This window comes from Neolamprologus multifasciatus, chromosome 6 (genome assembly GCF_963576455.1).
Source record: "Neolamprologus multifasciatus chromosome 6, fNeoMul1.2, whole genome shotgun sequence".
Taxonomy (NCBI): domain Eukaryota; kingdom Metazoa; phylum Chordata; class Actinopteri; order Cichliformes; family Cichlidae; genus Neolamprologus; species Neolamprologus multifasciatus.
The window spans coordinates 27769796-27891357 of record NC_140444.1 but is presented as its reverse complement, the minus strand read 5'-3'; the positions used below and the strand labels follow the sequence as shown (position 1 = coordinate 27891357).

Genomic DNA, 121562 nt, shown 5'->3' with positions numbered 1-121562 from the left:
AATTGTAGAAATAATGCCCTGAGACCTCTCCTGTCGTTATTACATACCTCCACACTATTTCCATTGCTGTGGCCACACTTTTTTTGTTTTTTCTCTTCAAAGGTTTATCATTAATAGCTGCTTGTTCTGGAGCAACACTGTGGTGTGATTAGCATTGTTTCTTTACATCCACAAGGTCCAGGGATCAAATCTAGCGGTGTCCAGCAATTTCCTGACATAGTCCAAAAGAAAAAAAAAAAGCATGGGTTTATCAGTGCTTCTAAATTGCGAGAATGATTGTCTGTCTGTTCAGTGTACTGCCTCTCGCCCCACAGCACAGGCTACAGCTACCTGTGTGACTCTGAACTGGACAAATGGTTCTGTCTGTTTACTTCTGATCACCTTGACTGCTTATTTCTGGACTGACTAACCTCTAACTGATGAATAGTAGCTCATAATATACCAGGTCTTGGTGATTCCCAGAGGGTCCTATTTTAATGGATGGTGACAGTCAAATCATTATCATGTTTAATGTTCAGTAGATGAACAAAGAACTGTTGGGACATAGCCATATTACACAAACTTTCATTTGCTCTAGTCCTCGCCTAGTTAGCAGTGAACTGTTTCTTATGGAGTCAAAGTGGCATTTCTTCAGCTTTCACTCAGAATGTGTAAGCTGGACCTGTTTTCACTGTCCCTAATGAAATCCTCAATATAAGAGCCTGAACAAATCCACATTGGCAACATTGGGTTGGCCGGAAGACTGTTTACTTAGCCTAGCAGGGCGAAGGACACTGTCTCAGCTGAACTCTGGACACGCACACACATACATATACACTGATATGCACACACTCATCCCCCCTCCCTTTCCAAATGCCTTCGATGCTTGTTCCCTCCTGGGAACACGGCGGGTCTGAGCCCACGCTGGAATGGTAGCGCTGGGCAGGATGGCTGCTGTGTTTGCTTCTGATTACTCCACACCCCCCACCCGACCCTGTGGCTTGTCACGTGCTCCATAATGTTGTGCTGTGGACATTTATGTGCTTTTTTGTGCAGAGGAGTTTTTTTGTTTCCTGTTCTCATGCTGTCCTCCCAGGAGCCCAGCATGAGTAGAGGTCTCTTTTATTCCTCTTGTACTTTCCCATTGTAGTGTATATTTCAGTGTTTTTTTTTCTGTAGCGCTACCGATCTCCGACATGTATCCCCATGTGATGTCTGTGTTGTGTTAACAGTGTTAAAGCCTTGATTGATTGATTGATTGTTTCTATGCCACACAGTCATAAAGCTTACTGAGTTCAGGGCTGTATGTATATTTCAACGACACTTTTCTTCATCATTTTCTTGATTTCCTGATTTGGTGTGCTTGAGATTTGATGGGAGGACAGGACCAAATTTGGTTTTGCTTCCTTCTGTGCCAGATCATGTTTGTCCAGCAGAGTACATCTATTAATGGTTATCCATTTTGAATTTTAACCAAAATGGTGCAGTATGTGTGTGTTGGCAGAGTAAATTTAAACAGTCATGTTTATATCAGTGTTTTTCAAAAATTTCTGAGGCCAATTTAATAAAAAAACAAACAAACTGGCTTTTGAAAAAGTCACTGGCTGCACTAACATAATGTTGTCCTGTTAAGAAGCTTTAGAAATCCACGCATTGTTCGGCAAAATCACATTCCACTAGCTGGGCAGAATTTGGACTCTGACAGAGATTATCGATGTGAGTCTGGTGATGCACGGGGACAAGTACTACAAGTTCAATGCAAAGTAAATAAACTGTGTTAGTGTGGCTCAAAATAAACAATTCAACTGAGATGCTCTGAAAGCTCTGCAACAATGTGACAAAATGGTTTTCTGTCCTCAAAGATTTAATTTCACAGTTTGTTCAGTTAGACATTTTTTTTAAAGATAGTTTATCTGGGCGACCACAGGAAAAGAAGATAATATTTATTAAAAGTCAAAATTTCTGCAAACTAAAATCTAAAAGTCATAAGTAATATAAGTAAAAAGTAATAAAATGATTAAAAGACTGATTATTCAAAGCAAATTATTATAATCATTTAATAAAACAAAGTCAGGGGCCATGGATGGCATCAAGAATATCCTTACTAAGCTGCTACATTCAGAATCCGGTACAACAACGCTGAGTTACTGTAACTGGAGAGTGATCTAGTTACATCTCTTGTATCCATACAGGACTGTTTCTAGTGTGTCATTTATATCACAGTGCTTTGAGGGTCACTGGCAATGCTAATTAATTACAATTAATTTTATGAAAAAGAAAGTATTGATGAAGTATGTTTCTAAGGAAGGCATGCTGAACGTTGGCATGACAGTTGACAACTGCTCTCTCTAAAGAGAGTGTTTTAATGATTTCTGGAAATGTTCCTGAGCCCATGCAGTGATTCCATGGCTGAATCATGCCTGTTTTTAATGCAGTGCTACCTGAGGGCCTGAAGGTCACCAGCATACAATGCTGATTTTCGGCTTTGTCTCTTACAAACAGAGATTTCTCTAGATTCCCTGTGCACTGCAGATGATGATGAAATATTACAAGTCTTCCATATTTTACACTGAGGAACATTATTCTGAAATTGATGAACCGCTGCCCATCTTTACTTCTGAAAACTCTGCCTCTCTGAGATGCTGATTTTTTATACTGACCTGCTGTCAGTTAACCTAATTAGTTGAAAATGCTCCTTCGGTTGTTTCTTGTCAGTACCACTTACTTCAGTACCAGCACCACTTATGTTCAACCTTTTGTTATCCTGGTCCCAGTGTTTAAATTCAAATTCATACAGAGTTAACATCTTTCAAGAGGAGCCGGGTTGCAAGGGCAGCAGCTTAAGCAGAGGCGCCCAGAGCTCCTTCTCCGTGGCCACCTCCTCCAGCTTGTCCAGGGAAACACAAAGGTATTCCCAGGCCAGCCGAAAGATATAATCCCTCCAGCATATCCTGGTTCTGCCCTGGAGCCTCCTCTCAGTGGTAAATGCCTGAAACACCTCACAGAGGAGGCATCAGCAGGTAGCCTTGTCAGATGCCTGAACCAGCTCAACTGGATCCTATAGATATGGAGGAGTTGTGGCTCTACTCTGAGCCACTTCCGGATGGCCGAACTCCTTACACTGCCTTGTCCCTTACAAAGAGAGGGAGGGGTCAGCTACCCTTCAGAGCTCATTTCAGCCGCTTGTATCCGAGATCTCATTCTTTTGGTCACTACTCAAAGCTTGTGACCATAGCTGAGGGTGGGCATGTAGCTCAACCAGTAAATCAAGAGCTTCGCTTTTACACTCAGCTCTCTCCTCACCATGATGGATTGGTACAGTGTCCGCATCGCTGCAGCACAAATCCATCTGTTGATCTCCTACTCCCCTCTCTCCTCATTTGCAAACAAGACCCCAAGATACTTAAACTACTCCACTTAAACTTGTCCCGGACCAGTAGTGAGCTCTCCATCCTTTTCTGGTCAAGGATCATGGCCTCTGACTTGGAGGTTCTGATTCTTATTCCCGCCACTTCACACGTGACTGCGAACTGCTCCATTGTGAACAGTGAGATTGATCATTGAGAGGAAAAAGGTCTGGTCCAGGTTCAACTAACGGTCAGATTCTCCTTTCTGTTCGGAGCTCTGGGCGCCTCCATTCAGATTCTCCATCGGTTCCAGTTCCATCAGTTGACAGCTCAGCACCTCTCTTCACCCGAGTGCCCAGAACATATGGCCACAGATCTAATTGATCTAAATTAGAAAATTGATCATCGACCTGCGGCCTAGGGTCTCCTGTTGCCACATGCAGTTATGGACACCCTCAGGTGCTTGTTGTGGACAAACGGTGGTTTGCTTCAGTAACAAGTCCAGTAACAAAAAACCACTTGGGTTCAGATCTGGCCCAATCATACCCCTCCAGGTCTCACTGTTATTGCCCACATGAGAGTTAAGTTTCCCAGTAAGATGACAGAGTCCCTAGGTGGAGCACCCTCAAGCACCCCACCCAGGGAATCAAAGAAACCTGGTACTCTGAACTGTCGTTCGGCGCAAAGACGCAGATGACAGTAAGGACCTGTTTCCTGACCTGAACAAATCCTGCCATCTATGTTGGAAAACCACCCCCTCTCCAGGAAACTAGTTCTAGAGCCCAAGATGTGTGTTGAGGTGAGCCCAATTATATCTAGCCAGTACCTCTCGACCTTATGCACTAGCTCAGGCTCCTTCCCCACCAGAGAGGTCATGTTCCATGTTCCAGTTGCTAGTCTTGGTTGTCGGGGATTGGTCTGCCAGGGTCTCTGCCCCTGAGCGCAGCCAGCACACAGTGCACCTGACCCCCAAAGGCAAATCCTGATGGTGGTGGGCCTACAGGAGGGTGGGCCCACGTCCCTTTTTTTGGGCTGTGCTCGGCCAGGCCCCATGCACTAAAGCCACCAGGTGTTTGCCCTCGGTCACCCTCCCTGGGCCTGACTTTAGGGCAGGGCCCAAGTTACTCTATATCAGGCAGGGTGAACTGCTCCCTGGATCATCTTTTCATAAGGGTTTTTGAATAGCTTTTTGTCAGGTCCTTCACCCAGGACAGCTTTGACATGGGACACCATAGCAGGGTTGAGTTGTTATGTTTTGATGAGTTTTTGCATTATGGATTGTTTTCTTATTCTCTTGTAGTGCTTGTGTTGGTGATGGTGATGATGATAATGATTATTATTATTATTATTATTAATCTATGTTTCAATTATTCTTATTTAGGGATTAGTTCTTAGGTTTTGTGTTCTCATGTTTATTGCAGGTTTAGTTCAGTGTCTAGTCTGTCTCTCTCTATCCAGTCCGTGTCTTAGGTTTGTGTGTATTGTTTCCTGTTTTATTTTGAAGGATTGTGTCTTATGTCAGTGTGTCCAGCTTTGCTCCTCCTGTCTCGTTAGCCCCAATCTCTCCCAGCTGTGTCTCCCTCCTGTTTTCCATTCCCTGATTACTTCCTTGTGTATATTAGCCCTGGGTTTGCCCTTGCTCAGTGTCGCGTCGCACCCTCAGAGTCTGCCTGTGTGTTTCCGGTTCTCAGTGTTCATTGTTCTGTTCGTTGCCAGCAATAAAGCTGTGGTTTTCTGTTGAAACTTGGCTTCACGAGTCCTGCGTTTGGATCCTCACCTCCGCCTGCTCGCACACAGAGCCCTGACAGCCCCTGGGATTCCAGGGATACACAATCCCCCCCACCACAATAAGCTAGTGTTTCATTGAAGGTATACAATGTGTCAGTTTCAAGATTTGATATGTTTTCTATGTTCTGCTGTGAAAATCTTATAGGTTATGAAATTTACACATTATTGTTTTTTGGGGGTTTTTTTTAGAATTGAGAATATAGCAAGGAACAGTGTTTATTTAAAGATCTGAAAACCACTGAAGAGGAAAAAGGAACTCAGGTATTCTGTAAACAGAAAAATTAAAAAAAAAAGAAAAAAAAAAGAAAGTTATAACTTTTCTGTGGAGGCATTTTATTTAATCTACAAGTACAGACTGCCATCATGTCTCTGTAGGCATTAAGAAATGATCAGAGACAAGAACCATTTGTTAAATTCTGATAGATTTTTTTTTTATCAAAAACTGACGACAGAGGGAATTTATGAAAAATTATTATCGAAGATCAGAAAACAAATGTTTTTACACCTGGGACAGGCTCCAGTCTCACATTAGATCAGGAATTGCTCTGTTTCTTTTAATGGTTTTACATAGTAAAGACCATTTTTCGTGGCTCTCTTATTTGCTCTGTCTTGGCAGTGTAAGGAAAACCAAAATAAAATAAAAAAATCAAGTAAAAAACATGCAGAAATTAAGGCCTTAGATGTAAGTCAGGTAATAATTTGCCTTGTGTGCTCCACTAGGTTCATTATGATCAATTGACCTATGCTACTGCAACTCAGGGGGACAATTAGCTTCCCTTTTCTGTAGAGAAACAGTGGTGTTGGTGGTGTTTTATAATAGCCAAAAAGAAGGAAAAAATTCTGTAAGGTGTTATGTGTAAGAAGACAAATAGACCCTACAAGAGTAAACAGTGTAAAGACTTTCAGATAAGCAGAAATATTCTAAAAGTAGTTGTCAAACATGTTTTAGATTCTTCAACATAGACAACCTTTGCTTTGATTACTGCTTTGCACACTCTTGGTGTTCTCTCGATTAGCTTCATGAGGTCATCACCTCCATCTCATCCCAAACCATCTCGATGGGATTTAGGTCAGGTGATTGTGGAGGCCAGGACATTGTTCCCCTTCTTGGTCAAACAGCCCTTACACAGCCTGGACGTCAAACTAAACATAAAACGGATGACATGTTGCTGCAGGATGCTGTGGTAGTCATGCTGGTTCAGTGTGCCTTCAATTTTGAATTAATCCCCAACAGTGTCACCAGCAAAGCACCCCTACACCATCACACCTCCTCCTCCATGCTTCACAGTGTGAACCATGCACATTTTCTGCGACGTGGAAAGACACAGCGTGTGGAACCAAAGATCTCAGATTTGGACTTATCAGACCAAAGCGCAGATCTCCACTCATCTAATGTCCTTGTTATTCTTGGCCCAAACAAATCTCTTGTGTTTGTTGCTTTTCCTTAGTAGTGGTTTCTTAGCACCTATTTGACCATAAAGACCTTATTCGCATAGTGTCCTCTGAACAGTTGATGTAGAGATGTGTCTGCTACTGGAACTAAAATAAACTGTGGCATTTTTCTGGGCTCTAATCTGAGGTGCTGTTATCCTCAGCAGTAGAGGCGACTCTTGGTCTTCCTTTCGTGGGGCGGTCCTCATATGAGCCAGTTTTGTCGTAGTTCTTGATGGTTTTTGCGACTTCACTTGAGGACACATTTAAAGTTTTAGCAAGTTTCTGGACTGACTGACCTTCAGTTCTTAAAGTAATGATGGACTGTCATTTCTCTTTACTTAGCTGATTGGTTCTTGTCATAATAGGAAGTCTAACAGTTGTCATATAGGCCTGTCAGCTGTGTACCAACATGACTTCTGCACAACACAACTCATGGTCCCAACCCCATTAAGAGGGCAAGAAACTCACAAATGAACCCCGAACCAAATAACATGAGAAGTTAACATTGATGCAATTTAACAGAAGAAAGACAAAAATACAAAATAAACCCCTAACACTTAATGACAACAAAGCAAGTTCCCAATAACAATTACTCATTTTTTGCATTGAGGAGATGATGAAATTGTTAGATTTGGATTGCAACTCAAACCGAGTCTCTTTATTTACCTCGATAATTGTTCGAAATAGCTCAAACAAAAGTAAAAGTTGACTACAAACTACAGCATCCGACTACGATGTAAACATAACCAAAAAAATCATTAAATGGGAACATAATTTCAATCGAGGAGTAAAATACAAAATATCAATACATATTATTATAAGTCTGACTCTCTTACTGCAGAAAACACAGAATGATTTATACTTTTACACAGTATTCATCACAGAAATGTCAGAATTTTACTTTTTTTTTTTTTTTTTTAATAAAATGAGAATGTTATTTGTTAATTTGGTGGGGTCACGGGCCATAGTTTGGTTTTCCCTCCTCTTGTACCTGACTATGTTTGCCCAGAAGAGAACATCTATCAAAGGTTATCCAGTGTAAACTTTAACCTAGCTGTGTGTGGGCGATGCCTGTGCCGTGGGATGGCAAATTCAAACAATCCAGTTTAAGATTAATATTTTACTGACATTATTGTGAGATTAGTTAAAAAAAACGAATAAAAACAATTTTTTAAAAAACCCCAAACAGAACAAAACTATCACGCTGTCTTTGGTCAGTATTCATAGCAGTTCATGTGTCATTTGGCATAATTATGTACAAAGGATCTGGTGGAATTTGAACTCCATGAGATATTGATGTGAGTCTGATAATGCGTCTGGACAAGTACAACCAGTACAATACAAAATAAATAAATGGTGTTGGTGTGGTTTAAAAGAAACACGGCAGTGATTTTCCAATAACACTGCAACACGACATTTGCTACGACAAATGGCTTTAGGTCAGACAAGCACACAACACGGTTTGTTCAGTTAGCAACATGCTGAGATCACACAGTACGTAACAAATTCATTAGACCACCTGCCATAAAAACAGGAAAACACAAATACTTTGTAAATCTCTCAAAAATTGTTTTAAACCAAAATTATATTGTTAATGATGATAACAAAAATTATGTTGCTATTTTTTTAAATTCAATTTCTAATAGACAAATTTGATCTGGCACACTGAACTTGGACAAATATGGAGATTTGACGTGTTAATGCGATTATGGTGTTAATGTTATTCTAACGAGATTAACGCTGACAGTAAATTGAATGAATTCTTCGATAATAAAAAGGTTGAAGGAATGAGGGACATGCTTATTAAACTCCTACCTTACATTTCATTACTGTAATGAAGATATTCTCTGAAGAACCCTTTATGTACTCGTACTGAACTGTTTCCAGCTTTTTGGTGTTGTGCTTTGAGGGTCACTGGCAATGCTGATATTTTACAACTGCTCATTTTATGAAAGAGAAAAAATCATGGCCTAGTTTCCATGTTTTGTTGCTTTTAGAGTAAACTCAGTTGGCAATAAGTTCTGTAAGAGGGCTTTAATGTGGCATTCAGTTTGACCAGTCTGTGGGGTTTATTACAGCAAATAAAGTGGACACAACATAAGTATTTAAGGTGGCATTTGTGTCAGGGCATGTCTTCACATACAGGTGTGTATAACTGACTGTTCATTATACTTTAAGACAGATTTTTGTTTCATTTAAACATATTTTTTGTTGGTTTTATAATTCAGCAGTTAGCCAAACTGACTTTACATTAATGTATATCTGAGCTGACAACAACTTGATCCATATAAATACTGACCACCCATTTCTAGAGAAGCAAAGAGCTTTATTTAAAGATGTGAAAAACAGTGAAGAGGAAAAAGGAACTCATATATTCTGGAGACATTACAGAAAAACAAAAAGTCAGTAAGTTTCCATGGAGGCATTTTATTTAATCTAAGGAGTTTTCAGGGCTGTTAGTGAGAGCATAACGAAAACCTGGTCCCTTTTTTTAACCATCTCCAAGTCCACCAAACTGTTTGACTCCAGCCTGCTGTCCTCCTGCTGTGATGCGGCTGAGGGGAATGAGCTTCATGGTGGTCTCTTTCAGGGAGTACCAGCGGTTGTGCCACGTGACCCAAATGATGCCATTGTCGAACCCATATTCACCAGCATCCTTTTCAGTGTACCTGCCACCTGCAAAAAGATAATGCAAACAGTTTAGACCTCACATTAATTAGTACATTTGTCTCTGTTTATGCTAACTATGGCTGCTCTTAGCCAAGAGGGTTTTACCCTGGTAGTATTTTCCATTCAAATGTGCAGCATGACATCTGTTCATCCACCAGCCAGAGCCATCCTGCTGAGCACAGTTGCCGTCGTACTTGTCGTTGTCCTTGTCAAAGGTGCTGAACTGCATGCCATTGTGTGCTGTGTAGAACTTGTCGCTGGGGTCATCTCCAAAGTCAAAACCATCAAATGCATCTCCTGCATCTCCACCAAAGTAGAAACCGTAGGTCATTCGGTACATGTCGATCTCTGGTCCCACTCTGAACATGTTATAGTCGGCATACCTGGAGAAATACGGCCACAGAGAATCGTGGATCTAAAGTTAGTTTTTGGTAACAATTGTTGAATCATCTCTTTTCTTCTTCTAAGCTAACCTCGCTACTAGAGCGGTCATGTTTGCGTTGTCCACAAGTCCCTTTCTTACATAATCTGTTATCGTGTGTGTGTACCTTTTGTTGCCGTCCCAGTCGACAAGCTCTATCCTGAGCACAGTGGGGAAATTGGTGCTGGTAGTGAGCGCGTGAATCTTCTCGTTACCTAACCAGAACTCTGTGGTGTCATCTGGTGAGAGATAACCGAAGCCCTCCTTGTACTGGACCCAGTTCTTGTGGAAGTCCAGACTGCCGTCACGTCTCTGTAGGCAGGAAGGCGTGATCAGTTTATTGGGTGGTTTCTCCACTTAGTTAACAAAACATTAATGATTTAATGCCTTCATGGCTTAATGAAAATTGTAGGGAATATTTAATTTTACATAAATTTAGAGATTAATTAAAATAGATCATAAATGTTTAGATACACAGTTATGTTACCTTTCATTTTATGATTTCTGTTATTAAATCACTGTTGTGATTTCTCAAGTCATAGGGACGGTCCAAAGAAATGCTAATGACACTGAAGAGGACTTGTTTTTAAAGCCAAAGCCTTGATTTTTGGTTACTCTTAGGTTTCACGTGTACGTGTCTCTTATTATTCATTTCCATCCCAAAATAAATACACAGGAATCACTTAGTGTAAGATCAAGATAATTATGGCCTCAGATGAAACGTACCCTTTGAATTACTGTGAAGCCACGTCCAAAGCTGTCAATCTCACAATAGACCAGGAACTGCTCCGTTGATTTTATTGGCTTCACATAGTAAAGACCGCTGGTGGTGGCGCCCTTGTTTGCAACGTCCTGGCAGTCTGATTAGAAAAATGCATTTTAAAAAATGAGCAGCCTATTATGAAACACAAAAACCTGAATATTTTCTAAGTTGGGTAAATAATTATGTAATCACATCCACTAGAAAAGGTCACAGGACATTACATCTAGGATAAATGTTTGCTCTGCTCTGAAGCAGCATATTGATTTAGCCTGTGACTAAACGCTGAAAGAGAACAAATGTTGTTCGGATGAGACAAGATTGAGAAAATTGTTGTGAAACGGACCAAGAGGTCTGTTTCTCCTTCTTCTTCTTTTTTTTACCTGTTCCTGTGGTGGTTTGGATCTCAACTGTGTCTCTGCAGGGCTCATTGCATTTCTGCTGCAGCTGAATCGAGAGCTGTTTCAAGTCCGCCATTCTTCTGTCATTGGAGGAGATTACGTTCTGAAGTTCACTGGAAGGGAAGATTACAGTCTATGACATGTACCTTGGTTTTATACATAGATAAAAAGCTGAGATGAATCCTGAGTATGAACCCGAACTTATACAAAGATCTAATATAACGTATAAGATCAAAGATTTTTAGGGACATAGGGTGGGTAACAAATGTCTCCTGAGTGCATTAAACTGTGGGAATAGGCGGACACTGATGCTGCTATGTATAGAGATTCAGTTTCAAGCTTCCTTTAGAGTTTTGTGTTTTGCACATTGAGAACCTGACAGAAGTTCATGTTTATAAATTGAACTTTTGGTAAGGTAACTTACAATATTTGCCGTTCTTGAGCAGTTATGGTCTTCTGAAACCGAACAACATCATCCAGGATACTTGTTGACTTTTTGAAATGCACGTCTGAAATGGAAAAAATGAGCCGGTTTGACCGTATTCTCGATTTCGCATCAATATGCTGCTCAACCTGATCGCATCAATGTAAGTGTTAAGATGATTAAATGTCACAAAATAACTGCGTTACCTGGGTCAGAGCTCTTTTGATGTGCCACAGCTGTATCTTTCATGTAGGTAATTGTTTCTTCAGCCCCTCGAGTCAAATTGGCAATTGTTTCCAGTTCCCTTAGCAAGTTGTCCAAATCCCGGTTCACCGTTTCTGTATATGTTTGCATGTAATCAGCAACTCCACATGTGGTTGGACAGTATTTTCCCTAAACACAGATGGAGCATGTCAACAAAACAAACAAAACTCTTTATAATAGTGTGCTTTTATAGAAATATAATCCATCCTGAAAGGACATTTAAAGCTTTGACTTAAAGCTGCGCACTTACAAAGCCATCATTGAGCCTGCATTCTTGTATGTTGTCTCCTCGGACTTGCTGCACAAAAAAGGAACAATCAATACAATTTTTATACTCAATAAAACTACATCAGCAACAGTGCTCAGTGACTTACTGCTGACGAGAAAGAGAAAAGTAATAAAAGTCCCCCTGCTGTTGTAAGAAGTGATGGAGCCATGTTTCTTTGGCCGCCAGTTGTTGTTTCGTCTCGTTAGAGAATGAAGAGCAGCTCGACTCTGCTGGTTATTTATCTGAACAAGGTCCTCAGTCCAGACTTTGATAAGGGGTTCATAGGTAAACAATCCCACTCACTTTGTTGTGAAAATCCTGTGACTCAAATGTCCAACAGACATCATTGCCAGGAGCTGACGCGGTCTGAAACTCATAGCTGTGGTAAAGGACACTTGTATGAGATCGCCATGTACTGTACGTCTTTGTAAACTCTGGTGTTGGTAAGGCTGTCAGCAAGTTTGAAGAAATCGTGACTCATCTTGCACTTTAAGACCTGACAGTATTATTGAATTTGGAAACCAGCAGTTACCACCAGTAATTGAGCTCGCTCTAGCCAAGAGTTCAGATTGTAACATAGTTTATTTACCTTTCTTAATCTTTGCTTGATAAAACAAACAACAAGCATTCCTTGTAAAAATAATATGTTCCTGTGAACAAAAACTGGATTTATATTTTAGACTGATTAACAATTACAATTATTAACAACACAAAAGATTGTGTTAAGTCTCCATACTGACAATAACCAAAATTACACATTAATAAATTATTCTGGCTTGCTTAATTTACACTTGCATGAATGAGACTTTTCTCCCTACAACAGTAATTTTATTTAATGATTACTTTGATTCTCAGTCAGCCGGTTAAATTATTACTATTCTTTACTATCCTAACAAGGGTCCCCCAACCCTAGCAAAGTAGTTATCTGTGGTTTCTGACATGTGATGATATGGTCATGGTATAAATCAGGAAAGGCCTTCATCATAACTACAACGGGCAGCCTATTGTAAAGCCTTTAAAACCTTTCTGTAGTGAATCCACCAAGCCTTATAATGTCGCTAAAATATGTTTACTAGATAAACTGTTTTACAATAACAGGGCAGGCTGTGATACTTTTAAACTTTTATTTTGAAAGTTGACTGCACGGGCATGTAAAACCAACCACTAGTGGGTGTGGAATCGCAATAGACCCCACAAGACACATACTGTATACACAGGACACCAAACACACCACCAAACTGATGCAGTGAACTGACTTTTAAACGGTTATTTTTTGGTTGTTGTTGAGCAAGAACAGACAACTCTAACACCATTTTCAGAACTATCTAAATCTTTGAAAATATGCTATATTTGACAGCATTGAAGTGCACCAAAGTAAGCTTTGCCTTACTGAAGTTTCATGAAAACAATTTTCTGTTACAAAGTGTGAACAAAATGCTATTGGAAATAATCATAGTGGAATAATCCCTGTGGACTTTGCAGTCTGTATGTATGAAGGGGAACACTAATGATCCTCTTCCTTAATTCTGAAAGAAAAATCTACTTTTCTAGAAAAACAAAGCAGCTAAGTTACAGGCTTAATTTATAAGGAGCACATGTGCTGCTGCATTATTGTTGACTGAGCTGGAGCCAAACTGAAGCAAATACAGACCAACGTGAAAGAGCAAAGAAAAACACCAAACTGTGGCGTGTGGTCAAAGAAAGCTCAGATATGATTAATGAGTAACTGAAGCACTCTTTGTCAGTGGCTAATTTCAATTTCATGGACACATCAGTGTAACTAACAACAGCTTTGTTGTGGATGAATCCATTTTAAAACATTTTATAAAGTTGCTTTATTTTAGAGGGACATATAGTTTAATTCAGTCCATCTGAAGTAATTTCATCACCAATGCACATTTAATCTGCATGCAGGGTGAGTGTTAGCAGATTACATTTTTTAGACAATACTGTGTTTCTGAGGGAGCTTAGTTGTTTAATATCCATAAGACAATACATGAAAACATATTCAGATTTACTCCACAGTGTCCACAGACCCAGATGGCTTTTGACCTTTATTATGGTGTTGGGAAATAACAGCTAACTGAGTTAATGAACCCAGTGCATTTGAGCCCTGAGCCTTCTTGCTACATAAAAATACACATACTGATACATGCATACATCATGAGGAATTTTATACTAGCCTTTATACTACTCTATCACATGAATTTCACCCTTGGGGTTCCCTGTTGACAAATCAGTCAACAAATCAGCTAATATATGCCATCACACAATGCTCTGGGAATGTAACTGTAATCCCTGCTCATACACGTCAAATGATCAGGTGGGTATTAAATCACTTACATCAAGTGCTGTGGGGGCAGAGAAGCACCTAAAAACCTAAAACAAGCAGTTTCAAGGACCAGAGTTTAGAAACCAAACATTATTGTAATGCAACTGCATAATGTTGTAGGAAATGACCTACAACAATTGTCACGGACCCGGCTCTGGTGGACTCGGGGGTCCGTGAGCAGGATGGACCATTATTAGTATTATTAGTATTATTGGTATTATTAGTATTGTCGTTGTTGTTATTTAGGGATGTGTGTCTTTCTGCACTGTGCTGTGTTCTGTGTTCCACTCATTATATGTAGAGGCAGGGTGTGGGTGTGTACATGTGTGGCTGGAGGATGGAGAACAGCCACATGCGGGCCTAATGGGTGTGGCCCGGCAGAAGGACTGGCCACACCTGAAGTTCCGGCCACACACCTGTTGGTGATCAGGGCTCGTCGGGGGAGCTACTTAGGAGAGTGTTGGAGCTCCCACCGGCGCGGGTTCATTGAGTATCGTACCAAGTTAGTGTGTCTCAGCATATGTCAGTGCTGTTCGTGTATGCCCGCCAGAGTTAGTGTTGACGGCTGCTTCTATGGTTTTTCTGCAGGAGGAAGAGTGGTCCAGAAAGGCAGCATGCACGGGGTGTGCGGAAACACAACAGCGGGGAGCACGAGCACGAGCACGAGCACAGACGTCGGAGGGAAGCACACACACGGGGATCAAGGGAACAACGGGGAGTTATTGTGTTTACAGCTTCTCACTGTAAATAAAGAGCACTGTTTGCATCGCAGAGTCTGCGTTTTGGGTCCTCATTCCCCATATCCCCACGGTCTGCCTGCCAGACCGTGACAACAATGCTGTTTTGGTAAATAAATTAAATCAAAGTGTGTCTTACTTCTTTAAATACTTTATTATTTTTAAAAAAATATTTCTGTACATTCATGTTTTTAATATAATATATTTTAATATATTTTTTCAATTTAAAGAGATAAAGGAGACACTAGTCTTAAAAGCAGCTGACATTACGTCCAATCTGGATTTGGCTCCTTGAAGGATTGCTTCATCCCCGGGTCAAAGTTCAAACTCTCTTCTGTGCCTCATTTTACTGTCTGTGCCATTAAATTTTTTTTTTTTTAATTTAATTTTAAGGATCAGTTGGATGGATCATGGATCATGCCGTGGAGGGTTAAGCTAACCCCCACCAACAGACTGCGAGACAATACAGTTAGCATTAAACTAAACTACAGGTAAAATGCAGGCACTAATGCAATTTTGTGTGTGTAGCCCAATAAAAGCACCAGTTCAGCTCATCACAAGGCTCCAGTTTCATGCTGCTCTGCTTGTTTGAGTCACAGTTACAGGAAACATGCTCTCGTGAGGCAGATGAGTTTGAAAGTACCTCTGCTGTCTTTTTATGAAAGAATTGACTTTTAATTCTACTGCAAATTGTTTGCAGACTTCACTGCTATAATTTTACAGTATGGTGGAAAAATCAAATAAACCGGCACAACTAAGTAAACAGATCCTTCCAAAGATGTTGTGTAGTTTTAAAAAGGTGTAGCTGCTGAAAATAGTTTTTTCTGTGGCCATCTCTTCAAGGTGCTGTGAGCAAACACACCTCTTGTTATTACAACAGAACAAACACTAAAGATACATGTGACTTAATATAGCTTAATAATGGATGATCTGTGGGCCCCATGTTGACATTAAATGATAAACCTTGACTACCTTTGTGTGACCAGGTTTTATTATGTGGAAAAAAAACAGGCCCAGGATGGATATAAAGCCTAGCTGACCTGAGAATGAACTGCCAGGCCCATGAACCTAAACAGTGTTGAACTTTTGCTGAACTTTCTAGAGACACCAGATGGAAAGTGCCTCTTTCTTTCTCTAAGTGCCATGAAGACACGGGCACGCTCTCTAAACACCGGGTTCAGGATGTTTAGATGTGTTTTGGGCCATTGTTGATGTGTTCACATGCTCATGCCCGACTGACATTCTTACACTGTTCGCGCGTTATCAGGATGCAAAGCAACCAAAAAAGTAAGTTTTTAGTTTTCTTTATAAAGACTGTGCATACTCTGGAAATAGGTCACAAGAATATTATGCAGAATAAATGCAGGTTTCTTTCAAATGAAAACATCCGCATTCCACATCTTAGGAAACTACGTCCTTATGTCAGTAATCAACTTAAGCACCAAAGCTGAAAAACAAAGTCAGCATAGTTCACAGGTCGTCTGACCAGGAATTAAATTTAAAGAGCCTCACAACTATAATTCTGGAGCTGTTTGACTGTGGCGTAAATCTCCCCAGGATGCAGGGCAAAGGTTTGCGGTTTGGCCACATTCGGGTTCAACCTGCGGCCACGTTAAGTCGCCTCAGCTGAAGGTGGTGTGATCTGCAGTAACACATGCGGGGACATTGACACTTTGTTGTCCACATATCACAAACTAATGAGTAAAAAGTACATTATCATCATCAGCAATTTTTCTAATATCAGGAAATGTAGCAGATTTGTAGTCAGCGTAAGTCCCACAGACTTTATTTGGTTCTGCTGGCGTGTTTTTGTGGAAATAAACTTTTTATGTGAATAATCCAGCTACCTGTGTTTGTCTGCTGTATATGCACATTCATGTGTTAATGAGAAATACATCAGATCGAACCTTTGTGGAATGCATAACAATAACAATGTTCTGTGCACAGTTTGTGGCCCTCGCACTCATCAGACACAAAGTCCTGAATAGCCTAACATTCCTCATGATTTCCTTAAAACTGGACCAGGAAGCAGTTTTTATGAAACATTACTTCATCTAGAGTATTGTTGTGGGTTACGCATTTACTTGGCAAGCAAAAGGTCGCTGGTTCCAGCTGGAGACACAAATCCCTTTTGGGATTGTGTCAGAAAGAGCCTCTGGTGCAAATCTCTACAAAATCAAAAATTTGGAGTTACCAACTGTGGGGAGCAGCTACACAGAGAAATAACCCCCAGCTAAGAGCCAAATATCTCGTGGTTTGCTACTGCTAACAACCACTGCTGCCGTGAGAGACTGATATCAGTTTTTCAACTGATTGCAACCCATTGCTTTTTACTTGGGTCCTTCATTCATCACAATTAGAGTTTTTAATGAACTCTCATTGTAAATATTGTTTTAGACACTGAATTATAAATCAGAGAATCACTTTACCTTTAGGTCTAGATGCAATACCTACACATTGTAGTTTTTCCCATAAGCAGATATTGGCATTTTTAGACTTTATCCATCCAATAATACTAATAATAAAAGACAACCATATCTTACTAATACTGCTTAGGTCTTCCTAATGTTTGTTTAGGTTAAGCTGAAATTAAAGTGAATAATCTTAATTAATCATAATCATAGCTTTAATTAGGACACCTCCAGCACAAATATTGATATGAGACTTTGATCCTCATCTTTGCTTATAATTTATGAGTGTAACTGAAGTTTTATAGTGAGCTGTATAGCTTATTGCTTTTTATGGTCATTAATCAAACACACACCTCATTAAACCGGCTTTCTCACAGACACAGTCAAATACCAGCAACGTTTTATCCTTTTCTGAAAGGATTTTGCAGAATCGAGGTGAGCAGACGAATGTGCAACAAATGATCCAAAGACAAGCACAAAACGAAACAAGCTGTTGTGTTTTCTGGGTTAAAGATGAGCGTGTAAGTTAAGCCTGAAGGATTAAGGTAATCTCATCATATGGTTCCTCTGGGAAAGTGTAGGCCATCCAACTTATTTTGGTAGACTGATCCTGGATTGATGATGGAAAAGGACGGATTGTAAATCAACAAAATCCACGGCCCAGAAATGACTGTTTGGGTGATAATCAGCTCAACTGTCCAATTTGAAATCACAAATAAAAAAACAGTTCGTATGACAATAATTAGCTTGACAGAAAAAAGCTCCAATGACAACAAAGTTTTCATTTAACTTTTTTTTTTTTTTAAATACTCTTTTATATAATTCTAGTTGTTTTATGTACAGGTATCTAACACCATCGAACTCGGTTGGAGCAAAGTGGTGAGATGGTTAGAATCGTCTCCTGACAGCAAGACACCCCTGGCTTTGAAACACCGGCGGGTTGACCCCACATCTGCATGGGTTCTTTCCACGTAATACAGCTTCCTTCCACAGTTCAAATACATGGATATTAGGTTTTTAGATTTTAAATTGGCCACATTTATGTGACTGAATGATTTTGTTCATGCAAATGTTCTTTTTCTTAAGCTTGTGCTTTTAAAAACGTATTGATACTGAATATCCAGAAATCGGTCACTTGCTAAGTAAATAAATAAAATAAGGCTTTGCTGACATGATGCAAAATATAGAAAAACATAACTTAAAAAAGAGATTTTCCTTTGTAGTTATAACTTTGCTTTTGTTTGTCTCCTCCACTTTTAAACATAATAAAGGCTGGAGCACAAGTGGCTATCAGAGCAGTACAGTTATGAATAGAGTTTATACAGCCTCTGTGAAAGCGGACTTCCCTTAACTTACAGTGTATTCAAAAACTTTTGATGCATATTATGATGAGTTCATCTTCAGATGTTTAACATTTCAAATCTGCAGTCTGATCGCAGATGTACTCTGCCGTTCCTCGTTGAATTAATATTTCACACGAGTTCTTTTTGCGCTCGGTGAGACAGATTAAAGCGGTTTAGCGGAAAACAATTGCGCATGTGTGCACCGCAGAAAACAACTAAAGGCGAGACGCTAAAGAGACGAACTACGAGGAATGCGCACGTGCGCAAAGTTACTCCTGGCCAATCGTGCCCTTGGGATTTTCTGGACGGTCTTTCTCCTCCTCGTGCGAGGAAGGATAAAAAGGCCATTTCACACACGCACTCTGGTGTACTTCCTCCGCATATGTTCACGATGCTGCAGCTGCTGACATTCTTGGTGGAGAAGGTCTCCCTTCTTTTCAAGTTCAAACTCTTTGAGTCCAGCTGGTTAGAAAGCCGGCAGCAGGAGTGCGCTGAGCGACGCACTCCACCACCCCTCCGCAGGGGAGACGTGCTAGAGGTTCCCAGATCCCTCTTCACTCACTTCGGCATCTATTTAGGCGACAACAAAGTAGCTCACCTGATTCCAGACATCCTCCCCGTGCTCACGAGCAACGACAAGCTCATCAGCTCTGTCATCACAAACGAGAGGCTCATCCTCGGCTGCATATACAGGTGTGCCACGGTGCGCGTAGACACGCTGGAGGACTTCGCGTATGGCGCCAGCATCCTCGTGAACCATGCTGATAAGATGATGAAGACGCCACCTCTGCCCGACGACACCGTCGCCAAGAGAGCTGAAAAACTCATAGGAGCCTTTCCGTACAGTTTACTGTGGAGTAACTGTGAACACTTCGTGACGTACTGCAGGTACGCAGCAGCAAGGAGCCTGCAAACAGAGCAGGTAAACATCCCAAATTGCCCGGGGCCATGTCTAAAGTATGCCGAGACTTTTAAGAAATGTTACAATGATAAATAACTTTTTTCTGTTTTCTTCCCTCTGCAGTTCTGTGAGGTCCTAAAATCAATCATCAGGGACCAACGCACTGTTATCGTTTCCGGGCTTCTTGGAATTATCTCTGTTGTTTACTTTGGTATAGCACCTTTAACTACATTACCCACAATTCTGATTCCCTTCACTCTCTGGATGGCTGGTTAAAAGAGCTCAAGGCAAGAAGCCAATAAAGACGATGAACTTTTACTTGGCAAAACCTCCCTGGAACACTGAACTCCAGCTTCATGCTTTGTCACAGTTCTTTGATTTTACTGGCCAACAGTGTTTGATGTATTATGTTGTTGCTGCATCATTAGTTTCTTATTTTACTCTCAAAAAATGTGGGGACTAAACTGATTTCTTTATTAGAAGAATACAGTGAGTTATTTCTGCTAACATTGAGTCACCACAAAAGTGAGAATAGAGTGGACTAAATCAATAATAATGTTGATGTATGTAAATAAAGGTTATGAATATGACAGTTGTTTAATAAACAATGCATTTTTACGTGTTTGTTTTTCGTGTTTCGTGTGAATCTGACTCTTCTTACATCGCCACATGAATGAAAGTGGAAGAAGAGGCCTGCATCATCCATGCTAATGGCAGATAACTGGTCAAAGGGGCAGATAACTGGTCAAAGGGTCAGCTGTGGAACAGGCTGCGTGAGAAAGCCTCCAAAACAATAGTTGACAAACAGATAGAGAGCAAGTGATGGATTATCACAAACCTTTATACTTTTATATCAAGAAAGAGTCAAACCCATCACAGGACTACATTTGGCTTCAAGGGTATTTGACATGAAATTATAAGAACCTATCTCAGCTGAGAGTCAGGGTACATCCTACACAGGCTGCCAATCTGCTGCTGGACAACCAGCAACCACTCACACCCAGACCTACGATAAATACAGATCACAGATATCTATCTAATATATTTCTCTTAATATTCAACAAATCACTGAATAATAATGAGACTGGTTTGAACACTTGGAGGCCGATCTAGTCTGCAACAAAGAAACTAACAAAAGGTGCTTCTTTGGGTGTAATGGCTCAATAACTGTGACCTTTAAATTGGAATTGAACTTGTTGCCCAATTAGCCTTCCTGGTGGGGACGCTTGACCTTAATACCCCACAAATAGGCCTGAATTTCAAAATCCAACCATACAGAAAAGGGATTAAAGAAAGCTCCTTTGTTTTCCTGTGAAATTCACACTAAAACATTGAGCAACATTTAATCCTCCTCGGAAGACTCGGCCCTCCCATTTCTGTTATAAATAAGACGGTCAGGTGTCAGCCTGTGTGCTGCACACTGCCATCATGTTTCTCTACCAACTGCTCAGCTTTTTCTTTGTAGTTTCTAAAAAGGAAGAGAAGCCCAAATATGATTTATCTCTGTACAAGCGCGGCGACTTGCTTGAGGTACCCAGGACATTATTCACACATTTCGGGATTTACCTGGGGGACGATCGTGTGGCTCATCTCATTCCGGACATCCTGCCTGCGATCACCAAAAACAAATCTGCGATTGCAAAGATGGTAACAAATAACCGCCTCATCCTGGGGGCCATCACCAAAGAAGCAAGCGTCAGAGTGGACTCTGTGGCAGATTTTGCTTATGGCTCCGAGATCCTGATCAACCATGTGGATAAAGTGTGCGCACAGCCTCCCTTAGATGGAGACGAGGTGGCTCGGAGGGCAGAGAAACTCCTGGGCTCAGTCACCTACAGCCTGCTGTGGTACAACTGTGAACACTACGTCATGTACTGCAGATATGGAATGGCCATCAGCTACCAGACATACCAGGTAAACTCCACACAGAAAGGCCTCCCAGCAGCAAGACTAAAGGATGAAGTTCACTTTTTTACAAGACTGACTTCAAACAAGACTAAATAGGTTGTTTGTCACTGCGTTTAAACCTCGTGTCCATTCTGGTTGTAGAAACATAATTTTTGAATACCTTGCCACAAACAGAAGAAATGCATTTAAGGAAGTTAGACTGCTACAAAATATTTGAATTTTGTAAAGTATTTTTTAATAAAAAACCTATAGAACACAGTAGATTTTGCTATTCACTTTATTTTGAAAACCATATTAGAAAGAAATCTCCTGGTATCTATTGCAGCCTGGAAATATAATTAAAGCAGCCAGGACCATATATATAGTACCAGACATTTTATATATACATTTTTTTTACATAGGTGTTATTTTAGAAAGGAAAAACATTGATTTAGACTTTTTCTCAAATAGGGTGGATTTTACAGGCTGTCTAAACTTGTCTAACTTTTTATAATTACCTCACTAAACAGTGTGTAAAAATGGTTTATTATTACTTTTTAGGGATTTATATTGAAACAAAGGCTTGCCTTTTAAAGGTTATGTTTATTTATTTATTTATTTTTTTTGGGGGGGGGGGGGGGGGTTTAAGTTTTCCTGCATTTGTTATTTTGAACGTAACTATATCCTGAGGCGAGCAGCTCCATCTAGTGCTACTTTGTGTCCACATTGTTGTCATCAAGACTTTTCCTTTTCAGAACAAACATCTTCTACTTTTCTAAATGTATCTCACACACTTTGTCATTTATCACAGCCTAATGTTGACATTTTCCCCCCCAGTTCTGCACTACGATACGGAAGATCGTGTTCAGCAGACTGAGCGCCCTTTTGACTACACTGTGTGGCGTGTGCACTGTGCTGTATGTAGGCTGCGTGACGCCGCTGACGTTTGTACTCGTCCTGCTCGTCTCGTTCACGATCTGGATGGCAGCCTAATGACCTCTGGAGAGACCGAGCTGAGAGAAAGGACTCTGGCCCAGTTTTTGCTGTGTTACTGAAAACACTGGGAAACAATGTTTCTAGGTTGTTGTTTCAACTTCTTATATACGGCTGTTTTAAGTGCTTTCTTTTTTCTTGTAGTTTTCTGAACTGTTAAGTAAGCTGTGATATTACTGTAGTTTAGCAGGTTTATGTAGCACAAATGTATTATGACTCAGGCGCAAAACTTTAAAGACTTTGAATAAAGCTCAAAGACATTTAAATTAAATAATGACCAGGATATATGACAGAGTACAGGGATGAGCTGTGCAGTAAGTGTGATAGATGGGTTCAAAGTGGGGGTGGAATTACATCAGGGATCAGCTCTGAGCCCGTTCTTGCTTGCAGTGGTGATGGACAGGTTAGCAGATGAGGTCAGGCATGTCTTCAGATGACATTGTGATCTTCAGTGAGGGAGTGCCTGAAAGGATGGAGTTGTGCTCTGAAGAGGAATGAAATTCAGTAGAAGACAGAATACATGTATCCTAATGAGAGAGAGACAGGTGGATAACTGAAGGTGTAATGAGTAGAGACGTTGAAGGTAGACGAGTTTAAATACCTGGGGTCAACCATTAAAAGGGACGGACAGTGCACAGGAGAAGTGAAGACGAGAGTGCAGGCAAGGTGGAGTGGGTGGAGCTGAGTCTCAGGGGTGATATATGACCGAAGGACAGCAGCAAGAGGGAAAGAGATGGTTTATAAGATGGTTGTGAGACGTGCTGTGATGTATAATTTGGAGACGGTGGCACTGACAAGAAGACAGGAAGCTGAGGAGGTGGCAAAGTTCAAGATGTTGAGATCTTAATTGGGAGTGAAGATTATATATCAGAGGGACAGCTCAGGTTTCACAGTGAGAGAGGAAAAGTTGAGATGGTTTGGAGATGTGATTATGATGGCCATAAGCAGCAGGAAAAGAGAAAGAAAAAAGAGGAGGTTCGTGCATGTATTGAAGCAGGACACGCAGCGGGTTGGTGTGACAGAAAAGGCTGCTAAGGATCGGGTAGATGGAGGCGGGTGATCTACTGTGGTGACGCCTAAAGGGAGAAAGATGATGAAGAAGAAGACGAATACAATATATGTCAGTGTGATGGTGTATACAAATTGTATTGTGATAAGATTCACAGAAATGACACAACTTGTTACTTTTGTATCTTGTAGAATAAATTACTGTTTGTACCATGTGGACAAAAGTGCAATAAGTTTCTTCTATTGTAATTAGTTTTTGTCATTCTGTTAAACAATTGGAATTTCCCTTCATGTGCATTGCATTACTTTTAGGGCTCATAGGTCATATCATTACATTATTATCCGCTGCTAATTCAATCGTTTTTGACAACGCCTTGTCTGGGAAAAATAGGCGGAGACAACAATGCTCAGAATTAAATGTTTTTGCTGCGTACTCCCATTTCAACAGTAGCAAGGAAAGTGATACATGCAGTACAATGTTCTGAAATCATCTTAATAAATTCTCTGCAAATATTCAGTATATGGCTATGCAAACACATACTGGGGATATTCACTGGTGATCCATAAGGATTATTTCAAGAACCACAGTTGTAAATGAATAACTCTTCTGGACAAGTGAGCACACAGACACATAGCGGTTCAACAACAGTAATGATAAAAAAACAAAACAAAACTCAGTACCCACAAATCTTTATTGTGTTTTTTTTTTTGACACATCTGTCTTTGCCTGCAAAGCTTTTAGATGTGTGCAGGTGTTTGGAACAGAAATAACAGATTTCAAACTGACCTAAACTAACTAATACATTCAGGGGTTCCTTTGCAGAAGTAACAAAACTGAGAAAAAGGTTTTGCAAAAAGAAGTAAAGAGAAACATCCTTTTTTTTAGAGGAGAATATTATCTGATTGATTCAGAGAAGAGGGCGTTTAAGGATTTATAGACAGAACTAGTGAGATGAAAGCAATCAGAACAAATCCAGGAAAACAGATGCTAGAAAGAACAACAGGAAATGTGAAACACTGAGCAGGTATATATGTGTAATGTAGCGCTTATGAGGGGAAAAATATAAAATATAAATTTATATTTGTCATGACGTAAACACAAAATGAGACACTTATCAGAATTTCACAGCATCAGATGCAAAGACTTTAAATGTTCAGCCTGGCCAGAGCGCTCTAATAACTATAACTGAGCCCACCTAAGTCTGACGTCACTAGGGTTGCCAACCGTCCCTTAAAAAACGGAATCGTCCCGTATTTAGAAACAAAAGTACACGTCCCGTATTGAGCTAATAAGGGACGCACTTTGTCCCGTAATACAGTGAGAATCAAAAGTAGTCTATAAGTTTTAATGTAATTAACGCTTTGTTTGAAAACACAATTCCCAGCCCCGCCCCTGCTTTGTGACCAATGAGCTGACAGCACACTTATGACAATTCGAGTATGACAATTCAGATTACCGCTCATCTCATTGGTTGAGGAAAGGTCGCTTGCGGAGAAAATACCGGAAGACAACAGATGACCACAACAAAAAGCATGGCCAACAGGGAAACAAACGCCGACACTGCGGTGCAAGTCTCAGACGACAGTACACCTGAAGCTGGGCAAACACTGCGATTTTCAAACTGCACGATTGGCTCGCATGGGTTATAAGTTCGTAGGTCACGATGCAGGTCTCACACTATACCGCCCGATGCTCTGATGCGACCTGAGTCACACTGTGCCTCCATAAAATGAAGGTTATAACAGAAAATCTGTCGCTCGCTCTCCCTCTTTGTCTTTCACTCACACAGACACACACCACCATCAACTTTGCTAAATTACTAATGACAAACATGATCAGGCAGCTGTGATTGAGCAGCAATGTAAATCCAACTATTTTCACGGTTGTTGTGGTCGTGATAATTTGGTGATGCCACATCGAAAAGGCTCGGATGAGCTTTCCAAAGTTCTACAAGTTGTGCCTCCATCGCTTGAGTCCAGATCACACGCTGCACAGCCGTGCTGCTCCGTCTTTTTCACCGACGTTTACGTGTTTGCGCGTGAGCAGTGTGAGCGGCTGCGGTGACACCCTCACGAGCGATTGATGATCGGGAGCTGGTCGTGAGGTGTTAATCGCTTCTCGTTACCCCACGTATACTACACGATGCACGATGAAGGCCAAAATCGGGCCGATCACCAAATTGGTCGCACGACTCAAAAATCGGCTCAAAATGGGCCAAAAATCGCACAGTGTGAGCCAGGCATTAGACCAGCAATGTTTGTTCCTCTCAGAGAAAGAAAAAAAGGCTGCAAAAGTGCAGGGAAGAATGGGAAAAGGAAAACACCTGGCTGGAAAAGTGCACGATAACACCTATAAAGCGCACTGCACTGTGTGCCGGTGTTGTGCCAAAGTAGGTATCCCCGACAGAATTTGTTTCCCCTGTGCTGGGAGCACGCAAGAAGTACTGATGTTTTCATTTTGTGAAGTTACATTACCATTCAGTTTGAGGGTTACAACAGAAAATTATATATTTATTGCTCACGGGTGTCAGGTGGGATTATTTTAATAAACCATTAACATTTTGGCTGATAACTATTTTTATTCTCCTGTAACTTTACTATATAAAGAGCTAAATCCTCCAAAGTTTCAGGAGTAATGCGTCATAATAAGAAGTGTTTGTGAACGAAAAATCAGCAATGTGGGATACTGTTTGTCCGTGATTTACACGGGGGGAACAAATTGTGGCAGGATCAGCCTGATATTATTTGTATCCCACTATAACTTCGTTGTATAAAGAGCTAACATCTCAAAAATGTCAGGAGTAGTTAGTCATTATAAGAAGTGTTTGTAAACTAAAAATCAACAATGTGGGATACTGTTTGTCCGTGATTTGGACAGTCCAGCGTGTGCTCCCGACGCAGGGGAAACAAATTCTGTCGGGGATACCTAGTTTGGCACGACACCGGCGCACTTTTTCCATAGGCGTGCTTCTAATGGTGGGCACATGAAGAACATGAGGGGCGTGAAAGCTCGGGGAACCCTTAACCAATTTTTGTCTACCAGGCCACGGCAGAACCAGATATGGTAAACACTGGTTTGTTTGTTTTTAAACCCTCTGGTTAAGGTTAAAATGGGCATGTGCAGTGAATATCAGCGCTATGTGGCCAGAAGTGTGATAATATAATTTATTTTGTGTAATAAACAACTGCAAGGATAGATGATTACAACAAATAGATGAGTAATACATAAAAGTAATACATAGATGAATAATGATGATGAGTTATGACGCGTAATCATGGGAACAAGTGGGTTTACAAACGGGAGCAAAAGCTGAAATAATGCCTCTGCTGAAGCCAATTGCACTAAATGCACTAAATGTGCACTGTTACAAGAATATTTTTCTTTCTATTGTTTTCTATTAATTTATATAATTTTAAGTTAAGCAGGACAGAGTTCTTTTAAAGAAAGATTTACTTTTATTATCAAAAGTTAAGCATGACAGGCTTCTGTTTAAGAAAGAGACCTGTTTTATTGTGTTAATGTTGTCATTTTGAGCTAAAAATAAATGGCTAAATGATTTTTGTTTCCCATGTGTTGATATCACAAAGAATACGCATCTACTTAAATCAAATTCAAGTCAAATGGTTAAAAAAAATAATTTCACACACAAAAAAAGAGCTAAAAAATTCACCACACTGGGAAGGGTGAAGACAACTGGGTCGCCCGGCCCTGGCCACGAGGTGTCCCTTAATTATTTCTCAGGGAGTTGGCAACCCTAGACGTCACTAGCCGTGTCTGGACCTAAACTCCGCTGCAGGTCCATATATCAAACGGTCACTATGGCATTACTGAGAGTTGAAAAACTGTCTAAAGTCTTTCATCTTTAATAAAAATGATCAGCGTTCTGCTCTACCAGGTGTAACAATTGAGTTTAACATCCAGGCATCCATGAAAACGGAATTTATGACATTTAACGGAGTTAGAAGTTAGCAGGAAGTTAGCTCGCTAGCTTCTATCTAAATACAATATAGCATGTCCTGACTGCGGGGTTTTGGAAACAAATTAAAACGTACAGCTCTGTTATCACTTCCAACATAAATGAATACAGAAAACTAAACAGCAGTGACGTTTGTAGGGTTACTGAAGTTTGGCTAGCTGGTATATAATGATGTGCTACGTGACCGCTAGCGACACAGCTATGTTAGCATAATATAAACAAGCTAACTTTTTTTCCACTTGATAAAAGTTAACGTGAGTGTTCTCGGTGGTCAGGAACAAATGTAATCGCATGGCAGGATGCTGTAAAAGGACCAAACTTCAGCCAGGGGAACAACTGAGATAATCCATCCACAATACGAGGTTAGTCATTCATATACTGCTGCATGGACTGGGCTGTAGTTAGATCCTAAGGTTTTAAAAACTGAGCTTAAATAAATGATTAGCGGTAATAAAAGCCGAGGGAGGTCAACAGTGATCACTGACTGTTTTAGAAACTTTTTGAGGTTAAATAGAAGAGAATACAAAACATTAAACATGTTAACAAAACAAAAGCCATATTAAACGCAGACTACTTTAGGCCCGGAAGTAGGATTCGTCACGTCATCACTTAACAACCGGATTAAGTAGATCATGAATTAAGATTAAGATCGTGGGCAGTCCCCACTGGTGGGGTGAGGAACCAACACATGTGAGCATGAATGGGTACGTCTCTCCTCCCTTTATCAAATTAAAATTCATTGTGGTCGCTGTTTTTTTATTGTTAAAAATTAGAATAAATGATAAAAACACTGATATGTGAAGTCAAGTGAACTTTATTCATTTCTTTTAACATACAAACACATTCAACAACAATAGTGGAGCAGAGAAAAGCTATGTGGGGCATGAAAAAAACTGCACAACCACATATAAAGTCTTCTCGCATAAGTCAAACTAAGTCCAAGATCCAACTCTTGATGTTTCCATCTGGACATCCACAATGTGAACATTTAACGAGTCATTAAATGAGTTCATAGGAGTCATTCTATAGGTGCAAGTGTATGTCTGTCTTTTGTCTGAGTAACACAGGCAGACCAAGACCAGAGTTAAAGAAGGATAATTGCCTTACCATTACACTTAAGCACTAATCCCGCAGAGAAGCACTACATATTGATTTAAGATAGGTTGATGTAATGGGCTGAACCCCACAGGTTCTAATAAAAGGAGTGCAGGTGCACAGACCCTGCTGAGATGGAAGTGTAACTGGGTTTTGTCGCCTCTAAAATTGACGATTTCCAGGGCTAAGTTGGATTCACTAAGAGAAATCTAATTTTCATTTCTATAATCTCACACGGTGTCAGATGTCTCCCTTATTCAGCTTCTATTAAATACCTCGAGACATATTTCACATTGCAGCTTTAAGAAAAAAAAGGTCTGTGTCTATGAGAAGAAAGTGGGCTGAATCTATTTTAAGAGCCCAAAAGCTAAAGCAGGAGTACACTGTGTGTAAACACTCTTATATAATCAAAGGCTTTCATTATAATCATTTTTTAATATTTATAATACACACAAACTGATAATATTTGAATGACTTTTTTACAGTTGAGACATTGAGCTGTAGGTGCCTTGAGCTTTATTATTGCTATCACCAGTTTTCCCTACCCTAACTGTCAAACGTGGTCCAAACATTAACATTAGTGGCTATAGTTACTCAACTAAATGTCTGGAATTGTCCTTTTAAACTATTTCCAGGGCACTCAAACATTTCCTAGTTGTATTTTTATGTATGCTCTGGACAACTTTTTTCCCATAAAAATCTGAGTCTGCTTCCACTGGAGATCTCTTCCTGTTAAAGGGGAGTTCATTGTTGCCACTGTGGCTGAATATTGCTGATTGGGGATTGTTCACATCCGTTACAATACAAAGTGCCACGAGGCAACAGTTGTTGTGAACTGGTGCTATATAAATAAAAATAAAAATAGTGGTAGCTGCCAGTGCCACGCCTCAGCCTCTTAGTGGATGCACACGTGGTATAAATTTTATCATAGGTGACTTCCATGTTCAGTTATTGCATTCACAAGATATTCAGAAAATGTGACCTTTGACTTCGACCTTGGGATCAAGGTTCACTGATATTTGAATTTGTCCAACGTTTTCAGTAGATGCACATATGGTATCAATTTCAAAACCCCACATCACCTCCTTCTCCAGTTATTCATTCACAATCTTGGGTGTCCACGCCGTCCACCTGCCGCCTGGCGGGGTGATGACAATAACCCATCAGCCTTTTGCAACTGAGGGGTAAAAAGTGAATTTCGCTTTCTTCTTAAGAACTGAGAACATTTTAAATTATGTAAATCAGAAATCTAAAGATATTAAATGCGTGGTGGTGCGGTGGTCAGTGTTGTTCCCTCACAGCAAGAAGGTCCTGAGTTTGACTCCAACTTTGTTTCTGTGTGAAGTTTGCATGGGTTCTCTCCAGGTACTCCAGCTTCCTCCAACAGTCCACAGACATGCAGTTAATGATGTTGTGTTAATTGGTGACTCTAAACTGAGTTGTGAGTGTGACTGGTTGTCTGTCTCTCTGTGTTAGTCCTGCATCAGACTGGTGACCTCTCCAGGGTGTACCCTGCCGCTCACCTATGATAACTCCAGCAAACCTGATAAGGATAAGCGGAAGAGAAAGGATGAATGGGTGCAATTTTACAAACAGTGTTTATAAATGTATTTAAACTCTATCAAAACCCTTTTGTAATGACACCAAAGTTTAACGTGGTTCTCTTCAGGACACTGACTGTACCACCACAACATGATTTGGAAAATAACTAATCTATGAACATAATTTCTGTGACAGAGATTTGTAATTGTGGTATAGGCAGTTACTACTTACTACTTATCAGAAGGTTTATGGTTTGATCCGCGGTTCTTTCAAGCCTCATGTGGTGCGTGTAGTGTATTATTGGGGTGTGGAATTAGCTTTTGGACAGATAAAAAATGTGTAGAATAAAAGCACTATACAAATGTGCGTGAAATGGTAAAAGAGATTTGTGGTGCAAAAGTGCTTCAGGTGTTTGATAAGACTGGAAAAAGGCTTCAAAGGCTTCAAAATACAGTAGCCAATAAAGTGATAAGTGGGGTGAAAGTGGCAAAAAATATGCTTTTCTGGAGAGCGGATGTGCACTGAAGGACGGAATTGAACAGCAGTGCATCCTGATGCGCTGACGTGCTTGAAATTACAGTGACGCACATCGTGACTCCACCAGTGTGAGGCTATAAAACATTTGCTGCACAAACTGCTTGAGTGAGTTTACCTAAACTCTCTTTCTTACAGATTTAAACAGACCAAACGCAGCTACTGTTAATGAGCCTGAACCTTATAAATAAACTGAACCTTAATGAGGCTGTTGGCTAGAGAGAACTTTACAGCAAGCAAAAGCAACTATTTAATTACTGGCATACTGTACGGTAATGCTAATGTATCAAGTGTTGTTGATGTTATGCCATCATCATAATAAGGGGTGGGGGGTGGGGTCTTTGTTTATATACAAATCTCATCTTTCAAGTGTTTTTTAAAGTTAATTTATACAATATAATAAACATATTATGAAGGTAGGTTTGCTGTTAGCCAAATTTATATTTTTCTAGCGATTAGTTTTTAATAACAATAGCCAAATTCTTGGTGAGATGAGATGAGATAGCCTTTATTTGTCAGTTGCAGGTCTTTTGCCCACAACCGAGATGACAGACCTTGCCAACCGTACATACAATACACAAACATCACATTGGGGAGACAGGTCAGGCTAGGTAGCGAGGAAAAAAACATCAAAATGTGTAACACAAAAGCATAATACAGGAATGCACAGATATCAACACACCATAGCACAATAAACACAGACAAGCAACATGGGAAAGAGTTCCAGTGTGTACATCTGATCTGGGACCGCTGCAATCTTCGACTGCGCCTCCAGCTGACCCGATGTCCACATCAGAGGGGAGGTAAGCGTTGGAGGTGGCGTTGGACCCGGGGTAGGGAGGGTGATGCGTCAGTGAGTGCTTATCAGTATCAGTATATGTATGTGTGTGCGTGTCCATAGTTCAGCTGAGACAGTGTCCTTCACCCTGCCAGGCTAAGTAAACAGTCTTCCAGCCAACCCAGGTGGCCTTGTAGGGAATGGGAAGGAACAGACTAAACACAGCCGTTATCAGGGAGTTTTTGTTCGGCTCCAGCCTTGAGCCCACAGCTGGCGCCGAAGGGGTAGCCGGATTATGATGGTAATTTTTCTTTTGCAACAACTCATTGTTAGGATGCCTGGGTCGTTGACCCAGGGTTTTTGAGTTTATTATATTATTTATAATTTCTAGTCTTTGGGTTTTCGTTAGAGTCATGTCTTATGGTTTGTCTCTGTGTAATCCTTAGTTGCTGTCTCCCCTGTCTGCTATATCCCCGTGTCCAGTCAGTGTCTGTGTCTGCCCTGGTCCCACGTCTCTGTTCCCTCTGTTGTAGTGCCTGCATGTGAGTCAGGGTTTTAATAGTTTTGCAATTTTCATTAATTTTTATTTTTATTTAGTTTTGACTTCAGATTTTCAATTTTATATCGTTTTAATTAGTTTTTACCAATTGTTTGCTAGTTTAGTTTAGTTTTAATTTTTTTGAAAATCCTTAGTTTCAGTTTAGTTTTGATTAGTTTCAGTTATAGTTTTAGTTGTGTTTGCAATAATTAAGTGTAACAAAATCCCAGTTTCATCATATCAGTCATTCTCTTCTGCTTATCCTTGGGTATGTTGCTATTCCAGCTACCATACTGCACCCTGGACAGGTCGCCTGTCTGTTGCAGGGCTAACACGCAGAGACAGACAACTCACATTCCCACCTATGGGTTCTTTAAATAAATAAATAAATAAAGGCAGATGAACAACCATTGATACCAGGCAACTATAAAACGTATATCTTGGCCCCAATGAGACTATTAACTCTCGCAGCACCGGGTGTTCGTAATTTTGGTTCAAGTGAATTGATAAACTTTTTGAAGGTAAATGACTCACACAGTTGTGTAGATATCCCAGTCCTGTTGTCTCGGGATGCATCACGCTGCCTTGCTTGGGGTTAGCTTCTGTTTTCTGGGGATGAGGGTTGAGTGTGCTCCCTTACCTTCTCAAGGTAAGCTAGGTTAGCCTTCTTGTGTGAGCTTTTCAAGTGCACTTTAAGGTTTGTGGATTTTTTTTCCCTTTAGAAACGTCCCTCATAATTTGTCTGTTTCCACTACAAGACACTTGCTTTATCCAAAACACAGTCATATTCAAAGTAATCCCAAATTGGACTCTGGCGCTTTCTTCCGACTTTTCCTGACATGATTCTGCGCGTGGACGGAGCAGCAACACAGACGACTCGACTAACGTACTTGCCACCTGCTGGCATAATGAGACACAGCAAGAAAATAATCTGGAAACTAAACTTCATTTTCACCCTTGACTCTTGTATGACACGCACACATCAATGAAAACTAAACACATTTTTGCTATAAATTCAGTTAATTTTAGTTATTTTTGTGAACACTCATTCCAGTTTTAGTTAGTTTTCCTTTTTTTGTTTTTATTTTTATTTCCGTTAACGAAAATGTTTTTTCACTTCTAGTTTTCGTTATTTCGTTAGTTTTCGTTAACGATAATAACCTTGATGTGAGTCTGTGTCTTTTGTTAAGTCTGTGTTATGTGTTTCCTGTTTTACTTTGAAGGTCTCTGTCTTATCTCAGTGTGTTCATTTTACGCTTCCTTGTCTCGTCAGTTCTGATTTGCCCCAGCTGTGTTTCCCTCCTGTTGTCCATTCCTTGATTGCTCTCTCTATGTATTTAAGCCCTGTGTTTCAGTTTGTCATTGTTGCGATCTACCCTCATTCATGCTGTGTGTTCTGTCTGCCTGCCTGCCTGCCTGTGTAAGTTTATTTTGTATTTTTGGGTTTTTGTTACGTTTTGGAAGTACACTTTTGCCTGTCGAGGAGTCTGCACTTTGGGTCCTTTTCCTGCCTTCACACAGTCGTTACATGACACTCATGAGAATTTCAAGCTGTTCTTTAACACTCCGACACTGGTCTCTCAATCTCCCGTTGGATATCCGCGAGTTTCTCCGTGATGTTATTAGCCGTCGATTCTGTGGTCTCGTCATTCTTTTGCTCAAAGAGCAGATTCTGAGACCTCACGACCGCAGTCAGCTGTTCCAAGATGTAATCCAACTTCCACTCAGAGGTGTTGTTCTGAGTGGACTTTTCCTTGATGTACTCCAATGTACGCTCAGAGGTCTTATTCTGAGTATTCACTGCAGCCGTAAGCGCCTCCAAGCTCTTAACCATGCTGCACTCAGTGAGCCCTTTCTGAGAAGTCGCGCCTCGTCCCATCGTTTCAATCCCAGCGGGCAGCCTTGGGGGGCTTTGAACAGCCGGTTTCTTAATTCTCCGATAAGCCAGGGCCAAGCCAGCCCCGATCAGCAAGAACCCTGTTATCATGGTTCCGAATAGATAGATATCTTCAGCGTCCTCGATCGACAATCCCGCCAGGCACACGATCCTCCATGTCTGCCACCCGTCCATCGTGTATCCGGCAGGGAAAGTCCCTCCTGGGCACTCGGGCTCTCCCGAGCCCAGACTTCTTGTTGAGAAAAGGGTGTCAATAGCATTCAGAGACCAGTTGATCAAATCCATAATTCTCTTTAGGTTTTGGAAACAGACTGTGAGAGAGTGTTCCAGGGAAAGTAATACAAAAAACATGAGACTAGACAAGGACATAAGAACTAAGCAGGGAAGATAAGGGAGAGGAGAAAAAGTGTGTCCGTCTCCTCCGAGAGCCAAAAGGAAGTGGTAATGGTAAATGAATGGTCAGACATGTCATTGGTCAGCTGCAATGTTGATCTTGGATCAACTTTATTATGATGATATAGGAACAACAACATGAGCATGGGGATATCAGTGCGTACTCACATATGCAAATGACGCCCACGTTTACATGCAAATAAAGTCCAAGAACTACTCCGACGTCAAATCTGGAAGCTTTTGTAAGTAAAACAAACCACCAAAACGACTATCTGCTTGCAATGATGTGAAAATAGTGTCACTGTATACAACACTGTTATTTGCTCTGAATGGCATGTTCCCCAGATCCATTTCATCGCTTTTACTGAGCTTTTTAGCTCATATCCCGCAGGGACAACACCATTTGTTCAGCATGTTAAACAAGCGTTTTGAACACACTGTCCATAAATGCTATCTTTTGATTGAGTTCTATGAATTTATTATTGTTGGCCACAATATCTTCCTGTTCTCCCTTATTTATTTATTTGTTTATTTTTGTTGGTTGCATATTCTATTTGATTGACTAATGATGGTTACATGCTGAACTGGTCTGATCTGAAGGTCAGAACAGAGGCCCAAGAGTTGTTTTCTACAGCTTTATTAGTTACTAGGAGTAAATATGACACAGCAGCAACTGCAGTAATTATGATAAATACTGAGGCAGAAAATTAGTCAACCAGAAGGCAGCGCGGCTATTAGCCCTGGCTGTGCGAGAGCAGTGTGGCAATGCTAATTTTAATTGACTACACTGGAAGCCCTGCATGTGTCTTGTTGTGCACAATGAAAATGTGCAGCAGCCATGAGTGAAGAGACTCATGATCACCTTTTGAGATACAGTGACGTAAACACACCAAGCAAGCTGGCTTTAAGTAAGAACTCAGTTTCACCGATAACAAAAACACTTGCAAACTTTAGTGTAGTATTTTCCATGCCATTCTTCCTGTTTTTGTGTCATCTCTCTTCAAAATAAAGTAAAGATAACATTTAAAGTACAAATAATAATCATGTCAGAGGTTTACATTTCATTTGGACATCCACAAAGAATTGACCATGTGAGACAAAACTGATGTGGATTTGGCTACATGTTTCAGTTTTAACTCCATTAGTACTGACTCAAGGTAACACGTTTAACAGCATATAGAAAAATGTCCCCTGCATAATCACTCTAACTACAAACTGACATCTGGTCTTTGGATCGTAATATGATATCAGGTTCTGCAGCACTGACCAAGCAACATTTGGTTTATCACTGTCTTTAATCGGTTAACGTCAGCTTCCATTGAAAAAGAGACGTTGCTCTATCCGTCAGCTTTTGCAGTCAGAATTGTGATCTGAATGCACTGTGGTGCTAAACTCAGATTGCTTTTCCAAGAACAGCTATATAGAGTCTCTATAGGCTCCTCTTGTTCATGTGAATCTTTTATCTGTTGATTTATTTATTTCTATTTCTGAGTATTTCAGTTATTACATTATATGTGGTACAGTATGAGCGCCTAGCACTCATAGGAAGCGGAGGGTGGGGAAATATGGGACAGAGATGGAACCAGAGATGGACAACTGCGCTATCTGCAGCCCCCAAGAGTACCTTAAACCTGTGGCCACACATCTCGGCGACAACCGCACACCCATCCCAGCAGGAGAAGGATTGAGGCCTCAGATGGGGTGCCCACAACCAAAGGGTGAGAGTCTCAGAGGCAATGGGCAGTCAACCCTGCCAGAGGCTGGCCACCCTGGTGCGAGCTGAGAAGAGTTGAGGGTCCCAGGCAGCCTAGAACTATCCCGCACCTGCCAGAGCCTGCTGACAAAGAGGGGGTCCAAGCCACGCCCAGCCTCCAAGGGAGCGGGCCAAAGTCCACACCAGAACATCCAGCCATGCACCCCAGAAGCAACAAGCAACCTCATCCCAAGGAGGGGCAGAAGGGTCCAGCAGGGCGCAGGACCATGTTCCACAGGGGAAAAGACATACAGTCCCCTGCATAATCACTTTAAGTACAAACTGACATCTGGTCTTTGGATCTTAATATGGCATCAGGTTCTGCAGCACTGACCAAGCAGCATTTGGTTTATCACTGTCTTTATTTGGTTAGCATTTGGTTTCTTTGCAACAGAGACGTTTCTCTGTGTATTTTATCATATCAAACACTTTGTTGTTCAGAATGATATATGTCGTGTCCTCCTCTACAGACACACGGCAAGCAAAAATCTGCAGGTATTTAGGTTTGCTTCAGTTGTTTTTGATGTCTCCAGTGCACAATTCAATGATGTCTATGTAAATGCTGTCATGTTCAATTACCTGCTCGCTGCCTGTTGAGTGCATCAAATAAGTCTAATTTCTAAGATGTGAGCTGAGACAATGAATAACAAAACTGTACTGTAAAAAAAAAAAAAAGAAAGGTTATCCATGCACCCATTCTATTAATCGCTTCTCTAAGTCAGGGTCACAGGAGGCTGCAGCCTGTGAGGGTAAGAGGCTAAATAGGATGAATAAAACATGAAATAAGAGGCAAATAAATTCTGATTCATTTACATATTTATCCCTGCACTAGCTATTTAGTGAAACAGATACAATTTAAGAATTGTATAATAGAAAAAACATTTTATTCTTATTCCAGGGACGTGTGTGTGTGTGTGTGTGTGTGTACACACACACACACACACACACACACACACACACACTCTATGTGGACCTCTTACTAATGCAGAAATGTTTTTTTCCTTGACCAGGAGCTGAAGCCTTAAATCACAGTGTTCTTCATTTGTCATCTGACAAATGAAGAACCATTTACTTTTACCATATTAAATAAGATCATTTACACTCTGCTCAGCCTGCTGCAATCTTCCTGAAAGCCTTGCCCATTAATTCGGGGTTTCCTGTTTTTCTTTCCTCATTATTTCACCATCTGTGTTGCAGCTCTATGGGCAAAGTTTGGTGGGCGTTTGCCAATGAGACAGTCCGACAGTAACTCAGTTCCTAATGGCCACATGGTGTCTTGGTTTACAACAGCGGTAATCAAATGATTGCAATTATAAGCCGCAGGCTTAACAATTTGAAATGGACCTGCTTCACTGAACTAGACCTTAAGCTGGAACCTGCGCTGTTATTCACCAGAATATAAAAAGTAAGGTCTAATGATGAGTTTGTGGGGGGGAAAAGAAGTTTCAGAGGATGCTGATTGATGGCATCAGTGAAAAAAAGCGGCAGAGACTCACGGACGCTGATATAACTGAAACTGATATGGTTTCATGTAACAGCGTAATTTAACAATGCAAACATACTAATAAACAATCAAAAAGAAAACAACATCAATCACATATAACTTTAGTTACATACACTATAGGTGGACTGGTGATTTGAAAGCTTGCCTTGTTTGTACTGTATGATTGAACCTGACTGACAGACTGTACTGGAATAGCTGGCTCCAGCCCTCGTGTCCCTCAGCTCCTAAGTGTTCAGAGATAATTAACGCGTGGGTGGTAAATTTATATCACATTTGACTCACTGCTTTAAAAGTTGAGAAGACGCTAAATATTCTCTAGCTTGTGACTTGATTTTAAGTCACGGTAAATTTTGTTGTTGCAAAATTCGAGGATATGTTGGAGTCACGTCCTAGCAGCACCTTAACGCATTTGGAGGAATCTGTTTAGAGTTTTTAATACCATAAAAATAGTGTTTATGTTCTAGGCGCAATTATTAAACTGCAAATACTAATTATGAAAACCCCCAAAAGATAAAAGAAAAAGCTGCTACCGGTGCTGCGTAACAGTCTGCGGAGGCACACCCAGACTTCATCAGCGGACTCCCTGTAATACGCAGATGCTGCAAGCACGTTGTCGCCAAGCTTATTTTTTTTAATTTTCTACATAAAACATTTTTATAATTGACTTTATAGTCTCATCTTCTCACAGTCTTTACACTTTTCTATTGCTCAAATGCTCCATATAAAGCACGCTACGCATCTGCACTTTTAGGTTTTCCTATTGTTGGCGCACATTTATTACATTTTGTACTCTCACAGGATGAAGACCGCGTTCTCGTTTCTTCTCTGTTACTTAACCCGCCTCGTTTTTCTGTATCTCTCAGTCTCACAGAGCAGTTAATGAACCCTCGAAGCCAAACGGACCGCAGTGCGCACTGGCAAACTGTTGCGCGCTTTGCTGCTGCTGTTTCTTTCAGAAAAAGGACACTTTTTCTCCCCCCCCCCCCCCCCCCCCCCCCGCTGGTGTTTAAATAGGTTTGCTCATCTGGACATGACAGGAACGAGAAGAAAAGCACCAAAACTTTACTAGCGGCACAAACAATGAGCGGAATCTAACAATCTCACTCTGCAGATTGAGGTGAGTGGATCTTGATCAGAGTAGCTGTCTCATTTATACTCAAACTGTCAGGTGTTTTTTCTTGATAAATAGCCATCATAAATTGCCACATGACTTAATAACTGCTACATTTGCAAGTTTTTACAAGCCCCCTACAAAAGCGCGGTGCATCCAAGAAATAAGGCTGCACTCCTATAGGGCATGCAAATGTTAATTTAAGATTTTCACAATCCAGCAGCTGAGAAGGGGGTTAGTATTCTCAGCTAGTGACAGATTTGTGTTTGTCGCACTGAAAAGATAATTGCGGCATTGCTCGTTACAGTATGTGGCTCTGGTTCCTGCGTTCATTGTATTCCAAGACCTCTTAAAAGGAAATCCACCCCATCAGAAGCGCATTGTGCTCTTGGATAGAAGCCAAGCCTTCAGAGCCAATATCTGCAATCACCCAAAGCAAACCTATGTGCCACCAACAAGTGTTCTGTCAAAACTCCGGTGTAACTGTGAGGTTTTTGGTAACTGGCTGATATTTAACATAAATGGTGGACTTTTCGAAGTTAAACTACATAAAAAAAACCGTTCAATGTATGAATTAATTAAAATGAGGGCTGTCCCTTAGTGACTTCTCACGTGTAGATTTGCATTTTACAGAGCTTACTTGTGATTTTGACTAATGCAGACTTAATACAAATACTACTAATAGAGCTTGCAATATAAACTACTGGCTAATAGTTAATAGACTATTACATGAGCCACAACTAATGTCCATATTTACTTTTTGTTCCACAGATTGACTCTGATTCTTTTAGTCATGAACACAGCAGAACAATTAAACATGACTCAAGTAGAAGATTATCAGCTTCAACCTTCTAACAGCTGCTCAACCGCGTACACAGTGTATGGTGAGAACTTTCTCATGGAGGATGACAGCACAAGGCTGGTTGCAGTTCAAGTTATCCTCATCCTTGCTTACAGCACAATCATCTTGTTTGGAGTCACTGGGAACTCCTTAGTGATATATGTCGTTTACAAGTTCAAAAATCTGCGGACCGTGACCAATTTCTTTATCGTAAACTTGGCTGTTGCTGACTTGCTTGTAAACACGCTGTGCTTACCTTTCACCCTTGTCAACACCCTCTATGGCAAATGGATGTTTGGTCAGGTGTTGTGCTTCATGCTACCCTGTGCTCAAGTCATGGCTGTGCACGTGTCCACCATCACTCTGAATATAATTGCTCTGGACCGCCACAGGAACATTGTCTACCACATGGAGACTAAGATGTCCAAAGACATGTGTACTGTTGTTATCGTCATCACGTGGGCCGTCAGTGCCCTGTTGGCTAGTCCCCTTGCCATTTTCAGGGAGTACGAGATGCTTGATCTGTCGCCGACCGATACTCTTCACGTGTGTGCGGAGAAGTGGCCGGGAAGCAGCATGAATGGAGCCATCTACAGTATATCGATGCTTCTGGTTCAGTACTGTTTGCCTTTAATAATCAACTCTGTCGCTTACATTCGCATCTGGAATAAACTGAAAAATCACATGGCTCATCGAAACGATCGAAACGACCGTAATCAGCGAAGGAAGAAGACCACCAAGATGCTCCTGACCATGGTGGTGGTCTTTGCCGTCAGCTGGTTGCCTTTCCACGCCTTCCAGTTGGCCGTTGACATCGACAGCAGCGTGCCGTACATGAAGGACTTCAAGCTGCTTTTCACTGTGTTCCATATCATAGCGATGTGCTCAACATTCGTCAACCCCATCCTGTACGGCTGGATGAACAACAACTACAGGATGGCTTTTATGTCTGTGTTTAAGTGTTACCCGCTTTCCAGCGTGACCGCAAGATGCTCCAAAGCCAGAGAGACACAGAAAGACGAAGATGGGGTTTGTACTGATTGTAAATCAACAAATGTCTAAAGTTGCACAATTTAAGGGAATGGACTGATAATTAGTTGTTCAAATGTGAAGTGTGTATTTTATGTTTATTTTGGGCATTTTGACCACACATAATAATGGATGATTAAAATGACTTTTTAAATGTTTTAAAGGGCTTAAACTTTAAAGTAGCTAACTTCTAACATCAAATAGAGCAACAAAGGGGGGTATCATTAACACACCTGTGAAACTGTACTCATGGCTTCGTAACATACATGTTTATGTCTTTAATCTTAATCATTTAAAATACGGCAGGATCCAATCTGCCATCCGCAATATACTGGTGTTATCTACATTTTTGCAGTCTGAAAAATAACTGACAAATCCCGCTGCAATAATGAACTTCTTCTCAATTTTGATTTCTGTTCCGCAACGCCACCAGTACAGCTCTTACAATATCTGCATAACATGAATTGATTTTAAGCTTTTCTGATTTTTTTTCTTCATATCCTTGGTTCAGCTCCCACCCTTAAGTTACCACAAAATCTTCTCAAATATCAGAATAAGCTTCATCGACACTAGAATGAAACAACAATATATTATTGTGACAAAAAAGCTGAAAACCAAAAAACCTCCCCCACTCTCATAATCTCATGTTTTTTTCTGATTGTTCATCCTAATCTTTTATTTTCCTGCTCACGCTGATGCCAGGCTGCACAGACTTTAATGGTGTATTTATCGACACATTTTACTGAAATGTAGCAAAGTCTTGACATGTTTGATTAATTAATTAGCTAATTAGATTATTTTCTCACAATATGAATAAATAATTAAAACAGTAAGCATTTTATCATAAGCAGTTTAAAAAAAACAGATGTTTGTAATCATTTTTTTATTTTTATTTTACTTTTTTTTTTAAATTTGTGGTCCCTGCCACACTTTTTTAAGGAATTTGGGTTGTTGTGTTAAAAATATACACACTGATAAGACACAAGACTTGAAGACAAACACCAAACTTTATGTCAAAATTAATCTTTGCAGTCTAACCTAGCAGTTGCTTTTCAAACAATTAAACCTTTAGAGGGGCAATAACTGTATCTGCTGCTCACATTTGTGAACACAGAAACAGAAAAGTTTAACAGCTGTATTGGTTGCTCTTATAGGGTTATATATATCAACTCACTGAAACAAAATAAATACGGAAAAATGAAAAATGTAAGGTAAACAAAATAGTACTGTTTGATCCTGTCCTTTGTTATGCTCCACACATCACATCGTCCACATCACGAGCAGTGCCATCTGTGGCTTGGCAACGGGGAAGATATCACCTTGCTCTTCTGTCGAGTGGACTGAAATCACATTGATGTACCTGCATGCCTTTCATTGCTTGAAAAAGAGGACCGGACCAAGGTTTTTTCTTGGTTCTGATCTTCTCCCTCCTATTCCCCTTATCTTCCTCTTCCTCCCACTCTCTTTATCTCAACGTTTGCAGAGTTCTTACAAAGGAGTTGAGCTACTAAGGTTCAGACTGCGTGTTGTATAACTGATTTCAAGCATGTGTGGGTGTTTCCAGGTATGTTTGGCAAAGACTGGAGAGAAGTGTTATCTCAATGATTGCAAGAGATTTCATTCTTCACCAACGTGTTGGAAGAAACACGTGTGGTGTTTAACAAGCAGTGTTCTGCACAATTGCATCAGATTACAAATACTCATTTTGTTCCATGAATCTTTGTTCGACAGCAGTCTTTTACACAGGAGCACGTAGAATAAATAAAATAAGAAGAATAAAAAGAACCTATTGGCTGTTGCTAAGTGTTTGACTTGGATTGTGCAATTAAGAATAAATACTCAATAATAGATAACAGACAAATTATGATATAATTGAAAGAATTGAATATCCAGTGAATTTAATGTTTAAGTTATTTCAGTTCAGCTCAGGCTTCCAGGGTTGTAAAGATATAGTTGGAAAAGTTAACGTACCCATGCTTGTGTCTAAGCATTTACTTTCAACGTGCAAGAAAGCAGCAAAGCTGTCATCACTGGTTTACAAGGTTAACAAACTGTGGCAAAATGAAAATGTGCTATTATGAGCTCAGTGTTTGCAGTGATGGTACAAATATACTATAAATTATAAATACCATCTATGCAATTACAGTTATGTTGATCATGTGCTTTCTTGTGCTTCTCATAGCATCAATACATTTAGAGACGATTCAGCCGAAGAGCCCAGCTGAGACAAGCAAGTGAAACCAGGCTTTTTACCCGAATTATCGTATTCCCGTTAAATCCTTGCATCTATTTAATTTTTCCTTAAACTTTTACGTGTGGTTAATACTAAACTCCTAAACATTATTTCTGACATAGAGTGGCTCTTTTCTAACTAGTCTGCATCGTAAACAACACTTAATCTGATTGGGTTTTAAATATTTCTTTGATGCTCTTGTTAATGGTCATGATTTGAATGCACGGTTTGAAGTACAGGAGTCGTGAATACGTTGAGATTTTAACTGTGATCATCTGTGATCACAGTTATAAAACTGTGTACAATGATGACGTTATTGCCTTCCAGTGTGAATTAACCTTCATACACACTTATTTTATTGATAGATAATGAATATTGAATATATTTTCATTCGTGACATGTAAATGTAACAAATTTAAGAAATGGCATGTGAAGTAAATTCCACTAATTATTCTGTCCTTGCTTTAAATTTGAGATTGATTTGATATTCAGTGGTGTCTTAGCTGTAGTTGCAGATGTTTGCATGTTTTTGTTTTTGTTTTTTCATTTGATTCTGAGTTCAACAGGAAAGTAAAATAGTTCCCACCTCTCCCCGAATTGTCTTTGTTTGCAGTGAGCATTGTAATCACCACTATTCACTCTTACACTGATTACCTCGGCGCTCAGGTTTTAAAGTGTTCTTCCTGTTGACCGCGTCCTTAGTGATTTACTTTAAGTGTACGTGAGGAGCCAAGGGACTGGGATATTGGCTGTGGGTCTCCATTTTTAGTAAGCTATTCATGGTGTATTCAGCATTAAATCAATAATTGTTTCTTTGGCTGTCTGGCAGAGCAGGTGCTGCTGTCACAAAGCATCTGTCCAGGATGAGGGTACATACTAATCAAATAAACTGAACAATAGCTTTAAAACAAATTCGATTTTATTATTTTTTGCTGATTGCCATGTCCTTTGGCTTTCATACAAGAAAGCACTTAAGTCACCTGCCATGTCAATCTCACGACTTTCTGTCAATATGTATTAATATTTAATTAATGACATTTTGATAGATATCGTTAGCATTGATTTTGCCAATTAATTTTATTCCCATTGTGAAATAATTAGATGGTGTGGCCAGATATTAATCAGTTGGTTCACATGTAGAGAAGAAAGTTTTATTGGTTATTGGTGATTCCCTGGGTTTCTTCAGCCACTTGAGTGGCTTTCTGTTATTATATATACAACACTGTGTAAAAGTCTTGAGTTCCTCCCTGATTTCTTCATGTTTTCACAGGAAAATTTGACATAAGTACAGTGATTTACTGAAATGTGCACACATGGAAATACAGCATATAAGGCCAAAACAAGGTTTATAATTTTAATGAGCTTGAAAGTAAATATTCGGTATGACCACCTTTATTCTTTAAGACAGCCTGGAAGCTTTCTTGTCTTGTTTCTTTAAGTGGTCTTCTGGAATAGTTCTCCAGGCTTCTTAAAGGACATTGAAAGCTCTTTTTTTGGATCTTTCTGCCTTTTGTTCTGCTGTCTGTCAAAATGATCCCCCCACACTGCTTGCTGAGTCCGGGCTCTGATGAAGCCAATCCATGACTCCCTGTGTCCCACAGTGTGTTTCGCTTTTGCTGCATTAGCAGGGTGTTTGGGATAATTATCATGCGAAAAAATTAAGTCATGCTTTCCAGGTCATACTGCATGGTGAATCAAAATCAGATTTTTTTTTTTGACAAGATCTCCAACACTACTGGCTAAAACACAGCCCCAAACCATGACAGAGCCTCTGCCATGTTTTACAAATGGCTGTAGATACTCACTGTTGTACCTTTCTGCTGACCTCCTCCATACATACTGATGACAGATTGAGCTAAAATGTTCAATTTAGATGAATTTAGGTCACTGATTTTCAGTCCAGTTCCTGTGTAATTTGGCACACCTCAGCCGTTTCCCTTCACTTCCTTCCCTGAAGAATTGCTTCTTGATATGCACCCTTCCACTGAGAGCATTTCTGATGAAGCTTCAGTGAGGAGTAGATGGATCAAAGTTTCAGATGTATCTTTTAGGTCCAGTGTCTGGTCTTTGCTGGATGTTTCCCCCCATTTCTCAAAGACATGACTTTCAGACACTGGTTATCTGCCAAAGATCAGTTTTAAGCTTTCCAATTACTCTTTTGTCTTACACTTGTCCAGTTTCCTCAAAGGACACACTGCACATCATGTTGGGATATGCCAAGGTTTTGGCTAATAGTTCTTTGGGAATCAGTGTGTTGGTACAAGGTTATTTCATGTCTGTCAAACTGTATTATCTTTGACATTTTTGATGTATTCAACAAAGGAAATGGAAACAAATGTGTTTCTGCAACAGCGTCATAGTAAAACTTAAATATTGGTTCTCTCTTAAGTTGTCAGTTACTTGTAGAAACAACACTTTTTCATCCTTTGGTCGTTTTTTTTATGCTTGAATCATTCGTAGGTCAATGTTAAGTGTTGTAACAAACAACAACGTTTATCTGAAAACCATCAGGTACAAGTACTGGACTGAAAATGAGTGGAAAAGCAGTATTTTCTTTCTACTATACGTTAATTGCACAACTGAAATAAATTATATCTGGTTGACTGAAATTTGCATCAGAGGGTAAAGTGGTGCAGGTGAAGTCTAAAATTTATGTTAATTTGTTGATCTAAAGTGAAAGTTTGTGTGCAAACCATTTCCAATAAACTTTTAAGTAATGTGACCAACATCAGATTTATTTTTGTATAAGCAACCAACATGTTAGCAGCAGCTACAGAAACAGAAAATGTCCATTCATATATCATATAAAAAGTAGCTCATACCTACTGTGACATCTCCAACTGGTGTGTGAGATACCAAGTCTGGCATTTTGGTCCCTTATTTATTTTATTTTTAAAAAACTTGGTCCTCGGAGTGGATAAAGCTAGGTTTGTTAGCTAGGCGCATCACTGATTATGTTGTAATAGTAAATGTTATAAAACCTCAGCTCTGGGTGTCACAGTTTGTTTGTATCCTTAGAAGTTTTTCTTTCCTCAGAGAAAGAGTATAAACCTAAACAGTAAATGGCTTTTGACTGTGATTTTGTCCAGCTTCTGCAAGAGTTTTCTGAATCTTCAGTGTGCTAGATTTGTAGATCAGTAATGTGTTGTTGATAGCAGTTATGTTTTAATTGACTTAACCTCCTGCTTGGGTTAATGTGTGAAACTTCTGGCTAATTTCCAGCACCTGATTAAAATGTAGGTCAAATATACTGACAGGTTAAAAAGCTTAGAAAGTTCTGGAGTGTTTGACTAGCAGCCGTTAATCAAGATATTTTATGAGTGCAGATTAAAGAAATTAATTTAGGTATTGTCTTGTATTGTCACAATTGTCTTAAATGTTAAATTCAGACCTAGAGAAAATTCACCACAATTGCTACATAGGTAATTAATTCAACCTCAAAACACTCCAAAAACATCATGTAGAATGGTCATAACAGAACAAACAATAATGCTATGGCTCCCCCTGCTGTCTCAACAGGTTCATGTCATATAAACTAAAGTTACTCTCCAATATTTTAAGACAGTTAATCATAGTATTGGTAATATTGAGTATTATTGTTTATTTAACATTGGACTAGATCCAGCACTGCAATATTTGAGATCATGGAGACTTGTATCATTTCAAGGATTTTATAACACTTAACCGCATGCTGTATTTTTATTTTAAGACTCCAATTGTGTGCTACCACAATTTCAATCTGACATCCTGGAAATTAGAATCGGATGTTGACTGAGGATAAAAATAAAGTTATGTGGTTTTGTGCGTCTGCAATGACAGATTCATCTGCCTGTTTTGCTCTTTTGCAGACTCAGTTGTGTAACTCTCCATTGTTCTTTGAAATGGTGCATAACAAGGTTAGCTACTCATTCACTCAAGAGGAATTGTGCAATATGGTGCACAACAAACAATACAAAGAGGCCAACGAACTAAGGAGTGGCTGTCGTATTGCATATAGGTGATCTCACAGGGTGGTTGCTGCCAGTGTTGATGAGGTTTTCCTCAAAAATTGTAGATTAGAGAGATGAGGCTGCTGTTTTTAATCAAGGCAACCACACACATTCCCAAAAGAACCACAGTAAGTGAAATCACTTTGATGACTTTACAATCTTCGTGACTATATACATGGTACATACTACATAGTATTTGGTGATCCACTTGATTTGGTCATCTTGCCTAATTTTAGCTTTGCTTTTACTTCAAAATACATCCTTGACAAACATAAAAATTTGTTAGCTAGTCTGAAAGGGATGTTGAAATGACACATATAGACTGAGCCACTGAATTCCCCTTTTGTGGTAGCATCTGTGCCAATCCACTGCTTTACAAAACACTCCATAGACTTGGCATGTTAACTGCTAACAGCTAATGTTGTTGTGGCTAACAAATGCTTATAGCCATAAAGCTTATAAACGGCCAACATTTAATATCCACCTTTCAAATATGAAGCAGGTGGATATTTCACACTAATGACGGGCATACAACCATGCCAGAGATTTAATGAGTTTGTAGATGTTGAATTTTAACAAATACATTCATCGTTTTAATTTGCTAACATCTGTTAGCTTAAACCACAGGTGTCAAACTCCAGGCCTCGAGGGCTGATGTCCTGCAGGTTTTAGACGTGTCCTCGATCCAACACAGCTGATTCAAATGGCTAAATTACGTCCTCAACATGTCTTGAAGTTCTCCAGAGGCTTGGTAATGAACTAATCATTTGATTCAGGTGTGTTGACCCAGGGTGATATGTAAAACCTGCAGGACACCGGCCCTCGAGGCCTGGAGTCCGACACCCCTTGCTTAAACTATACATAAACAGAGCTGGATCTGTTAGAGCAGGGGTGGGGAACTCCAGGCCTCGAGGGTCGGTGTCCTGCAGGTTTTAGATCTCACCCTGGGCCAACACACCTGAATCAAATGTTTATTTCATTACCAGGCCTCTGGAGAACTTCAAGACATGTTGAAGAGGTAATTTAGCCATGTTGTTGTTGTTAATAAGGCTACACATACAGAGACCTTTAACATTATGAGCAGAGGCCTTTATTGGAAAGACAGATTGTGGTTTCGCTGGAGTCTCTAAGCAACCAGGTGTTTACATTATTGCCTAGAAAATACATCATATCAGTAAGAGTGAAGAGTGTATTCTTACTGAAATATTATTACACACAGCACCAAAGTGCAGACGAACACATGAACACGTATGTAAGGAATAGAAGGGCTTCCTAGATTTTATGTGTCTGTGCTCATATAAGGGAGGCAGGGTTCTATACAGAGGGAAATGTTGTGACGAGGTCGTGTCCTTCCGCTGGTCTCATTCTGGCACGAGCGTGGATCTCACAGTACAGCTGTCCCTCCACAAAGAAATAGCCCTTCTGTTTCAGGTTGACATCACAGTCAGAGCACACAAAGCAACCAGGGTGACGATATTTGTCCCGAGCTTTCACCACTGTCCCACTGAAGCATCAAAAACAAACTGATGTCAGGAGCAAAGAATATACGGCACTTAAAAAGTGGTACAGCTTCACGATAAAGCATAGAACCCAGTTACTGCTGTGCTAACTGTTTATAGGTTAAAAACACTGGTAGATGTACTCTAAACAGGCTCCAAGTGTAAAGACAATAGATGGACACAAACCCAAATAACTGGAACACTTATTTCCACACTGTTTTCCTGCAGTGCAACCTCAATGCAACTTGTGTTTTTGCAACCAGAAAAGTCGCCCTCTGCTGCCCATTTAGAAACACACAGGTTTAACAGACTTCTCTTTCCCCCAGTCCCAGAAGCTATATCTATCTTTTGATAATGTATTGAGTTTCAAAATGTAAGACATTTGTGTTTCTAGCTGACATTCAGTGGCCACTTTATTAGGTACACCTTGCTCGTACAGGATTGGATCCCTTTTTCCCTTCAGAACTGTCTGAATTCTCTGGTACAGATTCAACAAGGTTTTGGAAGCATTTCTCAGAGGTTTTGGTCCATCAGACAGGTGCTGCACATCTATATTAGCAATCTCTGATGATGGTGGAGGCCATATGAGTGCAGTGAACTTACTGACACATTCAAGAATCCAGTTTTTGATGGTTTGGCTGTGCAATTTAAATGACGCTGAGCCAGTACTGGTGGGCTGAAAGTGTGCCAAGAACACATCCCCCATACCAGGAGCCTGAACTGTTTGTACAAGGAAGGATGGATCCATTAATTGCATGTTTATAACAAATTCTGATCCTACCATCCAAATGTTGAAGCAGAAATTGAGACTCGGACCAGGCATCATTTCTCCAATCTCCTGTGGTCCAGTTTTGCTGAGCCCATGTAAACTGCAGCTTTAGTGTCCTGTTCTTAGCTAATAGAAGTGGCACCCGGTGTGGTCCTCTGCTGCTCCAATCCATCTGCTTCAAGGTTCGACGTGTTGCACGGTCATGTATGCTATTCTGCATAACTTGGTTGCATTGAGTTACTGTTGCCTTCGTATTAGCTTAAAGCAGTCTGGCCGTTCTTCTCTGACCTTTGACGTCAACGAGGAATTTTCACAGAGAGAACTGGCGCTCGCTCAATATTTTCTCTTTTTTAGACCATTCTCTGTAATCCCTAGAGGTGGTTGTGAGGGGAAAATCCCAGTATGTCAGCAGTTTCTGAACTACTGAGACCAGCCTGTTTGGCACCAACAACCATGCCTCATTCAGAGTCACTAAACTTTCCTTTCGTCCCCATTCTGATGCTCAGTTTTCACTTCAGCACTGTGTTACTGCCACTCAGTGCATTATTAGGCTGATTAGATTTTTGCATTAACAATGAGGTGAACAGGTGTACCTAATGAGGTAGCAGGTGAGCGCATATAATTTATGCAGTTTCTGCGATCTTCAAACGATGCTAGAGCCTCTGGGTGTACTGCGCTGGACTGTGCTGTTTCTGCATAGATGGTCTTAATGTAAATCGCAGATGAGTCGTTCTATTTTTACTCACACAATCCCATTCCCACACTTGTCACACACAGGCAGTTTCTGCAGGTTTCCTGTGGGCGTAGTTGGTTTGGTTGTGGGTGCTTTTACTGTCCTGGTCACAATGGGGCGAGTGCCTGATCACATTAGAAAGAAACCACTCAACACAAAAACCCTGCGTGATCATAACACATACATGAAAAGAAAAACCACCGAGACGGGGACAAAGCGGCATGAATGATCATTCATTTTGCGTTTTTGTTTTTTGTTTTTCAGCATATTATACGTATTCTGCTAACAAAGGAAACACGTGGAAAAGTGCTTTTGTATTAATAAAAAAAATAAGGAGAATGACATGTCTCGGGAACACACTGTGCAGCTTTAATAGGGTGTGATATGAGACATTGTCACAGTATTGCATAAATGATCTACTTACTTTCAGTCCTTTTTGTCCAAGTAAATCACAGTGTAATTTATTGAAAATGTATTAATGCCACAGGTAAGTCATCAACATGTAATTTCAGCTATGACTTTAAGCCAAAGGGTTTTTAGATCAATCCCTGAGCCCTTCTTCCAACCAGGGTTGAAAAAGATATGAAACCTTCAAATTTGTTCTTTATTTTTCTTACAGGGGGAAAGCTGGAGAAAAAAAGGTTTAAAAACTGCAACTTTATGTGAAAAAACAGCATCTCGTGAACTGAAAAGTGTTTGATGACAAAACTACTGCCTGTCAGTGTCACTACAACCAGGTGAAGACTGAAAAATTGGGAATTATGAATGATTTATGAATTGATTTTTTAAGGAAGAGATGCATAATTTAGGAGAGAGCTCACCATCACTGTCAATAAATTCCTGGAGGGCTTTGAAGGAGCCAGACTGCCGAGGCTCCTGGGGATCCTCCTGGTCTTTCTGTAACATCCGGTAAACGTCAGAATCCTCAATGCTGGTTAGAGCTCTGGGACTGAGCAGTGCATCGAGACACACACAGAAAACCCCCATCAAATTCTTCTAACTGCAATACAGGAGTTTTCTTATAATTCTGACAAAAAAACCCAATGAAAGTTTCACACATCACGCCTTAAAGTTGGTGTCTAGTGTGTGCAACAAATGTGCGTAACCAGGTGACGATCACGCAGCATGATGGGTCAGCCTTACAAGGAGAAAATGGATGCGAGACAAAAATAATCACACGGATTTGATTAACGTACAATTTGAGCTGTAATTTAACCATAATTATGGTTTAATAAACAATGATCCCTTCCAGTGTACTGATAATGTGCTGCAGTGCTCGTGTAAATCAGTGCAGAAGTAATGCATGAGTGAGTGGCTTTGGTCGGATGTGATCAGTGTCCTATTCAGAAGTTGTGGTTGAGCCATAAAGAGATTCTTTCCTATATTCCCTAAGACACCGTACATCAAACAAGCTAATGAAATCCATATGACTGCATGGGAAGGCTGAAGGCTAACATGCTGTAGCACATCTGTGTGACTCACTGGACGGGTGATTCTGGAGGTGAGTTATGTAAAACGGGCAAAAACAATTGGTGCAATAGTAGCTCTGTAGGATCTACAGTGGTTATTATTCATTCCTGTTGTTGTATTGCTGGATCCTTATCACTCAAATAAAGAGTTGCCATAAGAGAGGCTCCAGAGGAAAGTAATTAGTTAATCAGATATTTGGTTAAATATTCTTAGGTCAGCTGAGTTATTTTCAACCATAAACGCTGTGCACACTCTTAAAAGCTTCCCACATAGTTAATAGAAGAGTAAACAGCTATGCTGTGTATAATTACAGCGATGCAATGATGTCCTTCGCAGAGGCAGAAGGCCTTAGTAAAGTGAGACTAAAAGCCACAAGGCAAAAACTACTCCAGAGAATCAGCATGTGTACTCATTTCATTTAAGCTCATGTAAGAATTTCCACTTATGTTTGCTGTGGCAAAGTAGACACACAGGGCAAGTGAAGCAGAACAGCTTTACATTAGTTGGTTAAGTGGAGTGCACAATGTGTACAAAAGTATTGTGAAACACCTGTTAGGCTTTGGATTCAGGTGCTTTCAGCCACAGGTGTATAAAATAAAGCACCTAGCCATGCCGCCTGCCTTTAAAAATATTTGTGAAAGAATCAGTTGTACTAAAGAGCTCGCTAAATTCAAGCATAGTAGTGTAATAAGATGCCAGCTGTGCACTTGCAACAAATTAGTACATGGAATTTCTTCCAAAATTAACTGTAAGTGATGTTGTTGCAAAGTGGGAGCATTTAGTAACCCGAACTGCAAAGTGGCAGACCCCAAAGTTACAGAGCAGGGTTGCCAAGTGCTGAGGTAGTGCGCAAAAGTCACCAACGCTCTGCTCACTCAATAGCTGCAAACCTCCAAATCTCCTTGTACATTAACATCAAGCACTGAAACTGTGCGCTGGGATCTTCATTGCATAAGTTTCCTGTTGGTGTAATGTGTTGGTGGCACAGTGTGGCATGCTGTCGTGCTAACATTTTTCTGTGTGTGTGAACCATTAGGCTTTACACTTACACACCTTTATATTTCTAAACATACCAACACAGTGACTGATAGAAAAGTATTTCTAAGCAACAGGTTTTTAGCACTTAGTTTGTGTAATGTGGTGCTTTTAGAGAAACTAATGATTATTTGCACTGATCACCTCTCAGGCTTGTGCTGGACCAAGCCTCGGATCTGGCCCTCCATAGCATCCTGGATGTTGCCACTGGAGTAGAGGCCTATAGGCGTGTTGTAGGATGTGCTGACTACCTGACGCTTGTCATCAATGTTCGCTGCTGCCACAAATGGCTGAGCTCTTCTATTGTGAGCTGTGCCAATTGGTTTATATTCCTGGTAGGAGAAGAAGGAAGCAAGGACACAATTGAAGCAGTAACAAGATACAAAGATTTAAGGCATCATAGCTACTAAACATACAGTCTCACAGACCTGCTGCTCTGCTTCCAGGTTTATTTTAAATGGGTGAGCTCTCCCGTCCTCCATGACACGTGGAGTCCACAGTCTTGATTCGTTTCTGGAATTTAAAGGCAGATCCTGGTCAGAAGTTCACCATGATGAACTGACTATTAAATGCCTGTTTTTGAAGCTTGTGCGCACACGTGAGTCTAATCCTGGCACATAAAACATCTAAACTGACCTTAGATTTATGTCTTTCATTAAGTACCACAGGCTACATATTTCTTCCACATTTTTTCCCACAGTTTTTCTTTTTTTGTAGTAGCAGTGGATATTATTATTATAATTAAGCGGTCAACACACAAAATAATTGCAGTAACAATCTGTATTACAGAATGTGGATACATTAGTCATGGATTTATACCTTTATAGTAAAGCGAACACTTGTGAAATAGCTAACACCAAAAAATCCAACTTCAAATTTAACTTGAATCAAAAGCTGAATGATCCAAAAAAAGGTTTGTGAGCATGTGTATACTCCCGCTAACCTTTCAATGGTGAGACAGAGCTGATGAGTGGATTCCTTTATCTTGTTCTGAGCTTCACAATGCAGCATGTTTGTTGCTGGGACTCCCTCAATAGCCAGGATGACATCACCAGGGCACAGGTTGGCAGCAGATGCCTTACTGCCAGGAGTGATCTGGATGGGAGTCAACAAACAAGGCGAGCATCATAGACAAGTGGATAACAAAAAAAAGGGAAAAACAAATATCCATCCATTCTCTTCAGCTTGTCCTTATCAGGGTCGTGGGGTTGCTGGAGCCTATTCCAGCTGGCATAGGGTGAGAGGCAGGGTACTCCATGGACAGGTCGCCAATTTGCCACAGGGTTCACACAGTGACAGATCGCCAATTAACCTAACCCCACTGACTGCGTGTCTCTGGACTGTGGCGAGAAGTCAGAGTACACGGAGAGAACCCATTCAGTTGACTGAAGGTTAGCCCAAATCCTCACCCTTCCACCACCGTGCTTGAAAGTGTTTGTGCTGCTATGCTGTGTTTGGATTTTACTGAAAGTAGCGCTTAGCCTTTGTAGAAATAAGAGGCTTTCTCCTTGTAACTCTTCCAAATAAGCCATACAGGACTTTTCTATATGTACTGCCATGAACTTCAATATTTGCTGTCCCAACTAAGGCCTGTAGAGTCTAGGATGTAGTTGTTGGTAATTTTAGTGTTTCTCTGAAGATGCATGGCCCAACCTTGGGGTAAGATTAGTCCTGTGAGGATTAGCAGCTGCCTTAAATGTTTTTGACTTGTGAATAACGTTTCCCTGTAGAATGATGGACTTTAGAAATTGCCTTATAACCCTCTCCGGATTGATTGGCACCTGAATGCTCCAGGCAAGCAAACTCCCAAAATTTGCTGATGATCAGTTAATCTGGTGAATTTGATCAGTAGCTCATGGCTGCTACTTATCCTCTTAAGCAATATGGGTGTACTTCACAGACACAGTTCATCTGAGGGTGTATTTATCCAATTGTAAGTCCAGATAAATTTTCTCAATTTCCCGATATATAAAACCACAGAATTTAAACTGGGTGTGCTTTCATTTTACTGTGGCAGTCAGTAATAATGCAAACAGCTCCATGTAGGACAAAGGATACTTTAACAAGCATATTCTATGGCCTGTTTCAGTTCCTAGACAGTGTTCCCTGGGAACACTAAATGGGGGAAAATCTTTAAGAAACACAACAACAAGTTTTTCACCAAGCAACTATTTCTGAAAATTATGGGAGTTACACACTTTACTAAGACACAGCATTCATTAGCTAATTCCTAAATAGTCTGTCCAACGTCCAACTTTTAATTTCAGCAGCAGCTGTCTTCATTTGCTTTTCGTCCTACGATTTAACTAAATTTTCATATCAGTTTATTCCTCTCAGTTTCAGTGACAAACAAAAAATGCCCTCGACAAATTCAGGGATGTACGACTGTAGCTGGTGGGGTCATGGGAAAAGTTTGGGACCAGAAGACCAAGTTATGCAGCGGAAAAGGCTGAAACAGCCTGAATTAGTATCATTATCAATAGAGGGAGTGGAAAATAAGCACGATATTTACGTCTGTATTAAAACTATTTCTTGTTTGTTGTATCATAGTTTGCTAACAATCATAACAAAGTTTTCTTTTCTCAAAAACATAGAAAACTTGGCATTTAAATCCAGCTTCAATAGAGTCCAAATGTAGTTCTTTTCAACAAAACCTTTCATGAACAAGCAAATACATATAATATGCATAAACTTATACATGCTTACACACAAAGACTTGAGTAAAAAACAAAACAAAACCCCAACATATTCTGGTGATTTCCACGGTATGGTCAAGATTCATACATGGATTGAAGCTTTAGCTTTATTAAACAGAAACTCTGCCCTTGACTTGGATTCCCTCTGTACATTGCGTTTATACAGTCCAGTACGTCCAGATGTTGCAGTGCTGTGAAAAGTCTGTTCTCCATCACTGGCACGTCATCTTTTAATACAGTACTCAGGGGCTGGGCCCCTTGTTTCTGTTCCCCTGCTTGGATCAAAGCTTTATAACCTCCCCCCCCCCCCCCCCCCCACACACACACACACACAAATTCAAAACACAATTCAGACCATTGATGAGCTAAATCTATAAATTCAGCAGCTCGTGCACTCTCCACAGTAGCTGCTAACAGAGAGACGTTGCTCTGGTTGGTATGCATGTGTGTAAACTCTCCTGTCATGGAGCCAAAGTAAACACCAAGTGACAGCGTCCAGATGGTAATATGTATTCTGATGGTCAGGAAGTGACTGGAAAAAAAGAGCAAGAACTGCCAGAAAGCCACCAGGGTCACAGAGAGCCTCTCCCGAGGCAACATCAAACAGTACCCAAAATGTCCACTTGCGCCACACAGGGTACGACCTGTGCTCAGTCATATTGCATTACTGGACATTGCAGACTGAGCTACACTGAGATGTTACAGTGAAACTTAAATTAGGTCATCTGCCTATAAATAACAGCGGATAAAAGTGGTGAGGGGATGTCTCATGCTTCCAAAAGAGGGAGCGGTAATTTACAGTGGAGCATTTGTTTGAGAGCGCTGTCAGACTTTGTCTCGCTGCTCTCATGTCTGGATCGAGTAGGTACACAGCCATGCTTTTATTTTTTTTCTTTAATTACATTCTTTTGCTTCCTCGGAGTTCAGCTGTCATGTCAAACGTCTGTCTTTGTTTAAATTACAACCACCTACCAGCCTTTTCTTTCTGCTTTTCTCTCGTTCTCCCTCTCTCTTCTCTTTTTACCTCCCTTGCTTGCTCTAAAGCTATTTTCTTAAGAGTCCAGGATAAAATAGGGGATGCAAGTATCAAGACTGGGAATGTGGCAGGTTGAAGCTTGTTGTGAAGGAGTACCTCAGCCTCCTTGTCAGCTCCAATCTTCTTCTTTTTTTTCAGCCTGTTTGGACCGCTGGACTCTGATAAGCATATACAGTTTTAGTCTTAAAAATTAAGCAAAAGTAATGACATCATGGGAGTAGTTCTCTCACAGAGATCCTGCAGAGACACGTAATGCATGTTAGGCAATTGTTTCCATGTGCTTTACACCCCTCATGGAGACATCGCACAGAGATGCAGATCTTCATGGGTAAATCTAGAGTGGCGCCCACTTTACGGCCCCTGTGCGCTGAAAAAAAAGATGATTATCACTTGTGTTTACTTTCACCAGCTGGGAACACCAATGGCTCATGAAGGGGAGGATGTTCCTAACCAAAAATGGCATTGAACGGAGCGAGTCGAATCACTTGTGCTCTCAAATAAATCTTGTGGGTTCACTGAAGTAGCAGCTTTTTAATCTGCCCTGTAGCCATTTTTTTAATCATATTTTTTGTTTTTGGGTTGTCTCTGTTACAAATGCATTTGAGGATACAGCTTCTCATATTACTGATCTCATATCGTTTCCGCTTCCCCTCTCTCTTCAATCTCAGCCTTCTTTCATCACTGTGCTTATACAGGCCTCTGAGTGTCCACTAACACAACAGGTGTGAGTTTACTGGAAAGAGCTGGTGGTTTGTGAGCTAAAATTGCTTTTGGTCAGTATTTCCTGAGGTCCCTCTCTAAATATAGATCCGCATAACCCCATCATACATAACAGGATTACTGATCTCCATCTCTGGCTGACTCTGGGGATTCAGCCCACAGGCAAGTTGTAACACAGATGGAGAAAGCAGTGCTCAATATAAATGCCTGTTAACTGTGTGCATCCTTTGAAATTCTTATGTGTTTTGTTTATTAGGCTTGTGGAGTCTGAATTATTAAAAAGCTAAAAAAAAAGTTTTGATTTTGACCAATATGGAACAAAAATGCTAAAACCTCCAACTACAAGGGACCATGTAATCCCATTTAGAAATAACCCTCATCAAAGTAACAGAGACTGGTTTTCTTACTCACAGGCAATGCTCAAAAAATATTGGATCACCTACACGTTACACCCACATGAATGTCTGCAGTTGTGCAGTTAGCAGAGCATCTCCTAAGCACCATGTTCAGCCCCGCTCAGCAACTTACGTGGCTGGCATTGCTGTGTTTCCTAAATGCTTCCACTTTGGAATAATGCTTAAAGTTGAAGACATTAAAGTAGTCACCGTATTATGATCAAATTCACTGAGCTGAGCATGGCTGGGCACTTTATTTTATACGCCTGTGAGAATGGAACTAAAACATCTGAAGTTACACTAAACGTTGACAGGAAGTCACCATTTTATAGAGACTACAGCAAAAATGACAGATTTTTCACCCATAAGGAATAAGTTCACATCCCGTTTAGGACATCTGTTTTGAGACTTTGCTTTTGACTGTATGATTAGGTTAGGTTTTGGCAGCAAAAGTTATCTAGCTCTAAAAAAACAAAATAGTTAATATAATCCTTTTAAAAATATAAATTACATACTGAAAAGCAACTTCTACCATCTACATCTAATGGCTTCTGTTTTAGATGTTGGTGGGTTTTATTGAAGTTTATTGAACTACTCGGTACTGTTAAACATTTTGCTAGTGTGTGAAAGAGTGGCAGCGAGGTTTCCTGCCCAAGCATTAGTAAACTAGGTGCTACACCACTTTTCTGAAGTTGTAGATAGGATTCCATAAATGAATGAAAAAACATTTTATGATAGCTTTGACTGGCGCTTCAGAATAACAGTCTAAGCTTGCTGGTGGCAAAAACAAGCTTTTACATTCACACAGATCATTGCTAAGTGGGATTGATGGTTGTTGGTTTCTTGCTCTATATTAGAAAGTACAAACATTTTGGTCAAAAAATGATTTACGTCAAAAAACATTTAGGTCCCCCAAATTAGAAGATATAAATAGGTTTGAAAAATACCTGAATTTTCCTTTAAAAATGAGACAATAGGAGCCACTGGTTAGCATAGCCTAGCTTAGCGTTCTGAAGAGAAGCAGATAGTTGGACTCTCTAGGTCATACTTATTAGAATGCCATTTGCACTCTCACACACGCAAACCACAAACACAATAATATAAAATTTATACAATTAGACTAGAGCCTGGTGACTTAAGGGCAGCAATATAAAGAGTCAGTGAGGTTTGAGATATGAAAGACAATCTGTTATCATATTTGTACTAAACTTACAACAACACCCAGTCACTTATTTACAGTATTTATCTTTATCCAGCTTTGGCCTACAAAATACATGAACATATTTAACATATTTTCAGAAACAGAGAATGTGAACTGTCCCATTTAATTTGTGCTAAATTTACAACATCATTATTGGTATCGGTGAGGATTCCCTTGTTAGTACTTTGTGTCAACAGGAAATACCTAATTTCTTCCAGGAAATTATCATTTTCATCACCGATGATCCCATACAGATAAGAGTTTTTCCATTTTCTTATCTTCCACGTCCACCTACAGTCAGTCATTCACATGTCCAAATGACTTAATCTAGTTGGAATTTTTTTTTTTGTATTTGCGAGTTATTTTTGTTTCTTCTCTCATCTTTTATCTCTCTCTGTGCTGTTGAGGATGACGAGCTGCCTGATGCTGTAAGCTGATCCAAAGTTGGTGTACTTTCTTCTCAACAGCTGCACTGTTCTAACAGACATTTCATAATGCTGCACTCATCACTCCAGCGAGGAGGTTCACACAGGTTTGTCCAAACATTTGTTTAGATCATTGGCTTTAAGTTGGTGATTATTCACACAGGCAGTGGGATTAGAGTATGATTTTGGACATATTTTCCATGCTTCAAAATTTACTCAATGAGACATCCGTGTTTGTGTGTGTGTGTGTGTGTGTGTATTTGTGTGTGTGTGCACATATGTTGGATAAAAATTCAAGCTGCTATTTGTATCTAAGCCTCTTGCATTTACTGCGGCACAGGTGCAAGCTTCATACCACACCAGAATGTTTCTAGAATGAATCGTCTGGAAGCACAATCTTTACCCTCAAGCTATTTGAAAAATGCACTGGGAAAAGAAAAAAAAATGATTTAAAGAACTACTTAAAAAACTGGCAAACTGATATCACTTTGCTTCTGTTCTTATAATGCAGACATTATGCCACTCACTCACTCACCCTGGAGATGGTCAGGGGCTGGTTGAAGTCCTTTCCTCCTGTCAGACGAAAGCCCCAGGGGGCCGGCCCATCCAGCACCACATTAAGTGGCATGACCCTTTAAAAGTCTCCCTGCTGTTTTGACAGCAGCACAGACAGTAAACTGCACACCGTGGCGATCACAGTTAAAGAGCAGTGGAATATCAAAGTGATGGAGATTTTGAAGTGAGGGGGTCAGGGGGAGGAGGATGGACAGCTCCCGCCCCGTGAGTGAGGTAATTGGTCAGATTTTGGGAACTGACTCTCAAGTCTGTCTGTACTAATTCTGTTTGAGCGTGTCTCGTTGCTTCTTTAACAGTACTATTCCTCCTCTCCGAATAGAAGCCAGTGTTTCTCACGAGGATGAGGTAAAACCAAAGCATTGCTTGTTTTACTCATAACCACTTCTGGCTCAGTCACTGCTTACCTAAATGAACTCGTGTCCACACACAGACTGAAGATGTAAACCAGCTTCTGTCAGAAGCCAGCCCCCACTAATGCTTCTCATCCCCGGGCAGCTCGAGGTCTGGCTGGCCTCCTCTTGCTCTGGTTGATGGGTCTTGCTGCTCCTGTCCTTATTTGGTCTGAAGGCAAAGCTTCTCTCTGAGGCCTTGGAGGTCTCACAGGCACATTCCAGTCACTATTGATTTGGAAGGGACCCAGGACTCTCACTCCAAGCCGAGCTTGATAACAATCCAGCTCTGACTTGAAGTTTTTTTTTTTATTGTGTTTACAGCAGAAACCGGGCTTTGTCTACTCTATTAAACCGAGCCATTTTTCATGTCTTTAAAGACTTCTTCTAGGCCAAAATCTGAATTCGCTCTTTGTGATCTCAGGAATTTATTTTTCAGCCAATACAGAATTTTCTTTGCTCCCCTTTCATATTTGCATAGTACTATTAATAAGTTAAAATAAATAAATAAAAACATCAAATGGTGCATGCCTGTGAGTAAGGCATGCTAATCTGTGTCAACAGTGATAGCCATTTAGCCTGAGCAGGGAGCGGCTTCATCATGTAAATGTGCCATTATGAATCCACACCACAAACTCCGCCATCGGCCTTGAAAACCCTTTCCCACTTGCAGTATTTCAGCGTGGATCAGATTCATGGTTTGTTTCTGTGGTTGCCATGACATGGAAGCACTCATGTTTCCACATTTCTTTCTCTCTGGACAGAATTAACAGGCCGTAACAGTAAGAGTACAGATCTAGGCATCCATTCTCTGTAACACCAAAACCATATTTAGCACACGTGTAGCGTTCAAGTACATATGCATATAGGCATTATATGAACTTTATATTTACCTTGCTTTACCTGAGAAATGGAACAGTTATATACGTCATGCAAGTTTAATGCAACATAGATCAGGACTGCTCTACTGTTTCAATGTGTACTGAAGCTTCAAAATACACCAATAGCGCTGTTGAACGTGACTGAAGCCAGGACTCCGCTTGTTTGCAGACCCACTGAAAGAGCTCTCCTTATTTATCCTTTATTTATTCTTGTTTTCAAGTCTGCCTAGAGGATCCGTGCATATGGTGGATTGTAGCCAGAGTGTCGTGACAAACTGCAGGGCACACGTTCCCCTCCTGATGGTGAAATTTACATCGCTTGGACTGAAGCGGACCTTCCACACTTTGCTTCTTCGCAAAGAATTTGTGACCTTTTGCAAAAGTTTTGTTTGTAAGAAGAAAGAAATGTCCTTCTAGCTGAGAGCCAAAATACTGAGATGGTTTACTTGAACATGCAGCTGCCTTCTTATTGGCACAAGACCGCCTTTTACTGCAGATTGGTTTCCTCTACTGGCTCCAAAAGAGAGTCAATCTCTGTCGACTCCTGTATTAAAAGATTGCCTTTGGGGTTGGGGATTCAGTTCAGTGATTTTACGTCACCTGAAGTCAACTGGACTGAAATGGATGTTTGAATTCTTTTTGTGGCACTGACACCACAAAAACCTGCCTGGGTGCAGGTAATGGAATTACGTGCCCTGCTTTGAGTTCCAGTCTACAAAATTTGTGTTTTTAGTCAGCTAGCACTAATTAGTAGGTACTCCTGTCCATCTAAATTATTTAAAGCTAGGGCAGGCAACAATAAAACAATTCAAGTCTGAGAGGGAGCGACCTGCCTCCAGTTACTCTGGGCTCTGTTTTCTGGTTTAAAAAACAAAAGAAAAAGCGTCCGACACAAGATTTCTCCAACCACAGGGCTTTTCACCGGTTATACATTGGTAGTTTCCAGTAGTCGTGTATACGTTGTAGCAGTTTACTGTCACCAGGGGGCAGTGTCCATAACAATCGGTCTGTTGGTCCTTTAGCTTAGTGTCTACTGAGAATAGGGCTGAAGTAATAATAGACAAAGACCTTCTTAGTAGTGAAGTGAAACCAAGTGTTAAAAACGGTTTAAACGGTTGTTCTCTGCAGGTGCTTCCTTTGCTTTTCATGCTGCTCTTTTGATGTTTTATGTTTTAATGAATGGGGAAAAACCCTTCATGCTGAATTCTGACGTCACTCGCTTTCGTATTCCAGCCCAATCTATCAATCAGCTTCCAACCTATGCTTAATGTGAGCACCTAAGAACATCTGTGTAGGTTGTATACCCAGAACTTTTCACTCTGTTCAGTCAAATACCGATGCAAACCGTTTTTAAATTCAGTTTTTAAATTCTGCTTGACGTCAAAAGTGAACATTAATTCATTGTTTTAGACTCGCGTGTGTCCTGTGAGGATTTATGCTGGGGATTTCTAGATTTCTGCCTATGGCACCTGAGATTTTCATTTCAGGTGGATGACATAATCTTTTTCTGTTGAGCTGAAAGAAAAAAAAAAGTTGATAAAAATATTTGATCTACCAGCTGGATTTTATTAGCAATACAGCCCCTTAAAATCATCCAACAAGTCCTACAAGAAATACTCAGGTCCAAGAGTGTGCATTGAGTTCAATAATAACATGAATAACATAAGATTTACACTTTCATACACGTATAAACATATCAGCAATCAAATTCATCTCCTTGCTTCAAATTTGTTCTTACGCTCGTATCAAAGGCAGACAGAGGGCCTAACGTTTAAACACTGAACACTTTGTATGTTCTCTGCACACTTTCATACACTTTCTAAACTACATATGCATAAATTATTCTTTTTGTTTTTGCATCACAGGTTTACATATACATGGCTATTAAATTAGTGAGAGCTGGATTTAAGGCAGCGATCACCAACTCTACTCGGTCTACCTACAGTAAATTCACTTTAAATACCCCACCAACGTAAAAACGACGAACTGGAGCAAAGAAAATCCTACGAGCCCGGCTACACGAGACGTTCTCAGAAGAATGTGGGTTAGCACCACTGATGTTGCGAAATGGAAAGAAAGAGGAAACCAAACGTGATGGTGGATGAGAAAAAGCCGACTTTATAAAGCAAGTGGATGTTGGCCATTTTACAGCTCACATACAAAAACAAAAAAGGCTTACAAAAACACAACACGCTCACACTCGGACAGTGAACTCACGCCGGCTGAAATGGTGAATGACAGAGAGTGACGTGAAGGACAGTGAATGATAAAATATTTTAAGGTGCTTTTACATTGTTTTGTTGTCAGTGTCCATTCTTTGTGAAGAAAACAAAACAGAGATCAGTTACTGAGAACGACACGCTAAGATGGAAATTGCCAATCCTTTCACAACAGTACACACATGAGTAATGACACACTACCCACTCACTCTGACAACAGCTATAAAAGATCCAACAGCAGTTCTGTGATTTCCAAAGGTTTTCAAAATTCCCGTCCTGTATCTGACTTAAATAAATTCATCATAAAACAACAGTAAGTTCTTTTTAGCCCATTAACCATTGTGTTTTTGTTTTTCTGTAATCACTCAGAACCTGGACTTTGATTAATGATGACCATAAAATAACAATCATTCAAATGTAAGTTAGGTACTGTTAAAATATGCTTAAAAAAACCCAAAAAAACAATGTGGTGCTCCGTTCTTTCTAAAAATCATCGTATAACACAGTGATACCAGCCTTCGTCTTCTAATAAATATAATACCTAAAAAAGGTCAGTAACCTTTCTGCATACACTTTCAACACACTCCTCTCCCCCGAAGCCAGGCGCAGTCAAAATGACCTCTGCTGTGTAAAATCTGAAGTGAGGTTAAAAAAATAAACCAAAGAGATTGTTTGTGATCAAGTTCAGTAAAAGTGCTTCAATTCTAACGTGAAAATAACTGAACAGCAACAACGTGTTTACTAATCTCAAGCTAAGTCTGTGATAGTGTTTTTCTTCACGTCTGCAGTATTTAAACTTATTGTTCATTTTATTAAATAATATCCCCCAAAGTAAAACAAAAAAACATTGGCTGAACCATCCTTTTACCTGGCATGATGATGCAACACGTTGGCTCCTAATTTGCCAAAACACATCTGGCCTCCTGACACAATACTGCTTTCCTTTAACACTCTCTGCACTAAATCTTTGTGGAGACATCTGTAAATAAACACTGAAGTTAACTAGAAGTGATTTAAATTTTGAGTTACTGGAGAAAAAACGGTATTCTTGGTGATCTTAATGTCCTTAAACAACTGAAAAAGAAAGGAAAGCATCACTGCAGATATACTTCTGTTATTGTCAAAAGTCAAAGGTCACTGGGTGCAGCACAAATCTTCGGTTCTCCATAATAGAAAAATAAGGGTAAAAAGATAAGTTTAAAAAATGCGTTATTACTTTATAGAAGTCTTCCATTAAAGATGGCTAGTTAGAGCTAAGTATTTTGTCTGTGTGAAGCTGACAAGCCACACACATACACGCAAACACAAACGTGTGCTGCAGGTCTTTGTTGATGTCCTGCGGGTGCTGTGCTGAGGAGGGCGATGAACGGGTCATAGAAAGGGGCGGGGTCCGCGGGAGTTTGGAATCATTATAGCTGCTTTACGTAGTTTCCTGGGAAGGTTCCAAACAACTTGCTCCTTCGAGAGGTCCCTACACAAACACAGAACAATGAAAGGAAACTGTCAGGGCTGAAACACGACTATGGCACAAATGTCAGCTGCAGTCTAGAAATCCACCAACTGTGGAGATTCAGAGCTACACCAACATTTAAGCAGGTTTCATTTTTGAAAAACTGACAAAAACAAAGAAATGATACTTAAACTGTGCTCAGCTGTGAGGGGTTGTTTTGTCTTCTCCCACAGTCAGCGCTGAAGCCACACTGACATCTAGTGGTGTGTCTAGTTTTTCTACATTTTTATGCTTTAGTTTTCCTCTATTTTTTAGAAGGTTTTAGGTCGAGTTTGTCTTTACACCCTGACTTTAGACATTAAATTAAGGAGGGGGTAAAAGTTGGTGTTCTCAAATCACATTAATTTCATGGTGTGACACAATAGCACAGAGTGAGACTAAATGAGATTTTCTCTACAATTTCACAATTCGGTCCATTGAAACTGACTAAACCTTTAACTCATACATTAGCATGATTTTTGTGAGTATCTATAAAATTATATCGAATTATTTGATACTATATTGAATTATTATATATTATATCGATTATTATTATTCAATATTATATCGATTATTATTATTCGATATTATATCGAATAATTTGATAACTTTGAGTTATCAAATTCCTAATTTAACTGAAAGTAGTTCAGCACTTTATTGGAGTCATTATCAAGTTAAACATTGACTGTATTTATTTTCTGCATTCTTCCTGCTTATTCAGCCAGTGTGTTCATTTCTGCTTCATTTATTATGACAATTATCTATGTCTTGCTGGTACTTCCTTAATTCTTTGTGCCACAGATTGAACAAAGTGCTGTGGAAACATTCCTCAGAGATTTCAATCCACATTGGCACAATGACATCAACAATCTGCATGCTGCAGCAGAAATCGAGACTCCAACCATCATTTTTTCAATCTTCTGATGTCCAATTTTTCTGAGCCCATGTAAATGGTAGCATCGGTTTCCTGTTTTTAGTTCACAGGAGTGGGTCCCTGTATGGTCTTCTGCTGCTCTTTGTATTCAGAGATGCTCTTCTGCATAACTTGATTGTAATGAGTGGTTATTTTAGTTACTGCTGCCCTCCTGTTAGTTGGAAACAGTCTGGCCATTTTCTAGTTTTCAGGCTGTTCTGCAGAGATGGTTATTTGGGAAAAATCCTGTAAATTTTCATCAGGTCCTCCTGATCATTACTACATGCCTAAATTCATTGAGATGCTGCCACATGACTGGCTGATTAGATTTTATACATTTATAGAAGAGGCAGGCAAGTGTAACAATATAATTATACCACTTTATACACTTTAGTGATAAACTCACTTTTAGTTCATCATGTGTTTGGCTCAATGCATTTTGTATTTCTATCTCTATTACTTGGTTGATGTCTGTTCATCTTACCAACAAACCAGCCATCATCGCACTTCTCCATCACATCAACGACGTCTCCCTCCCGCAGCTCCAGCTCATCCTCATTGCGAGGCATGTAGTTGTACAGCGCCTGGTACCTGGGTTGGAAAAGATTAGATTTTTATTCTTTGGCAAGTATTTCTTCACTGTCAAGTACGGCTAATTTAAACTGGATGGGTGCAGTTGTTTCGATTACAGTTAATGCTACACACACACACCCCTTTTAAAGCACAGAGAAAGATGTTAATAGCAGTTCAAAGAAAATCATACTGGATACTTACGGCTCTCCTCCACCGTGGAGTGCATCCTGTACTGACCGCTGAGTTTTAGGGACAAAGAGAGAAACACAAATGATTAACACAAATTTGTGTTCTGCCATTTGTGGAGCTTTTGTTTAGTGTTTGAGGAGAAAAGATTTTAGCAAGTTTTTTGCTCTAAGATACTTTTGATTTTTATCTTCTCAGAAAGTGAAATTATAAATCATCATATGACAAAAGAACAAAAAGAAATGAACTAAAAAAAGCATACTGTAGCACGTTATCAGTCATGAATGATATGGTTATTTCCAACATCTCCCTCCTGCACAGAGACAGGAGTGCACTATGAGCATGGTTGAATGAAGACATGCCCCCCTACCCTTCGACCTCTAACGGGTGACAGATAGGACCTCCGGGACAAGATGGGGCTACGAGGGGGTTTACCACCAACAATTGGATCCTGCTTAACAGGCAGAAAGACCAGAAGCAACACACCTATAATCTTTAATAGTAACCAACAGCAACCTCGACTCTGAGCTCCACACACAGACAGAGAGTCTAAAGACATGCTGTGACACATCATCAACATGCTGATGCCAATAAAAAGCCTCCTAATCACAACACAGTACAGTTACAGCTCACAACTCTATTAACAGTTATTCAAGCATGTATTCTGCTGCCCCTAAAATCATCAGCTGGGTACTTACATGTTAACATATAATGAGAATTAATGCCTAAAACTAACAGTACTGCTTGTATTGCATCTATAAATCTGATTATAAATTGTTATTAATCTCTGATATATATAACTAATCAGTTACTTCTCAATTCACTTCACGTCTTAGTAGTTAGAGAAATACACTATTATGAGAGTTCTTATCATCCTCATCACCACAAATCAACGGCATACTCGTTACATGCCAGCTTTACCTTCACCTTAGGCGACCTACGTCCTTGATGTGGTACAGTTGGGGCAGTGGGGGGACAGCGCTGAGTGGAGGGTGGAGGGGCAATGTTAGCGGGAGGAAGGGAAAAATTTGGCTCTGAGATGGGACATGTCGTGACCGGACTAGAAAGAAAAGGAGAGCTTGAGGGGTGAGAGACAGACCGCTGAGAGGGATCGTCTGGAGGGAAGTGGAGGGGAGGTGGTGAGACAGATGGAGAAACTGGAGGCAGCAGTGACGCTGTGAGCTGAGGAAGGGACGGAGGACGAGGGGAGGCATGGTCACTGGGAGGGACGATACTACGATTGTGCTGCTGTTGTGTGTGGGAGAAAGAGGATGAAGGGCAAGCAGAGGAAAAAGAAGTGGGAAGCAGGGAGGTCACAGGGGGTGGTATGGAGGGGGAGGAGGGACCAGTGTGGGGAAACTGAGTAGGTGGAGACACTTCAGCCTACGGGGTAAAGACACACATGTGAATACTCAAGTGTAATCACGGGATGAGCTGTTCTGTTTGTGATTTACTAAACCCCAGACGGGACATGGAGGAAAGTAAAATATATTTAAAAAAAAAACAAAAAAAAAAAAAAAACAATCTTGTGATAATCATCCTGATTAACAAAAATATATCCACTAGTTTCCACTGAGTATGAGATGTTTCCAAAAAATCTTGTGATCAGTGTTGAATGGAAATAAGAACAGAAGTCTATAATGCGCCCTAGACTAAGGTGATAATAATAATAAAAATAATGTATTATTTTTTAAATCAGATGCCAAAAATAATACAGTTTAAAAAAAAAACTGGAAAGAGAACTCAAGTGCCTCTTGAACACTAAATACCCCCCCCCCCCCCCAAAAAAAAAACAAACAACAACAACAACAACAACAAAAAAAATCCTGGGTGTACTGCACCTACAGGAGCTGCTCGGCCATGGAAACCAATGCCAAGAAGCTCCTGGTGAACAGTTTTTATGCTGATGTTAATGCCAGAAGAGGTTTGGAGCTCTGCAGTTAATGATTCAGCATAGTGCTAGTGACTTATACGCACTATGCGCCTCAGCATTTTGCAGTCGCGCAGCAGGAGATGGGACAAAACAAAACAAAACATAAAAAAAGGACGATGGGACACACTTGCTAATTTTGGCGGGGAATGACATCATACAGTATATCAACTTAATTCCTCAATGTCCCTTCTAAGGCCCTATAGCATTTCCAAACTCAACAGATGTAGTGCACACCATGCTGTACCTGTGGGCTGTGCATCTGATTTAAAACTCTAACATCCTGCTCTTTCTCACTTCTAGCTTCATCGTCTTCTTCAATGAACAACTCAGTGTATTCCTTTGCTTGTACTGACGGTGGTCTATGTGAGTCAAAACGTTGCCCATTCACATTTTTTGACTGCTCTCCCCACGAAACACAAAGGGGCTCCACTGTTACAGGCTTGTGAAGCAGCACCGCTAACTGAAAGCTGCCTGTCGAGTTGCTTGCAGGAGCGACCGCTGGTGGCTTTACGTCCGACTGATGGGATTCTTCCGCTTTTAATGGGAAGAGCCTGCTTTGGGACTTTTTGGTCAGCTTAGCTGCTGAAGAATCTACTGGAGATGATCTCAAAACATCACCATCATCTGTGCTGCTGGAACCATCCAGAAACATGCACAACAGCTCATCATAAGGGTCTTTGACTTGCAGTTTAGTGTCCGGGGTGTCCCTGCTTTTGTTTACTCGTACTGTGGATTTGTGCTCTTGTGCAGGAGGTGTGGCTGATTTTATCGGCTCTGACAAAACCTCAGTTGTAGTAATTCCTAAGTTTGAGTCTTCCTCAGTGATATGTAGTCCTCTGCCACAGTTATATTGAAATGAAGAGTCAGGCAGTGGAGAGGTTAATGAGAAATTGGGGTCTGGAGGAGGAGGAGTAGGGGGGGAGATGGGTGAGACAGCTGTGGTGTGACCTAAACTGAGGTTTGCCTCTTTAAAAGTGGGCGTTCTGGAAAATTCTTTGCAGGTTGTGGTTGCTAGGGATGACAAGGTGAAACTTTTTTGTGGCGGTGCAGATGAGAGTGCTTTGGGCTCTTGAGCCTTTAGGAGAGATGCAAGGTCAGAGGGGAGAGGAGGCGGTGAGGGCGGCAGAGGGGTGTTCGTGAGGGAGCGAGCTTGAGTGGATGCTGACGGCTCCACTGTGAGGGACAGCCACTCGGTGGTGATGGCTTGCAGGTCAAGGCTTCTCAAAGAGGGGTGAGGGGAGGGGGGTTTGTGGGTGGTGGGTGGTGGAGGTGGATGATAGAAAGGCTCCATGAAAATAAAGCAAAAAAAGAAGGAACAGTGGGTGATTTATGAAACTAGAACAGAGACGTGCTGTGTGTTTTTATGTATGTTTTGACTCTTCAAGGTAGAACAGAAGACTTACTTATTATAATTAAAGTATTCACTAATTACTAGACTACTGTTACACCAGAGGGAAGTTTTGGATCTTTATTTTCTTTTTATTTGGGGTACAAGTTGATAACCAACAGCTTTTTTTAAGATGAAGAAATACCCCCAAAATCACATCTTAATGAATTCATGAAGCCCCTGAAAGAGATGCATTATTTGCATTATTGCACTGTCGTACAGTCAAGTGAAGTTTATTTATAGAGCGCATTTGAAAATAAACAGTGTCCTCTGTAATAAACTTTGACTGTACATACATCCCATACAACTGTGAGGAAAACTGCATAAAACAGGAAATAAAGAGACCAGCTTCACACAAACACGTGATTTTAAACAGTAACAATGTAAAATAAACAATAATTAGGCTCTGATTACTTATAATTTTGATAAAATAAATAATAAAAGCCAAGTCCAAGTATAACTTAATCAATATCTTCAAGGCACAAATCTGATCTGAAGCTGCTCTATTGTTTTTTGTGGCTTGACGAGTAAGCAGGCTCTAGACTCTCTTACCTTGACGGGTGTGGAGCTTGGTGTCCTGTTGCTGGGGTAACCATGTGGATCTATGTGATGGGCGGAGCTTTTGGATGGAGATCGCTTGATAAGGTTAACGTAGGACACAGGAAAGATCCCTTGTTTGGTTGTGTCTGGGATCTTCCCCTCATACCAATTCGGATCCACCTGCCTTATCACAATCACTCTCTCACCCTGCACACATCAGACACACCCAACAACACACAAACAAGGCACTTAACTGCAAATCAGGAACGGTGGAATGAACAGGACCCCACAGCGGTTCCTCTCACACTTACTTAAACCACAATGTGGCTTTTCCCCCCATGTAATTTTACATCATTTTGTCCCACTCTTCTTAACGGCGTTGCTTCAGTTCTTTGTCATCAATTTATGCGCATATCATTATGCACTTTCTTGCTTTTGACTCGATCATTGTAACACATCAATTCTTTTCTTTTTCAGCCTTTATGTTATAAATTTGCTGCTGTGCTTCAGATTATTGTCCTGTTGCATGGCTCAGTTTTGGCCTAGCGTTAGTTGGTGGACAGATGGCCTCAAATCTGATATGAATAGAGGAATTTATACGATATGTCTGCTTTATGTACCACACAGCCAAAACGTCTGATTCAATAGAGGTGTTCACACTTGCTGATGATCAATTAATCAACTGCATTTGATTAGAAGTCCCTGGCTGCTACTTACAGTCATCATTCCTACGGAACAGAGAATACCGGGAATTTAGTTCTTCAGAGGACTGCATTTTTTTTTTACTACAATTAAGTAACATCTTTACCTTTAGATATAACTGTGAAACTCAGCACTTCAAATATTTAAATCAATGACAAAAACATTATAAACATGCTTTAAGTTGAAATACCTTTCTCAGTGACAGCTCCACGTTAGTATCAGCGTTAAAGTTGTAGCGGGCCACTGCCTCTCCAATCTCTCTGACATGTGCTGGAGGAGGAGGACGGATTGGCTGCTGCTTCTCTGAAGACGGCATCTTCTGTAAATGTGTGAAAAATGGTGTAAACCTGTATGCGTGTCATGTTGGAGGAGATGCATATTCAAATACAACCAAGCCATATTCAGACCAGAAATCAGCAGCCGACTTACCTCTACATATGCTATAGGGAATATTCCCACTCGCCCACGGTGCTCTCCTTCATACCAGTTGTTATCTATCTGCCTGATGATGTTCACTGCATCACCCTTTTTAAATGTCAGCTCCCTGTAACACAGTTTTATGAGTGAAGGGCCTCTGCATGCATCTTTCATCCACTGCATGGACATAACATAGCAGCTGAACAAGACACGGCGACTTCTGCAGCACGAGCATCGGTGACAGAATGTCAGCCAGGAAAGCAAAATAATATAAATAATAAGAGCAAAATAATAAGAGACAGCAATGCAGAAAGCAGCTTTATTCATGCATACATCTAAAAGAAAACCCCCATCAGAGTATGGTGGTAAGGCGTTATACTGGTATACATAAAAGCAATATTACAACTACAAAATGTAAATATAGGACATTGAGTTTGCGGACGTGCAGTTAGATGTCTGCGTTCTTAGACTCGGCTCTCTCACGCGTGCACTGTAAGCTTGTTGTACTCACTTGCTTGTTTGTGCCTTAAAATCATAAATGGCTCTTGCAGGTTGTTTCTGATGGAGGAGAGAGAACAGAATAAGTTGTGTCATCTGTTTATGGGAGACCTAAAAGAGTGGAGTGAGAGAAAGAAAGCCCACAAGCATTACCAGGTATATAAAACACGTATGTAACATAATTATTTTGAATTTTTAAGAATAAATATAAATATCAATGTGCTACAGAACTGGGAAATTGAAGACAAAGACGTTACCCTTTTGAGCACATTGATTACATGTTATTTGAGAGAAATGCTCTGTGTATAAAGTGTTAAGTGCACCACCAGTTCCAATGTAATACCTCTCTGTCAGGAGTGGGTCTTCTGTTCTGGGGTGTGTGGCGTCCATCCAGGGTGGAACTCCTGGAGATGTCGTGGTCTGTGATTAGCAGAGACACATGAAAAGGTTCACAGGAGTTACAAAGGGAATATACCACATCACCTACAATACAAAGTGTGATCTGGGAAACAGTGATGATGCCACTCAAACAGGTAAATGAGGGAATGAAAGCTTGGGTCATAAACAGGTGTGTTTTATTTGTTTTTCATAGGAGAAAACAAGGTGATTGGACAACAGCACAAATAGACACATGCGATGCTACAAAATACCCGGAAAACAAAATGAAACACGGGGAATACAGAGCAAAAAAATATGACAGACAACAAAAACGTAGGATCAAAAGGATTACGGGAAAGAAAATGACCTGGTAATAATGCGATAACTATAAATAAATGTTCAAAACAGACAAATGATACAAAGAAAAAAAAATGCATTAAAAAAAGGAACATTCACAACAATTTACCCCAAACATCAACCTTGTCTCTTAGAAGTTATATTTCTTTACAAATAAACTGAAATAACAAATACAGTTTGTAGGAAACTGTAACCAGATTATTATTTCTTACTCTGAACATGAAAGTAGATTTTTTGAACACATTCACTGACAACACATTTAAAACAAAAGTGTTTGATCAATATCCACCTGAAGTAACTACACATCCTGTTCTGTTTTGTGATTTGAGACACAAAACAAGCTTTATCACTGCCTAAACCCAACTATAAATTCAAGTCTACACGGAAACCCCGGCTTCTGGTGAGAGAATAAATTATTTGTATAGCCAAACTCCAAAATCCAGTTAATGACTTGTTCATTAGGAGCCTAAAAGTAAGGTGTAAAGAAATATTACATCTTTGAGACAGGATTACAGAGCAATATAATGTAAATTCTCAAATATCTGTCTTCCAAAGTTGCAGAAAACAAAGCCAGCATTTGAAACAATCCCACTCCTGTTTCAAACCCTTTTCATCAGTGCTAAAACAGACTTATTATACTTGGACCATGTCATTTGTATCCCTCACTGTACTTTTGTACTATTTCACTGTAATAGTTCAGCTTCTGCACTGTTTTCTTCATCTGTTCATTGAGGATCTGCCAATAAAACTCGACATTCTGTGCAGTGTTTCAAATTAAAGCAGAAGCACTGTCCTCTTATTTTACTAAAAGAAAAAAAAATAGCAGGAAGCTTCACTCATATTAACTTAACAAAATAAACAAATAGCCAGATTTGTCTTGAGAATTTACAGTAAATGGGTCTTAATCAATGCCATACAATTAAACAGAAAAGCATGGTAATGGAAGTGTCGGCAGATCAATGAGGAGAACTGGGCAAACTGAAAGACACACTGGGATAAATGTAAGTGGATGTATATGTGCCTTCGTGTATTTATGCTTGTATGCATGCATGTATTTGTTGTGAAACACACTCATGTTAAGTGACTGCCAAGTGTAGTGTGTATCTGAGGTGTTACATGTGTGTTATTTCCACCTGAGTAACAGAGACCATTTCCATTGCCCTGCTCCACTCCATAATCATTGTTGTTTGAGGTCTCCAACTGTCGTCCATAACAGGCACTGATTGGTGACTGTATCCGTGGTGACTGTAACCGTGGTGTTGAGGGCTCTCCTCTATATGAGGCATACCCAGTGGGGCTACTGTCTGGGTACAACGATGCAGAGGAGTGACCGCCGTGCCAACACTCCCTCCTTCCCCGCAACGAGGAGCTGCGTTCTGGCACATTTGGCAGCAGTTCTGCCAAGATTCTTCTCAGGATGCTATCATCAGGTGCCCGAGGGTTTCTGTGGCCTCTCTCTGCTTGAATGTGCTCATATATGTCTCTCAAGGCTGCATCTAGCGCTTCGTAAATTGCCTGTTTAGACTTGGGTCTGCTACCTCGACCTCCGCCCCCACTGCATCTTCTAGAGGTAGGTGGTGAGCCCTTTTTCCTGCGGAAAGGCACTGGACTGACTAGGAAGGCCAGCTTGGACATCGATTGCTGGGATTGTGAGCTCTGGTTTTGGGAATGGCTGCTGCGGTTCTGCTGTGAAGGTCTCTGGTGCTCCTGTCGCGCACGTTCCCGCTCATGACGTATCATGGTTGTGAAACGGGTATATGAAGCCGGGCAGCGGCCTTTGCAGGTGCTGATGAGATGGCGGTGTTGGTAGCCTTGGCTCTGGCTAAGACTCTGGTGACCAGGATGATGGTGGTGATGGTGGTGGTGGTGACGGAGGTGGTGGTGATGGTGGTGGAGGGTGGAAGAGCCGTATAGGCTCTCAGAGGAGGTTAGTGAGCAATGGTCAAAGTCACTCTCACTGCAAAATGACGAGCCTTCAACCTGAATGAAGTCACTGAGGTCAGAGGCAACAGCGTCTTGTTCACTGTCAGAATAGTCTGGGTTGGCTTGGGGGCCTTGGAGAACAGGAGGAGCGGGGAAGGACCGTCCACGCCCAAGGTCTGGTCCAACACGAGGCTGTCCCTCAGGGGGGCTACGAGGTCGGTGTAAGTGATCCATGGTTTGAGGTACTGTTCCACTGTTTCCATTGTTGTCTTCTTCCAGTAAAGACTCTATTGAAAAACGGCGTTTTGGATAACTGGGTGTGACACCACCACCACTGCTAGCTCGAGATGATGAGCCACCTGGTGTGGTGGTGCCTGAAGGCACCTCGCCATCACCCAAGTTAGGCATGGATTTGGATTTCTGAATAAGACGCTCATATTCAGAAATGCGGTTTGGCACCATATCACGTGGCACTTCCACACCCCAGGAGGGTGTCCAAGGAGAGAGGCGATGCCGAAGCAGATGAGGCTGACGCTCTAGATCCAGGATGCGAGCACGGACCGACCGGATGACTTCAGATGGAATTAGCTGAGCTCTGTCGATCTGGTGCATCTTTCGATAGAGCTGGAGAAAGCCCGGTGAGTCGTGTGCTCGTCGTCGATGGAGACGGGGTAATGAACGAGTAGATGATGATACTGTGGAGATATTTCCATCGCATACCAGTGACCCAGCACTCTCTGAGCGGGTAGCATTTCGTCCACCCGAGCTAGAACGCCCATCGTTGAGTAGGTCATCACAACTGCGTGACTTTAGCTTGGCAGGAGAAGCTGGCGCTTCCTCTGCACTGCTCCACGTCTCAGCATTCTGGCGTTTTGTCTGCCAGCTGTTCTTACAACAGACAGACTGTTTGGAGGAAGAGCTGCCATCTTGGCTGCCATCCTCATTTGAATTGAGAGGGTCAGATGGGACTGGGGGAACAAAGGGCTGCTGATAAGGACCTGGAGAGGTCAAACTGTTTGAATACATGCTGCATGCGTCCCCACCTTTTAGATGTCCAATAGAGAGCAGCGTGGTGAGAGAGAAGAAGGAGGAAAGCAAGTTAAGAAATAATACCCAGCAAAATAGTAGAAGAGCTGGGGAGAGGGAGAATAAACAGGAGAGAAGAATGGATGGAAAAAACAGATGACTTGATGTTCTTTTTTTTTCCTTCAGACTTCCACCAATCAGTGAACTTTAAGGTTTATACCAGAAAGGCATCATATTGCAAAAAACCCAACAAAATCATATAAACAGTTCACATGCATGTGTTGGGAAAAGAAGGGAAAACAAACACAACCTGACCTAGGGTGAGCCTTTGGTGGCTAAACAGTAATGGTAACTTTCTTCTGGCTTTGCCAAACAGCAAAATACAATTTTTTTTCTCTTTTCATGAAAAACCCAGAAGTGAAAGAAGCTGCATCTGTGAAAGCGTGGCTACCTTTGGCTCTGGAGGGTGAGGATGGTGAGGAACGAATGACGGGTTTCTTTAGGCTGCTGCTGGGTCTGTAGGCATCCACTGGTTTAGGGGAAGTTGCAGCTCGGCTCTGAGATGGAGCATTCACTTGGGAGCTTGACGGCTCAGACTTCCTTCTCTTCCTGTAGTCACTGGCAGCACTACAGTAAAGAACGGGCCAAACAGTCAGTGAATCCAGTTTGCAGAAGGTAAATGGTAAATGGTAAATGGCCTGTATTTGTATAGCGCTTTTACTAGTCCCGCCTAGGGACCCCAAAGCGCTTTTACACGTCCAGTCATCCACCCATTCACTCTCACATTCACACACTGGTGGAGGCAAGCTACAGTTGTAGCCACAGCTGCCCTGGGGCAGACTGACAGAAGCGAGGCTGCCATATCGCGCCATCGGCCCTTCTAGTCATGAGTGATTGAATTGACAACAGGCAAAAATAAAATAAATTAAAAGTAACCCAGTAGTTTTAAGAAATAACCTCTTTTGTAAGAAATGATGCTACTGACAAAAGGAGATGTTGAATTTACATAGAATACTTTATAGGTTTTATATATTGAGAGAATGTTAAAATCACTATGAATCAATATGAAAACCTTGAATACATTTCCAGTATATCTAAGATCATCATACAAAGTACCAGATTATACTTAAATCCAAAAACAAAACAAAGGGAATAAAGTAACTTGAGTTTTAAATGTTAAATGTTAAAATCCAAGGGGGCTTTCTATTCAGGACAGTTAAATAAATGACCCGGCCTATTCATCACATCCCCGCTCTACCCTCTCTCTTCACAGAGTATAATGCATCCGAATAAGCAGGCCATTGATGAAAGGGAGTGGGATGAGGGGAGGAACAGGGGTTGAGCATCAATAGGTTTGCTGGGTTCATTTATTCTGGCTCAGCTCGTGAAAAAAAAAGAAGAAAAAAAAAAAGAGGCAAAGCGCCCTACCATCAGTGACAAAAGCAAAATTAAGACTTCACAAGTCATCATTTACTGGACACGCATGGGATGTTTGTGCGAGCGACAATGTGAGAAAGACCTTAGTTTTTCTACTGAGCTGAATCACAACAAGGACAGCTGCTGGTGAAAGGATGGGGGAGGGGGAAGAGGGGATGAGGGTGATGCAGAGGAAAATAAAAGAAGCAGCAGTTACCTTGCAGGTCTCTCTGGAGCCTTGTCAGCAGGAGTGATGTGGAGGGATGTCTGGAATAGGGCAGACAACAAAAGAGAAAAGTGAGCCCCGCAGGAACAAAGACTTGAGGCAGAGCAGCTTACAATACACAGCCTGCATGCGGTTGTTGCTGTGCCACACTCAAAACACTCCCCCAGCGTAAGGCGCAATGGATGCTGGTTCCACGTGGCACACCTGACCAAGAAGAGGCCCTGCTGGTGCACACATACCGAAGACAAATTTCTGGTCTCTGTCGTGCTGCTCTGAAGGATGATGGAAAAGGTGATGCACTGAAGGGTGTTATGGAGGTTCAGCTCAGGGGGGCAAATGTTACCCTGCAAAAACTGGCATGGATCAGCTGGAATGGGTCTTAGTGGTATAGAGTGTTCAACGCTGATGACAAAAGTAGGGAAATCAACAGCATCGATTGCAATCACATTTATACTGGGATAAATGTGTGATTACCCTATGATGACTTGGGTAGGTGCTAGTCCTCGACTCCCATGATCATGAAGTAGACTGAATTGGATTGAGAAAAATGATGGATGGACACTTATGTCTGAAGCATCTATTGGTTTTCTAAAGTTTTGAGCTCATACTGTAATGTTACCAAAGGTAATAAAAAAGAATGACATGAACCAGCACTTCAAAGCTTCAAATGTTCAATAGCCTTCACAAAACAACCCACTCAAATTTTAGTAAATGGCTAGCATTTTAATTTAAACTCACAGTACATTCATTTTTAGCAGTTGTATCTTAAATATGTCTTAGCAATCGAAAAACTGATTGCTGTGACAGGTTAGAAATGGTACAATTAACACTACTGGAACACTTGTGAATGTGAGATTACCTCAATGCGCTGGCGAGCGGAGATGTCTGGATTATAATCCAGCCGTTTTTTAGGAGGCTTGAGCCCCAAGCAGCAGCAGTGAGCAGGAAGGGGAGGAGAAGAGGAGGAGGAATAAGAAGGTGAAGATGGAGGAGGTGAAGGAGGAGAAGCGGTGGTGACATCATGGGGGGGGGAACAAAAAAAACATGTGGAGAGAGTGACACCTGTTAGAGAACCTGAGTAACCACAGACAACCACAGCACATGTGATTTGCTTGTATCAGACACGTGTGCACTTACTCCAACACACTGACACACACCTACATATATCTATTCATCACACATGTTCTTTGATATGCACTTTCTAATGTATTCTATTTATTAGTTTTTTCCCTTAAACTGCAGCTTGTCGAGGCTAAAACAACGCAGGCCTACTACACCAGCCTATAAACCACGCCTACTACACCAGCCTATAAACCACACCAACACACGCAACTGTGCCTATTTACCACACACACATGCAGAGTGTAAGAACAAGCTGTGAGCAAAAAGCAAAGTGAAGCACAAGCTGCGACACTGTGTTTATTTGAGAGTGCAAGGACTTGCACAATCAAATGCTGTGACTTATCGCCTGAATCGAAAACTGAACACAGTGTGTGGTTCTGACCGTGGCCGTATCAGTCAGATAAAATGTCTACACTCTAAGGGCTTATTGAGTGATGTGAAACAGTGAAAACATTGCAGGTAGAAATCTCACAAAACAGCTAAACATGACTGTGAGAAGACAGAAAGTCATGCCAGATCTGAATGTGAAATTTTCACCTGAACATTTCGAATAAGCCCAGCAAGTCAACACCTGATGTCATGCGTTGGCATGGACAGAGGCATGTCCATGTGACACTTTGTAAATCAGACAGGTTGTGGGTAATTTGATCCCACATTTATGACTAGAGGCGATCTCTGCCTCAAGTCACTATGACATTATTACCACTTACATCCATCAGAGGGCACTACAGCATTTAGCTTCAAAGTATGCAGAGCATTCCCTCATAGTACTGCAAGGGTCGAATGAATAAACAGGGTATGTAAAGGCAGATTGACAAATAAATACTGGCATGTACAGTACTACGCAAAAGTCTTGAGCCATTCTTATTCTTTATGTGTTCTTCACCACAGTCTGAACTCTCTCAGGCAGCTTTCTTGTCATTTCTTTAAGTAGACTTCAGCAATAGTTCTCCAGGCTCCAGTTCTTTTTTCAGTGTTTCTGCCTTTTGTTTTGTACTCTGTCAAGATGATACCACAAGGCTTCATTAATATTAATGTCCCGGCTCTGGGAAGGCCAATACATAACTGATAGTGTTTTACTTCCTAGGTATGCTTTTGCAGCATTGGCATTGTTTTTGAGGTCATTATCATGCTGAAAAATGAAGCCACCAGACGCTTTCGCCCAATACCACTGGCTGAAATGCCCCAAACCATGACAGTGCCTCCACTGTGTTTTATAGATGGCTGCAGACACTGTTGTACCTCTCTCTAGACCTCCTATGTACATACTGATTACAATTTGTGAACAAAAAGTTTCAAATTCAGATTCATGACTATAAAGCTTGCTGCCAATCAGCTGAAGGATTAGCTGCATCTCTCAGGTCCTGTCAGGTCTTTACTGATTTTTTCCTACTTCTCGAGGACATGACTTTTAGCTGTAACCATTTTTTTTAATGCCTTCTTAGGTCATTTCTTGTTTTGTCCCCAACTTGTCCAGTTTCCTAGAAATTTTAAAACTCACACTGCACACCAAGTTTTACAACAATAGTATGTTATGTTATGCCTGTCAACTATTTTCATGGATTTAGCAAAAGAAATGGGAACAAATGATGTGTTTTTCGTGACAGGCTGCTAGTAACAAAGTGCCTAAAGGTAATATTTAAAACTGCTTCTTTGCCAAGTTGTCATATGTGTAGAGACAACACTGATTCATTCCTTGACTTAAGAGCCCGTTTCATGCTTGAATGATTCATAGGTCAGCGTTGTGAGGCTTAGCTAACAAAAACACATTCTTCTGAAAATGGTGATGCAGAATGACTGGAATGAAAAAGCAGATTGAAAAAGCAGCCAATGTCCAAAGAAAAACTTCAGAAAGCCCAGAGAACTAAAGAAATTACAAGAAAGTCTGGCTTCTTAGACGCTAAATATGAAGAATTGAGAAGTGGCTAAAGACTTTGGCAAAGTACTGTATGATAGATACTGAACAAAATTACACAAATTATTTAAGAAAGAGTTTAGAGCAAAAAGTAAATATCAGTAGAATCTCTGCTACTGCATCTTTTTTATTAATGTTTTGACTGTTCATGACCTCGAGTTATCTCAAACGTTTGGAGGCCACTGCCTTTAAACCATTTCCTGCTTATTTTTGAACAAGATGCAGAAATGAACCAACTGAAATAAAAGTGTCCAGGTTCACGTGGGAGCATTTTAGTGCCTGCTAGTCAAAGAACCAAAAACCCCAGCAGCATAGAGATATACCGCAGTTGTCACAAAGGTGTTTTGGGGGTAAGGAAGGGGGCACCAAACACGCACCAAACAAGTATCACATGCCCAAACAACTAGCCCCACCCAGTCTAATAGCACAGACATAAAAAAAAAGTCCTGGGTGGAGTGGAGATAGTGGGTGTATGCCTATGAGAGAGTTGTGTTTAAAGGAGTAGCTAGGCCCTGACTTACCGGCCGCCCAAACTCCAGCTCGGAAAAGAACTTATACCAAGGCTCGTTCTCTAAATCTATGTCATCATAGGTCTGGGAAAGCATGACAGTGACAGAGAGAGGAAGTAGAAGAAAGACAGGAGAAAGGAAGTGTGGAAAGAAGTCACACACAAAGAGAGACATGGTCCTCGTGGTTAGGAATGGGCACAGGTGGCAAAGGGAGATGGGCACAGGATGAACCAGGATGAAGGCTTGCCCATGGAAACAAAAGTGTTGCAGCAGAGCCCATTTACAGCTCAAGTTTCACTTCTACAGTACAGTGGTCAGTCAGTCTAGAGCAACAAACTGCCACAATCCAAAAAGGGCTCAGGCTAAACATGTAAATAATAACTGTAGCTGACTACGCTTTTGTGCTGCTGTATGCATTTATACAGTCTATAAACATCAAGCACAAACAGCACCATGAACCACTCAGAAGTGAATGTTTTTGAATGAAAAAAGACAACATTTAGATGTTTTTCATGTTTTAAAATGATGTCCATATTAATGTTTTAGTTGCCTTAGTTTTGTTGTATGTCTTGATGCCTTTTAAGACACGTTCAAATAAAAGGTCAGCTTGTTTGATTTGTTTCCATTTACTGTTACTTGAACTGTAGAGATGGCATTGTGTGTTTTACCACGCTGTCTGCTCTTTCTAACCCCAATCCCACATAAAATGGAGTTTTCATGCCAAATGAAAAACTGCCAGGAGATGTTTTGTAGGTGTTGTAGTGCTACATCTCTGGCTTAAAAGAAAATTCAGCTTTCAGATGGATGAGTCACCCTGGAAAAAAAAAAAAAACAGAAGCCTGGCGCAGAGACTGCCAATCACACAAATGCATTAGGGACACTTGCACACACACATCTAAAGAACAAGAGTAACAGAAAAACATTTTTTGCCTCTTAAAGGCCATAATTACCCAAACGGGTGCGTCATCAACATACAGGTTGTTTTAGGGGGGACACTTTTTTACTTTGGTTAATGGAGAAAAAAAATTATACCGAGCAGCACATTAGACAGCGTGGGTCCTTCTACAGCTTTCTCCTTTATTACCTCTGCCTATCAGGAACTGACTCATGCATTATTGCCCTGGGAGCACTCTCAGCAGTCATCACATTAAACATCTGCGAAACATCCACAAAACGCTTCCTTTATTCCTTTTTTTTTTTTGCAAAGACAACTCATTTGTAACACATTATTCATTATTCCGTCCTAATCTCAAATACTATTTTTTTTCAGTCCCGCCTGTCAACACAGTCAGTTTTTGCATCTTTTTCCTGCTATGTGCTTTGTCCTTCACCCCACACAAACATTAACACTGAGTACTGTCGCTAGCAGATGTAAGCACTGGAAGCTTTTAACGCCCACATTGTGTCTGACAGGAGAGCCATGTGAAAGCCAACAATATAATGACATACTAATGTCTGTCTACCAGACTAGCAAGTTTCAACAACAACAACAAAAAAGGCGCTCTTGCTTGTGACTATTTTTTCACTCTAAAAACAGCCTGAGCAGTGACTGAATTATTTAATCTTCTACCAAACGATACCAAGAAATACTGTGAGGAAATCACTTGATGTGTCGCCGTTCTCACACGATGCCAGGGTGAAGATAAACAGGGAGGCATGTCTCTGCATATTTTAAGAGGGGTGGGAATTTCAGTATTTAAAAATAAATAAATAATAAATTACTCACTGGTCTTTCATGCTCCAAGATAGAGGACTTCCCAGGCTCGTACTCAAAAATACTCTTGGGTTCTGCGCGGTACTTTCGCGTGTCCACTTTTCGGTCTGGAGGACCCCATTCATTGCTGGTGTGAGAGAAACAAACACATGCTTTTTCAGAAAAAACGCTCGAGATAACTGACATTAAAATAAAGATTATTAAAAATATTATAGCATATCAATATATCATCAATATTAGTTAATATTGAGAAAGTTTGCACTTACGCGTCTGTCAAGTCCCTCTCGCGATCACTGTCTCTCGCCCTCAGTTGGAGAAGGGATGGCATGGGTGGAGGGGGTGGGGGTACAGGGGATGGTGAAAGCTCCCGAGGTCCAAGATGCCCTTCATTGTTATCCGAGGGGCTCTTGGACAGAGGCCTGTAGGTATGTGTCCGAGGGGCAGGGTGGGCCATGGTGGTGCTGGATGACAGGCTGTAGTTATCTGGCAAGGACAGGATGGAGGAGAGAGTGGAGGCAGAAGCAACAAGGCCAGTAAGCCAGAAAGGAAGGTTGGGAAGAATGATTGATTTTTAGGAAATACACAGGAGCAGGTCTCACCATTGTTTACGAGAGCATATGAAGCATTGTATGTGTCGGAATAGTCGTCATCTGTAGAGGAAATGTACAAAACAGTTGATTGTACACAGGGTACAAGTTTGTTCTCAAAGATAGCACTTTTAACCAGCCTGGAAATGAACAGTTACACAAGTAATTTTCTATTCAGCTATAAGTATATTAAAAGCACCAAAGCAACATGATCCACTTTCCCAGAACTCTTTCTGAACTTTAAAGATGAAAGATGACTGAAATTCTGACTAAAACGAATCAAGGTTGCAGGATGGGGAAAGCATACTACTGCCTGTGCTTCCAGTAAAATCACAAAAATAAAATGCATCAAGACCATAATGAGCCTTTGGATGAGTTCTCAGCGCACACACCCATGAAATAGTCTGTGTATCTGAGAGTGCATGAGTTTTTTGTGTGTGCTCTTGTAGCAGAAGGCTGAGCAGTTTAGAACAAACAAGCCTTGTACTGATTCTGTGATTCTGTCAAGCCCACAAAATTAGAGCAGATTTCCCAGGATGGCTCTGTGTTTATTAGAGGTTTCTCTCCATTCCTCCTCACAATCTAACGAGCTCTGGGATCATCTGGGTCTTTTGGTTTAATGAGAACTGGCATGCAAACACACACACACACACAAAATATGCACACGCATACAAATAGCATGCATACATGACCAATTCTGCATGAAATGTCTAATAATCTTCACATGAGTTGCACATCATTTCAGCACGCTACAGCAGAGGCCTTACCTGCTTTGTGAACTTTGTGAATCTGTTTGAACATAGTTTTGTACCAGTCTTTGGGCCTATCCACTGTCTGCAGACAAAGAAATAACCATAAAGAGTTATGTGCCGTTAAATGTAACAGAAATGTGAAGGCTGAATTTAGAAACTATAAATTCAAAAATAAACGGACTCACAACATGTTATTGGACATTCTAGAGCTGAAAAAACACAGTAAGCCTTTTGAAGCATTTATACTTCACACAGGGATAATATAAATAATTTAACTAATATAAACAGACTAATACTAATATAAATATAACTAATATAAAGAATAAAACCAAGACTGCGTCTTATCCTAAAGAAATATTTATTTTGCTTGCCAATAAGGTTATTCTGTCATGGCTGCTTGTGTGTTGTTGTTTTCTGTTGATTAAACAAACAAACCCGTTAAATTAAGTAAGCACTAATTATGAAACCCTGGCCGACGTTTAGTTGGTGCATCCCTACATCTAATATCAGGCTAGTGTCTGACCACTGGCTAAAGTTGCTTTATTCACACAACTCCTGCTCTGTATGGCTGCTTTTCACATATAGTGTGTTTGTAACTTGTATAACTGTTTTCACTTGACATTTGTTAACATTTTAAAAGGTTAAGATAGTCTTTTGTTTAGACAGCTTCAGAATATCAGTTTGCCAGAAATTTTGATAATATTCAGTAACCATACAAGTCTCACCAAGAACTTACACTGAATATTCATATGAAAAGAAACACAAGAGCTGTGAAAAAACAGATTTTTAGAATATTTGGCGATGATAGTGTTTAAATATGTGGATAATATGTGGAACCTCTGTTTGTGTCTGTGTATTCCTCAGAGACCTTTAGGACATTTTTTGGTTATATCAGCTATTATATCGTCATTTTTGCAAGCAAACAAAATGGCTTATAACACCTTATAAAAGCATCTTATAGGTTTAATTTCATGAGAATAACATTCAACATGTATACACAAAACTCAAATTATGCATGGTACATTATTATTACATGACATCATTACTTAGCAATGGGCTAAAATGATCCGTTATTAGCATATGGCCTGTATCTACCACTCCTTTTTTACGCTTTTCTCAGTGTGATTAAGTGTCAACAGGACAAACGATACTGTAGCATGGGCAACTACTTTTTTAATATTCTAAAATCAGACACTTGCTGCAGCCCTTAGTAGGGCTGTGGGGTCCTTCTTTATAACTATGACTTTGAGATCTTAAAATGAGCAATTGAAAAAACAAAAAACATGATGTTTATGTAAGGTCAGAATATTTAAATGCATAGTTTAAATAGCCACAAATGATACACTATCACTTACTTGAATGACTACTATGTCAGTTTGTCTTGGTATGACTATCAGTGTGTATGTTCAAGTCAAGCTGCCTCAGCAGGTTCAGTTTTGAACCACAAAGGTGTCGAATCCTTGTTGGTACAAAACCAAAGCGGGGGCTCTGCTTGCTGTGGCTGGAGAATCAAGGAGAGACCCTGGTATGTGTGCCTTTGTGTAAACAGTATAGATCTAACAGACACTTAAAAAAAGACCCATCAAATGGCAGAGAGACTTAATCCTCTCTTTATTCAGTAGCACTAAACAATGTGCCTGGATTCCGGTCAGAGAGGAGGCAGTTTGGCTCCACAGAGAAAGAGTGTGTGACTGTGCACGCAGCACTGGCACAGCCAAGAGACGCACCAATTACCACTTCACTCTCCACGGTTACCAAACAGAGTGGCCACAAAAATGTTTGCCCGCTTAAAACAAGGAGCATCTGTTTTTCTTCTCTCCTGCTTTCGTCTCTTTTCAACTCTTTTCGTTTATTGCTCGTCTCTTATTCTCCCCATTTCTCTTTCTCTCATTTTGTAGCTCAGCATGCATTCCTTTAAATGCTGCTCTTCAACCAACCGATAACTGAGTGAAGTGTTAATACACAAAAAGCTTTAACAGAGATAACACACAGGGACACGCTCCTTGACAAGTAATCAGCAAGGACCTTGTAGTACCAAAGCAAAGACCTTGTTTGAGCTCATCTTCATGACTAGCACACAGAAGGAAGCGAAACTGAGATAGTGAGAGTGGGAGAGAGTCTTTGAACATGGGGTCAAAAGCTGTTGACAGCTTCAAGTAATTCCTTGCTTAAAAAAAACTGTTCACACAGGAAGGCAGGAGAAAATGGCTTCAAAGAAACTCCTCTGCTTTACTACAGCATCTACGAGAGCAGGTCTACTGGAAAGCAATGTGTTGAGCTCCCTGTATGAGTTCTCTCACCGTGCGGATGGCGATAGGAATGCCTGACTCATCAACTGGGCCGATGCCTTCGTAGTGGGGGGCTTTAATGACCGACACCTTCTTTTCTTCTTCTGAGAAACGGGCAATGGGCACAGTGCTGCTGATGCTGGTGTGCCCTGACACCACAGACTCTCTGGTGACTGTTTCACTGCCCTCTGGATCCGAGAAGGAAGCAGAGAAAGAGGAGACAGACGTGTTAGTAATACAGGTCCTCCACAAGCTCCAGTTAAATGTTTGTAATGGATAGACTTCTACAGATACAGATTATATATGAATCCTAAGACATAGATACATACACCTTACTTAGCATCTTAACGTTTACAGTTACACTGTAAAGATCCTTTTACATTTGCAATGATGTAACGTTTGCTCATCTGTGAGATGTTTCAGTTCAATTATCTGACTGATTTTAGGTTCTATTTTCTGCATGTGCTTGTGTAGTCTTAAGTCTTAAGTCTAATGTCTTTCAATCTTTTTAGGCATATCACCATAGATCAGTGACTCACCTGAACTCCTGCTCTGTCTCTGAAGCCCCGTGTGGAGTGAGACAGGAGGTGGAGGATATGATGGGGGAGACAGCGGCCTATGTGGGTGGCTAGTACTTCCATTCATTGCGTGAGAAAGAACCTGGCCCTAGGAGTGACCCAAAACCCAGAAACAGGGAGTGTAAGAAAATCACCAATAGCAGACATAACCTACACTACTTATGGTTGTAAAGCTCTATAACATTGGCTTAACATAATATATATATATTTTTAAAAAATTGTGGAAACAAAAGGATTAGCCGCCAGGTAACACTTCATGATAACCATTGCTAAGGATGGATACTAGTGGACTAAAAATCATAAGAGTTGGGAACCTGGACAGTGACGTCTGTGTGGTCTCTGTCGGTGTGTAGTTTTATTGTCACTTGCTGTTTACATTTGTTATAGGCCCTCAAAATACTGCATATGTTTATGAAAAGATTGTGGTTTGGGTAAATATTCAAGGAACCAATATAAGACCAAGGCTAAAGGACACCTTGTGCATACATGTGAGACACCTGCACAGTTGAATAAACAGCAGTATTTAATCCCCCAGGAGTGAGAACAGGCAGGTTAATCATTACTGAAATGCTAATGCGGTTTTGCAATAAACACAAAACAGAAGTTTATAAAATGTTGCTTGTGTTGGTGACATCATAATGTAACAGCTACTAAATCTAAGTTATAACTTCATTAAAACTAAAACAAATCATCGTTTATTTATAGTAAATTAACCACTTAGTAAAGATTAATTAACAATCAATTTGTGGTTTATTAGCAATGGCTATTACAAAGTCTTACCATCCAACATTAGTCATCACATTGTTCCAATCAGAGCGGGTAAAAGAACCAGTTCTGATTAAGAGTGGATGGACATGTGAACATACAGTGAACGTGATTCACAGTAAGTTGTGAATCTGAAGTGACTAAAACATAAAGACAGTTAGTGGGGGGAAGGGTCACTCACTGAAACATGTCACAGTGTACATAAAATACATAAAAAAAGAAAAATAAACAAAAGACTAAAACAGAGACAGTAAGCCCATTCACACACATCTCATTAATTAGTTAACAAATATCTGACATAAACAAGATAGTGGACAGGATATCTTTACAATGGGATGCTCTTCCCATTCAATATGCCACAGGAAGAAGTTACATTAACTGAAAAAGAATAAAAAGACTGTACAGTGCTGTGAAAACCATTTACCCCCTTCCTGTTTTCATAGTTTTGTTTTTTCCCCCAAATTTCTCCCTCTTAAATGATTCAGATCATAAAACAAATTTTGACATTAGAAAAAGATAACCCATGTAAAAGCAATGCAGTTTTTAAACGATGATTTAATTTACTAAGAGGAAAAAATGGCATCCATGGGAGAGTTCCAACGAGCAAATCACTGCTGACCGAAAAGAACAGAGCGACTGTCTCACATTTACCAGAAAACATCTTGATGATCCCCAAGACTTGGATACAAAAGACAACCAACAAACCAAACCAAACCAAACGGCAAAGTCTGGACTTTAATCTCATTGAGACTTTCTGGCATGACCTTATACAGGTTGTTCATGCTGGAAACCCCACAAAGCTGAAATGATTCTTCAAAGAGTGGGACAACATTCCTTCATAGCGATCTGACACAGATCATTGACAGTTATACTTGCTGCTGTGGGTGGCATAGTTATATTTTCTGAAACTTGTGAGAACTAAGCAAAGATCTATGAACTCATGAAGGGCGAATACTTTTTCACAGCAGTGCATTTCAGTTTTAAAGTTTGCCTGTTCACACCAAAGATTCATGGTGAAACAAGAGGGATGTACTACAGAGCCAGAGCACCATCATCTTCGACTCAGCTAACCCAAAGAAAGAGTGACTAAAAAACTAATTGCTTTAAGTGTGCTTGGCTTACAATGCTATTATGTTGTCATATGAGTAGTATAAAATTATGTAAAAAACAAAAACACACGCACTTATTATTTTTATACATAGGTTCAAGTGAGATTGCCTGCCTGTAGTACCCTAAGCTATTTACACAGAGAATACTAATTAAAGCTACTTATTAGAATATGATTTTTTAATATCCTGAATAAAGAAAGGCCAATATGATATTTTAGTCATAGTAGTCATATAGCAGAAAGATAAAGTATTATTTATATAGCGCCAATGTGCCTCAATGTGTTTCATACTGTAAGGTAGGTACCCTACAATAATAGAGAAAACCCCAATATCAGACAACCCCCCTATGACCAAAAACTTTGTAACAGTGGGAAGGAAAAACTCCCTTTTAACAGGAAGAAACAACAAAAATGACTAATTAACTTCTCATGGTAACATTGTATATCTCATTGAAAAAAAGGTTTGAAGGATTCTGTATTTAGAATACTTTTGCAAACACTTGTTATCCACATAGCGATTAGCAGTGTAGTTACATACATTTGCAAAGCACTGCATGCTCTCACCAAAGGCAAAAATTAGATTAAAATACTAAGAAACAAGTTTACCAAAATGAAATCTACTGCTTTCAATATCATACTTGCATAACTGCAAACACAGCATACACATGTATGTTCTCCTAGCATAACATAGAGAAACAATAAAGCAGAATATGTCTATTCGCAGTGTAATATAATGAGCTGAATGGTCACATAATTACAGTCCAAACACATGCTGCAGTGTTAAAAAAAAGAAAAAGAAAAACAGCAGGAGTTCAGTCTTTTTAGACGCTAATAACCCATAGCTAATGGCTTCCAGCAGAGTACTTCACCTTCACCTTAGAAAAATCACTTCATTGCATCATGAATTTTTGATATGAACTGGCCTTAAGAAACAGTGTAATAGCACACAATGGCAAAAACGACAAAAGAAGGAGAAATATAGACACGCATAGACATGTTTGAATGAGTATAGACAGTAACATAATAAGGGAACAAAGAGGGCTGGATTTAATTTCAGTATCTGACAGGCAGGGTGTAGCTAACAGTTAGTGAAAGTTAAAAATTGGTAGTGATCACACACTTTGTAGAGTTCTGATTCAGCCATCAAAATGAGTGGAGGGAGCGTGGGAACCAACTGTTCTTTGTAATGATGTATGTTATAGAGGTGACTTGGATAATTACATTAGTGAAAGTGGCTGCTGCAGCAGTGGAGGCCACAGAGGTTGTTAGCACATCATCACGGCCAGCAGTGGGCGTGTAGGTAGAGACATGGCTCAGAGTGGGCGATGGTGTGGGTGAGGCGACAGGCGAGTCCAGGCTACAGATCTGCAGCTCGTCCAGCAGACCGACCGTGGATGTCGAGTAGTGGCTGAGAGCTGACACGGTAACGGGGGAAGCTGAGGGCGAGGCACAGCTCACACTGCTGACTGCGCCGTGGCTTGGCCCGCTGGCCGCACCAGCTGTGCCACCAGCTCCACTTGGGACATACGGAGTGGGTGATAGTGCCTTGGGCATTAGACCTGACAGGTAGTCAAGTGACTCTGAGCTGTGGTAGCGATAGGGGGAGTGCCGTGCTGTGGGGTCAGGCGAGGGAGGCCCCTGAGGTTGAAATAAAAGGTAATTCATTGGAAAAGGAGGAAAGGAGGAGAGTGCTTAGTGATATAATTTATTAGACATGGTGTCAAAAGGGATGTGTAAAAATAACATGTGACAACAGGTGAATTACTGTTGTGAAACCACACTGTGTCATAAAGCTGCAGCACCCTCTTCTGAATGCATTAATGCTGGAAACTGAAGATGTTTTGTTAGTTCACACTTTACAGAAAAAGCACCAGATTACATGGTAATTAACTGTGGTGTACAACATATTATACACTTGGTTAAAATGCAGTACAAGTTCACACAAATGTAGAATCACTGTTTGGTTCAGTGGAAGGTATTATCAAGAACAAGAACGAACTAAAGGGCAACACACACAAGTAGAAGACATGCATTAAAACCCCTACGGTATATCTGCTTTAACAGAATGCCTCAGTCAGACTCAACATATAAGAAAATAAGCTAGTTTAGAATTTAGGCCATCACTGTAATAGTAGCTTGACTACTTCTGTTATTTCTGGGGACCTACTGCAACCAAGTGACATGATGCAGTTGGTGTGTTACCCTTTAATCAGTCTTGATGTCACCAAGACATAAACCCAGTGACTGGATTAAAGTGACCTTTAAATGAACACAACTGTGTATTTTGCTCTGCTGTACCGGTCTGTAGTCAATTATGTACCAACAGTTTTGCAGGAGAGGGCCTTGGTGGAATTGCAGGAGGAGGCTTCGTCATCTCCACCTGGGATGGAGCTGGAGCTGCCATTTGATCTGAGACCTTGAGTTCCACTTTGGAGTTTGTCTTAGATGAAGCAGGATTTTTTTTATTCTCTTTGTCCAAGCGGACAGAAATCGAAGCTGTCTGTGTCACGGGTTGAGATAGGATGGGACTTCTTTGTGGAGGTGAGGAAGTGGGTGGAGGGGACCCTGTGGTCTGGGTCTTATGTTGGAGATCAACACAAGAATTGAGGTGTGCAGGAGGGTCAGGGATGGTGACAGGGGTTAGTGTAAGGGAAGACACCTTGCGTTCTTTTGTATTAGCATTGCGTGTGTCATTCGAGACAACGGACTCATTCAGCTGCTGGACTGTGTTTGCACTGGTTTCTGAGTATGAGTAGGATGATGTGCTTCTTACAGTGTAGGACTCTTTCAAGACTGCTTGCTCATTTTTAGTGATTGTTAGCATTCCAGGACACAAATCATTAGCCAGGCCAATAAGGGAACTGTAATTTTGAGGATTAGTGCCTGCAGGCGAGAAGTGAAAACTCTCTTTTCTGGGGGGTGGCAATGGCAATGGACTGATATCCTTGTTAGCCAATTAGAAAGTGCCAACCAATGTAAGTTCAAACAGCAAAAAAGAAAAACAAAACAGAAAAAAAAGCATCAGCACAAAGCATGAGATCAGAAAGTTTAAAATACTTGTTTCAGAATACAGCAACAATATATGTATATTATCCAAATTCCTAATGACGTTAAAAATAACTTTTTTCCCCACTCAGACACTCAAAAGCCAACAGAAGCACATTACGTCATGAAATTACACTTGTAATTAAATTTTAAATAGCAACAACAATGAAATAAATGCGCGAGTGTCTGTCAGTGTACTGTGAATGATGTTTCACCTGTGAGGGGGACTTTTTGTCCTGCAGATTGGGTCTGACGCTGCGAAAGCCTTTGGCAGCAAGCGATGAGCTGCTAGCATCTCCGTTTTTAAGGCCGTCTGTTGCGCTGTGTGACCGCCAAGAATCTGAAGATAAATTTAGTAATTTTACCATTACTCTAATGTTTTCTGACCAAGTTTGCTGGGATCTGTGGGATGTTTTACAGCAGTGTTAGGATTGTCCACCAGAAATCACCAAAAGCATCAGGCACTTACCCAAGTCCGATGAGTGAGAATCACTCCCTGGGGAAAAAAAGGACACAGCAATAATAAGCAACATGGCTGAGTGTTCCTTACATTCATCTCTGTAACAAACTCCAATATACACCTACTGTGCAAACATTTTTAAAAAGCTCTTAAACATCAAGATACAATTCACATCTAATTACCAAGAACTGCTTCTACTGCATTTTTAACAGCTAATGATTTTCCCCCCTGCATGCTACAACGTGTCTGTGGGTTTCCTCTTGAGGTTGCTTTCCCGTCAGCTTAAAGGATAGAGACAGAAAACTCATTCTTGAAGCAATTTTCACGCTTCACGCTGTAACAGGAGCATCATCTAAAGCAAACGGTAAAATCCACTATGAGCCACTTCAAGAAAGGCAAGTTGGAGCTTTAGGAAAATATATGAGATAACCTAAAAATGTCTTTGAATGAACTTAAAATTATCTAAAAGGAAGAAATCAAGAAATCGAGACTCTATAGAGACAGTTATCAAACTGAAATATCAAAATCTATGCCAAAATGATTTTTTTTTCTGCATTTCAAACTCCTGACATAAAAAGATATCAGCATTTGTTTCAGTGACTGAACTTGCTTCCTATGACTAAAAATACAATCAAATAACTGTAATCTAATTTAACATTGAACTCACAAACAATAGTACTCTGTGGTGAATCTTGTGTAACATTTCATTAACGATGCCATTTTCTGTACACACAGGATCTGAGGATAATTTAGCTTAGGTCAAGGAAACAGTGTAATGTCTAACCAAAAAAAGAAACATATATTAAAAAAAACCCTTTAAAAACATTAAGGTAATATACAGATAGACAGGGAGAAGACATTGTGGGATGTGAGAACATAATATCACTTTTACAAAGAAGAAGCAAAAGAATAACAGCACGTAGATACAAATATGATGAATGAGTGAAGGAAGCAAAAGTTAATGAACAAAAGGAAATGAAAGAATTACACAATGAACCGATTAGGAAAAATAGCATCCCACAATCCAAACATTGCTTAAGCATACTGAGGCAGCCACAGCCTATTTCAAAGTATTTCAAATATGTTCAAGCCATAACAGGATTTTCAACAACAACAAGCCACTTAGATGTACCTCATGTCCTTGACCGATAGTTTGGCTCAGCCAACACTTGCAGCGGCCTTTTATGTGGGTTATTTTGGGAAATAGTTATGTTCATTTGTATGTCTGTGAGTGTTAGTACCTGTGGCTAGATTTGGTGAGCTCTGGACCCTCTTCATGGGAGAGAGCATGAGTGACAAGGCCACACATTTGCGAGCATATCCTCCGCTATCTGAGAAATCACAGCCAGGCAGATGATCATAGAAGCAAAAGCTGAAGCATACATGCACATGCTTGTGCGCATACTGCCATAAACAAATGCATTCAGCCGGGAAGATAATAATTACAGTAACAATATTGCAAACAAAGGCAGATTTGGAGGCAAAGCACATGCATTTCAAGTAGCTGATTTTTACTGGCACTCAATAGAAAATTAGGAAAAAGCTGTGCAAACACGAGAACTGCAAAAGTGAACAAATCAAAGTCAATATGTTCTACTGCATTAGCTTCCACTAACCTAAATATTTACAAGAGATAAAGTGAGACATTAGTTGTTTTTAAATCAACGTGATTCTGAATTGGGTTATTACCAAAAAATAAAAAAATCCCAAACTAATGATTTTATGATCATGACATGACAACAGGCAGAAATGTAAAACATGCTCTTTCTTGTTATATTTCTCCCATTTTTCTCATAGATGAATCAATTTTACACTTATAACCTGAAGTCTTATATAAGACACTGTTTTGTAGTAAAAGTTTCATGTATGCTCATCTGACATTAGCGAGTACACCGTCATGGCTGATAAACCCACATGACAAAATTCTTTTAACTTTTCCAAACAAAAGCAAGACATGGATTGGACAGGTGGATGGGGGACTTCCCAACGATCCTGTAAACGCTGCACTCTGTACTTGTTTTTGGATATATACTGTACCTGTATTCATATTGAAGAGCACTTCTTACTGATCGACAGCAGGGGCACACACTTTCCTAAAAGACAAAACAAAACACAAAGTATTTTAGAAAGAGATTTAAACTGTTTGAATAGAGTTTCAAATCCAAGACCTCAAATGGATCTTCTTGAGGGTAAAACCTCAAAAGCAGATTTTGGAGATGCCGGTGTTAAAACACAAAACTGTAGCGAGGTACCTGCTTTACTGCAACCAAGCATATGACTGTGATTAGTTTTTAGTGTGCTCACTAATTTGGCTTTGTTTCCATTCTGAGAAATGATGGCAGGCTGGGTGCATAATAGGATTTTGTAAACATGGAATAGATCATTTTTCACTGGGAAACAGCAATAAATGATTTCTAAAAACACTATATAAACTATATAAAAAAGATATCATATTTACACAGCTACATAAATTTTTTTTTTAATGGCTACGGTTAACTATTGGATATACAAGTGACAGGAAAAGGACACAAATCAAAGGCAAAGACTCATTACAACTGACAAGCAAACAGCACACCTGTTTTACAAAGAAACAAGACTCACATCGCTAACACTGCCTAATTCTGTTTAACTCTGTTTTTTTTATCTTTCTATTTTTAGAGCTGAGGAGAGAAATGCACAGATGTTTGGGCTATATGCCCCATAGCTGTATGTTGCCAGTTTGTTAAATAGGATGAAACAGATTATATTCACCGACAAAACACATGTATCACCAGACATTTGTTTCAACACTGTGACAGCTTAGGGCCTCTCTGAAAGCATGTGAAGTCCTGATAATTACAGCTGTCATTTACTGGTGCTTATTTGGGGGACGGTATGCAATTGTATTCTGACATAAATGTGTAAACTGCCTTAGCAGTTGTCCCTAGTAATGAGTGGCACGAGGTGGATGACCCAGCATTTTAGTACATACTGTATTAGACCATACTCACAACTCCAGTCTTAACAAGGAGATAAATACAAAATAGTTTTAATGATAGACTAAGTTTGAAGTAACTAAGAAACATTTATTGCTGCTAACTATACAAGTAACTACAGCACCAGCCTCTCAGAACCATTTCATTTACAACTAAGTAGGTTATGTACACACAACAAACAAAAGACAAAAAACATGCAGCTACAACCATTAACTTCTAATACAAAACATAGTGAAACACATCTACCATCACAGGGACTTTATTTTCCTGTCAGCAGATTCTATTTGATTGCTTGTGTGATGAAACTGTCTTGGGCCCCAGTCACACAGAGCTAAAACTCATTCGGGGCTAAAGACCATCAGGCAACTACCCGCCATGAGGGAAAAATGTATAATCCCTGATCGGTTAGGAGACAATTGCTAGCATCTGCTGTGAAATCAATTGACGCAGGCGTAGAGACTGGAGACCCCTGGTAACCACTAGTCACTAGGGAAAAGTGTGTCGTGGGAGCCTGTTGACAGTCGATTTGATTGCAGGGGTATACAGTGCTGCACGACAAACCTTCTTGTGATTGCTTTGCTTCCCAATTGAAGACACAGAATCTTCTACAAATAGTAACAAACTACTTGCTACGCAGTAGTAAAACTAAGAAGTGTGATGCAAACGGGGGATAGAGACTACTTTCCTTCATAGTAAATGTTTTGAAACGTGTTGGTTGTAGCAGTTATGAACAACTTTTACTATGAAGGCAAACATTCTTTGTTTCCAGATTGTGTTGGACTGCAAACTTTCTCAGCTTGGAGAGTAGACAGCGAGTGTTTGTAGATGAGTGGCATCTGTGCAACAACCTCTTTTCGACTGATTTCATCAGGCATCAGCCAGATGCCTCCAGCCAACACTGGGGGAATAGACTACAGCAGTGGTTCCCAAACTTTTTTTGCTGGGCCCCCCTTGTTTTACAAGAAAAATGTTTGCGCCCCCCTTCTCGCGAGTGCACGCACTAACACATCCTCCAACCACACACACCCATATTTTGCCCATATTTTGCTCCATTGCGGTTTATTTCACACCTCAAACATTTAGTAAACAATTAAGCAAATACAAGTAATCTACAATAAATTACAGGTAGTACTAAAATAAACTACGAACTCTTTTACGCTACGTCCACACCTACACGGGTATTTTTGAAAACGCAGCTGTTTTGTCCACGCGTAAACGGCGTTTCGAATCACCGAAAACTCCTTTTTTGCGTTTACGTGTGGATGAGGAATACAGAGTTTGTCACGCAACGTCAAAGGTATGTGCCTTTTTCACGTCACGCTGTGCGCACGTTATTTTTTACATGAGATGAATTGCAGAATGGCAGATAGAGAGAAAATACTGTTAATCTGACTATCTGCAGGTTTTACACGCTTACACACGCAGTTACTGTCGCTCCATTTACAAAGGCAGAGGCATCACAGTGTGATTATTTTACGTGTAGTTTTTTTTTCATGTGTAATAATATTCAACATTGCTATCAATACATTTTTCAAAAAATGCCTCTCTGTGCAAAATGGGTTTAAAAACATAAACAACTGTGGGATACTGTTTGTCCGTGATTTAAACAGCCCAGCGATTGCTCCTGACGAAGGGAAAACCAATTCTGCAGGGAGACCGACCTCGGCACTTGTGCAGGTGAAACCAAAGGGCAGATATGCTTCACCATATTTTCTAGTCTTTGGCTTAGAATGAAGTTGGTTTGGAAACATATTCAGCTATGCTTCATCTCCTGCTTAGTGTTTCTGTGGGCGCCCCATGCTAGCAGTGTCCAAGCGTTTTGTACCCCCCCCCCCCTTTTCATTCCGCGCCCCCCCCGCAATGGCTTTGCGCCCCCCCTAGGGGGCGGGCTCCACACTTTGGGAAGGTCTGGACTACAGCAACCAGAGGTTGCCAGGGGGTTGCCAAATGGCCCAAGCCAGTGTGACTGAGGCCTTACCTGATTTGGCCAGTCACCCAATAAAGGTTGTCCTTTTAGATCACCCTTTTGGCCTGATAATGCTCCTCACTTGATTGTAAGGAGCATCATCGTTGATGAGAAAAGCAATGCAGAAGCAGTTTTCAGCTGCATCATCTCCTCGACCCCAAGACTGAGACCGTCAGCTGTACTATAACTGTGTTTTCGAGCCACACAAACACAACCTTCACTCACCACCTGGACTTTGCTGCCTGCAACTTCAACCACTTTCCAAAATTCAAAATCCAGCTGAAGGGTAGTCACTTTGACAATGGGGGAGATTCAGCATGCACTGCAGAGGCACAAGTGCAAAGGGATCAAATGTAGCAGTTACACAGTGAGCTCAAAATGCTCGAGAGGTGTGTAACATGTTGAGGTGGGCAAAAAATTAAATCAGGTAAGGGTTTTTATTTTGCCCACAGATCTTTATTATCATAACTTATAGATATTTTGCCCTGGCTTTGAGATTTTGAGTGCTGAATCTTTTATCACTTACAGTTACACAATATTATTTTTACTATACTTTCCTCTGCTCAGCCCTGTGTCCATCTGCTTCAGAGCAGGGTAGACCCACAGTAAAGCAGTTATATAAGCAAACTCACCCTGAGATGGAATGAAACAAGAGTACATTAAATAGATAAATTAAATTACAAGAGGTATCCTGCTTATCACCCAATAAGAGATGGGATCAGCATGTTTTTCATCATGAAGTAACGTTTACTGACAAATTCTTTTTTAATCTTCTTGACATAACCTTCAAGCACCATGTCTTTGATTAGTTTATCCATATCCACTGCTTTATTCTTCCAAACACAGCTAATTTTGGTTGGCAAATAAAATTCTAATATTTGTGGGAGTGCATGAAAACAACATGGGATACTTTCTGTCCCTCAAGACCTAATCCTCACCCTCATACCCTGTGTCCTCATAAATCTTGCTCTCAGAAACAAACACGCACACATACACACACACACACGCGCAGGCACCCAGGGGTAAATCATGGGTCTGGCGTCGCAGGCTGTCGGCGTCCAAATGATGGTCAGATTATAAACAGCATCATGTTTCTTGGGGACAGATCAGCGGCGACACAGCAGCTGTGGCCGTGGTGTAATATTAAGGCTACACACTGGAAGTAAAACGCTCTGGGCTCAACACCTCAGTTCAACTCCGCCTGCTTGTCAATATAGACCTTTTTAAAGCTTTTAAATACAATCTAGCAGCCCTGTCTAAAGCCTGGGATAGACCATTAGTAGCTTTTTAGCATGTGCCTCACTCTATTTGAAAGAAAGTTTCCAAAATAATCCTGCAAATACTCCTCTAAAATACTTACTGTGTTGCTTGAAAAGGAAGCCTGGGAATAAATGCAGACAGACCAAACATCTGATACTCTGTCAGCTCTCAAAACCTTAAATAAATACTCAATAATAAAGAAGAGGACTTGAGATATTTTCGATTCTTGTACTACTTTTTAAAGGCTGAAGCATGTTGGTATGTTAAGTTTCTTTCGAGACATTTTTTTTTTTTTACTTTGCCGTGGTTTTTCCACCGACTGTAATTTAGACATTGGTTGGCCACTCTGGAGACCAGTGTGTATATAATTACTGAGTGTAATAGCTGTGGGACAGCAAATATACAACTCAGAGCTAGAAGCTGCAGAAAGCTGTGATGTCCAGTATCGGGGCCATCAAGTCTCATTAGTCTGTCATGTGGCCCTCTGAGACCTACCTGGTTTACATTATTGGACTAATAGGGCTTAAACTTTATACAGACAAGAGACTGTTACTGTAAGAGGAAGTATGTTGTTTTGTGCCAGTACTAGAAAAACATTTTTGCTAATCTGAGCTTCTCACCATGAGCCGTTTTGTTAAATTTTTCTTCCCTTCATCACATGGTAAGCTAAACAGGAAGACTTTTAATATTGTTGACTTGATCAATCACGTGTTGACACAAATGTCCTTCTGAAAACAACTGATAAGTTTGAGTACATGTACGGGAAATTCCATGTGTAATCTGAGCGCTGTTTTAATTATCTCATAAAATCCGAGCGGAGACAGCACAACAAAGCTGGACCACCAAAGACCGGAAGGAACAAGTGTCTTTGCCAGTATTAACAAAAACAAACAACAGTCACTTAGCTAGGATGCTGTGAAAAATAAAGATATGCCCTCAAAAAGCGTTTGTCAGGATACCGTTAGTCACTGACTGCTTTGACATAAACAAAACAAGAGTCTTAAGAATAAACATGCCACCATCTTTTAGGGGGAGTACTTAAAGAGTTGAGAGAAGCACTTTTCAATATCATGTGCCTGCTAAACGGACCTTATTACGATGGTGTTTTCTTATAAGCTATAACTGCATTGAAAAAAAATTATTATAAACACAATACTTTGCTGTTCAAGATTATACAGAACAGTGTGTATGGGGGAAAAAAATCACCAGGTGAGAGTGAATGGTCATTAGTGATGAGGTGACATCAGCCTCAAAGGTCCTGGTATTGAAGTGGTCACTCACTAAGATGCACTCACAGATTAAAATTTGTAGCAAATCTGTTAAAAGTGTTGCATATGACCCTGATGGTCCCACTGGAGGAACATCTGAGACCAAAACAAACAGTTGCACTGACCACACCTTTGTGTTTCATATACAACCAGAAACTCGTGTGCACACAGTCCTGCAAAACACGAAACCAGCCTGCTTCAGTGGCAGCTTTAATTACATTTACATCAACATAAAGGCCATAGTTAAACCAATGTAAACTCTGGCTGACTGAAACTGTACCTACTCTTTAAACGATCAATTGGTCTTGAGGAAAAAATATGTAAATCAATGCACTAAGACCACTGTATATGATAGCTTTACTGGACTATGAGTAATCAATACATTTAATAGGTAGCATTTGCATTATATTAAATCTCTGTATTTTACACAGAACTGAGAACAACAGACTCAGAGCTGCCCGGATTCATCATCCGTATGATGTCAGAAAAACAGAACAGCTATATATCAACTTTATGTCCAGCTTGGTTTGGCTGTTGCTGCTTACTTGAAGGTGAGGCTGGGCATGCCTCTCCATATAAAGTGACTTTGATATTTTGGGCCTCTGTTTTGACAAAATATAACCGCAGCAATGTCTTCTTTGACTTCTTGTCTGTTTACAGTTGAGATTTGTGCACATAAGTTGCGTAAATCAAACAAACCAATTTTATTGTTACTCTTTATTTTCTGGGGAGACCAGCTGATGTGCCCGATTGCACCCTAAGGGTGGGGAAAAATGTTTGATACAACACAGCATTGAAATATTTTTCATGGCAATATTGTATCAATACAGGGGCACCAAATATCAAAAACTATAAATGATAACTCATCCCGATATGAGCAAACTTATATTAAATCAGTTCACCTGAAAAAATAAAAAACAAACAAAACAAACAAAAAAAACAAACACTGGACACACTTAGCTTGACAAAGTTACCCTTTTAATTTAGAACAAGTTAACGGCGCAGTCACACAAGTAAAAATATGACAGCGGCCTCCGTACGTCACCAAAAGTCAGAGGCAGCCTGGTGATTGTACTGAATTTTCCCCACGTTCTGCCACATAACCTGTGGTGACTACCCAGAACTTGAGGGCGTTGTACACTCACAACCACTCTGATCTGATTTTAATGCAAAAAATAATAGACGTGAGACAAGTTTGTCAATATCTTTCTTATCCAATAAGATACTGACAAAGTATAACTTTCTGGACATAATTTGCAGTTGAAAAAGGTGATGAATCACAGTTTATGTTATTGCAATACTCAGCATATTGAAAAATGTTAAAACAGCTTTATCAATGTTCAAAATGCTTGTTACAAGCTTCAGTGAGAAAACAAACAAACAAAATAGAGCAGAAATAAATGCAGCAGAAATATTAATGGACACGAGCTGGAATGTGTGCTCTGCGTATTACCTGTAGGGATGCTACACAGTCAGCATCAGTAACAGCCAAGCGAGTGCATTTGACGCTGATACAACAACAGCAAACAGAGAAATCTGGAAAACCTATTGAGGAGGAATCAGAGAAAACAAACTCCTTTTTTAAACAGGGAAACAGAAGGTCCCGGGAGATTCAACATAAATCTCAGTCAAGACATGACGAGACTGAAACCAAACAGACGGGGACAACAACCCCTCCAAAAAAGGCAGGATTTCGCATTGCTTCATTCCTTAATTACTGAAACTGAGCCAAATGTTTTGCTTTTTTTTCTTCAGTGTTGCATTTTTGTGGTAAAAATGTGGGGAGTGTGGGATTGTGGTAAAAGAAACGAAAGAATCAAAATAGTAAAAAGAATTGCCCACTGTGCTTTAAATGGATACTGTAGCCACGTTAGCCCAACAAATGTTAATAAAAGTAAACATTGAAATAGTTTATAAGCCTTTTAATAAAGCTGCAGAGGAAGCTTTAAGAGCTTGTATCCTTTTCCTTTTTCAAATAATGAAGAACATAAAAAAAACAAGTTTTTGTCTATGCTTAATTTAAAACTCCAAGTATCTTGGCATCATTTAGCCACACATAGAAATGTCCTAATAAAGTAATGAAAAATAACCTCCCATAATGTTGGCAACAAAGTCAGATTTAAATATTACATTCAGAAAGCGATGAGTAATCCATGTCACGGTGATTTTAAGCACTTTAACACAGAGGCATGTGTCAAAATCTCTGCTGAGCAGCGGTGTTAAATATCCTTTAATGGCCACATCACAATGATTCCTGGTAATATGCCGGTCATTTCCCATTCATATGATTGAGGTGCTACTGTTTCAGCATGCTGCCTTTCCTACATACAGAAACTTCTGACCTGCATTTCCCTTTAGAAAAGCGGATTACTCAAACCATGAAACAGTTTAGGCCCCACACTCCAGCTTGTTAGAAGTATGTTAAATACCCGTCCATACCACTAAATCTGAATAAATGGTCTTTAATGATTCCTTTAAAAAAACAAAACCTTTCTAAAGTACAAAACGAACAGATTCAATCCTCAAGCAGAACACAGTTTAAGCCTCTCACAAAAGCACTAAAGTATTTGTTGTTAGATGCAGGAATGTTTTGTCAGTGCCATGTTACTGTTCTACCAGCACATTACTGCCAGTAGTTGAACAACAACCACTTGCAACAAAGTCTCTGTTATCAGCCTTGTTTGCTCAACCTTGCCACTCATTAGCGGACCCCCCTCCCCTCTGGCTGTAAGAATGGACAGGGGAGGTCAACACACTGACCCTGCGTGCCCACTCACTGCCCATACGGCAAACAACAGAGAGTGTGTTCTCCAGATTGCATCACAACGACACTAACGAGCACAGCCATTGGCCCGAGAGCACTAATGCAATTATGTAACACAATCCCTGGTACTTTGAGTCGGGGATGTGGGAGAAAAAGAATGAATTGGATGTGACACTTGGTGGGTTTGTTATCTCAGTCTTCCTATACAGAACTTATGATGTGCTCTGTGTGTAAGGAGAGAGCAATAAAAAAAAAAAAAAAGGTACATAGAAATCTAATAAAACCAAGAGATGAAGAGAAAACCTTCCTATTGTGTTGTGTTTAGTGAAGCAAATGCAAAATAAATGGCATCCTACTGAAAATGGAAAATTATATTAGTTGCATTATGTAAGCTCTGTGCCAAAAGCCGTCCGAGGACACATCTGATCAGCCTCGCTCAACAATACATTTAGAGCTGCCACAGTTTCATGCCGGCTCCTTAAGAATAAGCACAACACACACACAGAGATCTAACAAAAGCTTGAAAACTATTATTCAGACTGCAGCCGACACAACAAGCTAATATAGGCAGAGCTACGAGAAGATAATAGAGTGAGCAAATGAGAGGACAGTGTGACATTAGGCTAAATGTCAAAGCAATTTCAAAGATGAAGCTTGAGCGTTTCCTGACTTGTCATTTTGACGTAATGTAATAGTCAAGCTCCAGCTTTCTGAGTGAAGGAAGAACAACTGTTGTTCAGCTTGGAATCTGAAACATTTTGAGTTTAAAATATGATGTTTGAACTACAAATACCATCAGCTGATGAAAACTATTCATTACAACTTGGTGTGGACTTCATAAAAGCAATATTTTCCTTTGTGTTTGCAGAGGATGCAGAAATTCGTTTTTCCACATGCTACGAGTAAACACGCCCATCTCGAGGGCGACAAAAGTGTGACGAGGTAAAGAAATGTATCCTGAAAAAATGCAAACACCTCAGAGAGATGACAAGTCAAGACGTCTAAGACTTTGTTAAGACAAACAGTTCAAAAATATATTTTTTGATTTGAGACAGGAGGTACACTGAAGCGGCAGGGCTATCTGTTGTGGCCAAGATTAAATTCCCCATACATAGTCTGGATTCCCCAGGTACCAGTGTTAAGTGTCGAGCATGAAGATAAGAGGAACTTGATTAGAAGAGGCGCTATATTTAATGCCATTAGCCGTGACCTTTTAACCTCGAAGCTGGTCAAGAACATTAGAGAAAACTGGTGCAGCTTTAAAATTATTATCAATTCAACATTTGGCATTTCTACTTAAAACTGACAGTTTATCCATGAAAATATTCACAAACTCAAAGTTCCTGATTGTTTCAGGGCTTCAACAATGTGTAAATAAACATTTTCCTTCTTCATTAAGAACGCTGCTTACTTTGAGGCTTACTGGTGCCAACTGTAAGAAGTGACAGCACACAGCAAGTATCCATTTATATGTTTATGTATTAAGTATTTCTACACAGACATCAGAGTTTTAAATGTCAAACAAAATGAAAAAGATGTTTTTCCTATTTCCAGGATTCTAGATATTTGCATGAGAGCCTCAAATAAGAGCCTTGCATTTGCTTTGATTTAGTAAAATAAAATTTTTAAAAAATCAGCTTTAGAACAAACAACCAGTAATCAGGAATGGGGAAAAGAAGGGCTGAAACAACAGCCCGGGTAAGCTCATAATCATAACTACCACAAAATATTCTATCCTTAATTTTAAACACAGATACTGCAGAAAAAAAATCCCTGATTTCATGCCAGATTCATTTAATTTTTCTAATAACATCAGCTTCATGGAACTGCCACTCCACATGACACACATCTAACCAAGCAAATGCCATCAGCTGAAGAAAAAAACTACTTACAATGTAGCGTGGACTTTATAAAAGCAACAAAAAGATTTATCTAACCAAAAAACCTTTACAAAAGTATCGCTGACCTCTGCAATCAGTTCTAATGAGGCTGGAATGACGCATATGAAAGAAAAAAAAAAAAAAAAAAAAGAGGTTGCCCTGTGACGTTTGCAGGGAACGCACAAAGTGACTGTGTATGTGAGATCCGGAAGAAAACAAATCCAGCCGCCCGTGATACAAACCGAGGCTGGGAACCACCCCTTACTGTGTACCCAAGGGGTCAAGGTGACATTCCACAACACCTCTGAGATTGGCCTAATGGAGGAATTGGTGCATGGCTTTTGTTGAATAGGAAAGAAGAAACCATGAAAAAAGGCTGTAACAAGAGACTGAAGTATGTAAAAGGGCCTGAAGAGGGAAAGGATTCTGGGGCAAAAGTTAAGAGGTTACGGGGTTCTTATAAATATATTTACAAACAAACAAATACACAAAAATCTGATAAAGTCATGCTCAGGAAGTTAACGCTCACAACTGTAATCTAAGCTTTTTTTGTGATCCTATTTCTTCGGTGACCGCGGTCAGAACCGCTGTTTTTATTTGACACCATTTCCTCTGTCCACTGTCACAAAAGACAAAAATTCTACTCTTGGGCTATAATTTTTGGTTTTGGCAGCACAGATAAATACTATTCCTTTTGGGTGTTTGGGCTGTAAAAGCTATTCGGATCTCTTTTAATTTAAATCTTTTTAAAGCATCTGTGTTCATAACAAGTAAATATAGACACATGACAACCGAGTAGACAGCGCTGCGATATCTGCGTGCCTTGAAGAGGGTCTTTGAAGAAAACAGTATAAGATATACTGAATAGCACGGATTAGGACAGGTTAAATCCAAAATATCCACACTCAGATTTAAATTTGTTTTAATAAAAATGGTTTTCCTGTGAACGCCAGCGAAACGCAATCCTGCCCTACTGCAGACAACAGAGTGCAGGTGCAACGGTCCATCAAGCAAAGTAAATGTAACTCTTACCGTCATAAACCCAAAAGACAAGTGCTAAGAAGAGTCACGTATGGCGTTGTGACTTAAAGTCCCCCCCGTGCCTTCCACTTTCTCTCCTCTGCTCAGGACAAGTATCTCCTCCCGCTCAAGCTTTAGTCCCAAGATCCCCGTTCAATGCCTGGGAAGCACAGAGACAACAGACCGAGGAGAAAGTTAAGAGACGGAGTCGAAGAGTGGGAGTGACAGGGAAAGAGAGTTGCCTGTTTGGGTGAAGCAGTGATCAGATACGGTTATTTTCAGACTCTGGCATGCTTGTCTTTGAGACTGGAAAGTAATCCCCCGGTGTGGATGGGTGGGGGATAAGTGACAGGCCTGAGTATCTCTATTTTGCCACACACACGTTTGCATGCATGCCACGCAGTATAAGCGCACGCATGCCCATGAAGACAAACTACTTCTAAGCATACGTTCACACAATTCATACATTCCAAAGGAGTCGGAGAGTGATTCTACTGTATGCTACATCGGGTAGATACACCTTTCAGATGTTAGGCTCGCCTGAGGTGTGAGAAGGGTGTAAGAGAACCTTAATGTACTCATCTCCTCCTAACAAGTTTTATGTCACAGTGGCCAGAGTTGTCAGTTTGTGGCTATGTAAAGTGGCGGCATCCACACAGAAACTGACAGGAGTCTTAAATTCTTCTCACATGAGATTTTCTTTCTTTCCTTTTTTGTTGTGGTCAGCTTGACTTTGTGTCAAGAATGCTCCCTCGGAGATGTGAAAATCCAGCCACATAGACATGACATGCAATCGCACTTTTTCTTTTCCCTTTTTAAATCCATGTAAATACATCTTGTACTGTCAACGTCATACCAGGCTCTAAATATACAAATTATATGACCACTCACCTGTACCATTAATAATCTTTCCCGCGCTGTAATCCATATGGGACTGTATATTTGGAAAATGACCACACACATGCACACAGAGGCCGAATATACACAGGAGAGAGGTCAGCCAGAAGCACCTCTAGACCCCAGACTCCCTGCTATTCCTAGAATGATGATGTAACTACTGCTATTAGCATGTCATATTTAGAGCCTGGATACCTAAAACCAGCCAGGCAGCTACTGTGTAACATGCTATTTGGACAACATCCAACGCATCCACTCAAAACAAGTTTTCAACAATAAACAGAAGAGGCGCAAGAATCCGCAACTTACAAATTAAAGTGCGGTAAAGGCTCGGGCAGAGCCAAGGTGCCACTACAAAAGAAATTAATTAGCTTCCATAAACCAAATCGTGAGATACGACAAAAACAGATGAGATTCATACTACAAACCTTCCACCAAACAGTGGGGGGGATCTCTTTAGCTTGCTGTTATTATAAATGTATTTATCTTACTCTACAGTAGCTGAGCAGCAACTATTTTAGTATAAGGCCATAAATTAGAAAAAAAAAGCTTCATAGGCTCTGCCAAACCTGTTGCCAACTTTTAAATCAAACATGGACAGAGCTAAGTCTTGATCAACACTCTGTGCCTGCTGTCATCATGCAGATGATGAAGTGGTAATGTAAAAATCCTGTCTACATGGGCAATGGATCCAGTGACGAGTAGCGCTCCTCCAACTATGTCTCCCAAACACCTAGGCTTCAGACTTTGGGGTTCCTGAAAGCCCCACAGCAGCGATCAGTGTGTCAACAAACATAATCAAACAGCAGTTGCCCCCCTCAGAAACATCTCATCATATGGGAAGGATCACTGAGGTATGGTGAAAAGCTGACAACTGGCAGGTGCTAATGATGCAACCTTGAGGCCAAAATCAGGGCAGTACCAGGGGACCAATAAAGTTCTATCATAAGTGCTATCAACTATAGACTTAATCTTGTAACCCGGCATGACAAACACAAGCAGCAGGATCTGCATCACACATCAAAGCAAACAGATTTTTGACCACATTCCTTACTTGAGATCGTATTTTGGCTCTACTAGGTGTGTCCTACTGAGTGCTGCATGTGGAAGAATGATTTATAAAGACAATTTAAAGCAAACAGACAGAGCAGCAGCTTAGTAATGATCTTATTAAAGTACCAAAGCAAACTATTTTTATAGTGACTGACACAAACTCACACTCAAACGCACCGACACTTTGACCTATGAGCCACTCTGGACTACAGTAGCCGTGTCGACATGCTCTCACCCGTACAGTTTCAACACCTAATTCATTATCAGCTTCTCCAAGGCCCTGCCATTCCCAGTTAAGTAAGTGGTAGGATATAAAAAGCAGAAGAGCTGCGCATGTAGTAAGTGTCACTTACTGGAAAACACTTAAATCTGAAGATCAAAAAAGGAAAAGCATATTCACAAAGCAGCGTGCTCTTTAATAGAGATATAATAGTTTAATAATATGTTTTTCTACAAACTTTTTTTTACATGTATTACATAACTGGCGTCGTGAGCTCCTTCAGTATAAAGCATACATTCAGATCTGCACATTTTTGAGTGGCCAAGTACTGTACTGGTTGGCCCTCTCAAAGATGATTCTAGATTTGAACCAGCTGGTCTGATGGGGGCATTTGCGTGATGAGTTTGCACAGTCTCCCTGTCCCCGTTTGGGGTTTTGTTCAGGTTGCTCCAGCTTCCTCTCACAATTCAAAGACACGAATACTAGGTTGGTAGATAATTCTAAAATTGTCATATGTATGAGCGTGCATGTTTGCCTCATGTGGTAGCCCTGTCTATGACGGTATAGTGACTTGCTGAGGGTGTGCCCTGCTTTTTGCCCTTTGTCAGTGGGGATAGGCCTCAGCCCCTAATGATATAGGGATACAAGGGGCTTAATCTGATGTATGACAAGCTGGATGTGACCGCAGCAAGTAACTGTGCTGTTGCACGGGCTTTTGGTCCACTTTTCTAGATTTACCATAATTTGAAAGCACCCCTGCAGGACTTGAATAACATGAAGTGTAACAGAGATATAGAAGGCCCACTCAGTGTACTCAGAGGCTTAGTGTTTCTGCTGTTTAACAAAGCTGGCTGTGTATTACTTTCTGTGTTTAGCCTTTATATTTAGAAACCTGTGGTTGTTCTTACAACCACTGAAATAGATTAAAAGGCCTCATGACTGAAATAGGATTGACGTGTAAGGATTAAATTAGGGAAGGATCTTGGCTGGAAATACAGGTGAAGATATACTTGTCAACTTGCAGTGTAAGTTTTTAGACTTTTAATTTTCCAGATACAGTATAATTTGAACATCCCTGGCAGTGTATAGATGCAGAGGTTTTTCACAAAGCCAGAAAAAAGTGTTCAAGTCCATTTTATAAGATCAGATATTGCCATTTTTACACATTTGATTATTACACATCACATACATATGCACAAGTTTGCCACTAAGCAAACCATATTGGGTGGGATTAAGGTCCCTGTATGGTCATCCGCAGGTGCAACAGAGGCTGGCTGACCTGCGTCTGTGTACTGTCTCCAGGGGGCAGTGTAAAAAATATGTGGAACAACCGGTAATGTGGGCTCTTGTTTGCACTCTTGTTAGTCATTTTGGTTTGGCCACTGTCAAGTCATGATCTACTAGAACGTCTCTACAATGGAGTAGGACTAATAAAGAATCAGAACTGTCCATCACAGCCATTGTTCGTGTTTCCTATCCATGCTTCTTTGATCTCTGTTGTTTTTTGCTTATCTTTGTCTTTGTGGTAACAACTACATTGCACACCACAATCAGCATTTGGCCTCGACAGCAGCTTTTTGGGGCCATCTCTGTTGCACAGCCAGATAACTAAGCAAAATGATTCCAATGCAGGACCGTATCAAGTCGTTTTTTTGTGCTACAATGTGTTGCTTATTTGTCAGAATAAAGTATCTTTGGTTCAGTAACAAAGAATGACTGATTACTGTGCAAAAAAAGAAGATTTCTTTAGAAAAAAGTGGCTCAGCAGATGAGATTTAAAAAAATAAAAGGCATCAGCATGACACTTTATGATGCACGCTACAGGACATTGTTAAGGGGCTCTGGGAGCAGGCGCACACCACTTCTCAAACACCACTTGAGCCATGACATCAGACTCTGGAGAAGGGCACAGTGAGGGGGAGATAAAGGAGGAAGCAGAGCAGAGGATACAATGAGAAAAGAGAGGGCACCAAAACAAAGAATAGACATGGGAAAATTAAAAATGAGTGTGAGAGAATGATAGAGTGAAATAAAGGCGACTGTGATAGTAACCCCCTCTGCTACATTCTGTACTTTCAGAAGAAAATGTATCACATTCGCCTATTCCCTGACGACCTGCCTTGATCCTCTTTCTTTCTCTCTCCCTCTCGGACACACATGCACCACACAGCTTCTCTCCCAGTAACTCTAAACTAGCAGGTGCAACTGAGTTAGCAACAGAGACACTTAGTTTTGGGCTCTCTGGCCATTAATCAAATCAAAAATGCTATGATTGCTCATTATGAGTGTATATTTAAGTCCCTGTTATTGGTCCTCTGCGAAACAGTCAGTAGCCAACTGTTGCTCGTCACACTGCATCCTGCCCGCTGCTTCCTCATCAGAGACAGAAGAGTGTAGTCACAGAAATACAAGAAAGACAACATCAGAAACACCGGCCAGTATGGCCTAAGGCACGCGCACACACACACACACACACAGCAAAAGACACTCATAAGGCAGGTAGAAAGGTAGGCCTCACTGGGAGTGGTATGCGGTTCCCGGAGTGATAGTGTTACAGTCTGTGCATCCTGGACACATCCCCATTTTCCCTGCTCATCCAGCATTCATATGCATCTTACGGATACTATCCGTTGCCCCTCATTACATCATCCGTTTAACCAAGTTAGAAGACTGGACAGAAAAAGCTGTGTTGTCCGTTTTATTTTTGTTTGCTTGTTTTGAACTGGGACAGCAATGGCTTTGAGGAAGTCAGACAGCAAGGCAGCAGATGAGTTTTCCCATCTGCATAGAGACTGACTGATAAAGCTTTAATGGCAGGTGAATGTGAACTCAGGAAGCAGGAATAAGGAAAAACTGCAACTCAGTGATGACTGTAGGGTGGCCCTGCGCAGAAGCATTGCTCTACATATTACACAAGATGAAATGAAAGAATTGCAGGGTAACAGTGTTACTATTATCATCATAAAACCAAACTCAATAAGTTATATGTTCTTCGTCCAGTTAGAAAATAAATATCTGCTATACGCTTATATCCTTTTTTCTTACACATACGGGAAACTATTGCACCAATGCACAAGTGCAAGCTAACAATGGAGATTATCCTAAGCGTTTAAGATCTAGGTTAAACGTGGATATTTCAGTTCATGTTTACAACTATCAGAAGGCTGCATGTTCTTCCCACACTGCTCTCATAATGTCGGTCCTTACGGTTTTAGAAATATTCTTTGTAAAGCTTAAAAGCTTGTGGTTTCGCCATTTATCATCCTCCCAGTCCCAACCGCATCTTCCTCTAATGCACTGGAGACACCAGTCCACTGGAATGCACTTTAAATGGAAACCGAGTCGACCCGACCGCATCCGTAATTCATTTTCTCGAGTTTCGTCGATTACAACTGTAGGGTCATTACAGCTTGTAAGGCAGTTAAAACAACCCAAATAGCATTGTTTACCAGCTCTAACACCACGAAATTAAGCCGAGGGTCAGATCTAGTGCTGCTGCTGCTGGTGCAGCTGCTAAAAGCGACGCGGAGGGAGAGATAAATATATAGCCCCCCCTGTGTTTTCTAAACAACAAACTGGTAGTGTGTACTTACCTTAACACAGCTGCCACCTCACCGGACAAATTCCCGAAACATGTCTAATAAAATGTCTTTTCCATATAAAACGAGTGAAGTCCTCGGACAGGCGCAGAAGTGACACACACCGTGAAGCTACGGCGGCTTCGGGAGCTACTGTGTGATGAAACCATACACCTGTTTTCAACGCGCATGGATGTTGTGCCAACCTTGACTGAAGGCTACTCCCTCTCTCCCGGGGGGTCACTGGGCCTCGGACAGCAATGCGGTGAAAATAACCTGTCCCCTCTCCTTAAGACACTCCAAGGAGAAGGCGGCACAATTAAGTTACCGCCTGCCTTTCTTTCTCGACTACATGCGCGAGCCGCGCCGCAGTCCCGACCCTAGCGACTCTGGAGAAGAGAAGCGGCGTCAGTCCAGAAATGGACCGGCTCTGCCTCCGTTTCCGTTTTTCGTTATTAGTGAATGATGTCTTGGCTTCGTTCGCAAAATGGCCTCTGTTATTTTCATTCAGCAACAGTCTACCGCGAGCTTCTCATTGGGTCTGCGTGTAGCCATGGCAACGCTTCAATCAGTGTTTGCAGAGGACACACACAGCACACAGCACACGGGAGGCCTGTGTACGGCTCACCAACAGGAAAGTGTCACTTTGCCTTCTATCTGCAGCAGAAACACACAATAGACTGACCTCAGATATGAGGCGGGGTGCTGACGGTTTGTTTTAATGGTTAGACCATGACAATAACACAGGCTAAGGCTCGAAGCCTAAATAGGAAATGATTCATAGATGTTTGCTAGGAATAACTTTGAAGCTGTGTTAAGATTTATATCTATGCTGTCCTGGTAGCATTTTGTCCATCACCATGCTTGTAGGTTTAAATTAGTTCTTTTAGCTACCATGTCCCTACCGTGAGCTGTAGATATTTGCTTCTAGACACATTTGTTTCTACTTTTTATTAATACTCTGCTGTGATAGTGTGGGTTTATTTGAGTGCTGACCATAAACTGTATATAAAAGATGCACATGTCCACTATGACATCACCTGGTCATAAGTTTGACATTTTGGCATGCACCATCTAGGTTTTTTGATGATCATATTTGGATATTAGTTTTGAGCTCTGTGTCATCAGCTAATGCTAGCTACCTGTTTTGCGGTTTGGAAAAGGCCTTGGAGGGGACTGGCGTCGGCTCTTGGGATGGGCAGATACACATGCACCCAGCTATTAAATAATATATCAACTTGGTCTACTATAGGCCGTTATAGCCAACAGAAGATATTCTTTATGCACATTTAATAATTTGTCTTTAATGTGTCCATTAATAAATATCTATCTATCTATCTATCTATCTATCTATCTATCTATCTATCTATCTATCTATCTATCTATCTATCTATCTATCTATCTATCTATCTATCTATCTATCTGATTTAATACCTCTTTGTTGTGGCTGGTCTATTTATCTATTTAGGTCTCAGTGGAACAGAGACATAGACTGCAGATGTGAAAGTAAGCAGCTTTTGCTCATAAATTCTTAAAAACCTTTTGAGGGCCATTAGAGATGGTCTAGCGAGTTGATACAGAATCACACACAAAGCCAAAAATTTGAGTTGTTGTAATTTTCTAGTAATATAGAAATTATTGAAAACATTATATGCAGGATTTTCATCTTTAGATGATGACAAATTTATGTTTAAACTATGTCTGGATTTGATTTTCAAGTGAGTTTCTTTACTATACTGCACATTTCTGATACATTTTCACTGTTTAATGCTTCAGTAAGAGTGATTATTATTTGTGTCATCTTATAACGTCAGTCACATTAACAGCATTTCATCAGCAGCGTTAAAGCTGAGGTGTTATGTTGCCGTTAACACATCCATAAAGAGCCCTTTCTTCTGTCAGCTTTAAAGCTGTACGAATTTAGAGCATTATTGATGGCTGACCTTTGTGAGGTGTCAGCAAGACCACATCTGTTAGTGTGTATGTGTGCATATGTGTTTCTGTGAGCGCGCGTGTATGCAGGCATCTGCTTGGTCTTTTATCACCAGCACTCATGTGCTGCAAAAGCAGCCCTTACTGTCTGTTACTGTGGTCAAGAGGGTTCCTTTTTATAGGTGATATGTTATCCGCTGGCATACTATCAGAAATGCATTCTTACAGGGCCAAGGAAGACGATGATGATACATTGTGTCTGGTATGCAGAGATCCACAGGAGGTACAGGTATAGACATACCGAGGGAAGAGGCTATGGACTTTGAAGATTCAAGTAATAGAAATGAAATAACTAGGCTAGAATGCCCACCTGGACTAAGCATTTGATTAGGTAGGTTTCAGCGAGTCTGTGTAAACTGTAGCCTCAGTTTCCTGTTCTTAGCTGACATGTGTTGGTGCTTTTAGGTTCAATGTGCTGTGTGCTCTGAGATGCTGTTCTGCATACCTTAGTAGTAACAAGTTGTTATTTTGACACAGTGTAGCCATTCTCATCTGAACCTCTGGGATCAACAAAAGCATTTTTTTCCCAGCTCGGTGGATTTCTTTTTGCTCTTTCTCAGACCACTATCTATAAACCATAGAGATGGTTGTGTGAGAAAATCCCAGCAGATCAGCAGTTTCCGACGTAAGCCAGTAGCTTAACCAACCACACCACATTTAAAGTCACTTAAATCACCTTTCTTTAAAGCTTTGAGCTTCAACAGAACATCTTGACATGCTTAAACGGACTGAATTACTGCCATATGATTGGCTTTTTTGATATTTGGAGATGAACAGATGCACTCAAACAAAGTGGTCAATGAATATAATTGCAAGAATCCTTACCAATCTCCACTGACGTTCAAGAATCATCCTCAGTGCAGGCGGCTCACATAGTGCATCATTCATTTAGTAAAGTCTTAAATTCACTCCAAATACTGACATTAAATACAAGACACACTGAAGCTGGCCACAGCCAGGAGACAACACACTGCACGTCACACAGAGTATCCCTGTACCTAACCTTTAAACAACTGCAACTGTTTCATTTTCTCATGATTACAGCTACATCATACTGTAGAACTCATTCTACATAAAATACATAAAAGTTCCCACATGACACCCTCATAATCTACTGATGTTTTTATATAAATAAATTTATATAAATAAATATATAGCCCTAACATACAGTGTACACTAAAAGCACCCTCGCAGTCTCTCTCAGAATAGCCCACGGGACAAAGGACAGCAGGGTGGCACACTGATCTTGTGAGAAAATGACTCTTTTATCTGAACAGTGGCACTCTGTCACATCTTTCAGCCATTGCTATCCAAAGAGATCCACATTTGGAACAGCTGATACTGAGGTCCACTCGTCTGGCCAGTGTTAAAGAAGTGGTACAGAATGAGTGCATGGCGTATGAGTACAGGAGGACATTGTCTGGGAATGACATCATGCTACTTTCACTTCTATTCCTGACTTACTTTGATGTCTAAGAGCTGAGCAGGTGAAATGCCAAAGCAGATCTGTAAGAGGGTGATGATGTTGAAGTCTACGTCCTCTCTCTGTTTAGCAGAGTCATTAAAGACAGCTCAAGTATTAAAGTAAATCTTTGACCCCCTAACTTCTATTTGCTCTTATTTATTTTACCCAGCATGACTGCAGTTAGTCAGATATCTTAATCAAGCTAGCTGTGTTTTAGTTGTGTTTTACTTGGTCAAGAGTCAGTTTCCGCCTTACACAGATAGAATAAAAAGGGGGAAAAAAAATCTTTCGACCTCCCATCAATCATCCAGTGGATGGTGTAATTTACCGTGAACCCAGCACTTTGGATTCTGCCCTGCTCCTGTGCTGTAATCAGTCAGAAAGAGTGAACATTGCCCAGTGTGAAAGCCAGTGTCACTCATGACTCTTCAGTTTGAATAAAGTATTGTTCTTCCAATGCTTTGACAGATGTTAAGGAAACGCTGATGCAGCAGAAAAAAATGGTGCATGAGAGAAGTTCAGGAATACCAGAGAATTGAAATATAATAGCAATATAAAGGACCGTGAAGAGCTCAGAGGATGAGAGGGGAACCAGAGGTTGATGCCATAATAACAAAATTATACTTGATAGCATGTTGCTGCATGCAGAAATGTAATTGAATTCAGTTATTCTGCAGACGTGAAATGCTGAGCATAACCCACGCACACTGTCTGTTTATTATATTTTGAATTAATTAAACAGATTACGCATTTCAGCCTTTTTCCTCGGCCATAAATTCTCACCTAGGCTCACTCGGAGGCAGATTCTCAGATTCTTATTGCCATTTGGATGATAAAATCAATCATGGCTCACTTTTTGTAGCATACTGCTACAAAACCACTGCTGACTCGGTTTTTGATATTTTGCAATTACCAGTAATCCAGTAGTGCTGAAGAAGTTTGGCACAGTCAGACTGGAGGCAGAGGGAAAAGAGGCAGGACTAAATTAATTTTCTGCAAGATTTCCCATGCACGTGTTTTCAGTATTGTAATAGAGCTCACAAATGAATTAGCTGAGTCAGTGGCTTTAATAATCTATGTGTAGCTGTTTGGAAATGCTCCCGGCAGTGTCTTTGGTCTGCTTGCGGTGCTTGTGAAGTCTTCAAAAAGTCCACTAATCAATATGTCCTATAACAACAAAGGATAAAATGACTATGTGTATTGTGTAAATTGCCAAAGCTACAGATTATTAGACCTGACTCTGCAGTACTATTGAGCTTTTTAGGCTAATTTCACTAATTGTTTTGATGGTACTTTCCCCAGGTTCCACTCTCATAAACTCATCGTACAGGGAACTGTTTTCATTAAAATAAATGAATAGAATAAAACAATACTGGACTTAACTTAAAACACAGAAGCCAAAGCAATCTCTATTTCTGAAGAAGCTGAGGTCTTTTAATATTTGTTGGATGATGCTCAGCATGCTTTGAGTCTGTGGTGTCCACGGGCAGCAGACTGAGGGTAGGGGGCATCAACAAACTGCTGCTGGCCCAGTAGGATCATGGCTGTAGAGCTTGACTCTCTGATGTCAGTGTCAGAAAGGAGGATGCTGTCCAAGTTAAGCACAGTTTTGGATGCTTTACACCATTTCCGTGGCGTGTTGAACAGTCACAGCAGCATTTGCAGGAAAAGACTCCTTCCACCACAATGCAAAACAGAATGCCACAGGAAGTCGTTCATTATGGCCATCAAACTCTACAACACCTGACATCCTGGACTATTTTTTCACTTGCCATTTTTTTGGATACGCTACCTTCCCGGCACTACAATTCACAGAGACAAAGTTAGGTACTAGCTGTGTTTCCTTAAACTATGATTTAGCAGCTATTGAGCAATCAGAGGCAAACAGAGGGTGTAGCTATATAATGAACACTGTAATTACCGGAGCAGGGCACAAGGATGCGTTTAAGATAACTACTAACTTCTGTCTATATCATTCCCTCTTCTAATTTGTGTGATGCTACATAGAGGCATCAAACTTACAGCTGACATACAGAGATAACCTTTTAAAATGGGGAATAGCATGCTTTCTACAAGGAAATAGCCAAATATTGGACATGTTAGGCAATGTCATCAAGATATTAAAGATCTTATGTCTCTTTCACTCTGAATGCTGGTAAGTTTCTCATATTGTCATAAACGTTTAAGGCAAATTAAAGTTCAGCTTTCACCCAATTTAAATAACCAAATTATCCTCACCCTTTAACCCATCATTATGGAAATCATTAAGTCCTCATAGGCCTATCTCTTTTTTTAGCCATGATAATACATGAATAGGCTCTTTAGCACAGTTCTATTGAGTGAATCAGTGTTAGTCTGTAATTTAGCAGGTCCACTGTGGTCCAGACTGAAATATCTGACTAAATTTTGAACAGATGAGCCATTAGGTTTGGAAGACCTTTCCATGGTGTCCAGAGGATGAACTGAAATGATACTGGTGACACTCATGAAAGGGTAGCAATAAAGTGAATCATTATGTGTGTTTTGTCCAGTGCCTTCATTTATGATAGGCCTGCAAAAATGAATGGCATTCCATCAGTGTCAGATTAATACACACACTTAATACTTAGTAATCACATGCATGTGTAATTGTTGTCTTGTCAGTGTTATGAAGACTGCAACACCATTAAATCTGATCTAACCCTGATACTGAAACACACAATCTTACATTTGAAACCTTTGGAACCGCATCCACCTCTCTCCTTTTCCTTATCGGGGCATGAAAGGAAGGCAGACTATCTTGTGCTCCTTACGCAACATAGCTACCTCTTCATGTTTCCCACGTGCGTCTTCTAAGCGTAATTGCTGACAGACTCTCTGGAACACATTTCTAATACACCTCTCTACTCTTCACTGTGGGTAAGCCAGGCCGCTCCTGTGTGACTGCTGAGTGGATTGATAAGTGGTGCTGCGAAATGTGGCCGGTTGCTGATGCAAGCTTTGTGTATATGCCAGTTGGCAGAGCCGATGCAGAAATGAGAACCAACAAATACAAAAGCAAACTTGATAGATGTGCAGCTGGGTGGGGGACCCTGACAAAAAAGAAGATAATGGACTATTAGCAAGTGCAGTGAGAGAGTATGGAGAAGTAGAAAGTATGAAAAGTGAAAGATAGTTAGAGGTGCTACTCAAGTGGGGATGCCAGCTGGCTCATAGTTAGCCATTCCTCGCACATCTAAGTGTTTAGTGAGGATAGACACCCCTTCTCAGCTCAGAGCCTGAGTGTTTGGAGAGTCTTTGGTTGATTTTGTAAATGATTAGCTTACATTGTAATCAGAGGCCAAGGATGGGGTCTTATTACAGTTCAATTTAAGAAATATTCAATATTTGATAAGTTAACACAACATCTCTACTACTAACTACTGATGGCGTAAACATTTCAAGTGTTTGCAAACTCTTTTAGCAACCTCTTTTATTTTACCATCTAAAATAGCAGAGATGATAGCATCACGCTGTTGCTGCACATTTGTCTGCCGCACATCCACAATTGTACTGAGATCTGGTGACTTGCATCATCAACAAACCAGTTTGAGATGATATGACAGTGACATGACGATGCAGCCAGCAGGGAATGGGTGCATTGTGGTCACAAAGCGATAGACATGGTCAGTGTCAATAGAAAATTGTACTGAGTAGTCAGTATAAGCTTTTAGTGATATAAGTTTATTGATGATAGAATACTGCATGATGACCTTTTCCTTGTTGTTGTAAGAAGTTGAACAAGCAGTTCTGACCTTGCACACACACATACACACACACACAATCACATACGCACATGCTCATGTCACTGAACGAATGTTTTCATTTCTCTTGCATAAATAAAGAACGCAGACGGTGACAGAGCACAAGTCCGTGAGTGTCTCTTACGTGTACGAGCACTCTGTCACTTGTCCTCGCGAGTAAAGACAACTGCAGTGTTTGTGTTTTCTAACTCAAGTGTCTCAGCTGAAGAATTGCGGGGTGATTTAAAGAAATCCCCTGTCAGTCAGCAACAATACTTGGCTGCGGGATTTAAACAACTCACATTTATTATGCTTGCGATTATTTGGCCCCCGCCCCTCTGCTTCCTTTAAGGTGTGTTCATGAACAAGTTGGAGCCCAAAGTGTGCCAAGAAGATATCTCCTACTTCATTACACTACAATTAGTTGCCTGAATTGTTGCTACAAGGCAGGATTGATCCGTGTCTTTATGTTGTGTATGCAGAATTTGATCATCATCAGCCCAGGCACCATTTTCCCCATATTCTATTGTTCAATTTTCATGAACCTGTGTAAATTATGACCTCGGTTTCCTGTGTGGTCTTCTGCCGCTGTAGATGCTCTTCTGCATACCTTGTTTGTAACTTGTGTTTATTTAAGCTACTGTTGCATTCATTAGCTTGAAAAACTCAAGCCATTCTCCTCTGACCTCTGAGGAGCTTGCTAACTGGATCATTTATCTTTAAAATGCATAATATTCTGTAGAAGTATAATCTCAAAACATCAACTGTTGATCATGCAAGTGAGCTCGCTGTACTCAAATGTACAGTCACCAGTCAATCAGTACAATCGTGGATGTGTGGCAGACAAATGTGCAGCAATAATGTGATGCTATTGGGCCAACATGGACCAAACTCTCTGCTATTTTACATGGTAAAATAAAAGAGGTTGCTAACAGAGTATAGAAATACTTAGATATGATCTCAACTCTAAAGCAGTGTTTACACCATCAATAGTTAGTAGTAGAGATGTTGTGTTAACTTAGCAAATACTGAATATTTCTTTTCAAAGCTTTTTTGCAGTTGTAATGAGACTCCATCCTTGGTCTCTGAGTTCAATGTAAGCTAATTATTTACAAATTCAGCAAGCAATGAGAGTGTAGCAGTGAACCATTATGCCAAAAGTCTACAGTCTAAGCCTACACTATGATGGAACAATTGCACTGCTTTTCTTTGCAATTTAGAGCTACTAATCCTGATTGAACATTTTAATCATAAATTTATTAAACCATTTTCACATTCCAACAGTGAGTAATTACTGTAATGCTCCTGAGCAGCATTGGAAATGCTACCTGGGGATAGCAGAATCAGCAGCATCACCAGCTCTTTCCTTCATTTCCTTGCTAATGATCCTGTTAGTGGAAAGCAGTTATGAAAAAAATCTGTCCTTGATTTATGGGAAGAGCTGTAAATCCTCTTCATAGATTTTCAGCTTCTTCTCAAGCCTGTAATTAAGTAATGGCTCGATTAATCCTGGGGGGAGCAGGGATATTTATTAGAAGCCAACAGGAGGAGATTAATACAGGTCAAACACATGATGGTGCTGGTAGACAAGTGTGCAGTCACAATCACGACAACGCACAGTTTGCAGTGGGATTTGAAAACTAGGCGACCAAACAAAATGTCTAAGTTCATTCAGAGACCAACAAGGGGATGCAAACAGTAGCAAAAGGGCAAAGTGTTTTGTGTATGAAAAAACAGTGCTTACTTTTAGTTTGCCTAAAAAGGGAGAACTGCAGACAGAATTGTCAGCAAATATTGACTATCTCGTTCATCAAAATACTTTTGCTCTCAATTTTCAGTGTCCTTCGTTCTGGTTCTGTTGCATTAGGAGTAAAGCAGTCTGTCCATTTTTTTTTTCCGGTGTGAGGAATGTGACCCCTGAAACTCCCTTTTCCTTCTTTGGTAACATTGCTGCTCTGCTACATCAAAAGAGACCTAAATCGCTAAATCAGTTTTGACCACATGACCCAGAAAAATATTTGTGTGTTTAGCCCAAAGGGGATGAACTTCACACAGCAGTGAATGAAAGTATTTTATTTAATTTATCAGCTGAAAATAAGACATGTAGTAATTACTGCGTTGAGCCTAAATCGTTTTTTCCCGTTGTTTTTCTGTTTTCGGACAATCTTCCCTGTTGGACATTAGTTATATTGTAATTACACATTAATTACATGAAAAATACTAAAGGAGGATCTGCAGGTGGCTGCACTTTACTGTGCTCTTACATTAGAATTAAAAAGACTGAAAAAAATGTATTCTAAATATAATGCCCTATTTTTAACATAAAAGCAAACCACTGACTCTCAGCACTCACTCAGTCTGCTTGGCTCTTTAAATCAAGGCATTTAGTCCCATCTGCTAACCATAACAGGCAGGCTGGGTTGTTAAGACTGCCAAAGCTTAAGGTGTCGGAACAAAGCTGTGGCTGCCTCCTTTACTTTAAGGCTGGCGCTAGAAATGTGTAATCTCTCTTTGAAAAGGCCACATGTCCGACAGCATTTATCACACAGAGAAAGCTCAGGTCTCAGCTCTTCACAGAAAGGCTCGCAACCTTGGAAAACTTGGGTCGTGGGTCAGCTCGGGCACTGTTTGTGCTGTAGGCAAAAATAAAAATGTTTGCTGTAGATTGCGTCACATGCTTTCTCAGGTCAGCCTGAAAAAGCTGCACACTATCTGTAAGTCTGCTTAGAAGGAAAGCCACAGCCAATTTTTAATTCCTTAAAGCTGCTCTAATTTTTTATTTTATTATAACACAGAGTGATAAAGATGTGAAATTATCACATGACTGCCAGTTTACCTTCTCAACTACAGCCCTAAGACAAGTTCTACAAAATGTGTTTAACTACTGTTTCGACCTACAGGTGTTCAGTACGTGGACAAACAAACCTCGGATGCTGACTCACTGCCCAGACAGCAGTAACTGCTGTTTGGTCTAAATGTGGCCCACATCTGCAGTTTTCTATCGGCCACTGAGAGAGATGACTCACTTTGACTCAGACAGAAGTTCCACCTTAAATGAGCCAGATGGAAGGTGTATTGCAAATTTTAGACCACGCATAAAATAACAGAATATTTTCTAACACTGTAACTGAGGATAAGAACGAAAATCAGTAGAGATTAATTCAAACGTGAAAGAAAGAAAATTAGAAAAAGGAAAAGATTTCTAAAAACAAGAAGCTGATTTCAGGTCCTTCAGATCCATGCATGCATATGTCTGGCATTTTATTCAAACTGTGCCTCTTACACACGGAATATCACTGAGCTGCACTACACACCGCAAAGAGTTAAGAGTATGGTAGTAGATCCATGCTGCTGATTCCAATTCAGTATTGATGTCCTGTCACCCCCGGGGACTACTTCTAGTGAGAACAGACCCGAGTCAGCACTTAGTGAGCACTAGCCACTGATGAGAAACACTCACATGCAGTAATTATTTTGTTTATTCCTCAACAGCACTCTTTTTAGTCAAAATAAGGACAAAACTGTTAAAAATCAGAGTTTCCATGTGCTTACTAAAAATTATCTGGCCACATCTCTGTCGTCTGACATCAGCTGCTCGTTTTCCTGCACTGAAGACAAAACAGCCGTTTCTGTGCAGGGTGACACATCATGCAGTCATCCGTGCTGAGCAGCTTTATTTTTTGGGTAACAGCATGCTGAATGCATATATTTGCACATTTTTGCTCACTAGCTTCTCAGCAGATGGCGTAAATATGTGCATATATTTTGCTTGTGATTATTTGCCCCCCCGCTTCCTTTAAGGTGTGTTCCTGAACAAGCTGTATGTCATGGGGCTGACAGCAGAGCTGGGAGTCTGACCTCCAAACATCATTGGTCAGCAAACTGGGGAGGGGGAGATATGCTGCAGTGTCTTTTTTTTTCTGCAGAGGGAACATGCTACAACATTGCTTCTACCGCCTGCACATCTCCTTGTATGTGCATTAGCCGTTCCCTTCTTCCCCATTCCTCTCTGCAAAAAATCTCTTCATTC

General features: G+C 40.5%; 7 protein-coding genes across 8 annotated transcripts; 3 read left to right on the top strand and 4 right to left on the bottom strand.

Annotated features, from left to right (window-relative positions):
- Window positions 1–8853: 8853 nt before the first annotated feature.
- fgg (fibrinogen gamma chain) lies at window positions 8854–12021 on the bottom strand. The gene is made up of 9 exons (XM_085163333.1): window positions 11863–12021; window positions 11739–11786; window positions 11431–11617; window positions 11225–11309; window positions 10783–10913; window positions 10366–10499; window positions 9767–9951; window positions 9324–9601; window positions 8854–9224 (listed from the first exon to the last, which is right to left on the bottom strand). The coding sequence occupies exons 1-9, from the start codon at window positions 11923–11925 to the stop codon at window positions 9040–9042; spliced, it is 1296 nt and encodes a 431-aa protein (XP_085019459.1). The 5' UTR covers window positions 11926–12021; the 3' UTR covers window positions 8854–9039.
- Window positions 12022–18753: 6732 nt separating this feature from the next.
- lrata (lecithin retinol acyltransferase a) lies at window positions 18754–20099 on the top strand. 2 transcript variants are annotated; one of them, XM_085163335.1, is made up of 2 exons: window positions 18754–19467; window positions 19604–19692. In XM_085163335.1, exons 1-2 carry the CDS (start codon window positions 18773–18775, stop codon window positions 19617–19619), a joined length of 711 nt encoding a protein of 236 aa, XP_085019461.1. In that variant the 5' UTR covers window positions 18754–18772; the 3' UTR covers window positions 19620–19692. The 2 variants fall into 2 exon arrangements, with proteins under 2 accessions (XP_085019461.1, XP_085019460.1); XM_085163334.1 differs by having other exon boundaries at window positions 18758–19501; window positions 19604–20099.
- Window positions 20100–20877: 778 nt separating this feature from the next.
- On the top strand, window positions 20878–24519 carry LOC146517168 (lecithin retinol acyltransferase). Its single transcript, XM_085163337.1, has 2 exons — window positions 20878–21394; window positions 22205–24519. The coding sequence occupies exons 1-2, from the start codon at window positions 20909–20911 to the stop codon at window positions 22358–22360; spliced, it is 642 nt and encodes a 213-aa protein (XP_085019463.1). The 5' UTR covers window positions 20878–20908; the 3' UTR covers window positions 22361–24519.
- Window positions 24520–33383: 8864 nt separating this feature from the next.
- LOC146517167 (uncharacterized) lies at window positions 33384–34642 on the bottom strand. Its single transcript, XM_085162336.1, has one exon. It carries the CDS (start codon window positions 34096–34098, stop codon window positions 33391–33393), a length of 708 nt encoding a protein of 235 aa, XP_085018462.1. The 5' UTR covers window positions 34099–34642; the 3' UTR covers window positions 33384–33390.
- Window positions 34643–36890: 2248 nt separating this feature from the next.
- npy2r (neuropeptide Y receptor Y2) lies at window positions 36891–41214 on the top strand. Its single transcript, XM_085162334.1, has 2 exons — window positions 36891–38496; window positions 39262–41214. The coding sequence occupies exon 2, from the start codon at window positions 39284–39286 to the stop codon at window positions 40391–40393; it is 1110 nt and encodes a 369-aa protein (XP_085018460.1). The 5' UTR covers window positions 36891–38496; window positions 39262–39283; the 3' UTR covers window positions 40394–41214.
- Window positions 41215–47649: 6435 nt separating this feature from the next.
- Window positions 47650–61840, bottom strand: LOC146517165 (PDZ and LIM domain protein 3-like). The gene is made up of 7 exons (XM_085162335.1): window positions 59097–61840; window positions 53032–53183; window positions 52517–52601; window positions 52233–52420; window positions 50405–50532; window positions 49597–49708; window positions 47650–48086 (listed from the first exon to the last, which is right to left on the bottom strand). The coding sequence occupies exons 1-7, from the start codon at window positions 59187–59189 to the stop codon at window positions 47897–47899; spliced, it is 948 nt and encodes a 315-aa protein (XP_085018461.1). The 5' UTR covers window positions 59190–61840; the 3' UTR covers window positions 47650–47896.
- A 112-nt stretch (window positions 61841–61952) lies between these two features.
- sorbs2a (sorbin and SH3 domain containing 2a) lies at window positions 61953–111511 on the bottom strand. The gene is made up of 29 exons (XM_085162330.1): window positions 110330–111511; window positions 104579–104726; window positions 93471–93526; window positions 92675–92764; window positions 91443–91469; window positions 91189–91313; window positions 89150–89566; window positions 86017–86143; window positions 85490–85665; window positions 83205–83271; window positions 82450–82500; window positions 82117–82333; window positions 81863–81977; window positions 80149–80220; window positions 77450–77506; window positions 76582–76631; window positions 75400–75575; window positions 73133–74965; window positions 71608–71684; window positions 71278–71375; window positions 70779–70893; window positions 70540–70668; window positions 69660–69854; window positions 67965–69005; window positions 66709–67170; window positions 66158–66241; window positions 65803–65840; window positions 65513–65619; window positions 61953–64097 (listed from the first exon to the last, which is right to left on the bottom strand). The coding sequence occupies exons 3-29, from the start codon at window positions 93478–93480 to the stop codon at window positions 64036–64038; spliced, it is 6018 nt and encodes a 2005-aa protein (XP_085018456.1). The 5' UTR covers window positions 93481–93526; window positions 104579–104726; window positions 110330–111511; the 3' UTR covers window positions 61953–64035.
- Window positions 111512–121562: the final 10051 nt, after the last annotated feature.

What these genes read in the sequence shown, in the direction of transcription:
- fgg (XM_085163333.1), bottom strand. Translation starts at nt 11,925, where the DNA reads ATGGCTCCATCACTTCTTACAACAGCAGGGGGACTTTTATTACTTTTC. An exon ending in GCTCAAGAACGGCAAATATT is followed by an intron (nt 10,914 to 11,224) that starts GTAAGTTACCTT and finishes CTTCCCTTCCAG; the next exon opens with TGAACTTCAGAACGTAATCT. An exon ending in GACTGGGACGGCAACAAAAG is followed by an intron (nt 9,602 to 9,766) that starts GTACACACACAC and finishes GTATTTCTCCAG; the next exon opens with GTATGCCGACTATAACATGT.
- lrata (XM_085163334.1), top strand. Translation starts at nt 18,773, where the DNA reads ATGTGTGCACCGCAGAAAACAACTAAAGGCGAGACGCTAAAGAGACGA. An exon ending in GGAGCCTGCAAACAGAGCAG is followed by an intron (nt 19,502 to 19,603) that starts GTAAACATCCCA and finishes TTCCCTCTGCAG; the next exon opens with TTCTGTGAGGTCCTAAAATC.
- LOC146517168 (XM_085163337.1), top strand. Translation starts at nt 20,909, where the DNA reads ATGTTTCTCTACCAACTGCTCAGCTTTTTCTTTGTAGTTTCTAAAAAG. An exon ending in TCAGCTACCAGACATACCAG is followed by an intron (nt 21,395 to 22,204) that starts GTAAACTCCACA and finishes TTTCCCCCCCAG; the next exon opens with TTCTGCACTACGATACGGAA.
- LOC146517167 (XM_085162336.1), bottom strand. Translation starts at nt 34,098, where the DNA reads ATGTCCTTGTCTAGTCTCATGTTTTTTGTATTACTTTCCCTGGAACAC.
- npy2r (XM_085162334.1), top strand. Translation starts at nt 39,284, where the DNA reads ATGAACACAGCAGAACAATTAAACATGACTCAAGTAGAAGATTATCAG.
- LOC146517165 (XM_085162335.1), bottom strand. Translation starts at nt 59,189, where the DNA reads ATGCCACTTAATGTGGTGCTGGATGGGCCGGCCCCCTGGGGCTTTCGT. An exon ending in ACCTGGAAGCAGAGCAGCAG is followed by an intron (nt 52,421 to 52,516) that starts GTCTGTGAGACT and finishes TTCTCCTACCAG; the next exon opens with GAATATAAACCAATTGGCAC. An exon ending in AAGTGTGGGAATGGGATTGT is followed by an intron (nt 48,087 to 49,596) that starts GTGAGTAAAAAT and finishes TTGATGCTTCAG; the next exon opens with TGGGACAGTGGTGAAAGCTC.
- sorbs2a (XM_085162330.1), bottom strand. An exon ending in GTAGGTCGCCTAAGGTGAAG is followed by an intron (nt 66,242 to 66,708) that starts GTAAAGCTGGCA and finishes CTGCCTGTTAAG; the next exon opens with CAGGATCCAATTGTTGGTGG. An exon ending in CACCCGTTAGAGGTCGAAGG is followed by an intron (nt 65,841 to 66,157) that starts GTAGGGGGGCAT and finishes CCTAAAACTCAG; the next exon opens with CGGTCAGTACAGGATGCACT.